At 38.0% G+C, this 119,003-nt stretch overlaps 4 protein-coding genes and 1 pseudogene across 6 annotated transcripts; 2 read left to right on the forward strand and 3 right to left on the reverse strand.

The window, feature by feature from the left end:
- Positions 1 to 10,853: 10,853 nt before the first annotated feature.
- LOC149076462 (patched domain-containing protein 3-like) lies at positions 10,854 to 21,959 on the forward strand (annotated as a pseudogene). Its single transcript, XR_016194069.1, has 3 exons — positions 10,854 to 11,920; positions 16,932 to 17,264; positions 20,229 to 21,959. The product of XR_016194069.1 is annotated as a patched domain-containing protein 3-like (transcript).
- A 15,841-nt stretch (positions 21,960 to 37,800) lies between these two features.
- Positions 37,801 to 49,033, reverse strand: LOC149076463 (fatty-acid amide hydrolase 2-A-like). Its single transcript, XM_089244032.1, has 8 exons — positions 48,927 to 49,033; positions 47,508 to 47,728; positions 45,056 to 45,275; positions 43,862 to 44,068; positions 42,907 to 43,026; positions 41,556 to 41,710; positions 39,857 to 39,958; positions 37,801 to 38,483 (listed from the first exon to the last, which is right to left on the reverse strand). Exons 2-8 carry the CDS (start codon positions 47,667 to 47,669, stop codon positions 37,899 to 37,901), a joined length of 1,551 nt encoding a protein of 516 aa, XP_089100158.1. The 5' UTR covers positions 47,670 to 47,728; positions 48,927 to 49,033; the 3' UTR covers positions 37,801 to 37,898.
- A 1,073-nt stretch (positions 49,034 to 50,106) lies between these two features.
- LOC149076464 (uncharacterized) lies at positions 50,107 to 99,726 on the reverse strand. Of its 2 annotated transcripts, none has more exons than XM_089244035.1 (6): positions 99,473 to 99,588; positions 96,441 to 96,589; positions 92,585 to 92,758; positions 87,925 to 88,113; positions 85,063 to 85,274; positions 50,107 to 50,257 (listed from the first exon to the last, which is right to left on the reverse strand). In XM_089244035.1, exons 2-6 carry the CDS (start codon positions 96,582 to 96,584, stop codon positions 50,221 to 50,223), a joined length of 756 nt encoding a protein of 251 aa, XP_089100161.1. In that variant the 5' UTR covers positions 96,585 to 96,589; positions 99,473 to 99,588; the 3' UTR covers positions 50,107 to 50,220. The 2 variants fall into 2 exon arrangements, with proteins under 2 accessions (XP_089100161.1, XP_089100160.1); XM_089244034.1 differs by lacking the exon at positions 50,107 to 50,257 and adding an exon at positions 83,633 to 83,903 and having other exon boundaries at positions 99,473 to 99,726.
- LOC149076465 (fatty-acid amide hydrolase 2-A-like) lies at positions 62,220 to 76,340 on the forward strand. Its single transcript, XM_089244033.1, has 7 exons — positions 62,220 to 62,450; positions 65,250 to 65,469; positions 66,960 to 67,169; positions 68,619 to 68,738; positions 68,822 to 68,970; positions 71,002 to 71,100; positions 75,611 to 76,340. Exons 1-7 carry the CDS (start codon positions 62,265 to 62,267, stop codon positions 76,196 to 76,198), a joined length of 1,572 nt encoding a protein of 523 aa, XP_089100159.1. The 5' UTR covers positions 62,220 to 62,264; the 3' UTR covers positions 76,199 to 76,340.
- A 5,378-nt stretch (positions 99,727 to 105,104) lies between the features above and the next one.
- Positions 105,105 to 117,355, reverse strand: LOC149076466 (sn-1-specific diacylglycerol lipase ABHD11-like). The gene is made up of 6 exons (XM_089244036.1): positions 117,062 to 117,355; positions 113,380 to 113,564; positions 111,893 to 112,069; positions 111,063 to 111,257; positions 107,942 to 108,117; positions 105,105 to 105,352 (listed from the first exon to the last, which is right to left on the reverse strand). The coding sequence occupies exons 1-6, from the start codon at positions 117,075 to 117,077 to the stop codon at positions 105,217 to 105,219; spliced, it is 885 nt and encodes a 294-aa protein (XP_089100162.1). The 5' UTR covers positions 117,078 to 117,355; the 3' UTR covers positions 105,105 to 105,216.
- Positions 117,356 to 119,003: the final 1,648 nt, after the last annotated feature.

Consider the following 119,003-nt stretch of genomic DNA (forward strand, 5'->3'; position numbering starts at 1 on the left):
GGATGGAAGAAGTGTATAGGTATACTAAATCGGACAGAGGAGAGAGCTACACTATAGTAATAACCAAAATGTCATCTGGTGGAGAGTTCATGAACTTTTTTTCCTTGTCTTGGCAAATAAACGGGCTTTAAACAAAATTCATGAAATTCTATTTAATGGATGATAATGTAATGTCCGATGATATACTCGGAATTTTCAAGATTCAATACTCTCTACCACCACCACCACCACTACTACTACTACTTTCAAACATCGCTGTCTTGAATACGTCTTTTTTACAGTGTTAGAGAATAGAGAAATAATTTAAAAAATAATAATATTAAAAAAAAAACCTAGAATGTGCGTATGCGTACGCTATCTATACGTCATTTTAAGAACTTCATGCTAAAAAAATTCTTAGAAAAAAAAAAAAATCAAGATTTCCGGATGATATTGAGCACGCTGGAATGTTGAACAAGATTTCTTTCCCACAAGCTAAATTAACACTCCAAAACAAAATTATACTGTACAAAACAATTCTCAGACCCACCTTTTTATATGCATCCCCTGCTTGGGCACATGCCTGCAAGATGAACATCAAGAATTTGCAAGTTGTGCAAAACAAGATCCTCAGAAGATTCACAAAAGCGCCTTGGTTTATTAGAGGAGCTAATATTAGAAGGGATTTGGGTGTTCCCCACACCACATATTCGATTATATTCAGAGCTTAAATAAAGATCAATTTCATAGAATGAAAGAATCCACGTACCAACATCTTGCAGATATTGTGGATTACGATATACTAAGGAAATATAGGAGGCCACAGCAAATTTTTTACTTAAATTGGAATATTCTTTAGTTGACTCCTTGCTTGTAAAAGACGAACTGTTGTTGTATATTTTTTTGCTCTCACTCTGCTGTTAGATTCATCTTGTTCTCACTTTGAATCCTTGAACTAATTATTTCTTTATGGTTAATAATATTTGCTTGAGCACTTACTGAATAGAACTCTTGTGTTGTAAATAATGTTGTTTAAGCAATTTGTGAATGAAACTCTTTTGTATTATTTTGGTCATTTTGTGTAATGACCAAAAATGACTCCTTGGAACAATTCGAACAGATTTTCCCTTATTATGTATATGCACAATGACTAGAGGGAAATGCTATTTGCACATTGGTAGCTCTATTTCCAGAGCAATTGCTAACAGAACTCTTACTTTGATAGCAGAAAATTCTGCTTAGTACATGGATAAAATTCATTTTAGTATGTGAGGTATTTGCGCTGCGACTCTCATGCAGTGTTTTTTCCCCTCTTTTTCTCCCTGAATAGAATCGAATTGTGATGCTGAATGGTGTTCTGGAAGTGTGCTATGGTGATTCCGGCTTTGGGACGGGACTGTTGTGTTGGTTGTGGTGGCAAAAAAAAAAAATCTCTGGCATAAATTTGTTTCTTCCGAATGGACCAGTTTATTTTTCTCTTTTCTCTTTCTTCTTGCACCCCTCCTTTTTTGCTTTCCATTTTTTCTTTCCTTCTTCATAGGCCTTCCTGGCCATTTCGTATGCCGACAGTCGTCCTGTTTTGGATGGGAATCGGCTTTATATTCCATTCTGGTCTGGTTGAGCACGCTGGCCATGATCACCCCTGGGAGCACGTTGAGGGTTAAAACGTGGTTTAATATTGAAGATTATATTGATCGTTTTGTGTGTGTGTGTGTGTGTGTGTAAAATTAAATACAATCTTATGTATTATTCATTTTTAAAGGATTTTATTCCCATTTTTGTCCCAAGCCTGCAGTGAAATCACGCTACTGTACATATGTATTAAGAGATTTCTGTTATCCATCTGTTCGGTTATCCGTCACAGCCCTAGTCCGGACGGTGACGGTTAATCGAAGTTTTACTGTATATAAGTTTTCAATTTCAGTATTCTCAAAAAATTCATTCAAGTTGTTCCATTTTTTGCATATATAGAAAATATAGTCGTCAGAATATGCAAGAGAAATTAAACATAATATGCAATTCAGCCAGGTTGAGCGTGAATTTTTTTTCTATCTGAACAGACGTATTGGAAATAAAATTTCAATACATAAATAATCAAATTAATTAGAATAAAAAAATCACATTTGTGAAAATTGACTTCTGGTATCTTGGAATGAAAAATTTTGTTTTGTCGCCCCCGAACATTCAACCACGAGCCGCCACTGATTCCAAGTAACGATGCAAACACTATCTATGATTTCGGCGATAATGCATAGTCATACAATGGTCTTGGTAAAGTTTATATTTGACATGAGAAATGATGTGTACGGGTGATTCTATAATTCCCTTTGCTATATTTTGCTGGTGAATCGTTGATCCTATAGAAGCATAATCCTCCAAGCAGAAAAAGTAGCCAAATGTAGAACTCAGATACGTCATTCATTTTGCTAGGGGTTGTTTAGTTATTGAAATAAAAGGGAATAACTTTCTGTACGGACATCCTGTCCTCCAAAACCCACTTAGAAAGTTGGTGCCCTGTTCCTTTTAAGGCAAAAAAAAAAAAAAAAAAAAAAAAAATTCTACGTTTCTAAGTGCTGTATTCGCTGAGAACTCGAAAATCTGAGAAAAAATGGGAAAGAACAGCATAAAAGAGGAAAAGAAGCCTTGTCCGTTAGTTTGTACTATTCTTTCCCAACACTTTTCTCCAGTTTTTTTTAAATTCAAATATCACAGTAAATATTGTACTTAGAAACGTGGGAGTTTTTTTCCCCTCAGAAGGGACAGGGCAAAAACTTTCTAATTGGGTTTTTGAGGACACACAGGGTGTCCATATAAAGTTTTTTTTTTATTTTGATCATTTTTGTTGCCCCACGGTCATTTTCGACACACGAGGGCTAATTAGACCGGGACCTACAATTTATTGGCGATTCTCTCTCTCCCCGAACGGCATCTTTTTTTTATATATACTTATCGAGAGGTTGGTGCGTGAACTCCTCGATATGGGACTCCCTGCACACAGTAGCAATACTTTTACTACTTCACCAAACACCAACTCTAGCTACATTGCAATTTACTGTCATTAATGAGATGGGTTGCAAATGAAGAAGCTATCTATAGGTGGTCGCCTCAAGCTCTCGTCAGGGAAATATCTTATTTGTATCCTATCTCGGCTTTGAACCTGGTACCGTGACAGCAATCTTCACGGTGGTAGACGAGCATCTTACCACCACGCCACTCGGGCAACATTATTTTTACTGTGGTCACGTCGCCGTTTCTGTTGTATCCCCTGTGTCAGGAAAGTTTTTTCACAAGGACGAACCGGGTATCGAACTTGCGACACCTCTATACACCCTTCGATACTTTAGACGAGTATCTTATCGACTTGGGGGCTACCGCTCACTTTTCTTATTTTAATAATTAAAAAACTCCTTGTAAAATGAATGACGTATCTGAGTTTTGTATATATGCACGTTATTTGGATAATTTTTCTAATTAGAAGTATGCTTCTGAGAATCACAACGGTTCACCAGTAAAATGCGGCAAGGGTAATTGTGGGGAATCACCCTGTATGATACCTGTAAGTACATATTATATAACAAAGATTCGTGTATCACTCTCAGAGTGAGCAATTGTTTCCTCTATAGTACGAATATATAAAAAGTTTTATATTAAAGATGAAGAATACACGCGCACGCACACACTCACACACACAATGAAACTTAAAGAAATATATTTTTCATCAAATAAGTCACGCAGAAAACGTCCAGTAAATAAAACTGAAAGCATCTGAATAGCCATCGCTGAGAATTAATCGTTTCATGATCACGCCATACCATATATTGCATGTGATATTCATCTATAATAATCAAACTCATGAATAGATCACGTTAGGATTTAAAACATCCCAAAATGCGTGTATCGTAAATGTCTTCATATCGAAATAATGGATCCAAATTTTTCCTATAAGGAAGAATTCTTGTAATATTCATGTTTTAGCTCAAATGGTTATGTTGGGTTTAAGGTTCATTCATCAAAGAAGTGAACAATCGCTAGTGATCACGCATGGATCAGATTGGTTTTGGACGCATTAAAACATGCGTACTTTTGTTCCCCCATTCAGTTCCGTAGAATGAAAATCGAAATTTCAAGTTGAAATGACTTCATACACACTGCAAATTTGTGCTTGAGAAATTCTCCATTTATTTTATATATAATTCCTTTCTCTCATCCCAATCCAATTTTCTGAATTCTTCTTCTAAAACAGTGGTAAAGAGTTTTTGGTGAGATAGTATTACCCTGTCTGACTCCTTTTCCAAGTTTAATTTTTTGCTTTTAATTTATCCAAATGAATCGTTGCAGTTGCTTTGTTAAGTATTTTCCTGATGATATTGATGAAGTCTTCTCTACCCCAATTACATCTAGAGCATTAACAACAGCAGATGCGAAGAAATACAGTCAAACGCTTTCTCATAATTACAGCCCAACGCTTTCTCATAATTACAGCCAAACGCTTTCTCATAATTACAGCCAAACGCTTTCTCATAATTACAGCCAAACGCTTTCTCATAATTACAGCCAAACGCTTTCTCATAATTACAGTCTGGAAGTTTAGGCACTAAAAACGATCGAAATAGCAGGCAAAAAGGCACTAAAAATGCCTATAATAGGCACTGTGAAAAGGCATTTATAATTTATTGAAGAAAGAAAAAAATAACCGAAACTAAGATATTAAGAGTCCAAAAACTAGCTGAAAAATTGGTTGCATTTAATTCCTGTACTGCTCTAATTATGGTTTTGTAATAACTGCATTGTTATCCAAGTTAAACTGGTTACAAGTCCAAAATAAAATGCTAGTATCTCCTCAGGATGAGATTTGTTATGGGGCCACCATTACCAGACTCGTAACTCGTAGAGAAAATTATCTGTGGGGCTCCTTCGAGTTGCGAATAGTTCTAACTTTATGTCATCTGCAAAATAATGGTGAAACTCCCTTCATTTTCAATAGCAAAAATAGGAAAAAAAAAGTTCGACAGAAAATAATACACGACCTATCAACGTGAGCGTTCATGCGTTGCTCATCGTTAGAATACGTCGGATGCGCGAAATTGGATAAACTTCAAGAAAATAACTATGGCAATTACTGACGTGGCAAACCTTTGCTATCACTTGAGGGCACATTATTAGAGTACATACATAGTTTTCATAACAATCGTTTCGCAAATGTTTCGCCAAAAAGACAAAAAGAATTATCATTTGTTAAAATTCTAATTGGAGAATAACTTTTCTCCGTGTTTCTTCTTGCTATCTCTTAAGGCAGCGGTTCTCAACCTGTGCTCCGCGGCCACTCGAGGAAAATTAAAAAAATAATTATAAATATTTTTAAATAGTAAAAATGAATCAGTAACTTTGATGAATAATTGAAAAATTGGCCTACGGGATCCGCCATAGAATTGTTTTACTTAAAAGGGCTCCGCGAGTCAAAAAACGTTGAGAACCGCTGTCTTAGGGAAATGACCGCAAGCCGAAATGGTCGTTTACGGGAATTCGAACGGAATCTTTTCTTTCGAAATACTGCTTCACTCGTTTGATTTATCCTCTCACCAGCATTGATGAGGTATCTCGCCTTCTTAAAAGAATTCGAAGTCCAAAATAAAATGCTAGAATGCCCTCAGGATGAGGTTAATTACCGGGCCACCATTACCAGACGCGTAACCCGTAGAGAAAATGATCTGTGGGGCTCCTTCGAGTTGCGAATAATTCTAACTTTATGCCATCTGCAAAATAATGGTGAAGCTCCCTTCATTGTATGTGTATAGCAAAATGTATAATAGCCATGTATAATAGCAAAAATTAATTCTACGGTGTTGTCATACTAAATATAATACACCCTTTATCTTTTGAGCCTAAGGTTATGGAAATAAATCAAATCTCGATAAGTTGAACTGCCGACAAAAAACTTCGAGTTATCGTTAGTTCAACTTATCGAAAATTCTGATTTCAATCTGCTAGAGATGAAGAAATTGCCACAGATAAACTATTCTAATGCAATCATATTTAACTGCGAATCAAATTAATAGTTTGGATGGATAATTAGTTTGAAGAGTCTTGCTCGAATAATGTTTTTTTTTTCAAATCTAAGGCTTTCACTTCGAAGTTTTTGTAAAATGTACGCACAATCAGAATATTTACTGATCCTAAATCCACTCGCAACTGGACGAACTGCGATTTCGACAAGACCAGATGTGAAACAAATGAATTACAAACAACACAGATGACCAAGTTCATTCATTGTTATAGGTGAGTGTTTATCATAAAGAAAAAACTGGAATAGTCGGAGAGAGAGAGAGTTGGGGGGGGGGGTTCCTTTATATTTATACGCCGCACCTCTAATTCATCCACACACACACACACACACTGGGAGGCTAAAAATGCTATTTTTAAATTTCTCTCATTCCCGAAAACTTCGAGTTAAATGAAGAAAACTTCGAGTAAAGGGAAATATTTAACATTTAAGATACAAAAAAAAATCTGGGGCCGAGTGAAAACTTCGACTTAAACGGATATTCGAGGTATCGGAGTTCGAGTTATCGAGAATTGACTATATACGTTTAATGAAAAAAAAATATCGTGCCAATTTCAGAGTCATTTCTTGCAATAGGGGCCGTAAAAGTACTGAGGCACGAAATTTAATTTTTCATATGGTTCTCCAACTTCCAAATAGAAAGTTGTTGCCCTGTCTCTCCTGAGTGTGACAAAAAAAATTGTAATAATCCGGTTTTCTGTGCTCTCAAGTACAATATTAGCCGATATATTTCTCGGCAAAATTTGATATAAAATTTTCGGTAAATTATCACTAAAACAGCTATAAAAAGAGAGAAAGAACTGCATATATTGAGAGACAAACTCCAAAAAAAAAAAAAAATCAAAGCATTCTTCTGTAGCCTATTAACTCTTCGGAATTGGCAAGCATAGAAATATCCAAGAGAGAAAAACTTTGGTGGGAGCGGGGCGGTTATATATATTAAGCAAATGAGGTACTTCTCTGGATGCCGTTTCATGACAAACAAAATTTACTGCTAATATTTAAAAAAAATACGGGATGTTGCACTTCAAGAAACACGCTATATATGATTCACACGGATTTGAATATTTTAAATACGTCATTTATTGTTTGCCAACCTACTTCGCTATCATTGTTGAATGGCTTCGATACATGGACACACGGGGTGTGTCCAGTCCTTCAATATATATTGCGCTCGAGTGACACCGTGGTAGGATGCTCGTTTTCTACTATGAAAGTTACCATCAAGGTCCATGGGTGTGAATCCAGGCATAGAACGTTAGAAGCAAGTTCTTTACCTACCGAAAATAGGACGACCACCGATGGATGGAGCCTTCATTTCCCACCCAACTCCTCTGGTTGGAAATTGCCGTATGGCGATATATGACCGGAGTTGGTGTGCGGTAAAGTAGTCCTTCAATATCATTGTTGAAGAATACATAGCAATATGTCTCCTCCACGCATGGTATTTCACTCCAAAATGCAAAGGTCAAAAATCGTTCTTATTTGGCTTGTTCAGAAATAGGAGACGTGCACTTTTGATCCATTCTGCTGGTAATTATAAAAACTTCATGAACAACTCACAAGTAAAAATCGAATGTTTAGAAGTTGTTTGGAAGCATCAATGTCAAAACGAGCTCAAAATACTGCCTCTATTTGAAAGATGTAAGAAACTCATTTTGCTTTTTTGAGAGCAACACGGCCAACTAAAAGGTTAAAACTTTTCTAAATTGTGAGATTTCCTCTTAACTTTCAGTCGGCAATATCTCGATGAATATTGCACTCGGAAACGCGTTTTTTTTTTTTTTTTTGCTAGTATCAGACAATCGGAACAGAGGAAAGGGAGCAGAAGAAGAAAAGAAAATGGGGCAGAATTTGTACAAGTAGCATAACACCTGTGCTGAAAGAAGTCTACAAGGCTATAAGATGTATGAAAAAAAAAAAAAAAAATTTGCCAAGGTGAAGATGGGATTTCAATAGACATTATTAAAGAAGCTGGAGAAGAATTTGCCAGTATGCTAGCTGCTTTGTTCACAAATTGTCTCGCAAAATCGGATGTGCCTGAGGTTTGGAATAACGCAATGATGGTTCTTCTTTACAAAAAGGGTGAAATCAAGAACTGTCGACCAGTCAGTCTCCTATCAGTAATTTATAAAATCTTCACCAAAGTGCTGACATATAGGCTTGAATCCAAAAAAGACGAAGCCCAATCAAAAGAGCAAGCAGGATTTCGAAGTGGATTTAGTACAATGGATCACATTCAAACAATCAGAGAACTCATAGAGAGACACAATTAATATGAATTACCATTGTGTATGGCCTTCATTGATTAAGAGAAAGCGTTTGACTGTCTTCGCATCAGCTGTTGTTGATGCTCTAGATGTAATTGGAGTAGAGGAGACTTACGTCACACACACACACACACACACAATATCATCAAGAAAATATATGACAAAGCAACTGCAACGATTCGTTTGTATAAAGGAAAAGCAAAGATTAAACTTAGTATCACCCTGTCTGACTCCTTTAATATCTCACCAAAACTCCTTACCACTGTTTTAGAAGAAGTATTCGGAAAACTAGATTGGGATGAAAAATGAATTAAAATAAATTGGGAATTTCTCCAACCATTTGCGTTTTGCCGACGACATTGTTAATCCAAACGAATTAGAAGAAATGATACAAGAACTGGCGAAAGGCAAGCATTCGGTTGGGTTTGAAAATGAATCTGCGAAAGACTAAAGTTATGTTTAACCCCTTTGCGTTGAAGAGGACAATCTTGCTCAAACAGCAACACTGGGATACAATGAGTAGAGAGCTATGTATACCTGGGACAAGAAATTACCACGAACAACGGAATCATTAATGAAATAAACAGAATTGGATCACGATTGGATGGAGCACTTTTGGCAATAACTGACGATCAGAGAACTCACATAGAGAGGCAATTTGCACTTAGAGAAACGCGTGTATATATATGTATATATATATATATGGGCAGGAGGGCAGGGAGGACCGTATAAGAAGCTAAATTTTGTATCTGTGTACATATACGGCCTTTAGTGAAATGAATGATAAATCTAAAATGGCCACATTATTTAGATACCTTTTTACATCCCGATTGAACACGTTTCTATAACTAATGGTTTAATCTCCTTTACGCTCAGGCTTCTGGCAACAAATTTGGGCAATATGCATTCGAACTAGTATTCATTGTAACATTGTGTTTCATCACATACACAGGTACGAGATATCTCGTCCTTGTACGCTAAAAGATTGAAAGATGAAATACCCTGTACGTTCCAGAATTTAGTGCAGGCACGTCGTAAACTTAATAAACTATTTTTCTATCTCTTGTTTCCTCTGATTACTCACATCAAGACGAATTTATCCTTCCAACTAAAATGTCTAGAACAGCGTTTCTCAAAATGTACGTCACGGTGAGCTGAAGATATTGATTTGTGCTTTTAAATATGCTTTTAGATGGAACCGCGGATAACGAAAGTTTGAGAACCACTGGTCTAGAACAACTGAAACACCCCTGGATACTTTACCGTACACAAACTTCGGTCATATCGTCATTTTCAACCGGCGGAGTTGAGTGGGAAATGAAAGTGCCATCTATCGGCGGTCGCCCCAGCTCAGTAGGTAAAGAACTTATTTTCGATGTTCTTCGCTTGATTCGAAACTGTGGACCTTGACGGCAATCTTCATGGTGGACGACGAGCATCTTACCACTTCACCACTCTGGCACGAAAATTTCCTTAGCAAAGCGAGGTTAATCACTCTAACCTTAATCTAGTTGAACCGGGAATTCTATCCAAATGGTTTACCGAGAAAAATTTCGAAGTCGAAATAGCACTAATGTGTACTAGTAGCATTGGAATCACACATCAGTCACTTTTTTCCTAAAAAATGTATTCAAAGAACTGTTAATGGGGTGGTAGTGAATTTCCTCGTCATGTTGTTGTAATTCAGTAGCATTGGAACACAACATTATATTGAATCTGAATATTTGTGTAAAAACAGCAAAACTATAATTATCTCACTCGAAGTAAAAATTAAAGGGGAAAGAAAATGACGAGAGTAATAATATGATCCTTTATGACACTTTTTTACATTATTGTCGATACTATCTCGCTCGTGACGCGTTCACTCGTCAGTATAGACGCGATCGAAGGAATTCCTTTCGCGTCACATTTGAAATTTAGTTTCCAGTAAATGAGCTACGAAGTCAACCAACGTTGTTACAATAAAGACGGAATACGTATATAAGCGACACCGATAATGTCGCACGCTGGAAAATTGGACATTATTTTTGGACGGAAGCGTTATTTACAAAACAAAATGAACATTTTGTGCAAATGCCTACGCACTCACAGACGAATCCATCTTCTTCACAAACTCAATTGTCCTCTTACTCGAAAAAAAATATCTTAATTATTATAATAGCCGTGTCATGTGCGTTTACAAGATGGAGGAAAGTCAAAATACAATACCCTCCATTTTCTTTTTATCGTAATATATCAGTTATATAAAAGACCGTCAAATTTCTTTTTTTTTTCTTCTTGTCCGATACATTAAACGGAAAACATTTTTTGACTATAAATGACTCCGAAAATTGGTGATATTTCTTTCCTTACAATACGGCCGTTAAGATGGACAAGATGAATCTTCCATCTTTGTCCTTGTGTGTGATCACGTCCATTTATTTATTTATTTTTCTAAGGATTTTCCTCATATTCCGACAAAATATCGGCAGATCGAGAAGAGAGAAGCCGAAAAAGACAAGAAAAGAAGAAAAAAAGCTAAATACCGCTGCAGAACAGTGCGAAACGTTTTGAGAATTAGCCCATGCTGCTTACTCTTGTGAAAGCAGTTTGTATATTGTCGATACTACCATGAGGTTTGACTACGTGGAGCGTCTGGTCTCTCGAGCCTTTCTTCATTTAGGCCACGCGGTCGGTAAAAGACCGAAAGTTTTCATAATCGTACCGTTGTTGCTGAGTGGATGTTCGTTATTAGGAGTGTTAAGGTTGAAATACATCGCCGATCCCGAGTATCTTTTCGGTCCCATCGATGGACAAGGAAAAGCCGACCGGTTAATCATCGAAACGTTATTCCCGATGAATTACTCTACCGATTTCGATTTAGGAAGGATGACAAGGGTGAGTCCTTTAGTGAGATTGTTTCTGGAAGCGAGAGGTAATAAAAGCATCTTCGATAGAGACGTGTTCGACGATATGAAGCTTATCGACCAGATGATTAGGAACGTCACCTTGGAGTGGAATGACACGGTATGGACATACGAAGATATGTGCGCGAAAAAGAACAAGGAATGCTTCGAGAACCAAATCCTGGGTTACGAAGACAGATTGGATGACATGGCTAGGGGACGGTATTCGATAAAATATCCACTGGTCCTTGACGAGAGGACGTTCGAAATTTTTTTCAGCGCTGCGTTACTAGGTGGTGTCGAAGTGAACGACCAGAACATGATTGTGTCGGCGAAAGCGGTGACCTTGTTCTTCTTTCTGGATGAAAGCAAGGTTGGACATGATTTCGCTTGGCATTGGGAACGGATGGTCATGCGAATTCTTGAAGAAAACGAGCAAAATTTACGACATATAACGGTCACTTACACCGCCTCTCAGACTCTGGAGAAAGAGCTGAACGATGTGACCATTAAGTTATTACCCCTCGGGAGCATCACGGGGATCGGAATGTTGGGCTTCTCTATCGTGGCTTGCTTCATGTTCGACTGGGTCAGGAGTAAACCGTGGCTCGGAGTTCTTGGATGTTTCTCGGCGATCCTCTCCGTTATCGCAGGATTCGGTTTTGCCATGCTATTCGGTGTAGAATTCATCAACTTGAGCATCGCGGGTCCGTTTCTGATGCTCGGTAAGTTAAATGAATCAACTGTTTTACATATTTGGTAAAGCGGAAATTTTTCACCGCTAATTTTTACCGAAAATTCGCCGATATTGTTACCCGTTCTTTTCAACAAGAACAAAAGAAAGAAGTAATGAGTTATAATGTAAATTTATATGTTACTGCCAAAGAACGAAGCCCTGTCAACTCACGAAGTGGCCGGAGATCCCTGGAAAAATAAACTTTTTTCCAGGGATCTCAGAAATGATGTAAGATGGCCTGGTAGGTGCCAAATGCATTTTTTTCATTGCCAACGTGAGATTACATGATGGCTATAGTTGTATCAGATTAGTTCCATGTGACAGTAAAAAAAAAAAGAAGAGAAATTTGAGAGGAAAACTATTTACATTCGATCCCACTTATAAGGTTCCCACTTATAAAGTGTTTGCCGCTTAGTACTACTTACTTTCATGATCTCAACTCTAAATGATTCTCATTAAGATTTCCCGTTTTAAAGCGTTTTCTCGCTTACAACGTTGTTTCATGACGTTTTCTTTTGAAATAAAAAAATCATAGGGCGGGATTTAATGCATATAATAACATGGCAATATAGTTTTTCCTGTCAAATTTTTAAAAAGAAAAAAAATGATTACCACATATGTGACTTTTTTTTTAGTTGTATGAGTTACCATAGCTATCGTGGACATACGCCAACTTGGTGATGCCCTCGAATCATATTTTTTTTTTATCGGACGTTGGCCAGGGATGTCTGGACACTTTGCGAACTGGCCGACCAAAGCCCAAAATTCGGACATTGGCTAGGTCAATTTACAATAATATCGGTCAATTCGCGAACTGATCAATTTCAGGATTTGGCAGTAGCATATAGAAGAGCAAAAACTTTGAATGCAATTTTCTCAGATTACAATTTTTGAGTTCATCCGTAAGATTAGAAAAACAAAACTAATTCATTGAAATTTCTGAAATTTTGCAGAAATGTTTATCGAACATATGTTAGTAATGAACTTCGAACGGACTTTGATATCTGACAATTCGTTAAGAATTTTATAAACTTTTAAGAGTGAAAAAACATAAATTTAAAAAATCTGAGAATTACGGATGAGTTAAAAAAGCGATCTGAGAAAATCGCGTTCAAGGTATTTTGTTTTCTTGCATACACACATTTTCACACTATATAATTCATTACTTCTTTTATTTTAAAAGAATGAACTAAGCAATCGACACGAATTTTTTTGCATTTGATTTGCAATTCAATGAAATATTTTAATGTATTTATGAAAAATCGACTTTGCGGGCATCGTGACACCCCTCAAGTGTGTGGAACAAGTGAGGTTGACAACGTGGGCCTCATTGGTAACGAAACTTTGTATTATGTGAAAACTTATTGTTAGCAGATGCCCATGGAATCGTAAACGAGCTCAGCAAATCACTCTAGCACAACACGGGAACATTTTGTGTGAACCCACGTTGAGATGACACTCCACAACTTGCTTTAGGTCATGTCCTACCCATGGTCTCCACATCCTGGAGCAGAGCCCATCTTCGGCGTGCCCCCAAGCCAGACTTTTCACGTCTATAGTGAATTTATAGGTTGAAAAACAAAAAATGATGGTAATTATCCCGGGCCCGGGCCTTGAGCCCCCTCAGTTCTACCAAAGCATTTGTAAAGTCTTAATGTCTCCCCCCCCCCCTTTCAGAAGCATGGGTGGGGTCATGCCTCCTTCTTCCTCAAGATGATCAAAAAAAGTAATTTTTCCAAAAGAAATTGAAACACGATATTAAAAAAATTCTTTTAAACGATGTTTGAATCAATTTCTGTTAATTTAAATTACTTTTCGAAGATCAGTAACTCAAAAAAATTTTCCTCGAAGATGTTCCCTATGTCCTTAAAACCTCTAATACCATCCTTTCCGCGACACGTAATTCTTATTATTCAAAAAATGAATTCTTATTCACGTGAGGAAGCCAAAAAAAAAGCCATAAATTTTGACTAATGCTTTCGTGAAAGAAGAAGAAAAACGAAAGAAGGAAAGGACAGAGTCTTTGAAGTACAGCACCGAGAAAGGAATCGCCAAGAATTCTTTGAGAAAATTGAACTGATATGATAGACCAGCAATTAAATTTTTAAAATATAGCCTGCAATAGAAAACTGGAATGCATGAATACAGAATGAGTAAGAATCAGAATAAGAAGCTCGAAAAAATTCACTTTTAAGAACTCATTTTTGAATAAAATAAAATAAAAATAAATACAAACTTCTTAAAAATGAAATCCCACCCCTTTGGGCCCCATGTTCGGAACTACTGCTCTAGCATCAACTTCAACCGCTTACTCAACTTCACATACTCTTCCTAAACTTTTCTCTGAGGAATTGGTGCATGCCGAAATGTGTCGTGGAGCTAACGGAAAGCTGATTGTTAAGGAATGCGTGTTATGTGCTCGAGAAATGATGCATTTGTCTTTCAAATTCAGAAGCAATATCTATATATGCGTGAATTTTAAATGTTGTTATCCTGATTGTATTGGTGTTCCTAAAATTTAAAATGTAAGAATTTACTATTCGATGAAATATGAGCATTTTAAGTAAATGATTTTTAATTACGCACGCGCAAAAGTCATGTCAATTTTATTTTTTCGTAATTTGGTTGCTAGACACATAGTGCAATTCTTGAAAAAAAATTCCGGTTGAATGTAGTGAAAATTTCGAAAGATATCGGTGATACGGTGAGCATCAATTTCAGTTACTTGCTGAATGTAGCTAGATGGTGAGAGATTTTTTCGACAAATCAATGTTCCGATTACATTTTTTTTCATTTGATTATTTTCTTCAGTTTTTTTTTCCATTTTAACGTCATAGACGTGAGTTAAGCTCAAGAGTTTCTCTAATATAGCACACGTGTCTTCGCTCGTTCGCATTAAACTGCGGAGTTATTCTCGAAATGATCAAATGATAGAAAATAAATGAGATATCGATTTGTGGAAAGTCCCTTATACAACAAACCATGACACTTTCAAGTGTCACAAGTGCCATGTTTATGGTATGCTAAGGGAAAATGAACTTGTAAAAATCCTTTTTTATCCTTTTTTTATCTACCCTTTGATATCGGGATCATTAATTTTGATATTGCAAGGTATTTCTGTTCATAGATCTCATACTATTCGCGATTGGCCTTTTTTTTTTGCGTGAAGAGAGCACTTGACCACGTGTTTCACATTATATTTGAAACCTTCACTACTTTCCATGAGGAAAAAAAAATGTTTGACAGAAAATAATACACGACCTATCAACGTGAGCGTCCATGCGTGCTACTCGTTAAAATACGTCGGATGCGCGAAATTGGATAAACGTCAGGAATGGCTATGGCTATTATTGACGTGGCAAACCTTTGCTATCATTAGAGGGCACGTTATTAGAGTGCATACATAGTTTTCATAACAATCGTTTCGCAAATGTTTCGCCAAAAAGACAAAAAGAATTATCATTTGTTAAAATTCTAATTGGAGAATAACTTTTATCCGTGTTTCTTCTTGCTATCTCTTAAGGAAATGGCCGCATGCTGAAATGGTTGTTTACGGGAATTCGAACGGAATCTTTTCGTTCGAAATACTGCTTCACTCGTTTGATTTATCCTCTCACCGGCATTGATGAGGTATCTCGCCTTCTTAAAACAATTCGAATTTAGCAATGCTAAGCCCAGATATTTGGTAAAGCTGATTTCTCAACGGAAAAAAAAATTTCCTATCCCTCTTACTTCGCACCTGCTGAAAATCGGAAGAAAACCTACTTTCAGTGGGGGTTAATCAGAAATAGTTGTGATTTTTTTAAATCGAATGACCCTTTTTCAAACACCCTGTATTTTCCTTCTCACCTTTTGGGGGGGGGGGGGGGGGTTAAAATTTTTAATTAATCTCAAATATCCAACATATAGAGTTTAACTTTGTTAACGCCAGAGTACCTACTCTAACGGCCGTATTCGCCGACAGAGTTTAAAGTATAATCGCAGGTTAAAGGATTAGAGATCGTCACGGATTAGTTAGAATCCTGAATTTAACTAATCCATCTCTATCTCCAATTCTTTCACCTGCGATTGTAGTTTAAACTCTGTTGGTGAATACAGCCGTAAGAGGTTCCCTAGGCAGAAACTAGGAGAGTGAGGGGAAGGGGGGGTCTGGTGCTCTGCAGGCACAGTGCCGCAACAAGATGCTTCGTTAGCCAGGGCAAGCATGTTGGCACCCCTTTGTAATGTTGAAAGAGAGGTTAGGTTAAGTGTGAAATATTCTCCCTCCCCTGGTCTGACGCCCAGATTCAGAACTCGAATTTTTTCTTTGACCGCTCCTGGGGGAACGAAAATGCACACTTGCCCCCTAATGGTGGAGTTCATTCTTGTTTCTGGTATTATGGCCACAGTCCCTGTCTGTTCCAATAAGTTTTCTTGAATGTTTAATGCCAAGGTATGGCCCAAAAAAAGATTAACAGCGATGGTGTTTTAAAAAAATTTTTAATTGTGAATTTTTATTGTTCTCAAAAGTCTAAACGAAAGCCTTGGCTGGGTGCCGCCCTGGTACACCGCCACCTCCTTCCCTCCTCCCCGTATAAACCAGATAAAAGTATTGTATAGATAAAATCTTGCTTAACAAAGTTGAATAGTTTTTATATTTAATTTTGTTTCCAGTTTCCTCAATTTGGTGCGATTCAATAAATCTTTGAACACGTGTAAAATTTCAGGAGCTCTTAAAAAATGACACCAACACGAAATCAACTCTTTCTAGATAAAAAGATGTTGTACTTATATAACAGTATTTTGTACTGAAATGACACTAAAAGATGCATGCACTTGCTAAAATACCAAAAAAAAAAAAAAAAATGGAAAAGAGGAACAGATATAAGTTTTTTAAAAATACTATGTATTTGCTATGTTTATTGACGCGGTTTATTTACACGCGGGTCCATAGATTGTTAAAAGTTCCGATATCTGATTTATAATGTTTCTAATGCCTATTCTATTGTCGTCCTTCACAGGCATCGGTATGGACAATACGTTCTTGCTGCTCGCTGCCTGGAGAAGAACTGATCGGAAACTCAGCGTCGAGGAACGTGTCGCCGGTGCATACGCTGACGCCGGTGCTTCCATCACCATCACTTCGCTTACGAATTTCGTGTCGTTTTGCATCGGGATCACGACTCCGTTCCCTTCGGTGCGCATCTTCTGCACGTACACGGCTCTTTGCGTCATTTTCATGTATGCGTTCCAGATAACCTTCTTCGGTGCCTGCATGGCCGTGACTGGATACTCCGAGCAGAATAACATTCACGGTTTTCTCTGCTTCCAGACCGTACCCAAGTCATTATCGAGTGAGTGTGGAGCTACGTCATTTATAAAAAGCTTAAATCATACCTGCAAATCGTTAATATACAGTGTATAAGTCCGTTTCAACTAAAGTTTTCATTCGCGGGAACAATTTCCGTTGTAATGGACTTCTCATTTCATATAAGCGAATTTAATTTTTTTTTTCCTCCTGCTCTGTCGAATAGAATTATTACCCTGCATTATAATTGTGATAATGATTTCTACATAGCTTCGTACTGATATTAGTGAATGAACGAAATTCTCTCTCTCCGATCGGGAAGTTGATTTTTAGTTCACACACACAGCAGTTGATTCCCTAAAATATACAAGCTCAACCCATGGCCCGAGGGTCGAATGTGGCCTTCGGAGTTATCTGATGTGGGCCGCTACCTCAACCCAATTTTGGAAAAAATGAACACACACACAAAGCAGCACGTGTAACCAGATTCCTTAAAAAATCCGCCGCACATTTAAAAATTGCTTAACTGACCCGCGGCACATTCCCAGAGCCCTAAAGTGACCCGCGTCACATTTACACATCAACTAAGTGACCTGGAGCATGGCTCTGGATAACTTAAGTGTCCTCGCGGCACACTTTCAGATCACTTCAGTGTCCTCGCGGCACACTTTCAGATCACTTCAGTGTCCTCGCGGCACACTTTCAGATCACTTCAGTGATCCGCGGCATACTTCCAGATCAGTGAAGTAACTCGCGGCACGTTCCCAGACCACTTAAGTGACCCGCGGCAGATTTACAGATCCCTTAAGTGAATTGGGGCGCTGTTTCAGATCACTCAAGTTCGCAGCGCATTCCCAGATCACGTGAGAGTCCCGCGACACGTTTTTAAAATTAATGAAGTGGCCCACGACACATTCTCAAACTAATGAAGCCCGCACTCTTTAAAAGGTTGAGCACCTTTGCTCTAAAAAAGATTTGTAACCGTATCTCTTATTATGAAAAGAATTTATTCGACAAACTTAACAATTAAAATTCCAAATTTTCATCTCCCTGATCGATTCTAATTAATGCATCGAGCTTATATTATTGGAGGGAGTATGACGTCAGCGGTCTTCAGTGCTGAGAACGCAACATCATTCCTCCGACGTGCCGATATCGGCGCAATCTCCGTTATTTTCTTATGGCATAAATGAGAGTTTAAAACAATAAATATGAAACAAATAATTTAAGCATCGATGAGATAATTCCAAAATTAATGAAAGGGATAATTCCAGCATTAACGGAAGATAATTGCAGAATTAATGAAAGAGATAATTGCAGAATTAATGAAAGATAATTCCAGAATTAATGAAAGAGATAATTCCAGAATTAATGAAAGGGATAATTCCAGCATTAACGGAAGATAATTGCAGAATTAATGAAAGAGATAATTGCAGAATTAATGAAAGAGATAATTGCAGAATTAATGAAAGTGATAATTGCTGAATTAATGAAAGATAATTCCAGAATTAATGAAAGAGATAATTCCAGAATTAATGAAAGAGATAATTCCAGAATTAATGAAAGAGATAATTTCAGCACTGATGAAAAAAAGGGATAATTCCAGAATTAATGAAAGAGATAATTTCAGCACTGATGAAAAAAAGTGATAATTCCAGAATTAATGAAAGAGATAATTCCAGAATTAATGAAAGAGATAATTCCAGAATTAATGAAAGAGATAATTTCAGCACTGATGAAAAAAAGTGATAATTCCAGAATTAATGAAAGAGATAATTCCAGAATTAATGAAAGAGATAATTCCAGAATTAATGAAAGAGATAATTTCAGCACTGATGAAAAAAAGAGATAATTCCAGAATTAATGAAAGAGATAATTCCAGAATTAATGAAAGAGATAATTCCAGAATTAATGAAAGAGATAATTTCAGCACTGATGAAAAAAAGTGATAATTCCAGAATTAATGAAAGAGATAATTTCAGCACTGATGAAAAAAAGTGATAATTCCAAAATTAATGAAAGATAATTCCAGAATCAATGAAAGAGATAATTCCTGAATTAATGAAAGAGATAATTCCTGAATTAATGAAAGATAATTCCAGAATTAATGAAAGATAATTCCAGAATCAATGAAAGAGATAATTCCATAATCAATGAAAGAGATAATTTTAGCATTAATTAAAGAAATAATAATTAATAAAGAAAAAATTCCAGAATTAATGAAGGAAAATTGAAGCATTTATGAAAGAAATTATTCCAGTATTAATGAAATGAATAATTTAATCTTTAGATGAGTTCTCTATCTCTCCTTTTTCTTTAAATCTTTAAAATCCAATATTTAGAGACCGAACTGTACATTTCAATGGGGAAATTTGCCAGGCAGGAACTATGTTATTCACCGAGTCACGTGATTTCCTTGCATTCGATGTCGCTGGAGTCGCGGCGGCGGCGATGAATTAATGTTTTTCCGCTAATCTGAAGGTTTTTCCAGCAGTTTTTGTCCAGCTGTCCGGTCCGACCTTTCCAGTCAAATAAACGGAGCCAGCGAAAGACGGACATGGTTTGTCAGTCACTGGACGTTAGCAAGAGTTGATAGTGACATATCCCATATTTATTTCAATGAAGCCTGAAGAATAGGGATTGGAGATGGAAAAATTCGACTTTTCTGTGTACATCCTTTGTTAGACGTTTCTTAGAATAATGTTTACATGGCGATGATAAGTGATAGTAATCCATTCTGTGTTGAATTTTTGAAGAGAGGGAGAGAGAGAGAGAGAGATTTAGAGCGTTTTTGTGAATTGCTTTGATGTTATATAGTGAAAGCTTCTTATTTTTATCATAAAAACAATATTATTAATATTTTTGTTATCTTTAACATTAGCTCCTTTTAAAATCACTCGAAATAGGAGATCGTATTATACGTCCTTACTCGTTTTCTATCAGATTTTTTTCGAATATCAAGCTTGATAAGCATTCTTCTCTTCTTTTCTCATAATTTTCCTTTTTCCAGCGCACAGAGGGTTATGCTACAGACTATTCTGCACAGGAGGCATAAATCCTGAAGATCCAGACAACAAGATGGACAACGAAGAACACTTTCTGATGATGGTTTTCAGAGACAAAGTAGGAGCATTCTTGACTCGAAAATCCGTCCAGATCGTGACTATCCTTGTATTCATCATGTACATCGGTTTCGGTGTTTGGGGATGCGTAGTGATCAACGAAGGCCTGGAGAGGTCCAACATTGCAAGGTACGATTCCTACTCCATAAAGTACTACCAGATGGAAGACAAGTACTTTAGGAAGTATCCTTACAGGATCCAAGTAGTCATCAACAAGACTCTGGATTATTCGGATCCGAAAGTACAACAAGAAGTGGAAAACGTGATACAGAGATTCGAGAACAGCAAATTCATGGCCGGCCCTCGATTTACCGAATCCTGGTTGCGGATATTCAATCAATTCCTTAATGACTCCAGAGCACAGTCTTTCCTTAGCGGGTATAACATGTCTAGGAAAACTGATTTCTACGAAGCTGTTCATAATGTGTTCTTCAGGTTGTCGAAAAATTACTTCAAACCAGACATCAAGTTTAACACTGACTTCACAGAGATCACGGCCTCCAGGTTCGTCCTTCAGGCTGCGAACATTTTGACGGTAAACGACGAGAAAGAGATGCTGATGGACCTGAGAGCTATTGCCGAGAGCTCACCCCTACCCTTCACGGTGTTCAGTCAGCTGTTCACGTATTTCGACCAGTTTCTTCAGGTCCGGCAAACTGCCGTGCAGGCGATAGCTGTCGCCACCCTGGTCATGATCTTCATAAGCTTCATCTTCATCCCGATCCCAGCATGCGCACTGTGGGTTGCCTTCTCTATATTCTCCATCGAAGTAGGCGTCATCGGTTACATGAGCTGGTGGAACGTAAACCTGGACGTTGTTTCGATGATTACCGTGATCCTGTGCATTGGATTTTCGGTCGATTACTCCGCACACATGTCGATTACTCCGCACACATCGCTTACACGTACGTCACAGCCGAGGAAGATGACCCGGACGACAAGTTGAAGCAAGCTTTGCACGCGGTTGGCTTACCCATAGTTCAGGGAAGTCTTTCGACGTTTATTGGTATCGTCCTGTTGGCTTTCGGAAATTCTTACCTGAGCGACGTCTTTTTCAAGACGGTTTTCTTAGTTATTTCGTTCGGTGCCCTCCACGGCTTGTTCTTACTTCCCATCGCCTTGAGGCTGACGGATATTTGTTGGAGTCACTTCAAAACGCCAAAGAGGTGTGAAGACGAAAATCCACCTCCTCCTTATTACACGAAAACGATCATTGTAGAAAAATTTAATGGCAAAGATTCGTGGGGCCAAGGTATCAAGAACGGTTTCAACAAGGAAATGGAAACGAAGAGTGAAGTCGAGAGTAGCGACGGTCGTTCGGAAACTGAGAGTGGAATCGGACACGACGTGTCGAATGAGCAAACTAGCACAGACAATGATCACAATAGTATCGATAACGATCACGATAACTGTCACGTGAATAAAGGTTTCGTTGATGATAAAGCGAATGAAGAATCCAGAAATCCTCGCACAGGAACGATTTGAAAAATTCGTTTCACAATATAAAGTGTAGAAATTTTCATCATCCTTATCTTATATGGACTAATAATGATTGCAATCATTTTTTTAATTTAATGTTGTATATGACAAACAGGGTACACTCTCAATAATTCGATGTTACTGGGATAATACAATCGTTCATTTCGCCTTTCCTTTGTTAGAAATCAAATACTTTCTCGATTGTTTTCTTTTATTTACTAGTCAAATAGTTCAGTGATCCTCTGCAGTGCTGTCTTAATGCATGGGCCCACCCGGGCACAGCCCGAGGGCCTCAAGAGAAGGGGGCCTCACAAAAATGAGATTTAGTTGAAATTTTCTAGAATTTACCAGGTAGGGCCTCGGAAAACCACTTGACCCAGGGGCTCATGACGCTCTTAAGACGGCCCTGATTCTCTGCCTTTTATGCTTCCAGTTTTTTTTTTAATAAACAAATCACAAAAACACAGACATATATATATACAAATACAAACATACACATAGGTACAAACATAAAAACACATGAATACAAACACTTGTGACCCCAAGGGACTTAAAAGTCCTTCCAGCAGGTCTAAAGAGGGTTATAATCACATATGTTTCAGACAACAGCTTTTATAAAGATTAGACATGTTATATTGTATTTTGTATTATATTGTATTCCCTGGAAATTCTTTATTTGCGTTCTCCCGTTGTTACATATTACATAATTACATACATTGTTCTCTCACCAGCGATTCTCAACCTTTCTGAATCCAAGAGCCAGTAAAATATCTGAGCTAATTCGACGGAGCTCTAGCTCACAGCATGAGTAGTGTGACCTTACGTCCCGTATTTTACTGGTCATACCGGTGCATTCTCATTCCGATTTCATACAAAATTGTCCAGCTTTTCTTTAACGAAGCTTATTCGAATTTATAATCTTTACTTAAACTGGTTAATGAAGGTAACTTTCAGAACATATAAATTACACCATGATGTAATTATGACTAAAAGTATAAATACTCATCGTAAATCTTGCATATTTTGTTCTTTTCGACGGTCTTTCCGTGAACTGTGTTTCAATTCACTGCGAATCCCAATCGTCCTTCACTTTTTCATTGATTCATAATTTTCAGCGATTTCAACAACAATTAGTGATTTTGCCGACTTGTGGCAACGTTTTTGTTGATAATTGGCACTGTCGCGTGTCTTGCTGCATTTCATATCATAGTTTCCCTTAGTGGTCCCCAGTAATGATGATTTTTTTCCCACAAATGGATGTGACAAAAAGGCTTGCAATCCGCATCTACAACTTTGTTCATAAACGATGGCAAAAATGCATAATTGTTCAGGGTACTTACTTCGGAGAAAACGCCAAATAAACAGGTTCTATTTGTTTTCATTCTACCTTAATAAAATAAGTCTTCGAACTTTTTGAACGAGTAGTAGTAGTAGTATGCACACACAACACAGCACCTGCATGCTTCAATTCATTAGAAATTTCAAGGAGGAATGTGTACGAGGTGCATGTACGGTAAAGTAGTAAGTAGCGAGGGAGTAGTAGATGAAACATTTTTTCTCGGAGAATATCAGAGGAAAAAGCAGCCACACGTGCATTGCAGGAAAACGCTTGCATGTATGTTTTGTCATTTGCCATGTGTAATGGAAACCGATTTGAATACCGCTTTAATAAATGATTTATCAATTTCATTTTATTCAATACAAGGACTAAAGCTGGACAATATTGTTTTAAATTTCGGCAATTATTGTTTTCTTGAAAGTTAAGAAAATTAGGTAGCTGTATTAATGTCGAATTGTGGTTATTGTACTAATGTCAGAAAATAAATGTTTTTCTCATATACTTATATGATCGTTTTCTCTTGTTTCGTTCATTTTAAGTCGTATTGAGTCCATCAAGTGTTGAATATTCGGGCCATGCTTTTTTTTTTGATATGAAAACATCTTTACAATCGATGCGGGGTGTAGGGGGAGGCAATCACGCCCAAATAAATAGTGATTTCTTTCAAAGTAATTTCAAACTTCAAAAACTTCAACACGGCTAAAAAAAGACATGGTGACATTTAGCGGTGATACTTACCAAAATGGTAAGTATCACCGCTAAACAGAGAGAGTATAGTAATGCTGTATACTGTTTTCTCCCTTTCATCTCCTTTTTTTTCTTACTTTTCTAGTTTTTCCCCTAACTTTTTCTAACATGCCATGAGGCTTTTTGAATAGACGTCATAATCATCATCAGCATCAGCGGATTGCCCACCATATCAATAATTTTTAAAATGGAATTGAATTCTCGATTTTCGAAATACTGAGTTCGCTTAAAGATACGAAGCCCAGAGAATTATATGTATATATAAATATAAAATAATTAACCGAACTTACTTTTGAGTTGGATATTCAGGCAATAACATTGATTTCAACTTTTTATTTATATCTTCTCAAGCACGAAAATTAAAATTAATGTCTCCGTATTGTCTTACAATACCTAACTGCATCAATCCATGTAGTTTAGGATGTTTTAAAAATAATTATGGGCCCAAAAAGTACATTGAAAAAATTCCGCAACTTTAATCAAGCATTTTTTGAAGCAAAAACACGCAGATCAATAACGAACTTCAAGAAAATTTTGGAAACCTAGCGCCCACATCAAAAAGGAAAAAAAAATTATTTCTAAGTTTCTTTAATTTAGATTTGTGTCCTTTATGAATCACGCAGCAAGTCACCATAATGGTTACCTTGTTTACGGTTTGTATGTCCCTCGAAGAAAGAGGAAATGTCACGTGATCCAAAAAGCCTCATTACGTTAGAACAAGGCTATCAAAACTCTTTTATCGTATTCATCGCCGATTCATCAAGCAGAGATCATCCGAATTTCTTCTTGTGAACGAAGTGCTTAATGACTATACAACCTCTTGCAATATTAATGACGTATCAGGAATCTACACATTAATTGGATAATTTTTCTAACTACCGCTATTATTACATCACACATGCACCTCACAAACATCCCTATGGGGAATTTCTAATGAATTGGTACGTACATGTTGGAAAGTGTTGTGCGTATGAGCGTATCTCATGTGGGGCCTGAACAAGTTCATGATGTCAGAACATATAGAATCGGTGATAATAATAATCCAGTAGCATCTAGCCTAACAATTAGATAATTCAAGATATGTAGAAGACTGGATGTTGTGAAGATATTTATTATTTGAGATGTTAATTTTTTAAGGAAGGAAAAAACTCATCCCTGCCTCTACCGGGAGTCGAACCCGGGTCCCTCGATTGCCGGACGAGTGCTCTGACCACTAAGCTACAGAGGAGATAGAGATTTTCCTTCGCTAGAGCGTATATATGCCGAACGGAACCGTGCAATGGACGGTGAAACCGATCAGCTAATAGCTCATGGACGACGAGCCACCAGAGGGCTATATATATATGACATGAATGTCGCTCTCCACTTGTTAATACAAGATATGTAGAAGACTGGATGTTGTGAAGATATTTATTATTTGAGATGTTAATTTTTTTTTAAGGAAGGAAAAAACTCATCTCTGCCTCTACCGGGAGTCGAACCCGGGTCCCTCGATTGCCGGACGAGTGCTCTGACCACTAAGCTACAGAGGAGATAGAGATTTTCCTTCGCTAGAGCGTATATATGCCGGAAAAAAAAAAAAAATATCTCCTCTGTAGCTTAGTGGTCAGAGCACTCGTCCGGCAATCGAGGGACCCGGGTTCGACTCCCGGTAGAGGCAGAGATGAGTTTTTTCCTTCCTTAAAAAATTAACATCTCAAATAATAAATATCTTCACAACATCCAGTCTTCTACATATCTTGTATTAACAAGTGGAGAGCGACATTCATGTCATAATTAGATAATTATAAATAAATAAGATAAATCAACCGGCGTTGCGCGGAACGCGTGCATGCTAAATCCAGTGTCCAACTATATGGGCATAAGTCAATTGTCCAATAGTAATCGTCAATATGGGATTGTAATCTTGAATTTGAATATGAACTGTCCTTCACTGTCAGAAAAGCAGCCATATATCTCCTCTCGATAGTTATCTAACTGTGCAGTGCAAAAAAATTCTCCACCAGTAAACATTGCTGCTTACTTCATGGATAATTTTTCTAAGGGGCCGTTCAAGTATTACGTAAGCAAATTTTTAGCCATTTTTGACCCCCCCCCTCTTCCCCCCCCCCCCTTGTCAGCAAAATTTCGTCATCAGCTCTGCCCCTCTGAATCCCAACTCATATTTTCATAAAGGGTGGTTGATGACGTAAGCATTATCTAAACCCCCCCCCTCCCCCTTTGTCATCAAAAGTCAGCAAATCGGAAACCCCCCCCCCTCTATCGATGATGACGTAATACTTGAACGGCCCCCAACTGGAATTACATGTATAGCTATAGGATCAACAGTTTGCGGCCAAGGGACTTGAGGCATTATCCTATAGCAAGTGTGCTCAAGCTTTAGGAGAGTGCGGGTCATTCTATTGGTTTAAAAATGTGTCACGGGCCGCTTGAGTGCTTTGGAACTGTGCTGTGAGGGACTTGAGCGATATGGGGAATGTACTGTGAGCCACTTATATGATCTGGGACTGGTTGCGGTTACTTGGAACTGGGTCGCTTAAGTGCTCCGAAAGCTGGGCACATGCCACTTAAGTTATCTATAAATATGCAACGAGTCACTCAAGTTATCTGTAAATGTGTCGTGGGTCCTTATATGTTCCCTTATATGTTCTTGTACAGTGCCGCAGGACACTCAAATGATCTGTATATAAACTGAAGAGCCAAAAAAACTGGTACAGGCATGCGTATGCAAATAAAGAGATATGGAACCAATCAGAGTACGGCGCTGCGGTCGGCAACGCGTATATAACACAACAAGTGTCTGGCATAGTTGTTAGATCGGTTACTGCTGCTACAATGCAGGTTATCGAGATTTAAGTGAGTTTGAACGTGGTGTTATAGTCGGCGCACGAGAGATGGGACATAGCATCTCCGAGGTAGCGATGAAATTTGGATTTTCACGTACGACCATTTCACGAGTGTACCGTGAATATCGAGAATCCGGTTAAAAATTAAATCTACGACATCGCTGCGGCCGGAAAAAGATCATGCAAGAACGGGGCCAACGACGACTGACGAGAATCATTAAACGTGACAGACGTGCAACCCTTCCGCAAATTGCTGCAGGTTTCAATGCTGGGCCATCAACAAGTGTCAGCGTGCGAACCATTCAACGAAACATCATCGATATGGGCTTTCGGAGGCGAAGGCCCACTCGTGTACCCTTGATGACTGCACGACACAAAGCTTTACGCCTCGCCTGGGCCCGACAACACCGACATTGGACTGTTGAGGACTGGAAACACGTTGCCTGGTCTGACGAGTCTCGGTTCCAATTGCTTCGAGCTGATGGACGTGTACGGGTATGGAAACAACCTCATGAATCCATGGACCCTACATGTCAACAGGGGACTGTTCAAACTGGTGGAGGCTCTGTGATGGTATGGGGCGTGTGCAGTTGGCGTGATATGGGACCCCTGATACGTCTAGATACGACTCTGACAGGTGACAGGTACGTAAGCATCCTGTCTGATCACCTGCACCCATTCATATCCATTGTGCATTCCGACGGACTTGGACAATTTCAGCAAGACAATGCGACACCCCACACTTCCAAAATTGCTACAAAGTGGCTCCAGGAACACTCTTCTGACGTTAGACACTTCCGCTGGCCACCTAAATCCCCAGACATGAACATTATTGAACATATCTGGGATGCCTTGCAACGTGCTGTTCAGAAGAGATCTCCACCCCCCTCTTACTCCTACGGATTTATGGACAGCCCTGCAGGATTCATGGTGTCAATTACCTTCAGCACTACTTCAGACATTAGTCGAGTCCATGCCACGTCGTGTTGCGGCACTTCTGCGTGCTCGCGGGGGCCCTACACGATATTAGGCAGGTGAACCAGTTTTTTTGGCTCTTCAGTGTATGTCACGATTCCATAAGGTTATCTGTAAATGTGCCGCTTAGTCCATTTGTAAAAAATTAGGTTGAGGTCGCGGGAAACTTCGGGAGACGCCAAGGGCTACATTTTCCCGCCGGTCATAATATATATATATATATATATATATATATATATATATATATATATATATATATATGGTGTATTATGCCGGTTGGGCATAATATATGCCTTATAGGCAACGTATGTGCGTTCGGGAAACTCAGGCGGCATCCGACGAGCCTGGGGCAAGTATGGGTGGGGATTACAATTTTTTTTACATTGATGACGTATCTAAACATATATATATATATATATAATCTAAGATTCCCCTCCCCCCATAACCATTTTATACAACGAAAAAAACTTAATTTAATTCAAATTTACTGCACGTTTGACGTTTTTACGAAAATAACTACGGCAGTGTCCGACACTAGCTATTCTTTTTTGTTTGTGGGAATAGATCCAGACTAAAGCGCCTATACAAAGGATTCATAGTCCTCCAACTGAAAACTGGTTTGAAGCTCCAAGTGACGTCTAATCGTTAAAATAACAGGTCGAGGAACAGCGATTGGCTGTGGTGATAATACTGGTGTCACGTACTTGCAATCAAATATGATAAATAAGTTTGCCCCATCTAATCAAAGAAGGATTAGACGTGTCTTAGAATTCGATTAGAAGGACGATTAGACGTGCCTTATGAATTCCTCTTTCAGAAACGAATGGCTCTCAGAGAATTACACACAAAGAGTGTCAAATAATTTTTAAGTCTGGCACCATATCTCAGCCTACAGTGGCATCATCTGTGTGATCGTGCATGCAGGGACGCCGGAAGTCAAAAATGTTTGGTATTGCTCGAGTATAATGAACTTGATGATAGTGATAGGGGTTTAATCATCGGCGATTCTATGGTTAGGGAACTTGGGAACCGAGTGTGTAGGGATTTTCGGGGTTTCGAGCGCTGTTGTCTTCCTGGGGGGAAGATTGGCAACGTTCGAGACGTTTTTCATCGCCGAAAGTTGCCCTTGCGGGTGATTCTGTGGGTGGGAACAAATCAGGTAGGAGCGAATATTAGTGAGTCTCTGTCAGAATACCGGGATTTACTATTATCCGCTAGGGAGGGGGGTTCAGATGTGGCAGTGATTCCAGTGCTGCCAAGGGGTAGTAGGGGATATAGGAGTAGGATCCACCAATTCAATATAGGCCTGAAGGACATTTGCTCCTCACTTGGGGTCACGTTCTTGGAGCTTCCCGCATTTACCGATAGGTGGCTTCGTTCGGATGGGATCCATCTAAATAAGAGAGGGGTCTGGGAGGTTTACGATAGTCTTAGGTCAGGTTTTTTACTCCCAGACCACGTAGTCGGGAATGCGGGTTAGTTAATGATAATCACAACAGTACTGACGGGGAATTACCCACCTCTGACTTGGATGGCTTCTCGATTGACAACAAACCACCGGGCAAATTAAAATGTGTGTTAATAAATGCCAGGAGCTTGGGTAATAAGAAAGATTTTTTAGAAACTATGATAGTTGTGGAGGACTTGGATCTTATAGCCATTACAGAATCTTGGGCAAACGATGGGGATGAATCTTTCTTACACATCTCCGGATACGATACTTTTTTGAGAAATAGATCTGATAGGAAAGGGGGTGGAGTGTTGATATACGTGAAATCATGTTTGAAGGCTAGAGAGTGTAACGTGCAGAGAAGTGATATTGAAACCATATGGGTTGAACTTGAGAACAAAAGACGTCATAAGCTTATTGTTGGGGTTTGTTACAATCCACCGAATAGGGATCAAAACTATATCGCCAAAATGCATGATGAAATTTCCTACATGTGTAAGCGAAAGAGGGTTCTCATACTAGGGGATTTCAATTACCCGGGTATTGATTGGGAGAACCTTTCATCTGGAAATCAGTATGAAAGAGACTTTCTTAAGTTGGTGCTCGAAAATTTTTTGTATCAGCATGTATCAGAAGCCACAAGGGGTACTGCTATTTTGGATTTAGTTCTTACTAGTTCTGAGGATCTAGTTGAACATGTTTCGGTGGGGGAAGAGTTTTCTTCCAGTGATCATCGTATCGTCAGATTTCACTGTAACTTTTCCTCGGGTAAGGTTGATAACAAAAGACTGGTTCCTTGTTTTCGGAGAACTAACTTTGATGTTTTGCGAAGAAGGTTAGCGGAAGTTTTCAAAGACCGGTTGGAATCAGTAGGGGTGGTAAGTCAATGGGAAGAATTTAGTACGAAGCTGTCCTCTGTTTTGCACGACGTCATACCCTTTGTTCGAAAAAAGCGTGTTTGTACATCACACCCTCTATGGTTCACGGATAGCGTGCGGAACCTTTATCTTGAAAAGAAAAGAGCATTCAGAGAGTATAAAAGTGGACGAGGTGACCTATCATTGTTTACTGATAAAAGAAGACTGTTGAAGAAAGCGATAAGGGATAGTAAAAAGCAAGTTCAATCTAGGTTGGCAGATAACATTGGCTCTGACCCAAAATCATTTTTTCGATACGTCAATAATGGATGTAAGGGGACAGTTGGCCCCCTCTCGATAGGAGGCTCTAAGGTAGAGAGCAATGTAGGCATGTGTAGTGCTTTCAATGACTTTTTCGCGTCGGTTTTTAATGGAGATAATGATATTCGATATACGGGTGTTGCATGGGGTAATAAAACGCTCAACGATATTCAAGTTGAAGACGTGGAGGTCCTAAATCTTCTAAGAAATGTATGTGCAAGCAAAGCACCAGGACCAGATGATATCTATCCCAGGGTTCTCAGGGAAGGTGCTAATGAATTGTTGGGGCCAGTCGCACAGATATACAGGAGTAGTGTTGCTGAGGGTATCGTCCCGAGAGATTGGAAACTGGCTAACGTTGTTCCGATATTTAAGAAGGGTAGTAGAGAAGTGGTGTCTAATTATCGTCCAGTGAGTTTGACGAGCTCCCTCTCGAAAATTTTGGAAATTATCATCAAAAGGCAGTTTGTGAAGTGGATAGACGAGAATAATGTATTGTCGGATAATCAGCATGGGTTCAGGAAGGGGAAGTCATGTGTAACTAACCTCCTTTGCTTCTATGATTACGTGACTAAGGCTTTGGGTAAGAGCAAAAATGTCGACGTTGTTTACCTTGATTTCCAGAAGGCATTCGATCGGGTCCAACATGGCAAACTCTTGAAGCGTTTACACGAGATTGGAATAGGGGGCAACTTGCTGAATTGGATAGAATCGTGGTTAAGAGATAGGTCGCAACGAGTTATGGTGAACGGGGAATTCTCTGGTTGGACAGACGTCACAAGTGGAGTTCCTCAGGGAAGTGTCCTTGGCCCCATACTTTTTTCACTTTTTATCGACAAACTCGATCAGGGTATCGATGGAATTACTAGCAAATTCGCAGATGATGTGAAGCTAATGGGGGTAATCGGAAATGAAAGCGATAGGGAGTTGCTCCAGACCAACTTAAACAAGATTGCAGCATGGGCAAATGAATGGAGCATGACGTTTAGCGTAGATAAGTGCATGGTCGCTCATTTTGGTTCGAACAACCCACGGTTCTCTTACGAGTTGAATGGTGTCACTATCCCGGATGCAACTAGAGTCACCGATTTGGGAATTCTCATTGACGAGCGACTTAAGTTTTCTGAACATTGTTCAGCGGTTGTCAAAAAATCGAATAGAATGCTTGGTCTCATTTTCAAAAAGGTCTCTTCGCGTTCTCCTAAAGTCATTCTTCCGCTTTTTCGAGGCTTAGTTCGTCCTGGACTGGAGTATGCTGTAAGGTTTTGGAGACCATACCTACAGAGGGACATAGACTTGGTTGAAGGGGTGCAGAGAAGAGCTACGCGTGTCCTTATTGGCACACGGGGCTTGAGGTATGAAGAGAGACTTCATTTTTTGAATATGTTTACACTGGATGAACGCAGGTGTCGAGGAGATATGATCGAAGTGTTCAAAATTTTCAATGGGATGGATAGGATGGACCATGAACTTTTAGTACACCGCCAATCGACTGCTTTTACAAGGGGACACCAGTATCGATTGGTGAGGGACAATGCAAGGTTATGGTGTCGCAGGGAATTTTTCTCCAATAGGGTTGTTAATAAATGGAATAGCTTACCCCCGGAGGTAGTAAATTGTAACACAATTGACACGTTTAAAAAGAAATACGATAAACATGTTGGGGTAAATCGAGAAGCTATCCATTCTTAGAATAAGACAACCATAAGTATTCTTTATGGGCATTGTATAATATTTTAGCATGTGTATATATTGTTTGTAATTTGTGTTAATTGCATTTTTAATTGGGTTGCTGTATTTTTGAAACATATGACAACCATATTTTTATGGGCATCTTTTTATCAGCCACCTCGTTGGGCATTTTGCCTGTTGTGGCGTTGTATTTGTATTTGTATTTGTATTTGTATATGTATAAAGACCATACGGCACACATTCAAAAAAAATGTCCCGTTTTTGTTAAATCTCCCATCGCCGGAACTGGGGGAAATGAGCTATATTTGAATGATGATTGGTGCTGCTTTAGCAACATGAACATATATATTCCGGCGTCCCTGCGTGCATGCATGATAAACCACAACCGTCTGCTGACGCACTGCCAAAAGTTCTGCGCATTTGTTAAACTAACTAAAAGGGATGCGAACGTTAATTAACCAATGAACAGGGCCAGATCTTGGATCCTGCGAACTACGCGGCCGCAGAAGGCACCAACCGAAGGGGGACAATTTTTTATCACAAAAATATTTGCTTACAATTGAAAACCATCCGGAAGTGGCCGTGCCAGTGAACAAAAATTTTGGAAAAGTGCGCTTTGCAGATGATGTCATTTCAGCGCTGAAAATGATCCAAACGTCTTGAAATCGATTGTTACTGGGAATAAAACGTGGTTTTTTTCGGTATGATCCTAAAACAAAACGACAACGTGCGACGGAAGTAAAACAACTCACCACAAAAAACCAAAACAAACAAGCTTTGATGCATGCATTGGATGCAGTTCCGCAAAGTGAACTGGAACAGGCATTCGAATCATTATTAAATCATTGTAGCAAGTATATTGAAGCTGGAGGGGGACACACACTGTGTAATTCTATCGCTCTTAATTTTCTTTATGTTGTTAGTAGAATTCTTGACAAAAAATGACCTTCGTGTGGGTTTTGTGGATTCCGTTCGGATAACAAACTATGGACGTGATCTTAGACGCATCCATTGATGCATTTAAGAACGTCTAAAGGTCATCTCGGTTTGCTGCATTGGCGGCGGTTGCTACTGTGGTTGTTTATGTACAAGGAAAAAACTTCCTTATGGCTTGAGTCTAGAAATTTCTCGTTTGAATACAAAACACGGGAAAACTTCGAAATACAATCGATATTATACGATATTGGGGAAGGTGTCTGGAAAAAAAAGCATGCGTTTATGATATCACAAGCCAATCAATCAAGAAAAAATACATTGACGTCCCAGTGATCACGACATGGTATTGATTTCTATACATATCGAAATTGATAAATAATGACAATCTCAATCAAACTTCTTAAATCATCAATTAAGCTTTATCTCTCAATCACCTTGATAATATTAAGAAATATTAGCATATTATATGATTTGATAAATAGTCAATTATTGTATGCATTGTGTGCATTGTCAACTTGTGTATATAGCCCTTTCAGACTCGAGCATTCGTTTTTCAGAATTTCCAAAATTTTTTTTGCAGTTTTGATACTCAAAAAATGCACTAAAAACATTGTCAGCAAATCTTGGTTTTTTTTAATTTTTTTTGGTGTAAAGAAATAATTTATTTCGTTTAAACATTTTCGTCCAAGATGATGCAGGGTATATTCATCTTCACACACAATTTTTTTCCAGAATTTTATTTGCTAAATTTTATGCAATTATTTGCTAATTATTATCCCTTCGGGTCGAAAAGTGTCTGTTTTGTCCATTGTGCTGTTTGTTCAGTATAAAAAATAAATAAATAAATCATACTTTTCCTGAAGGCATTTTCTCCTATAAAGCATCTTAAAAACCCTTTCTGAATGTTAAACTTCAAGTGCTGTCTTCTGATGAAAGTCTCAAAAGTTCATATTGACCATATTTCTAACTTACACAATCCTTTAAGTCAGGGCTTAACTCACTGAGGTCAAAAGAAAAAATTCTACAGTTAGAAAAAGCAACACACATATTTGTATCACCAGAGTCTGAAAGGGATAGGGTGACCAAATAACCCGTATTTTAACGGCACATGCCGTTAACTTCGTTGTCCCAACTTTTTCATATACACAGTAATATCGCGTTTATTTCTCTAACTTGCGACGAAGCTTACTTGAATTGATTGGTAAATTTACTTGTATCAGACATTTTGTTTTCGCTGTGATCAGTAAATTTACTTGCCGCAAACAATCTTCTTTGGCTGTAATTGGTAACTTTGCTTGACTCACAATCTCGATAGAGGCGATTAGTTTTTAGAGACTTCTATAGTGATGTAGTGATGATTCAACCTTGATTTATGACTTATGATTTATAATTTATACTTACTTAATTTATATAAGGACGCACTGCTGTATATGTGACCATGCGTTGTGTTCGATTATTTTATTTTATTTTTTATCATTTAATAAATTCCGGATGCACCCATCTTTCGGGAACACTTCGATATCTCTATGAGATATGAGAGTGTATCCGGTCCTTCAATGTTCAAGTGCTTTGATAATTTTTAGCCATATATTTGTCAATCTTGTTTGCCCTAGACAATTTTTCGCTGTAATTGACAACTTTACTTGCATTGCAATTGACAATTTTATTTGCGATAACTGGTGATATCCCGTATGAATCCCAATTTCCCGTATTTTTATGAAGGAAATTTGTATCATATATGTCAGTCGTTCCCGAAGTGTGAGTCACGACCTCCAGGTGGGGGGTGGGGGGTCACGTCAATGAACTATGGAGGTTCACGAGATTATTCTCCAAAATAAAAACTTCCAAATAAGAAATTGCTTTTTATTTCAAAAAATATGTCAGAACTAAAAAATGTGCCTTTACTCATCTGAGCTAATTACTATGTATCATACAATGTAATTTTATCAAATTCTACAGTATATGTAAAACTGCAACTAATCAATACATCAAGTTAATACTTATACAGGGTAACTCGGAGAAAATCACCCGGTTTCAAAAGGGTATATTTCTTAAAAATTAAAAACAAAGAATATAAGGAGAGTAGAGCCTGGAAGTTAACGCAAAATGCCTAAATGCCTTTTTTTGGCCTATTTTTAAACGCTTTTTTTGTAAAAACGTCTTTTTGAATTTTTCCTTTCGTAAATTCCTATTTCAATATAGTAATATGATCGATCGTGAATTTTGGGGGACATATTCTGTAGAACTTGCATGTTTTTAGCATTTTTTTTTTCAATTCTCAACCCTTAGTATTAAGGGGATCCTTCGATAGCTCTCCAGATGGAAGGGTTTGAATTTTAAACGTGTCCCCACAACAAGTCGATTGCCCCCAGTCTGATTTTCTTAATGTAGTTGGGAGGGGGGTGGGGCATTTCGAAAAACTTCTCAAACATGCTATTTAAGTAACCAGTAAGCACATGTAAAAATTATGTGCAATCCGGTTAAGAAATAAAGAGCTATAACAAAAAAATATTGATTCAAAACCCACAAAAAAAAAGGCATTTACTAACATTCTCTGCTGTTGACTTAAAACAATAAGTTTTGCTAATTAATTAATGAATTAATGAATATTATAAGAACATGTTTATTTCTTCTTTTAGGAAAACTTCAGGAAACTCCGAGGGCTACATTTTCCCCGCCGGTTATTGGTTGAGCTTAATATATGCCTTATATGCCTTATAAGCAAAGTGCGTTCGGGTAACTCTCTCAGGTGGCATCTGACTCCGCAAATAAAGTTTGGGTCGTGACTCGTTGCTCAAAAATCCCTGGCTATAAGTCGATTTAAATGTCATATCTTAGAAGCCCCTGTAACCAGTTTTGGGTCGTGACACGTAGGTTAAGTGTCCTGACTGTTAAGCGGCATATCTTGGAAGCTCCTGTGACCCAAGTTTGGGTCGCGACACCTAGGTTAAGAATCCCTGGCTGAAAGTGGATTGAAACAAACACATCTTGGAAGCCCGTGACCGAAGTTTTTTTCTCGACCCCATAGCTTAATAATCTTTGTCTGTAAGTGGATTTAGTGCTCGAGTCGCATGGTGGTAAGATGCTCGTCTATCATCGTGAAGGTTGTTGTCAGGGTCCCGGGTTCGAACCCAAGGGAGGATATTGATAAGATATTTTCCATAACGAACTCGAGGCGACCACCGATAGACAGCGCCTTCACTTCCAACCCATCTCACTAATGGCAGTAAATTGCACTATAGCGATATGGCCAGAGTTGGTGTTTGGTGAAGTAGCATCCCAAGTGGATTTGAACTTCATAGCTTGAAAGCCACTGTGAGTCAAATTTGCGTCACGAACACATAGGTTAAGAACCACTAGATTTAGATATATAGTAGTTATCTTATCCCGAAATACAATATACAACCGAATTCTATTTCATTTTTCTTTCTTGACATGCGTATCGTCAGCGTCATTTCGGAGTTGTTTTCAAATTGGAAACATTTGTGAAATTGTCCTTATACATGTTTATTCTCATAGAATTATCTGGTGATAAAGAAAAAAAAAAACAATTCATGTCCAAAAAAAATGCAATCTTAGTGTTACAAATGCCATTTCTGAAAAAAGAATCGTAAGTTACGTGATGACGTGTATTAAAACCCGGAAAAGAAAAAAATATAATACGAGATTAATATATATTTCTTAGCGAGAACTGGCGGAAAATTTTATAATGTGGTGACGAGGATAATTATAGATAACTATCATGATGCAAATTTCTCTGATAATAATTTGCGATGCCTCTACCGGGAAACTTGCATCATGACGAATTCTTTAAGAAGATGAAACAATTTAACCAGAATTTTTTCAAGGCAATATTATATTTCAGAGTTTCTGTTTGTTCAGACATAATTCGCTGGGAATTTTCACGGCTATTGGTCAATGTGTGCGTGGGTGGGGGGGGGGGCACTCATATCAATGAAGAGATAGCCTATATGTTTCAAAGTGAGAAAAAAATTTCCCTAGAAAAAAAAAAAAGAACAAATAATTCCGGAAACCTGAAAGTAGGACAAAAGGGCGAATTTTCCAAAACGTAGGAGGGCGCTTGAAATGGCATCGAAAAGGACGCATGGTAACCCTATCGAACAGGTTTGATTTTACTATGTGAGACGATTGCACATTGTTGAGTATGGTGATGAATTGCCTACCTGCCCCCATCACTATTTTGATTTTGTTGGTGATTCACACTTTTTTTTCGATTGTATTATACAAGTTGTACGAAATAGAACGTCAAGGGATTGAAATAATATATTAATGTATATTCTAGACAGGTTTCCATTTTGTAAAGGTGCACAGCACAAACACACACACACACACACATACACACAAAAGCATTAATCAGTGAAGGGAGTATGTTTTTGATTCCGTCGAAGACAGTTTTCCGTCTCACAAAGTGTCCGTTTTAGATAGGTTTCACTTCCCAGTTATACCTCGGTTTACGAAGTTTTCTGCTAACGAACGTGATTGCAGAACGAATTATCCTCGTTGTCCGAGGTATTACTGCATTTGAAGCGTATGGGTTTAAGTGCCATCTACCGTTCACAAAAGAAGGATTTTTTTCCACGCAGCCGTTTTGAGACCAACTTTTACCCGCTATTCCAATACCCGCAAATGCTCGAGAATTCCAACCAGATCTAATTTTTGTGAGACCCTTTCTCTTGAGGCCCCCGGGTAAGCCCATGCGTTAAGAAGGGGGGGAGGAAGTTTAATATAAAAACATTTGAACAAACAAAAGAATAAAATAAAACCCATTCGATTGCCATAAAAATGGAACCGTTATATAGTCTTGCACATAATCATTTTATTTTATTCCAAATAGATCTGGATATTTGTTCTCGAAAACTTCTAGATGTAATACAAATATGTTGCGATACTTATTATCATGTTGGCTTTTGAGTTTCATTTCCGAATCCTTTTTCGATTTCTAAAGCTACGGATAGAGTCAAGTTGTCTTGATGTTTTCCGGCAATTACTTGTAAACCCAGCGGAAGGCCCTCATCGCAGAAACCTACGGGACATTGAGTTACTGGAACTTCAAAGACACTAAAGATCCCGCTAAATGTCAGTCCGAATGCATGAAAATTATTCTCTTCTGTGTACATATATTTTTTTGGGTGGGTCGGATACAACAGGATAGATTGGCCCTGAAATAAATTTTCGAGCTTTTTTCGCAGATTTTTGGATTTGCTTCTCATTTTCGGGAAATTCCTGTAATTTGAAGATGCAGCTTGAATATACGCATAAGCTAAAAGGGTAGTAAACAACACACCCGACTTGCCAAAAATCGATTTTAAAAGTTCTATTTTAGTTGAGCTGAACTTTTCGTTCATTTGAAGGCTGCCTCCAAGTGTGTTATCAAATCCGATCTTCGATTCCATCTTCATAATGCCAGTAGCATCAGTGAGTTCATCGATATCGATGTATTCGACTTTGCTGCCAAACTTTGCTCTGAAGTAGTTTGCCACCTAAAAAATAAAACGTAAAATAGTTATTCAAAAAGCGCGTTAAAATTTTTTGAAGAATTTTAAGCTAATTTCATTGAAACCTAATTTATTCGGAAGCGTAAGAATCTAATTCGGTCTGGATGAGATTGAAATTATCTTTTATTTATTTGGGAAAATGAAATTTTTCACCTACCGTCGCGAGATAGCAATCAAAATTTACTAGAAACGCATCTGAAAGGTTGCATTAAAACTTTTCATTTAGGTAGAAAAATGAATGAAAACAATGCGTGAGAAAGATTATATTTACTATTTCTCTATCTTTAACTGACACAGAGAAACAAATTACAGATTTGAATTCAGTTTGCCGGTTTCCATAAGAATCACGGCTGTTATCCCTCTAGAACAGCGGTTCTCAACCTTTTCTGACTCGCGGAGCCCTTTTGGGCATATAATTTTTATGGCGGAGCCCTGTAGACCTATTTTATACTTATTCAGCAAAAAATTACTGATTTATTTTTATTATTTTAAAGTAATTATAATTATTTTTTTCAAATTACTGTTTATTTTATTTTCCTGGAGTGGCCGCGGAGCCCCTGGGGAGCGCACAAGGAGCCCCTGGGGAGCGCACAAGGAGCCCCAAGCGGAGCACCGGTTGAGAACCGCTGCTCTAAAAGAACTATTTTCATTTTTATTTGCAGAACAGTGTTATTAGGGACATTGAATTTTCCTCGTTTGCAACGAGATACTGAATACTGTCTTCGTGCGTGTTTTCTAGAAATTATGTAGATTTGAAATCTACTTATTTTCGTCAGAAAACTTTCAAACTGGCGTCCTAATTTATAAGACGTCAAAAGATTGCCTTGATACAAAGAAAAAGAAAGAAAAGACACTCTGTCATCGGATAATTAAATCTTATACGTATATTTTTTGAATCCGTCGACATTGAAATAACTTTCTCTTTAATATAATTTAATGATAATAATTCCAATAAATTTTCAATCACACGAATTAATAATTTCAGTTTGAATAATATTTTTTTTTCCTCAAAAGAGTGAAATTTTTCGAAGATATTGGTCCCAATGAATTAATAATTAATGTAACTGCATGTGCTAAATTGAAAATTTTTTAACCCTGACAGCGGCAATCCCAAGATATCTAGTCAAACTTGATCTGACTTATTTTGATCACCTCGAAATATCTCGGGTTCTTAACACCCATTTAGTTCCGGTGCGATAGTTATAATCCGGATGAGAGGAAAATTTTAAAAACCACTTAAAGGGTTAATTAATAAATTTGAAGATCCATTGTACCCAAGAGAGTTTTAATGGAATGGTAACGAAGCTTTTGTTTATCATAAGTATTAAAACATCGTCGTAGTATCAAAAATATTTTACCCGAAGTAACGTCCAAAGTACGTCATCGTCTACTTCTGACACCTCAGCACTTGTTTTCGGAAATGAATGAGTATAATAGATGGTGAGCTTCGAAAAATCGACCTAACCAAATTTCAAAAAGGAAATTTTAGTTCAACAATTCGATTTTTACAGCACAAGCATATTCAGCAGTTCGAAGTGAAAATGGCATTTATTGTACAGGGTAGCAAAGAAAGTACCTTGGCCCCATTTTAATGATGAACAGTTGATACTAGAGCAGGCATCTTCAACTCGTTGCTCGCGAGCACCAGGGTGCTCCTTAAAGCACCCAGAGTGCTCGATGCTCGTGTCCCATTTCGTGCTCACGAACACTTGATCAACGTTCCAACTGAACACGTGGTACAAATTGCATTCAAGAATTGAAATCTACCTGATTTTTTTCATGCAGTCCTATTCCAAACTTGCCTTAAGGTTGCTCTTCTTTCGATGATGGATACAGGCAGTGCTCGCGAATAGGAAAACGTTGAAGACCTCTGTCTTAGAGGTATACTTTCAATTCGATAAAAGTGAACAAATAACGTCTAGACCTCAGATACATCATTTATAATGCCAGGGGTTGCATAGCCATAGTTATTAAAATGAAAGAATTAGCTTTTTATACGGACATCCTGTCCTCAAAAACATAATTGCTAAGTTGTTGTCCTGTCTTTCTTGAGAGGCCAACGAAAAAATTTTACGTTTCTGAGTGCAATAGTCGCTGAGATATTTGCATTGAAAAACTGAAGAAAAATTAGGAAAGAACAGTAATTATTTTATGATGTTCTTTCCCACCTTTTCTCCAATTTTTGAATTCAAATATGACAGGGTGTCAGTATAAAAAGTTAGTTTTGTGTTTTAATAACTATACAACCCTTTGCAATATGAATGACATATCTGAGGTCCCCGCGTTATTTGGATACTTTTTCTAATTGGAAGTATGTCTCTAGGATCAATGGTTCACCAGTAAAATGAGGACAGGGTGGTACTTTCCTTACTACCCTTATGTATCATAATATTGAAATTATGTTAATTTTAATTAAATATAGGGTAATCATAAAATTACTTTGCCGATATAAGAGGCCCCAAGTGGCCGTAAAAATAAACTAATACAAATGGAATTCGACGTATACTGTAGGTGTTTCAAAGTATGCGCTCGACAAAGAAGAGAGAAAAATAAACTCTAGCTCTCGCGGTTACGGTTACCACAACAAAATGTCGAAAAATTCGAACGGCACTCACTTTTATACATTGGGTACGTGATCGTGATGTGTACATATATGATACATGTACATGTTTTTCTTTCCTCCTAAAATTTGCCGCACCCTAAAGTTCCATCTCTGGTGATACAGGAATCGTTCCAACGCCAATCATGGTTTTTTTTTAATTCGCCTATCACTTCATAATGCATAATAGCGCATGTTGCCATTTGAATTTTTCGAAATTCTGTTGCTGTAACTATAACCGCGATAGCTATGGGTTTTGTTTTCCTCTTCGTTCTCGAGTGCATATGAAACACCTACATCTCGAATTTCATTTCCATTCGTTGATTTTTGTACTACTAGGTGCTCATATATCGTCAAAGTTATTTTATGACCACCCTGTGTAGCCTATACAACGGAAAAATGTGTAAAAGGTGCCTGCAAACAAAGTTCGGAGTTTAAGTATAAAAATTGGAGCTCACCATCTCTCCTATGCCCAATTCTTTCCCTTTCTGTCCCAAAATCACTTTCATGATAGTGACGAGATCCTCCGCATGACGGCATATCGGGCCGTGAGTTAATTTACTCATTGTTCTCTCTGATCCCGACGGAAATATCATTTGCTTTGGAACCAAACCTGGAATATCAGTCATTTTTAAAACTTTAGTAATCATGTGAGTTAGATTCCATCGTAATCTTTCACAGCACGTGTACAGGTTGACTCAAAATTAATGGGCCCATTTGAAAACAGTAAGCTTTCAGTCAGACAGAATTTCAAAATTCATTACAAATTTTTTGCAAAAGATATCGTTGCAGTCTAAAACAAATTTTAAATAGTACGATATTTTCTTTCAAAATAAAAAATCCGTCAATTAGCAGCAACAACATGGTGGGCTAACGGAACAAAATTCGCAGAAACTCGTGCAAACGTCTAGGCCGGGATGGGCCGAATTGAGTTCAAACAGGGCTTCAAAATTAGTTGCAAAGCTCGTTAACAGATGGCACTATAGTTTAAATAAAATACTTATATACGGTATTTTCAAAATCTCTCGGCTGATACATTTGCACGGATTTCGCCGAATTTCTTTATGACTAGGCTGACCATATTTCCTCGAGAGAAATACGGGACATTGGGATTCCAAATACGGGAAAATACGGGACATCGCCAAAAATGACGCCAAAACCGAACAAAGTCACCAAATATTGTTGAAATAACGAGAAATCACAATGGCGGGAAATGCAGCATTACTGCAAATTGCTGTGGATTGAAAGGAATTCCACGAAAAAAAACGTTCACCAAGACAAATGTAAGAGATTCATATACTCATTTATAGTTGCAGTTATCATAATATAATTTATAAGTTGAAAATAATTTCAATCTTTGATTTCAATAAAGAATAAAAATTCAAGTAGGCTTCGTGCAAAATACGGGAAAAACCGGGACACTTTTGCTAAAAAGTCGGGACAGCCAAAAAAACAGAAAATACCGGGACTGTCCCGGGAAATATGGGACGTATGGTCACCCTATTTATGACGTAAAGCCATGTTATTGCTACCTAGAACTCCTTAATACATATGAGGCGTCTTATTGCTACCCAATGGTGGATATTTTGAAAATAGCGTATTCGGACTGCCGCGTCATCTCTTGCGAAAATTTTTATCAAATTTTGAAATTCTGACTGATAATTTGTTGGTTTGCCATCAACAATATAGCAGACGGAGCATTTCTATCGCATCCTGTTCTTTTCTTCTATTTATTCATTTTTCATTTGGGCCTGTCGAATTTCGGACACCTTGTACGGGATAAGGTTGTGAAAAAAAAAAGTTTCTCACCACAAGTCGGTCGATGGCCGAAAATTCCACAGAATGAGCACGGCATCCGAATGCTACCAAGGTAGTCATTCCCAATTCCGAATGGGATGGCCTTTGCACCATTCAGGGCTGCCTCTCCACCTACGTACAAGATTTATTTATAGTAAATATCCAGCATTATATGTTATGCATATATGTTACGTGAAAATTAGTCAAATTATATAAGAATGTCAAATGCAAATCCAACGCCGGAAACATCGGCATCGTTTTCCGCACTGCAGGAATCGGCAAACAATTGCCGGTATCCATAGATATAGGATTAAAGGATATTATAATACAATGGTGGAAGAAAAGTATAAATCCAGGCGAAAAATATCGATTGAAAAAAAGTAACCGCGCGTCTGAATTTTCCCAAATTCTTTTCAGAGATGATGACTACGAAGGGAAATAATATCTTCAAAACTTATGCAGAAAAATTCACGGTACTTTTCAGTATGTGAGATACAGATTATATCTGCCACAAGACCATGGCTTCCTTGGGCTCCAGTGGTGGTGCTTCGATGTAAGTTTTAATTTTCATTGTTTTTTACACTACAAATTTACAATAGAAAGTTGTCTGAAAAATTCTGGCTTTGGGACCCACCGAAACCCCAGCCTAGGAACTAAGACCCCCCTTCAGTCCCTGTCAAAGTTCGATTCAAACTAAAATTATTCATGGGGGGGGGGGGGGAATGGCGGAAAAACAGAATAATATAGTTGTCTTGAGAGAAGGAATTTCAGCAACTCGTATTATCTAAAACCTCAAACATTCAAGACTCGAATTATCGAAACTCTACTATACTATGTCTATGCCGGTATTGAATTTGGCATTGAAGTAGTTGACTCGATAGCACATACAGAAATACACGCACCCCTCATACAAAAACCCATACGCGCACCCGTCAAGAATTGTATAGTAAGTAACTGAAATACTCACTACTACTTATTCCAGGAAACATTCGAGAATCATGCGGATTCTTGATTTGACCATATTGACTAAAGGCGAACGAGTTTAAAGCCAGTTCTGGCATATTACTAGTTCCTAAAAGCACGGCACCACTTCGCTTTATTCGCTGAACGATATCGGAGTCACGATCGGATTTCTTACCCTCGAAAAGGGCGCATGACCCGTTGAAGCTCATCCCTATAAAAAGAGAAAACGGTTACTTAATGCAGAGGTTTCAGCACTTGAGTTCACATGGAACTCTTTTCTGAAAGCCCGTCCCCCAAAAAAACTTAAATATTCGTAAATTTAAATTAAGGTATCCGACTACGTTGCACACGTCATTTTGGAAGAAAATATCGTTTTTTATTTTTTATGAAAGCCCTATTTTTTGTGATTTCAAAACAGGTCTTTTTTATTTATATGACGCTCAGCACCGAAGTTACGTCCACTTTATTGTAAAGGTACGTCCACACTCAGCAACAAGTTGAGAAACTAACTTTGTATATGAATATGAACAGGTTCTGCAACTTTGAAAAGTTGAGCAACCAGTCGCAGAACACACTTATAGAGTTCTTGAGATCAGACTTGGAACTCAAAATGAGTTGTAGCACATACACTCTTGTCTTCGAAAGAACTCTGATTCACGTGGATCGGACAATTGGTCTTTGAAATATGATCCCGTTTATGAACTCGTGTTGAATCCGGAATGTCGAAAATCGTGAGTTCAATTTTCACGTCCGCAGTTCACGACGTCCGGTTGCCATGAATGTCGGAGCGGTACTGGCATAAACTTTTATCGAAACCAAGACGATGTTGCTCAGTCTATTTTTAGCCGAGTTATTGAAATTACTTCGACAGAAACTGTCGCTCGTTTGAGCGAGATTTCCTCCTCTCGCCCGGCATTGATTTTATGGATGCTTTCATGTCAAAAACAAAGGGAAAGAGGAAAGAATGTGTATCGAACTGTACAATGGAGCCAAAAAAACGTATTTATGGCTTCGCAACCCGTGGGCTTTTGAAGATTTGCCTCCCTTCTCACGATCTAATCTAATGTCCACCAATTACCAAAATATGCCGTCTTTCGAGCTTACCACCCTGGACTCGCTTAGTCCCCCTATAAATACGCTTCTGATAAAGCCTCTTCTTTTGAAATTGCATAAATATGGAGAAAGTCAAATACGTCACCTTCAACGGCGATGATGTTTTTCACTGTGAAAGGGACACCGAGCAGTGGTTTATCTTCTTCAATCTGTTTCATAGTCATCTTCTGGGACGCAATCAGCTCGTCGACTTGAATCGCTTCTTTCAAGGCGAGATCGAATCTATCCTCAGCCAAACCATTGATGTAAGGCTGAACTTCCTTGATCCTTTCGATGTAAGTCTCAACAACCTTCTGCGATGTAAGCTGCATGCAAAGTGAAATATTTTTCATAAACATCGAAAATACGAGTCAGAAATGTTAGTTTTTATTAAGTTAGTTATCAACGTCTGGCATCTGAGAACAATCTACCTAGACTTGATGGAAAGGAAACATCTCGGTAATATTTCAGCTAATGCACAGATTTCCAACTTGTGTATCACGGAACCCTGGGATAGTTTTTTTTTTGGGGGGATTTCGCATGATCAAACGCCACGGAACCCGGAGAGCTTTCAAAGAAGAAAACTTTCTTGTTGCTGATATACGCAAAGCTATTCTTTACTTTGAATTTTAACGGGATAGTGTTGTTTACAAAAAATCCAGACCACTTGAAGGACTAACATAGAGAATGTGAAAGCATATTTTGAGTGACCAAAACCAACACCACCTTATAGAACAAGGTCTCCGCACGAAGCTTGTGATGTCAATGAAGAAGCCCATTTCTCCTATTGCCATTGGATATACTGCAAAAAAGAGTAAAGATATCCCATGCGTCGGCCTGCTGTATCCAATGGCAATAGGTAAAATGGCCTTCTTCAGTGACGTCACGAGCTCCGTCTGAAACGAAGATTTAATACTTGGTTGAATCAAAACGACATCATTCCAGAAGTGCAGGCTGGCTTCCGTGAAAATTATGGACGTGAGGATCAAATTTTTAATTTACACTGCATGATTCAAAATAAATTATTTAAACCTAAAGGCCGTTTGTATGCACTTTTCGTGGGTTTTAAAACCGCCTTTGGCTCAATTTACCATAATATTCTTTTCGAAACTTTGGAAAATTTGGGTGTAAGCAAACATGTTATAGCTGTGATTCGCGACATATATAGAAAAGCATCATTGAAGGTCAAAATCCCGTTCGGCCTGACAGATAGTATGAAAATTACTCGTGGAGTTCTGCCGGGAGAAATTTCATCTCCTGCTCTTTTCTCTTGTTACATGATCGATCTTGTTAAACTGCTGGAGGAATTTCATATCGAACAAATTTATATAAACTCCGAAACTTTTGTGAATTGTCTATTTTACGTCTATGAGGTCATGCTTGCGGATTCTCCTTTGATCCTGCAGAGAAAAATCAAAATTTTGGAAAATTTCTGCTCTCATAAAAAATTTAAAATTAATACTGGTAAAATCAAGGTTATGGTTTTCAGGAAAGGCTCAAGAGAAATCTGAAAAAAAAAAAAAAAAATTTTTTTTGAAGGCTAAGCCTTTAGAGGTGGGTCACGAATTATACCTATTTGAAACTATAAGTAGGCCAGACTTCAAGTTTGAAGAAGGAAACTGGTTTTGTCAGTTCAAGATAAAGGACGATGAGCCAGCATCTCCTAGAGATAGAAGGCCTCCGCATGCTGCTCGTGACAATAGCAAGTAGTCCATTTTCCCCCAGAATATTCAGGGGAAAAAATCCCCTGCTCGTGCCAGTATCATCGTTGTGCGGAATAGAAATGGTCGGGCTCAGAATTGGCGATTTCTATGCCCCATATCTAATTACCATGCGGTATTTGTGAGTCAACCAGGAAGATTTTACGCCAAAATACGTAAAAAGAAACGAAACAGAATGCTGTAGTTCAAAATGTGGAAAACTTGCTAGCTAGTCTTAATGACGTTACAGATGAACTTGGTAACCCGTGCGGAGTCCTTCTGTCCATAGGAAGTGCTGGATGAGCCCGCCAGTCTCTTTGGGTGCCTCAGTTTTGACAAGATGATTAGCATAGAAGAAATACAGAAATGGTCGGGGGATGCTTGAAAATAAAAGTGAGAGATCAAGGAAACAGTTATTTTCCGGATATTTTGCTGAGGTGAACTCGGAAAGAAAAGTCACCACGTCTCCGCCTGAAGAGAGGCTACTAATGCCTCTACTTCAGCGCCTCACGCCACAGTGCTTGAAATAAGGAAGGCAGGGTCATGTCTCCAGTGGTGTAGATGATAGCATGCTTGCCCGGTATGCAAGAGAGTATGGGTTTCGAATCCCGGCGGAGACGTGGTGACTATTCTTTCCGAGTTCACCTCAGCAAAATATCCGGAAAATAACTGTTTCCTTCATATCTCGGGCTGAGAAAAAAGCCATCTATCTCACTCTAAAAACGAGAGAGTTTGTTTGTTTTTTCTTCTTGTCCCTGCTACCTATAAACAAACATTCCAGTTTTGGAGACTTTTCACTGAGACCTAAACTATGTATCATTCAAATTTGCTGCCGAAAATCTGACAATAATTTCTTACCGCCCCCGATCTAATCTTCGATGCAAGTGACGTTGCCGACAGGAGCAGAATTTCGTCTTTGACGGGTGGAACCATTCGTTTCTTGCCGTATTTAACTATGACGAGTATACACCGAATCAGTAAACGTGCCAAATCTCCCACGTAGATAAAAATGTCACCCATTTGACAAAACTGCTAGGTAACTTGAATCACAATGTCAAGTTTGACCTTGAAAAACAGCGCTGAAAAGATAAAAAAAATTTGCAACGTGGGGGGGGGGGGAAATGTTTCGCTAGTAAAAAAAAAGAATCATTTTATAAATAGCATCATTCAGTAAGTCAAGAATATCGATTTCATTTGTATTCGATTTTATCGATTCATACATAGAACAGTAGCGTATATATAATTATGAATTAGTTATTGAAATGAAATGATATTAATTTCAATGATTTCAGAAATATATATATAGCCTACTTTTCAATAATATATATCCGATTTCCTCCGATTATGAAATTATATCCATCAATATGAAATTTTATTTCCTTCATTATTTCTACATTTTCCTTCATTAGTTACGAAATTATTCCCATCATTAATTACGAAATTATTTCTTTCATTAATTACGAAATTATTTCTTTCATTAATTACGAAATTATTACCATCATTAGTTATGCATAAAAAATTGATTCTTTCATTACTTACGCAAATTTACTTACTTACTGCGTATACAATCATTACAATTTTTTTTTTCATTAATCATGGATTTCCATCAAAAAAAGTTTTGAGATTACTTCTTTCACTAAGGTTTGTTTTTGGACATTTTTGACAATAAAAAAAGGGGGAGACCGAAAGGAAGGGGGGGGGGGAAAGAAAAAAACAGCAAAAATGTGAAGAGAAAATCGCGCGAAACACGCTGCGCACGACGTATTTAATTCCTCCAGAAGATAGGAAAATAAGTACCGCTTTTCTTATTGGTGAGTGGACGGCGTGTCGCGTGGGCCGATTCACGTTACACGCGCGGCACAGAAACCCTGCTGCTGGGAAAACCCGGCTCAAGTCCAGTTTTTTGATTTTGCCAACTTTTGAATCATTGTGAAGAATATTAAAAACTATTTTAAAGGTTTCTCTAGCTCCTACAGTAGATTCAACGTTGTTTAGATAACTGGCTCGTGGTTCATAACTGTTCATATCAAGAAATAATTCTTTGGAAATTCTAATCAACTATGCATTAGTCCGGACTTGATGTTTTTGCTTGAACGCTGACGATTGAACAACATGAAGCAAAAATTATAAAAAGAACATAAGAATATAAGAAAAAAGAATAAAAATTATAGTTTGAATAGTTGAAAAAAACAATACATAATATCATCCGATTCAATAAACATCAATTGATAATTGTTTAAATTATCAGTTGCTGTCTAACACGTTTTAACTGCTTACCTTGCGGGGTTTAATTATTTTTTCTTTTCGACTGAAAACTTGAGCAAAACTTAGGGTTGAATAGGAGCAATTAAACACCGCTCGGTGCTCCATCGATTTCCTAGATTATTCAAGAAATTTCCTGATGCGATTAATTCGTCATTGAAGGAAGTGCTCTAGAAATCGTCACGAGTCAGAGTAATTGGGAATTAAAGTAGTCGTATATAGAGGAAAAGACTGATAATGGCAAAGCTTCGAATTTTTCGCCTAAAACGCCGTACCACATTTCGAGTCCACGCGGAGTTGAATAATTTAAGCAAAAAAATACCGGTAGTTTGCTCATTTAAGTGTGATTTAAGTGAGTGAATAAGTGTATGTAAGTGTTCTGTATGTTCCTCTTTTTATTAGATAGAATAATACAATATTATATATGCAATTTATGCAGGTGGTGCTATTTTTCAACCCTTTAAAGCGGCATAGCAAATATCACCTAATCCCCCTATAAAATGCCATAGGTGTGTTTTTTTTTAATAGGTAAAGGTTTCTTCTGATTTTCATCACGTGCAAAGTCGGGGGGGGGGGAGTGTTTCATTGAGAAATAAACATTACGCAATACCTGGGCTTGTCAAGGTTAAAATAAGAGGCCTGCAAGGAGACGAGATATCTAGTCAGTGCCGCTTAATAGGTTAAATGAAATGCCAGGATTGAATGAAAATTTATCGCAAATCCCTGCAGTCGAGATGATGTGAAGTTCTTCTAACATTATCATAAGCCTGACGGAATCGAGATATAATAATGTTTTTCTAACATTATCTCGATTCTGTGAAGCTGTGTGAGATCTCTATGTCACAGAGGGTTCTTGGCTTTGCGTTCCATGGACCCTTTGCGCCAATGAGACGAGGGTCAGGAACCATCTATTCCAGTAAGATGAAGCCCCGGACTCCTTCACAGAATAATATTCAGCACATAATAATGTAAAACAACAAGGTAAGTGTTATTTCATCCAAACCTCACCGACCTCCTGCAACTCCGAGGACCACCGGTCAAGAACTACTATTATATGACCATGCTATAGAACTCTCAAACTGTGGGAATACATGAGAGTGAATTTATGTGTTACAGTGTATATTCTAATTTGGTCTCATTTGGCTTCATATATGAAGACACGAATACTTAGCGTGTATATGAGATAACACAGAATAACAAATAAATTTTAATAACATTCTGCATAGACAGTACAAAGGTATATGCGAGATTTGTCGTTTCTTCGGTAGAAATCATCAAACACGCAGTAGAATTCCATAGGTGTTTCTTTTTATACAATAGGCATTCTTCCGATTTTCAGGTGCATCCTAGGGGGAAGAGGGGGAGGTATAGCAAAAATATTTGATTGTGAGAAATCAAATTTACAAATCTTTGCTTGTCAATAAGAGACTTTTAAGAAGGCGATATATCTGGTGAATGCCGCTTGGAGTAGGAGTGCACATTGCACAACCTTTTCAGTCCTTTAGCCACATATGTGGTATTTTTTGCCGCTCACGGATCAGAAACTTGTGTACATATTGGATGACCGTATGACCTTCATTTTATGGGACATTCCCGTAATCTTGACCGTCCCAACTTCTTTATAAAATGTGTACCGTTTTTTGTATTAGTTTAAACAAGGCTTACTTGAATTTTTGAAATCAAGAATTAAGATTATTTTTATGACTTATCAATTATATCATGATAATCAAGACCCTGCCCCCCGCCATATACTGTATAGGGGCTGTTCAAGTATTACGTAAGCAAATTTTTAGCCATTTTTGACCCCCCCCCCCCCTTGTCAGCAAAATTTCGTCATCAGCTCTCCCGTCTGAATCCTAACTCATATTTTCATAAAGGGTGGTTGATAACGTAAGCATTATCCAAACCCCCCCCCCGCCCCGTCCCCCTTGTCATCAAAAGTCAGCAAATCGGAACCCCCCCCCCCCCCATAGATGATGACGTAATACTTGAATGACCGCATATATAAATTCTGTATATCCATTTCACATATTTTGTCATGTACTTTTTTCATGGTGAATTACATTTATACACATTGCGACTTGCAGTAACCCTCTATTTCCAGCAATCGGTGATTTATAGCAATGTTAGCTTTTGATGATAACTTTTACATGCTTTGACAACTTTTTTTTTGGCTGCAATTGGCAACTTCGCATTTGAAATTTTTTGGCTATAATTGGCCATATCACGAATGGATCTTAATTTCCCGTATTTTATTAATGAAATATGGTCAGGTATTTATCGTGTTGTGTGTATTAATGCTTTTCTACCAGAACACCTTTTGTGGCCTGAATGTTGTTTCACTCCCCCTCCCCTTTTTCTTAGAGGGTTAAATCATGCCAACCAGAAACTATATAGTCGGCCTGAATTAAACGGATATCAACTATTTCCGCACATAATATCCGATTAAGTGGGGAATCCGATTGTGCGGAGAAAAATGATTGCAGTGATTGAACGTACGATTGTAGTTTCATACCGTAGTATAGATTTTATGTTGAAAAAATGTACTGTATATATATGCTTATATCCTATTATCAGAGCAGAATGAATTAAATATCAGATTTTAAATTTAATACCTGTATTCCTAATAACATGTCAATATCTTCATCAAAGTCATTTAGAATATTTAGTGTGATACATATAGGACGAAATGAGAGGATTCAAAAAAGCAAATTAGCCCAATGTTGAGAGAGAAGAAATCAACAGAGTCAAAAAATTTCAATTTCACACATTGAAATTAAAATTATCGTATTATATCTATCTTCTTCTATATATATATATATATATCTATATATATAAAATTGATTTTCTGTGTGTCTGTGTGTGTGTATGTTCTCTATACAAATCTACAATTTTAGATCGATCGTCGCCAAATTTTGCATATATACCAAATGCGACCCGACTTGAACGATAGGCTACTTTAAAATTTCGTCAGACCAGGGCAAATGCCCCAAATGGGCAAAAAACTGTCCGGCAACAATGGTTTTTGGGCCTTAACAATCACTTTCCGAACGTTTACTTTGGTTACCGTGGTTCCCTGGCAATGCGTTTCAGACGTGTATATGTCTTTACAACGGTTTGTCACTTCTTTAATCCTGTTAGTACATGTATAATAGTTTATGCCTTTATAATGGTTTGCCACATTTTCAATATACTCTCAGTAATGAGGCTTTTTGAATAGACGTCATAATCATCATCAGCATCGCTTTGAGAGTCAGGAAAAGGGTGATCCTCATAGAAATCAGTGGTAAAATTGTCGATTTTACTGTAGAAATGCGGAAATTAGTGGGATTTTCCGCCCCATCAATAATTTTAAAAATTGTATTGAATTCTCGATTTTTGAAATATTCAGTTCGCTTAGAGATATACGAAGCCCAGGAGATTAAATATGAAGTAATTAGCCAAACCTATACTTTTGAGTTAGATATTCGAGCAATATCATTGATTTCATTTATATCTGCTCAAGTATGAAAATTAATGTCTCCATATTGTCTCTTTTGATATTTATTTGCATAAATTCATGTGGGTTAGGATATTTTAAAATTAGTTATCAGCCCGTGAAAAGTGCATCGAAAAAATTCCACAGCTTTAATGAAGGATTTTTGGAAGCTGGAACAGACAGATGGATAACTTGAAGTTCGGGGGGGGGGGGAGGATCGAAATACCTAGCGCCCCTTAAAAAAAGAAAAATATATATTCATTTTTACGTTTCTGTGTAAATCTAGATTTGTTTATTTCATGAATCGCGCAGGAAGTCGCCATATTGGTTAACTTGGACACGGTTTGTATGTCCCTCAAGAAAAAGAGAGGGAGATATCACGTGATCCAAAAAAGCCTCATTGAAGAAAACCCGGGCAGCGCCGGGTATTATAGCTAGTATATATATATATATATAAAATTGATTTTCTGTGTGTCTGTGTGTCTGTGTGTGTGAATGTTCTCTATACAAATCTACAATTTTAGATCGATCGTCGCCAAATTTTGCATATATACCAAATGCGACCCGACTTGAACGATAGGCTACTTTAAAATTTCGTCAGACCAGGGCAAATGCCCCAAATGGGCAAAAAACTGTCCGGCAACAATGGTTTTTGGGCCTTAACAATCACTTTCCGAACGTTTACTTTGGTTACCGTGGTTCCCTAGCAATGCGTTTCAGACGTGTATATGCCTTTACAATGGTTTGTCACTTCTTTAATGGTGCAAGTACATGGAGAAAACCGTGTAGCATCAGCTATTGTTGCTAGGAGAAATGGAAATCCAAGCTGTTACAAAGGCCAAGTCAGTATCATAGAAAATATCTCTGTATTCAGAAGTGATGCAGTATATCTATCTAAACGCTTGATTTTTTGTGTTTACAATAATTCCAAATTATTTTAATTTAGTGTTGCGTAACCAAAATGCCTCCAAAAAAACGAAAAGCGATAGGATTTATCAATCCAAAAACAAAAAAAATCAGATTATCCAGGAAATCGGAGTCGCTGGAAAATCGGGAATCACGACTTTGTGAAAACCAAAGAAGAGTTGAAGTACTGAGAACCACCGAAAACATTCACCAACGCCAATGTCGACGACAAGAAAACAAAAGAAGAACTGTAGCAGCAAGAGCAGTGGAAACAACGAACAGACGCAGAATTCGACTTGAAAAAAATAAAACAAGAACCGCTGCAGCTAGACGAGAAGAAACGACGGATCAACGAGTGAGCCGACTTGAGCAGGATCGGGCAAGAACCGCAGCAGCTAGAGAAGAAGAAACGACGGATCAACGAGTGAGCCGACTTGAGCAGAATAGGACAAGAACAGCAGCAGCTAGAGTAGAAGAAACAGCTCAGCAGTGTCGAGATCGATTAGAAAGAGATCGTAATCGTCATGGCCAATCAAAAGAAACAGCATCTGACTTGAAATTGGCAGCATTCAGTTATAATCCAAACTGCAATTATCAGTACCATCCTAAAGTAGTAATTGGAAAAATAAATCAGAAATGTAATTATTGTCAAGCTAAAAAATTCAAAACTGAATCACCAGGAATGTGTTGTTCAAATGGAAAAGTGAAAATATTGCAATTAAATGAACCTCCGGAACCATTGCTTTCTTATGTGTCGGGCACAACATCAGAATCAAAGCATTTCTTGCAAAATATAAGAAAGTATAATTCATGCTTCCAAATGACATCTTTTGGCACAACAGCAACTGTAAAAGAAACAGGTTTCATGCCAACTTTCAAAATTCAAGGTCAAATTTATCATAAAGCTGGATCTCTTCTTCCCAACACCGAAGAAAGCCCAAAATTTCTACAAGTGTATTTTATGGGCAATGAAGAAATCGAAGCCAACCAACGCTGCGACAATATTTCAGGAATGAGAAAAGATGTAGTACTAAATTTGCAGAGACTTCTTCATAATAATAACAATTTAGTTATTTTGTTCAAAACGGCATTGGAAAAAATGCCTTCTGATGGATATAAAATCGTTATACGAGCGGACAAGAAACCTATGGGTGAACATGAGCGACGCTTTAATTCTCCCAACATTAATGAGGTGGCAATAATCATGGTTGGGAATGAATTCGATAGCCGGGACATAGTCATTCACAAACGAAATGATGTTCTTCAAAGAATTTCGGAAACGCATCGCTCATATGATGCCCTTCAGTATCCATTGCTGTTTTGGCAAGGGGAAGATGGATATCACTTCAATCTTAAGCAAACTGATCCCAACACAGGGTTATCAACCAATAAAAAAGTATCTGCCAATGATTTCTATGCATATAGAATAATGATGAGGGATCAGTGTTCAAACCACATTTTAAAATGTCGCCAACTTTTTCATCAATTTGTCGTTGATATGTATGCAAAAATTGAGAGCGAGCGCCTCCTTTTCATAAGGTTGAACCAAAAGAAGCTACGAGTGGATGACTACATTCACTTGAGAGATGCCGTAGCTAGCGATGGAAATGTATCAGACATCGGCCAAACGGTAATTTTACCGGCTACGTTTACCGGAAGTCCACGGCATATGCACGAGTATGCTCAAGATGCTATGTCTTACGTTCGATCATATGGCCGTCCAGATCTATTCATCACTTTCACGTGTAATCCTGCTTGGCCCGAGGTTAAAGAAGAACTTATGGTCGGTCAAGTGCCAAGTGATAGACATGATTTGACCGCGAGAGTTTTTAAACAAAAATTGACAAAGTTTATTGACGTAATAACCAAGAGTTATGTTTATGGGGAAAGTCGCTGTTGGATGTATTCAGTCGAATGGCAAAAAAGAGGGCTTCCACATGCTCATATGCTAATATGGCTCAAAGATAAGATTCGTCCAACTCAGATAGACAGTGTCATATCAGCGGAACTTCCAGATCCAAAAAAAGATCCTCTGTTGTTTGAAGTCATTACGAAGAATATGATTCATGGACCATGCGGAGCCCTTAATTCCAATTCGCCATGCATGAAGGATGGAAAGTGCTCGAAAAAATATCCCCGGCAATTGAGGCATGAAACTGAAACAGGAGATGATGGCTATCCTCTATACAGAAGGCGAAAACCTGGAGACGGTGGACACACAGCAAATATCAAATTAAAAGTGAACAACAGTTGCAATGAGATTGAAGTGGACAACAAATGGGTCGTACCATATACTCCACTGCTTTCGAAGATGTTCCAGGCTCATATAAATGTCGAATACTGCAACTCCGTGAAATCAATCAAATACATTTGTAAGTATGTCAACAAGGGCAGTGACATGGCCGTTTTCGAGTTAGCTGACGGAAGTAGGCCAAATGACGAGATCACAAAATATCAAATGGGAAGGTATATCAGCAGTAATGAAGCAATTTGGAGGATTCTAAATTTTCCAATTCATGATCGTTATCCACCAGTTGTTCATCTCAGCGTTCACCTAGAAAATGGACAACGAATCTATTTCACTGACGAAAACGCTCGAGAGAAAGCTACCCAACCCCCAAACACAACATTGACAGCCTTTTTCTTTTTGTGCCAACAAGATCTATTTGCAAAAACGTTGCTGTACTCAGAAGTTCCCAAATATTATACATGGGACACATCGAGAAAAATATTCACAAAGAGGAAAAAAGGCTATCCAGTACCAGGATACGATGTTCGAGCAACGGACACATTAGGACGAGTCTACACAGTTCACCCAAACAATGCAGAGTGCTACTATCTGAGATTATTGCTCCATACCATTCGAGGTCCGACTTCTTTCACAGATCTAAAAACTTTTGAAGGAGAAGTGTGTCAAACATTCAGGGAAGCATGCCAGAAGCACAGTTTACTAGAAGACGACCAGCATTGGGAGATGACATTATCTGAAGCGTCACTCACGTCCTTTCCTGCTCAATTACGAAGGCTTTTTGCAATCATACTGACAACTTGCAGCCCATCTAACCCCAAAGATCTGTGGGAAAAGCATAAAACCAATCTGAGCGAAGATATTCTTATGCAAGCACGAAAAGCGTGTCCAGGCTTGGACTTGAATTTCACATTAGACATTTTCGATAAAAGCTTGATATTGCTTGAAAATGTATGTTTAGCGATGAATGGAAAAACTCTCACTCAGCTAGGTCTCGATGCGCCTTCTCAAAACGTGTCTGATGTCCTTGATAGAGATTTATTGAGAGAAACGAGCTACAATAAAAGCCATTTGGAAACGTATGTTTCTTTCAACAAGCCCCTTATGAATGTAGAACAACGAGATGCATACAGTACTATTTTTCATTCTGTTACTGATGGAAATGGTGGACTTTTTTTTCTTGATGCACCAGGAGGTACAGGAAAAACATTCCTCATCAACTTGCTTTTGGCCGAGATACGTAAAGATGGTGGTATTGCTGTCGCCGTGGCTTCCTCTGGAATTGCTTCAACGTTACTGGATGGAGGACGAACTGCACACTCGGCTCTCAAATTGCCTTTGAATATGACATGGTCGGAAAATCCCGTCTGTAACATCAGCAAGCATACTGGTCAAGCCAAAGTACTTCAGGCATGCAAGATCATTTTTTGGGATGAGTGCACAATGGCCCACAAAAAGTCTCTTGAAGCACTCAACAGAACCATGCAAGATATCAGAGGAAACTCGAGTATAATGGGAGGTGCTGTAGTTGTTCTTGCAGGAGATTTTCGCCAAACTCTCCCTGTCATCCCACGTTCAACGCCAGTGGACCAACTGAATGCATGTCTCAAAGCATCTCATCTTTGGAAGTACACTAAAAAGTTATCACTAAAGATAAATATGAGAGTTTATTTACAGAGAAATCCGTCGATGCAAAAATTCTCGCATGAATTACTGCGTCTTGGCAATGGCAATTTTCCGACGGATCCAACCACCATGCTATTTTCTTTCCCCCCTGATTTTTGTCAGCTGTTACCGTCGCTCCAGGAAGTTATCAACAAAGTTTTTCCCAACATCCGTGAAAATTTTAAAAACACCGAATGGTTATGCGAGCGTGCAATTTTGTCACCAAAAAACGACAATGTTAATGCAATAAACATGATAATACAAAGCAAGCTTCCCGATCCCGAAGTTGCTTACAAATCGTTTGACACAGTCGTTGAAAATGATCAAGCCACCTACTACCCAACAGAGTTCCTCAACTCCTTAGAACCGCCAGGATTGCCACCTCATAGACTGGTTTTAAAAGTCGGATCTCCAATTATGCTTCTGAGAAATCTGGATCCTCCAAAACTGTGTAATGGAACCAGGCTAAGCATCAAGAAACTTATGGCCAACATCATAGAAGCGACAATATTGACTGGCAGTGGTAAAGGTGAAGATGTGTTCATTCCACGAATTCCTATGATAACAACTGACTTGCCTTTTGATTTCAAGAGATTGCAATTTCCCATAAAACTTGCCTTTGCCATTACCATCAATAAAGCTCAAGGACAATCTCTCAAAGTTGCAGGTATCAATTTGGAAAATCCATGCTTCTCCCACGGCCAGCTTTACGTCGCATGCTCCAGGGTGGGATCACCTGAAAACTTATATGTATTTGCTCCGGAAGGAAAGACTAAAAACATTGTTTATCATAAAGCTTTAGAATGATAGTTTGTAAATTCACAACATACTTGAATTTTTGTAATTATGCAAGTTCGCAACATGTTTTCTCCCGCATTTTTGTAATGACAGAAATTCGCATTTCTATATTATTTTGGCAATTGTGCAAGTACGCAACATGTTCCCTTATCTATTTTTGTAATTATGCAAGTTCACACCATGTTTTTTTTCTCATTTTTGTTAATATACACGTTTGCAACATGTTTTATCTCTCAATTTTGTCATTATGCAAGTTCGCAACATGTTTTCTCTTGAATTTTTGTAATTATACAAATTCACATTTCTATATCATTTTGGCAATTGTGAAAGTACGCGACATGTTCCCTTATCTATTTTTGTACTTATGCAAGTTCACAACATGTTTTTTTTTCTCATTTTTGTTAATATACACGTTTGCAACATGTTTTATCTCTCAATTTTGTCATTATGCAAGTTCGCAACATGTTTTCTCTTGCATTTTTGTAATTATACAAATTCGCATTTCTATATCATTTTGGCAATTGTGAAAGTACGCAACATGTTCCCTTATCTATTTTTGTACTTATGCAAGTTCACAACATGTTTTTTTTCTCATTTTTGTTAATATACACGTTTGCAACATGTTTTATCTCTCAATTTTGTCATTATGCAAGTTCGCAACATGTTTTCTCTTGCATTTTTGTAATTATACAAATTCGCATTTCTATATCATTTTGGCAATTGTGAAAGTACGCAACATGTTCCCTTATCTATTTTTGTACTTATGCAAGTTCACAACATGTTTTTTTTCTCATTTTTGTTAATATACACGTTTGCAACATGTTTTATCTCTCAATTTTGTCATTATGCAAGTTCGCAACATGTTTTCTCTTGCATTTTTGTAATTATACAAATTCGCATTTCTATATCATTTTGGCAATTGTGAAAGTACGCAACATGTTCCCTTATCTATTTTTGTAATTATGCAAGTGCACAACATGTTTTTTCTCTAATTTTTGTTAATATACACGTTTGCAACATGTTTTATCTCTCAATTTTGTCATTATGCAAGTTCGCAACATGTTTTCTCCCGCATTTTTGTAACTATACAAATTCGCATTTCTATATCATTTTGGCAATTGTGCAAGTACGCAACATGTTCCCTTATCTATTTTTGTAATTATGCAAATTCACAACATGTTTTTTCTCTCATTTTTGTCATTATACACGTTTGCAACATGTTTAATCTCTGAATTTTGTTATTATACAAGTTCCCAACATGTTTTCTCCCGCATTTTTGTAATTATACAAATCCGCATTCCTCTACAATTTTGGCAATTGTGCAAGTTCAAAACATGTTCCCTTATTTATTTTTTTAATTATGCAAGTTCGCAAAATGTTTTTTCATTCATTTTTGTCGTTATACAAGTTAGTAGCATGTTTTCTCTCATTTTTGTTGTTATAAAATGTTCCTCTCATTTTTATTATCCTTTACAAGTTCGCAACATGTTTTCTTTCCCATTTTTGTACCCGAGCAACGCCGGGTATTATTGCTAGTGCTTTTATATTTTAGGAGTTTCAAAAATCGACGAGGTTGATTGAGGCATTTGTGGCTTTTCTCAGCCGTAAAACCATTGCAATAGAAATTAGTCGAAAACTCCGTCGAAATTAGATTTTAACTTCCGTTTTTCTAATCAAAAAAAGAGTTCTTTCGCAAATCTTCGATTTTAACCGCATTTTTTGTAATGCTTGATACCCGAGCTTTTGAGGAATTCCATGCTCTTTGGAAATTTATTATTATTATCATTATTGTATTCAAAACTTCAAATATGTTTCACGAAAAGAATTTTTTTTCTTTTCGGAGCAATTTTTTTCTAATTTCAAGACATTTCAGAAAGCCAGATTTTTTCTTTTATTAGAAAAGTTTGCGCCCTCTATAGGCTAGGCAAAGAACAAAGACAAACAAAATACAGCGAAACCTCACTACAGCGATACTCGATATAACGATAACTACCTCTACAACTATATTTTTTTTACAGATCTTTTTTGGAATTTCGTGTAGTCTATAGTCCGTTTCAGGTTAACTTTGCAGTGGAGGGAAAGGTGTATTCCTTCGCCGCAAAATAAAGTTCCCATAAATCGTAGTTTTATGATGACCATTTATACAAAATATTTCAAGTTTTTTAATGATTTTGAAAAAATAATGAAAAAATATCGTTTTGAACCGATGTTTCTTCGTTTGAAATTTTTAAATTAGAAAAAATATTTTTTACCATTATCTAAAAATCTATAGCAACCACAACGACATTTTGGTGCGATACCCTACAAATCGTCCATACCTTACCGAGGCCGCGTATCGATACATTGGTTAAGAGGCTTTTGTTGCCATAGCAACGAGTGATGAGATTCCCTCGTAGCTTCCTCTTCACTGCAAAGTTAACTTGAAACGGACTATAGTGTTAAACTCTTCTCACTACAACGATGCACTTTACTACGATAAATACCTCTATAACGAAATTTTTTGAAGAGATTTCGGAACTACTACAACGATATTCTTTTTATATTTGGCTCAAAATCATCTTCGTATATATTTTTCCATTCCTCGCGAGTTTTTGTTCTTTCGAGGGTGATAGCGCACACACATCGCTATTTTTCCCCATCTACTCTATGTGTTGATAAAGTTGCGGTGAAACTACTTTCTGTGTTATACACAAATGTCCGCTGCGGTGTAAACAACTTTACAGGGTAAAACAATTGACTGAATTCTATTCACGAGTAATATGAATAGCAATTTTTTGCTCTGAATAAACACTAATAAACGCATTTTATCGTGGTACTAACGCCAATTCAGAAGAGATGCCAACAACTGCATAAATATGGTGGTGTATGATGATAGTGCTATGGGGCGCGGTAGCTCAGGTCGATAAGATACTCGCCTCAAGTGCCAAAGGATGTTTAGAGGTGTCGCGAGTTCGATACCCGGTTCGTCCTTGTCAGAAAACTTTCCTGACACAGGGGTACAACAGAAATGGCAACATGACGCAGAAAACATTGCTACCGTAGGGAGTCCCCCCATCGAGGGGTTAGCGTACCAACCTCTCGATGACTATAAAAAAAACCAAGCCTGCCGTTCGGAATCGGCAATAAATTGTAGGTCCCGGTCTAAAATTATCCCTCGTGTGCAGAAAATGACCGTGGTGCGACAAAAGAAAATGATGATAAAATGCTACCTCTCGGTATAACCGTAATCCCTCTACAACGATATTTTTTTTCTTGGTCTCCACGGATTATCGTTACACCGAGGTTTCATTGTAATTAAATTTACTGAAGATATACTGAGAAATTGAATTTGCTCTGGATGTTATGCCGAAACTAGTATTTGGAAAGAAAACCAATTTGTGTTCGTGTCCTCCGGGAATCGAACCCGGATTCCCTTGCATACCGGGCAAGCGCGCTAATTCATACACCAGAGAAACACTTTCCAATTCCTTATAACACGCACGCATTAGTAGAGTGAAGCGCTGAGTGGAGGCAGCAGTTCCCCTAACTACAGAAATTCTCGCCCTAGTTGGCGTTTTTGTATTAAGAGGTGGTATTTTTTCGGCCCGAAATATATTGAGAAATTGAAATTTCTCATTGATATTGAAATTTAAATTTTTCACAATTTTTCGGGGTGAAAAAATACCATCTCTGTACTAAAGTTAATTTTGACATCACACTTCAACAATTGGGGATTTTTCATAAATTCTAACTGTTCACATAATTCGTTCTATAACGGACACGTTAGCTGACGGACGTAATTTTGAATTTCATCGACATGAGACTCGATGTATTTTACTATCCGTTAATTGACACTCTTCGGTGCCGGGCAAAATTTTCTGTCCCACGGGTGTTTGTTATCACGAGAAGAAAAGGTAGATAATTAAATATAGAAGCATATGAAAAAGGTTCCCTTTTGATATAAACGACTAACTTTACATTGTAATTTCTACCAAAAATATTCCCGTTTGAATAATCTTGGTTGTATAATCTGACAGAAAGCTTATCCCAAGTATTCATAAACCGTTAAAAAGTGCATTTCGGAAAAAGAAAAGGGGAAATGTTGCCTTTTGAAAATAAGCTCCTCTCAATTATACCGTAGTGATTATCTCTGTTTTCAGTTGTTTATTTTTCTGTATCCACAAACATCATTTTCTTTTATCTGTATAATTTTTTTTCTGGTTTTTTTTTTCAGACATCTCAACGTGATTAGTCGGCAAGTACGTGTTCACATTCGGATATGACATCTGTAACCACTACAATATGCCTGAATATATTGAAATATTTAACTCTGACGTGGTACTATTTTGTACGTTTATGTTTGATGATTCGTTATGCCGGACAGAGAGAAGTCGTTCCTCCTGTGCGGAATGAACTTCTCCTGATATCCGCCACAAAAATGGCTGAACAGATAAGGGAAGGAAAGGTGTGTGAGAAAACAAATTTCTATCCGATTCGATATAACACAATGCAGCTTTTTAGAATCTTGAAGTAGTTGTTCGTCAGGTGGATATTGTCGAAGAAAGCTAACGTCTCCACAGGACAATTTGCGCCTTCTCCCGGTGACACGGTTTTTCAACCTGTGTGCCGTCAGAGGATCGTGGCCGAAAATTTCGAACAAAATTAAACAAATTTTTTTTTCTGAATTTTTTTTCCAAATGTTAATGTCCAAACAAAAATTGAAGCACTATACGAATAATATGATGCGTACAGGGTGTCCTGTATGCCCTAATTCAGACTTTATCTCATCAACTGTTCGTCATTGAGGTATGGCTTCAATTTGAAATAAATGCTCAAAATATTTTCAGAAATCACTCTGTTCCAGTTTTAAGAGTGAAAATACAGTGTGTCAGAAAATTAAAATTTTAAATTTTTTAAAGAACATCCTGTCCTAAAAAACCCAATTAGAAAGTTGTTGCTCTGTCTCTCTTGAGGCCAACAAAAAAAAAAATCTCATATTTCTAAATGAAATATTCGCTGATATATTTGAATTAAAAATCGGAGAAAAGTTTAGAAAGAGCAGCATAAACACACGGACAATGGTTCTTTCCCTTATTTATGCTGTTATTTTCCAAATATTTTTCAGATTTTCGAATTCAAACATCTCAGCGAATATTGTACTTTGAGACTTGATATTTTTTTAGTTGGACTCAAGAGAGACAACTTTCTAATTGGATTTTTAAGACGAAGTGTCCATAGAAAAATTTATTTGAATTTTTTTTATTTTGTAACAAGCTGTATTTTTACTACCCTAAACTGGTAGTGTTATTTCTCAGCACATTTTGAGCAATTTTTTTTAGTTGGAACCATACCTCTACGAGGAGCGGTTGAAAGGCTAAATTAGGACTTACTATTACACCCTGTCGATCTTAATAATGAAAATAAAAGAATTTTTTTACCCACTGTTTTCTACAAAAAGAACCTGAATCCAAACACAAATCCTAGAAGAAGGTTTAACATAAATTTGTTGGAAGGAAAGAATTAAAATAGAAAATATATATAATAGAGAGAAATGTTTTAACTACATAGGCGTAAAGTAGATGAGGTTCCCTATTCAACTAATTTTTCAAAAGTTAGATTTATTGCATAAAATTTTGGCAAAAATATATTTTTATGCGCCTACAGTTGACATATATGAGTATTTTCACTAGATAGGGTGAGATGGTTTTTATTATCCAGCAGTGGTTCAACGATGAGAGTCCGTCTATATGACCACACGACCGCATAGCGGTCATATAGACGGACTCGCATTGCGAGAACTCTTGTTCGAACCCCACCGTCGTCACAGTGGTGATCGTCTAGTTTTCTGTGGTTCCCAACTTTGAAGCGTGAATACGGGCCTATCTTCCCCGTTCAAAAATCTCACCACAGAGAGCAGCAGGTCTACAATTGCACAAATATTAAATCGTTCCACTTTACTCATAGTTTGAAATATAGATGGAATAGAATCAGCATTAACTTCACACCATATAACTTTGACAACCATATTTTTATGGGCATCTTTTTCCAGCCACCTTGTTGGGCATTTTGCCTGTATTTGCATTTGTGTATTGAATTTTTTCATTTGTGATATGAAAAAAAAGGGTGCCGTGGTATTTCGACTGTAAAGTGCGCCACGGGATGAACAAAAAAATTGAAAAATGCTGTCCCATGGTGACGTCATTTTTCTCTTTATTTGCTTCAAGCGTTCGTAATAATGCTTTCAGAAAATTTTGTCGTCAAACTGTCAGAGTTGAGCAGACAAATTTTTCTAATATCGTCACCTACGTGACTCATTACTCATTTTTAATCGCTGTTTGAAAGTGCGACATTCAATCTGGAAACCAGTCAAATTTGTCTAGATTTTCATGACGATATGCAATCGCATGTCATTTATTTATTGATTTTTTCATTTTTCGGTATGTAAATATTTGTTTTTTTATGTACAGTCAACGCTCGCTTTTACGAACTTCGATTTACGAACACGCTCTTTTTTTACGAACCGGTTCTTTGTTCCCCAGCATACTATAGAGATAATGTTAATATCTACTCTATTTTTTGCGAATTCTCATCTCTATTAACTTTCTATTTTACGAACTCGTTTTACTTTCTATATTTTTTTCCCCTTTGATCCCTCGTTATTTTATTTTTCTAGCCGCCTTCGAGTTCGTTGTAACCAAAAGTAAACTTCAATCGACGTGCGAATCTGATGTGTGCCTTCAACACTTCTGTTCGACCGAATCTCGAGCACGCATCGCCAATGTCCGGCTGCGTTCCCCCATCCCGAAAATATTTCAAAAAAAGCAACATTTCCGGAGCTCGAAAGGGCACTTTTGCTTGCCCGAGAAAAATGAGAGGTAAAAATTCCAATCGATGGAAATCTTTTGAAACAACAAGCGAAATTATTTGTTGGAGGATTTCAAAAAACCAAATGTGGCAGCAAAATATTCAAGAAAATACGTGGCCTTACTTTTCGGATACCATGTGCAGAAACCATCGCTAAATGTTACGATAAAGAACACAAAAATCAGTGATTTCTTTTTTTCCCGAAATCGCAAATAATCGTAAGTGAAAATTTTTTATTTCCCGCAGTCTCTCTCCAATTTACGAATTTTATGAACTAATTATCATGTCCGTACGGGTTCGTAAAAACGAGCGTCGACTGTATTACATAATGATTTATTATTCGTCGTTACTGTCGTTATTCCTCCACCAAAAAAAGTTATTGAACTCATTCTCTTGGCAGGTAAAATCGCTGGCCTTTGTTTCGAGCTACATCGACAGAATTGAAGAAGTGAATCCTTACATTAATGCACTGACTGAGGACAGGTTCGCACAAGCATTGGCAGAAGCCAAAAAAGTCGATTTGCTGGTCGAGTCTAAATCAAAGACGGCGGAACAGATTGCTGAAGACACTCCTCTATTCGGTGTTCCAATAACTGTCAAGTTCACTGTACAAGTCAAAGGTACTCTCTATTACGTGAATGATTTAGTACTGTATCAATTTCTAATATGTGCAGCTAGTAGTCGACTCGTGCCATATCTAGTTCCCACATAATGGCCGTAAATAAACGAATAATTTCGATCACGCTGTAATCATTAAAATCGAATTCGATGTCAGAAAGTTTTCGATTCATGTGAATGAAAAAAAAGCGCTCTTTTTGATAACCATGTGCGTGGTCCTTTTCTCTAAAAATTATATTGGAAATATTTTCATTAATCCTCGGGGTGCTCCATCATCCGGTTTTTTTTTCAAATAAATTTTTTGACACGAAGTTTTCTTGAAATGACGTACAGATGGCGTATTCTTATATATACGGTATTAGTTATTATTATTTCTTCTATTTTCTAATAGGTTTTCTTGTTCTATGCGACGCTTTTATGCGTTGTTGAGCAGTGGTAAAGTGCTGGTCTTCCCTGATCGCTATTTTGTTGATGATTGTGGGTTCGAACCCAGATTCTCCGTATATTACCTTTTCTTTCGATAGTGTTTTTAATGAAACCTGTACGAAACGGAACGTCAGTCAAGAGACTACTACTTCACCAAGCACCAACTCTAGCCATATCGCAATTTACTGCCATTAGTGAGATGGGTTGGAAGTGAAGGCACTGTCTATCGGTGGTCGCCTCGAGTTCGTTAGGGAAAATATCTTATCTATATCCTCCCTTGGGTTCGAACCCGGGACCCTGACAACAACCTTCACGATGGTAGACGAGCATCTTACCACCATGCCACTCGGGCATATTCAAGAGACTGGAATTATATTTAATTTTAGACAGGTTTCCATTTTATAGCTGTGTACCACACAAAAAACCATCAATGAAGAGATTATTTTTTTGATTCCTTCAAAGGTTTCCATCTCATAGTGTCCGTCTCAGGTAGGCTTCACTGCACCGTGATACCTCGGCTGAGGAACGCCTCAGCTTAGGGGCCGTTCAAGTATTACGTCATCATCGATGGGGGGGGGGGTTTGGATAATGCTTACGTCATCAACCACCCTTTGTGAAAATATGAGTTGGATTCAGAGGGGCAAAGCTGATGACGGAATTTTGCTGACAAGGGGGGGGGGGGGTCAAAAATGGCTAAAAATTTGCTTACGTAATACTTGAACGGCCCCTTACGAAGTTTTCGGCTACAAATTGGCGTGACAATTGGCTACAAATTTCGGCTACAAAATACGTGATTCGGCTACAAATTGTCTTCCTTAGCCGAGATATCACTGCATTTGCAACGTATGAGTTTGAGTGACATCCATCTTCCACAAAAGACAACTGGAAAATAAAGGAGCATTTTTTGTTTTTTACGCAGCCGTTATGAGAGCAGCTGTTGTTCGAGTATTCCCGCAGCCTAGGGGTTAAACAAAAGTTCTGAGAATGAGCTAATATGAAGATGAATGGCATCATGTCTAAAAAAAATTGATAATATGGGATAAGTGTATTTTTTTTTAATTTTTAGGAACGCGTTCCACGGGTGGATCCAAGTATTTCGAAAATCGCTTTGCCGAAGAAGATGCTGATGTGATCAAGATATTAAAGAAAGCTGGTGCAATCATCATCGCCACCTCAAACACACCCGAGTTTTGTTTGTGGCTCGATACATGGAATAAATTGTACGGGAGTACCAAAAATCCGTACGACACAACCAAGACCTCTGGAGGAAGTAGTGGTGAGTGTATGCGTGTTCAATATTCACTCGCTAAATATCTCAAATGAATTTTGATTATTATTATTTTTTGAAGATACAACATGTGAATCACATCACTTTTCACTCACTCTTTTTTCTGCTTCATTATTTTTATTACTTTACGATGCACATTTTTTTTTAATTGACGTATTATTTTCAATTAATCCCTTAACGATCAAGAACAAAATATCTCATCCCAATTCGAGTGGAAGAAAAAATTCATTCCAGCTCTCCCTGTTTTCTCATCATCGCGAAGCTTCATTATAACCCTGTGAACGGAAGTTGTTTCTTCCCTCTCGTTCACCTCAGCATCCCCCCACCCATTTCATCATTTTACTGTGTAAATAATTATTCTTCCCGCTTGACGGGTTTTTTTTTCTCAAAAATTACGAAAGAGAAATCTACTGCACTCATCTTTTTTATTTCTAACATGTGAACAAGGAAATCAATTTTTGAGATTTATCGTCGATACTTCAATGATACAGATGGTCCAACTTCGTTGAACAATGTGCATATAGCAAGTTTTGTGTGAATAGTGACAAACAACATGTTAAAATTTTGTTCATTTTCATTTCAATTTTTGAATACATTCATGTTATTATAGGAATTACATTTATTCGTGTCAATTACTTGAATAAATTTATATTATTTAGAACTGGTTTGCGTCAGTATGTTCCAGTCGATGTTAGATAATATAAATGGATCACATATTCAACATTTGGGAGTGATAAAACTCGTGTACATTGATGTAAATTTATTAAAGCAATAATGATATCTTAATGTAATAACCTCGGGAGCATTAAATTCCTGCTCGCGTGGTGTTAATGGTGCTGCCCAAGGTATAATGTAAGCCGTAATAGTAGTAGTAATCTTTTGTTCTGTTATTATAATTGTAATGGATTGTAAATTGTTTTGTAAGGTGAATTGTTAGCCTCGGGGGCCAATGGTGCTCTCGTGGGTAGAATGTATATATATTTATGTATGTGGTTGTTTTTTTGTTTTTTTTTAAGTTGAGAAAATAAATGCTCCCTCTGGGGAACCCCAGTATGGCGAATCACATTCGCCAGGTCGGAGTAAGTAAGGGGCCGTTCAAGTATTACGATTCAAATTTTTAGTCATTTTAGACCCCCCTCCCCCCAACCCTTGTCAGCAAAACGCTGAGCCCCTCCCCCCTCTTGTCAGCAAAATTTCTTCATCAGCTCTGCCCCTCTGAATCCTAACTGATATTTTCATAAAGGGTGGTCGATGACGTAAGCATTATCCAACCCCCCCCCCTATTGTCATCAAAAGTCAGCAAATCGGAAACTCCTCCTCCCCCCCAATCGATGATGACGTACGTATTACTTGAATGACCCCTAAGTAACTCATTTGACGAATACATATTGCAAAAAGGTCATTTGTAAAAAGTAAGGATTATTTCTTTCTTTCCAGGAGGTGAAGCTGCTTTTATAGGTTCTGCGTGTTCCGTTCTAGGCATGGGTTCTGACATGGGAGGAAGCCTTAGAGTACCAGCTGCTTTCTGTGGGGTATTCACGCACAAATCAACGAAAGGTATGAAACTTGACTTTCGCGATATTTATTCGTTAGGTAGCGTAATTGTATCAAGTGTATGAATGCAGTTACCCTACTTTCAGATATGATTTCTGACAGAGGCCACTTCCCTGAGTTGATCGAGGGGGGCTTTGCGACATTCGGGCCGATGTGTCGTTATGCCGAAGATTTGCTGACTTCGATGAAATTATTGTCTGGACATAACAGAGCAATCATGAAACTGGACGATCCAGTAAGCTTAAATTATCAGATCGAACGTGCGCTGAAACGCTTAACTAGTTGATCATGTTTTATCAGACAATATAGCGTACATAGAGTGCAAAAAAGATTTCAAATTGCGTAGTGTTTGAATTTATGTAACCAACAGAATTCTATTCCCCATGATCTTCTTTTATTTGTGAAAGAAAATCCGAGTTTAATTGTCGCTCTAAAATTTTAATATATTTACATTCCCAAGTTTCCGAGTTACGATTATTTATCGGTTGTCCTTAAACTTTTTTCCACTAACCTATGATTTCATATTCGCGTGACAAATTTATATAGTTTGTAGGCCTACATATGTAACAATATGATTTAGTGAAAAAAATTAACCTTGATCTATGCTGCTTGACAAATGCTAAGGAACAGTGTTATTTTTCGTTATACCTAATGATAGACATCCTTCAAAGAAATGAAACTTGGCCATGTTAATAGACATCCTGGAGTATCTTTATAATGCAAAATGAAGCAGATATCGCGCGTCACATGGCAAAAAAAGTTAAGCAAAAGAAGAAAAAAGTGTTCGTTCTGCTGGAAATAAGGACAGATACGAGTTCCTCAGTATGAAGTGTGAAGTGTGACCTCCGCGAACACCGATGCACATTTGGTATCTTATGCATGCTGTTCACTAGATTGTGGGGGGGGGGGGGGATAACTACACCTCAAGAGGATAGATATGTCAGTCTAGTGACGAAAAGAGAAACAGAAATTCCACTTTTAACCAGATAGCCCCAGCTAACGCTACTGGCACTAGCGTATATGCGAAAACCATTTTTCGGCAAATGAATAATGTTGGCTTAAATGCACGGAAACCTGTAAAATGCATTCTGCTACGAGCACATCATCGTCGAGAAAGATTACGTTGATGTAATGAGCATATTCGTTGGGATCAGCAACAGTAGTCCAGAGTCATGTTCTCTGACGAATCGGGCTTCTGCATCAATAGTAATTCTGGTTTTACTAGTAGGAAACTCGTTACCATCACCGGAATGTCAAGGAAATTGATCGCTATTTCCGAAGAGTAATGGTCTGGGTGGGTATCATGCACAATGACAGAACTCCGCTTCATATCTTCAGTGAAGGTATCGTAAAATCTCTGCGGTACTGAAGCGAGATTCTCCTCGGTCGCATGTCCATCTTTTCCGCAGTGCAAAACCAAACTTTCGGTTCATGGATGGCAATACCCGGCCGCATGAGATAGATGAAGTGGATGTAATAACACTAGAATGTGAAGATATGGAGCGGATGCCATGACCCGCATATTCGCCGGACCTAAATCCCATAGAGCACGCGTGGGATGCACGCGGCAGACATATTGCTCAAAGAAATAACCCTTCCCAAACCATACAGAAATACAAAATCGCCTTGGAGGACGAATCAGACAAAATCTCTCAAGCTCTCTCAACAATCTAGTAAACAGCATGCACAACAGATGCCAAATGTGCATCGATGTCAGAGGAGGGGTCACACCTCATATCTATCCTTATTTCCAGAAGAACGAACATTTGTCATAACTGAAACAAAAAAGGCTTTCGTGGCCATCGAGTAAATTAGAATTAAATTTAAGAGTTTTCGGGTTTTTTGGCCGACGTGAAATACAGTTTTTGTCTTCCGACGTTTCGTTTGCACGAGTGGCGAACATTTTCAAGAATTGCGTCAATTTTTCATAACTGTTTACAATTGCTGTAAAGATCTTTTGTTTTCTTTTGCTCATCTTTTTTTGCCCTGTGGCGATGTCTGTTCCATTTTGCATAATAAAGATGCTTCAGGATGTTTTTATTAAACATGTGCCAAGTTTCATTTCTTTAAAGGATGTCAGTCATTAGATATGACGAAAAATAACTGTTCCTGAGCAATTTTCAAGCACTGTGTAGTTTTTATTCTTTTTTACACATTCAAATAGAAATGAAATAGAAACTTCTTCCGTGAATTTTTATCTGTTGCTTCAATTTTATTTTATGGAGGTGAAAGAAATGACATATATTATTCTCCGTTCCAATAACAGGTTGACTTGTCTAACGTCAAAGTGTTTTACATGGAAGACAATTCCGATAACATGTTCTCACTACCGGTGGAATCGGATATTTTGCGAAGATTGCGAGAGGTATTTGCATTTTTGGCTACTTTTTTTTTTTCAACTTTGCCTCAATGTTCTTTGACACATAATATTTGAACCCATAGTTCTATAGTTCCGTTTTTTATCAAAACCAGTTCAGTAATCCATATTTATACGAAAAATAAGTACTAGCATTCTGAAGGATAACATCTCCCTCAACAGAGAAGTTCCTAAGCCACTTTCCCAAAAATTTCCAAATTTTCAATAAATTCCAAAAGTTACTTAGTAATTAAATATATATTTTGAGGTGTAATGAGTAAACGTATTTCTTTGTTATGATATGGTATATTACGAAACAACAAAATGTAATTGGACTATATTTTCATTATTTTAACACAATACGGCCATTTTATATGCTTAGAAATACAGATAAAAAGGCCACAACAGGCAAATTGCCCAATGGGGTGGCTGAAAAAATTATGCCCATAAAAAATATGGATGTCAAATATTACCAAAGTATCCAATATAAAAGCATACATCAACCAAAAAAATAAAATAAGTAATACACTACCCATAAAAAAAGATTACGGTTGTCTTAATTCTAAGTATGGATTTATTCCACTATGTCTATCGTACTTCTTTTTAAACGTGTCAATTGTGTTACAATATACAACCCCCGAAGGTAAGATAATCCATTTATTGACAACCCTATTAGAGAAAAAACCCCCGTGATACCACAACTTGGAATCGTCCCTTACTAAACGATACTGGTGTCCCCTTGTCGAAGCAGTTGATTGACCGTGTATTTCATGGTTCGGTGTAGTTCATGGTCCATCCTATCAATTCTGCTGAAAAAAATTTTGAACACTTCGATCATATCCCTCGACACCTGCGTTTTTCCAACGCAAATATATTCAAGAAATCAAGTCTTCCTTCATTGCTCAAGCCTTGTGTGCCAACAAGAACACGCATAGCTTTTATCTGCTCCCCATCAACTAAGTCTACGCATACCTTCCCTGTAGGTATGGTCTCCAAAATCTTACGGCACACTCCAGTGCAGGAGTCTCCGAAAAGCGGAAGAATGACTTTAGGAGAACGCGAAGAGGAGACCTTTTTAAGAACATTCCATTCTATTTTCTGACTACCGCTGAACAATGTTCAGAAAAACAAATTCCCTTAACGGATCATGCTGATTCCTTGGAAATACGTAATTATCACGTCGTCAGTGAGAATTCCCGAATCGGATCCTAGTTGCATCCGGGATAGCGATACTACTATTCAACTCGTAAGTGAAACGAGGGTTATTGGAACCAAACTGAGTGCCCACGCAGCTGTCAACGCTAAACTTTATGCTCCATTCATTTGCTTATATTCCAATTCTGTTCAAGTAGGTCTGAAGCAACTCCCTATCGCTTTGATTCCCCCATTAGCTTCACGTCATCTGCGAATTTGATAAAAATCCAATCAATACCCTGGTCGAGTTTACCGATAAAAAGTGAAAAAAATACGAGGCCAAGGGCACTTTCTTGATTGACTTCTCTTTTGACATCTGAAAATTCCCCATTCACCGTTGTGACCCATCGCTTAACCACAATTCTATCCAATTCAACAAGTTGCTCCCAATCCCAATTTCATGTAAACGCTGCAAGATACGTCTACCATGGTGAACACGATCGAATGCCCTCTGGAAATCAAGATAAACTACGACGACGTTTTTGCCATTGCCCAAAGCCTTAGTCCCGTGATCATAGAAGCAAAGGAGGTTGATTACAAATTTCTTACCTTACCTGAATCCATGGTGGTTATCCGGCAGTACATTATTCTTGTCTATCCACTTCTCCAAATGCCTTTTTTGATAATAATTTCTAAAATTTCCTGGAGCTCGTCAAACTCACTGGACGATAATTGAATGCGGTTTCTCTATTACCCTTTTTAAATATCGGAACAACATTAGCAATCTTCCAATCAAACCCCTTGGACGATAACCTCAGCAACACTACTTCTATAAATCTGTATTCTATGAATGCCCTTCTCTTTTCAATTCAATAATACGCACGTTATACGTTATCCGTGAACCAGAGAGGGTGCGATGAACAAGCCCGCTTTTTTACGACAAAGGTCATGACTTCATGCAAAACAGAAGAGAGTTTTGTTCTGAATACTTGAAGCTAACCAGGTGGAGTCTTTTACAGTTAACTACTGATTTTACACAGACATCTACTATTACATGTACTTAACCGTACCTGCAGTTCGTAAATATTCTTCTGAGGAATTTCTATGAATTGGTCAATGCGACGTGTGTGTGTGGGTGGGTGGCTCTAACGTAGTATTTCCTCACCTTTTTTTATGCCATGACCCCTTATACGGAAGGTCAAAGCTCTGCACAGCCCCCGTAGCAAATGTCAATGTCGAGCCACCCCACAAAATCCAAAATGCATTGTTTTCCATGATTTGTACATCATAAATTGAAGTGTTAAATTACAATTTCACAGCATTTATTGCTAAATGCGTCATCAATGCAATGGTAGTAAATGAAAATGATAGTGCGCGCGCGCGCGAATCCCTTACAAAGTACTCACAGACTCCCAAGGATCCGCGTGCCACAGGTTCAAAAACACTGCTCAAACGTGTCTATGTTGTCAGAATTATGATTGTTTTGCGTTGAACTGGTGTTGCGACCTGTCTTCCATATTTTGAAGCGAAAATGGCAGATCCTTGAGAATTTTCAGTTCTGTTATGTAAGTATTTTGTTGAAAGTCTGACTGTTCTCTGCTGTACCAACAAAACCACACTGCGGATATCTTAAAGCCCACAGTCTCCGTTTAAAACCTCTTCAATTCATTTACGGATCTTTAAATTTTAAAGGGAAAAAAATCTTTTCTTCATAAAAATAAAAAAATTTTTAGCGTTAATTACATAAGAATGCGAAATCAAAATCATTAAAATTTCATACCGCCTGGTAGTCTAGTGGTTAGGGAGCTAGCTTCTGACTGTGCAGGTCTGGGTTCGAGTATGGATGTCTACTAACAAATTCCCTGGACAGATCGTAAAGATCTTTTGGGAATTCGTGGTGATCACGCTATTATTATTCTCTGGACACTATTAACCGTCAAACCGAAAGATACCCAGGCCACATCGCCATATGGCAATATACTTGAATGGACCCAACCCTCTCCCCTCCCCCCAAGAACCATGGAACAGTCTGGGCCATAGTCACTAGGACAGCCTGCCTATCAATTCAAGTGCGTAATTTCGAAAATCTTAAGCATCTCTATCTCGTTATCATGAGGCCCCTTTGCACTTGAGGCACCCAGGCCGGCCCGTGCCATCACCACCTATAGAAGAAGGTCTGAAGGTCTCTGCGCGAAGCTCGTGACGTCACTGAAGGAGGTCTTCTCGCCTATAGCCACTAGGATATACTAAAAAAGAGGGTAAGCATTGCTCATGCGTCGGCCTGCGATATCCAATGGTTACACGTGAGATGGCCTTCTCCAGTGATATCACCAGCTTCATACGAAGGTTTTCTTCCATACGTGGTGTAGGCCGTGCCCGGATGGGCACCTTGCGTTAAGACAGCACTGGCAACAGTATGATCGAAAGTAGTTTAGTGACTATAACTTAAAATATAACAGATTTTTTTTTTTTAAAGCGACGAGATGCAAGTGAAGAAAAATTCCAGGTTTTGACAAAATATTTCAGCAAAATAAATTGCTTTAAGCTGACAGCATTAATTTCTTAATCTATTCCTATATTTGTTTAGATCTGGCATCATAGGTGCGTAAAATGAATGAAATATGTTTTTGTAGCATAAATCAATATTACATAAGGTGCGTAGCTAACAGCTGACGCCACATTTTACCGGCGAACCGTTGATCCTATAGGCATACTTCCAATTAGAAAATAGTATCAAAATAAATTGTAGAACTCGGATATGTCATCCATGTTGCAAGGGGTCCATAGTTATTGAAATGAAAAAATTGCATTTAGATACAGTCTCCGTATGCAGCCAAAAACCCAATTAAAAAGTTGTTTCCGTCTTTTCTAAGGCCAACAAAAAAAATTCCACGTTTCTAAGTGCAACGTAAGCTGAGATTTGTGAATTAAAAAAAATGGAGAAAACAGCAAAACTAACGGAAAACGCTTTTTTCCTCGAATTCGAATACCTCAGTGAATATTGCACTTGGAAACGTGAATTTTTTTTCCTTTTTTGGCATCAAGAGAGACGGGGAAACAACTTTCCAATTGGGTCTTGGGGCACACGGGGATGGTATAAAAAGGTTTTTTTTTTTTTTCATTTTAATAACTATATAACCTCTTACAAGATGAGTGACATATCTCAGTACCACACGTTAGTTACGTACTTTTTTGTGATTGGAATTGTCTCCAGGATCAACGGTTCGCTAGTAGAATGCCATGCGCCCTGTTACTTATGCATCCTTGTATAGTTATATGAAAATATTCGATTAATCAGTCGATTAATGTATTAAAAATTTTTGATTAACTAGTTAAAAATTTTAATCGACATCCAGCCCTGACTGTTTTACAATTCAATTTATAGGCTGCTTTTGAACTGGGACAGAGACTCAATGCCAAAACAGAAAAAGTGCAAATGAAGTCCATGAGATATGCTTTGCTCTCGTCACTATTTAAGTTTCATTCTTGCTTACGAAAGCCTATAAAAGAAATGCTTCTGGGCGAAGGAAACAACGTCAGTATTATCGGAGAAATTCTCAAGAGTCTCGTCGGGAACTCCACGTTTACCTCATATGTCTTGGTATGGTTTTGTTTAGAGTTCATTGTCAACAAGATCAACGTGGCCGATCAAGTGCAGCGAAATTTGAAGGTGATAGAAGAAGACTTGGGTTCGATATTGGACGAAAACTCTGTATTGCTGATGCCAACATATCCTTTGAAGTCCTTTTATTGCGGAGAGTCGATTGTTTTGTTCCTCTCAGGGGGTTATGCAGTGATCTTCAATATCCTCGGTCTTCCCGTTACTCAGTGCCCGCTCGGTCTTGACGAGAACGGAATAATGCCCGTGGGAGTTCAAATCGTGGCTTCTAAAGGCAACGACCGCTTAGCGATACAGTGTGCTATAGAACTGGAGAAGATCTTTGGGGGTTGGAGGCCTCCGAGTCACAAGTGACTAAAAATTCATGTCAAAATGATATTCAAAATCATGAATTACTCTAAAAGGAAAACGCTCATTGATATTCTTTATTGTTTATACATGCTGTCCCAGATTGTTTGCGCTTTAGAAACATATTTCCAATAACAAGAATATTTCCAAATGACGTGCAGTTACTTACAATATCATAAATTTCCCATGGCGTCGTATACAAAAAAAAGTTTAAAAAAATTAGTCTTTTATATATAGCCCTATGATCTAAAATTTCCAATTGGTGAAATATAGATCCTGCTTTGAGAAATCAAGTTTAGGGATCCATTACTGCACTCGCACGTTTTCATTGGCACAAAAGTTACTATTTTACCTGTACACAAATAGAATGAACTTAAAAGCATTTTATTTCATTTTTTTTTTATTCACAACAACCATCAATTACATTAATTGATTTCGACAATTACGGAATTTTTACAACTTTGAATTTAGTTTACGTTGTGCAATTTGTGGACCAGACCCTTAACCAATGGCGACAAATGCTGAAAACCTCAGTCAAAAATTAGGCGGGGAACAAAGTTCTTGCCAGAAATGATAGGTGGCGCTAGACGAGCAGCAGATAGTCGTGTTTACGGTCCAATTTGCATATTCCCGATCGTTTTGGAAACGTTGAAGTGTGTTCTAGAGTACGCAAAATTTCGTTTGTTGTTTGCAACTTTAAGGTGTAATACGGGACGTGTAAAATGTCCGTTGAATAAAACTTAAAATTCGTCACATTATGTGGTTCCACTGGATATCCAAACTTGATGCTTCCAGGACTGCAACCACGATAAATTTCATTTCAATCTGTGCTCATAAAGGAGCGAGTTCGCAGAATTGCGACTAGGAAGAAAAAAAATGCATAGGGGTGGAGGAAGAGATGTCCGCACATAGTAATAGAGGAGGAGGAGGATACAGGAAATGGCCGGAGAGGTTCTGAAATGTGGGGTGTGAGGATGACGAAAAGAAAGGGAGAAACGGGCCAATCAGCAGATGAGCAAATCGACAGATCGGGGTGAAAGCAAACAGGATTGTTCAAGTCGCGCACCTCGTTGAGTGGCCTCTTTTTTCTGTTATGCCTCGCTTCTCGAGTATGTGTGTGGTGTAGAACAAAACATTACAATGCTTTTCGTCGGTAGTCTCTGTTATGCACTCCCGTACCTCTTTGTCGCCGCACTATATGCACGGTCTTAGGAGAGTCCACCGAAAGTGCCAGAACAGTCGGACACTGGTTATGCTAGTAGCATTCTTCTCAACAATCCATCTGGAAATTGTACGGTGTGAGAATCAAAAAGGTTACCAGACGCACGCTGACACACAAGAAGATCTCACTGTATGTCTGGTGGGATCACCTACTACTTCTTAGATACTGTATCTCCAGGAGGATCACCGCGGAATAGTTTTCTATGACTTTCTTCCCAGTAGAAGAGCAATCAATACCGAAGTGCATTGTGGTTATTTGGACCATGTTCATGAAGCGGAAAAGGGCATCGCTCGTGAGCCGAAAGGACCTTCTTTACCGCCAAGTTAACGCTAAAGTCGCACACCGCGAAAGATTCAGGAATTGAGTTGGGAGCTGCTAGACCACCCTCCATATTATCTTGATCTTGCTCTTGCTCCCACTTTAACTTCCACCCATTCCTGTCTCTCTCTCTCTACAGCAGGGGGTTCCAAGGTTTTAGTTTGCGCGGAACACTCCACAGAACTCTTGCTGATACTGTTCTACGGAATCCTAGACGGTTACGGGACAGCTCTAAGGGACTCAAACAAAAACATGAACATATCTCCAACATATAAACGTCGTGAGACAGATTAGTTTTACCCTACTATTGACCAGGGTTCTCTGGATCGATACGGTGAAGTGAAGAGGGTTGGCACCTCCCCATGAAATTGGCATCCACTGGCTCTCGACTCGGAAATTATTTCCGTTTCGCCCTGTCAGATCTGTACTGAGTAGGATTGCGGCGTCCGATTTACTATGTAACCTGAACACCTTTAGGGGTGGGGCAGGGGTGTTTTCATGAGATATCTCCAATATATTTATAGTAATACTCAAGATATTTGCTGTGAAAAACATTTAAAAACCAATGGAAATAAAACTTTTACATCGTGGAACACCAGATGGAAATCTATGCTCTACAGAATCACTTGAAGAAGAGCAAATTGAACACTTCTGAAGAGGCCAAAAAAAATGAAGTCATCAGTTTTCAAAAAATTGACACATCGATGATTGGATTTCGTAGATAATGATGGGGATTATTTCTGAGAAGATATTTCTTGCTTTTTTTTCTTTTCTGTATCCTGTTTTTTTTCAAACAATAAATTTCTGAGAAGAACTTGGCTCCCCCACCTAATATACTGTTGCATTTAAAAAGATGCAAATTTTTTTTGTAAATGTCTTCTCAGAGCCGCATTTATATTTCATTAATTGGAAGTTTTAGCTCACAGGCTTTACATTAAAAGTTCATTTTTTTTTATGTCTACGATCTTTTTGGAAAATTTAAGACGTTTTGAGTAACCGCACATCATTTTAAAACCTGTAATTGAAGCATGTTGTTAAGGTCAACGGTTGCAGAGATATCCGCTGTGCAAACAATTTGGGACAGCCTGTATTTGATTTCATAAATCTCTTGCTGTTCAAACATTGAGTATATTTCAATCACGTCCCGCCCCTCCATGCTGAGACGTGGTTAACAAACACGGTGGCCCGACATTCATACTGAGACGCAACTTCAATATGTAGGATACAATAAATTTTGTTGATACCAAACTGTCTTTCGTTGTTCTTCAAAATTACAAACAACAGAACTTGTGAATTCGAAGATCAGGAGAGGAATGCAAAAAAACAAAAAGTTCGAATCACATTCAATTCAAAAACTTGTAACTTAATTACTAACATTCACATCAGATTGATCTTAGCTACGACGAGAGAAGCTAAGTGAGAGCAGACTCGTCATCCATCTTTGAAGAATAAGGTCTGCATCTCCAAGAGAAAAAGATCTCAAAATCTTTGGGGAAAAAACAGGATTGGTAACAGCGATTGACTATACAAACTGCATAGCTAACACCTGGCACCGCAAATTTCTGGTGAAACGTTGATCCTAGAGGCGTAATTTCAATTATAGAAAAGTATCCAGATAACGTGTGGATGTCAGATACGTCTTTTATGTCGCAAGAGAGGTTTTGTGTAGTTATCAAAATAGAAAAATTAACTTTTTTTATAGGGACACCCTGTGCTCCAAATATATAGAACTTTTACAATGTTTTGTCACTATACTGCATATTACAGCTATATCACAATTTACAGTTATATTTACCAATATCAGGCACTAATATTGGTAAATTTCGACAAAAAAAAAATGCATAATATACATTTATATATATATATATATTTTTTCCCCCCTACCACCTCAAAGATTTTCCCATCTCTTCTGAATCACCCTGTATATAGTGCAATTTTTTTTCTCAATCTTTCCAAAACATGAATGAATGAACGCCAGAACTTTGCCACTGGACTTATCCCGTTGCCGAGATCTCTTCCAGCCCAGTTTCGTGGCAGAGTCTGGAACATCTTTCCAAAACAGGATTTTTTTCCCGCTTTGAGCTAAAATCTTTTCATTTTATTCATAAATTGTAAGGAGTTAGTGGAACTGTCTGATGTGAATTACGAATTACGATACTTTTCAAAATGTATCATTCCATCTGTAGGGTACACAGAATATTCTTAAAATAGGGGGGGGGGGCTCACATATTCTTCTTCTTCCCAAGGAGGGATTGGGGTTTACGTTTCTTATTCTAAAAATAAATAATAATCTGGTATTTGGTTTGAAGGAGCCCCTCCTTTGTGAAAGCCTTCTCTTCGAGGAACTGTGAATGTAATGAATCGCAAAAAAACTGACTATGAAAGGGAATTTTTTCTACTTGAGTAGGTAATGAGTTCTCTCATAAAACTTTATAAATGCAGCCAGTAAGTTTATCGGTTACATTCGAGGAAATGTAACCCATAGGGCTTAATCAGTGCCGTAACTAGGCAGGTGCAACAAGTGCACCCGCACAGGGCCCACTTGGAAGGGGGGGGGGGCCCAGAATAGATCAGAATTGGCCTAAATGCAAATTCTTGCACAGGGCACAGGAATGGCTAGTTACGGCACTGCGCTTAATGGTTGCATTTTTTAATTTTCATAAAAAAACTTGTAGGAAACGTTTATGTTGTAATCCTGGCCTTATATATATACACATACCTTCACTATGGGGCCGGCATTGGGATCCGGAAATTTCTCCTCCGACATTTCTCTCAGGATGCCAAGTCCCTGACATTTCTCCCCAGTACGATTCATCAGCGATACATTTCACCCCGGACATTTCTCCCGGACCTATTTTGACTGACCGTATGAGTGACCATTTTTGTAATTACGTTAGTGACAGTATGAGTAACCATTTTGGTAATTACGTTAGTGACAGTATGAGTAACCATTTCTGTAATCAAGTTAGTAACCGTATGAGTGATCAGGTTAGTGACCGTATGAGTGATCAGGTTAGTGACCGTATGAGTGATCAGGTTAGTGACCGTATGAGTGATCAAGTTAGTGACCGTATACCACACTATTTGGTCTTTTATCTGGTCACATACTACTTCCCAAACACCAACTTTGGCCATATCGCTATATTGCAATTTACTGCTATTAATGAGAGGGGTTGGAAACGAAGGCGCTGTCTATCGGTGGTCGCCTCAAGCTCGTCAGGGAGAATATCTTATCTATATCCCCTCTCGTGTTCGAACCTGGGACCGTTACAACAACCTTCACGGTGGTAGACGAGCATCTGACCACCACGCCACCCACTCACTCGTTCACTCATATGGTCACTCACCCCTTCACTTGGTCACTCATATGGTCACTCGTCCGCTCACTTGGTCACACATACGGTCACTCATATGGTCACACACTTGGTCACTCATACGGCCACTTACTCAAACGGTCAATCACCCACCCAGTTGGTCAGTCTTACTGTCATTCATTCACTCATACAGTCGCTCGCACACTCACTTGGTGACTCACACAATCAGGGCAGGCGACATGGACAGGGCAAAATGCCCGAGGTGAAATTTCCCATAGCGAAATGTCGGAGGCGAAATTCCCGTAAACCCCAGCATTACACTCTAAAAGTTTTAGAAAACTTCCTTTATGTAAAACTTGACATATACAACCAATGAGCTTACCGATTGCATTCGGTCGAATTTAAACGATAAGCTTATTAGTTGCATTTTGCAAGTTTTATAAAAGAACTTTTGCAAAACTTTTGTAGTGTAAACCCTTCTTAAAGAAAGAAATTGTAAAAGAAGCTCTACCCATTCATAGATCATAGTGGCTATTACGGCCGATCAGGTTCTTGTAAACTGAGTACGGAAATTCGTGTCACAAAAAATAAGGGAGCCTTGTGACCTCCAACATAGTGCGGCGCAGAGTTTCTCAACTTGTGCTCCGCGGAATCTTTGGGGGGGGGGGGTCCACGAGTACTGTGTAAGGAGTCCGTGGAATCATTTTCATTTACTACCATTACATGAAGACAAATTTTCTGCTGTGAATTCGCAATTTATTCCAGTGTTTTTTTATATGAAAATTTATTTAAAAAAATACATTTTTGAAAGTTGGTTTTCTGTGGTTCCCAACTTCAAGGCGCAAATGCGAGCCGATCTCCCCGTTAAAAACTCTCGCCACAGAGAGGAACAGTCCTACAACGATAAATCATTCAATCATAACACTTCACTCATAGTTAGAAAAACTGGTGGCAGATGGCAGCACTACACATAACAAGCATTACAGAGAAACAAAAACTTCACGTCAGGTTTCACTACACGTACACGCACATTCCCGAATGTACCGATTCGTTGGGGGTTCCGCGGGGGAGGAGGGGTAGGGGGTTGCATGTGTGGTGTAGCAGTAGTAGGTAGGGCCTCCAAAAAATGGCTCGGGGATCCATGATGTTCTTAAGTCAGCCACCTCGTTGGGCAATTTGCCTGTTGTGGCGTTGTATTTGTATATTTTTTATTTTACGAAAAGATGGCGTCGAAATTGACCTTCTGCCGCTACAGGGTGTCCGCAACATCAAAAATGTTGGGACACACTGGTATAGCAAATTGATAGCAATAATGTACGGGGGGAAAATGAGACCACTTCAACCTTAGATGGAAAATATGCAAAAAGAAGAAACTTTTTACAAAAAAAATAAATAATAACGAAAACCGAAGTCCTGATAACTATAAACGATTTTTCCCCATATTGGTACGTTCCGTACTTATCGAAACTGATAACAATACCCAAATGCTAATACAAATTATCCATCATTTTAATTTGCTGCGTCTGCTTCACTTCATTGTTATAACGGCTCGTTACAATTACAGATTAAGCCCCTGCCTAGATGTTAGCTTGTGCTTTTTTTGGATAGCTTATAATACGTTATAAAACATATGCTAAAAATCCTGCAATGATGATTCCGGGGGAAGAGGGGGCGGTGGAACTAGAAAGTACGAACTATAAAGTAGCAATGAAGTGCCGAAAAAGGAATTTTGGAGCGCAAAGTGATGAATGAATAAGACAAACAATATGCATAATTTATATTCAGGGTATTAAATGAGTAACTGAGTCGAAAACAAAATTCATGAACAGATACAGTCCACACCGTTTGATCACATTGGGACTCGGAGTTTCTGATAACAATAACAGAATGGTAACTATATCTGAAAGGAGTCCCGCTTGAAAGTACGGTGACCATACATCCCGTTTACAGTGGTAAACGGATATTGAAAAACGGGATAACTGATTTTTTTTCCCGCAAAATGTTCATTCGTTTCCATTTTTATTCTATTCTAAAACGGGACCTCTTTTTTTTTTTTTTTAAATCATTTAAGACAAACTCCCGCATTCAACCATTGTGAAGCATATAATTAAGCATATCATAAATTATATGATACTTTTTTTAATGTACACAACACGTTTCATAAGATCCCCTTGAGAAAGAAAGAGATGACAGCGACCTGCAAAAGAAACTTTCACGGAAAAACTTTGATAGATCCGAAAAGTCCCGATAACTATAAACGAATCTTTTTCCCTTTTGGTCCGTTCCTTGCACAGAAGTAATAACAATACCTGAATGATAACATTGTCCGTGATTCTAATAAGCTGCGTCGACTGTATATCCAAATGCATTAAAGTCAGTTTTCATGTGTGTGTTGCTTTTTCGTAAAAAAGAAAATTCTTCATTTTGTACAAATGCAAATACAACAGGCAAAATGCGCAACGAGGTGGCTGAGAAATAGATGCCCATAAAAAATATGGATATCATATATTTCAAAAATAAAGCAACCCAATTAAAAACACAATCACAAAAATTATAAAATAAATACATATATTTCCAGATGAAAAATTCAGATCCAAAGCTTTTATTGATGTTTATAACAAAAATGTCTTTCTTCATTTTTGATCGCGGTGTCGGTAAAATTTTCATATATATCTTTTTCGTTTAGCATTTCGATCTTGGGATATGAGGGTTTCCAGTAGAATTCTCGTTTATGGATCTTGTAACGATAGCGTTGAATTCATCGACGAAAAATTGGTGAATTAAAAGCTGGTCCCTGCTAATTTTCACCACTCTTGCATTCGGAAAATGTATTTTGAATATTTCCGAAAGCTTTGCGCTGTTGAAATAAAAGAAACATATTCTCGATACGTATAAGCTAATCAATGATAAGCAATTGAATTGTGTGTAAAGCAGGTGTGGCCAACCTCTCTCCAAACCGTGCCACAATCAAGATTATTTTTGATACGGGTGCCACTACGAATGTGTTCTGCAAAATACAGGGGGCGTCCATAATTAAAAGACCCTGTTTTAAAGTAGTCTACGGGAGAAACCAGTCATCAGAAAAGTGTGAAATTTCATAAAGTGATGGCAATTTGTTTTTGTGGTGGTGGTGGGGGGGGGGGGTTAGTTGCACATGTCACCACCAGAGGGCGTTTTGTTAAGAAATGGCGCATTTAGGCAAACGTTTACAATTTTAACAACTGCTAAACACTTTTACAGTTGTTACTGCATTTCGGCCATCATTTTCAGATACCATGTGAATTCGCAAGATGGTATGTTCGACAACTGACCGAAGTGTGTGCGGGGAAATATTCAGCCGTAGCGTGAATTGCTGCCTTTAAGGCCAGGTAAAGTCTTAAAAAGTAAAGTATGAAATTTGCCATTCCATGATACAACGTTTTTCAAGTATTTTGCTTATTTGTGCTTTGCTATATCCGGTTATTACCTGCACTGTATTATGGCTCGCTCCGTCTTTGGCGAGCTTGTCAGCCATGTCATTTTTTGTATCATCTGCATGAGCTTTGAAAATCGACCGTCATTCTCGTTAATATATCGTGGGTATGAAGCACCGAGTACTGAGCTCTCGCCCTCTCCATCATGGTTTCTATAAACTCCAGAGATGTTAATCAGTAAATGGCAAAGACCGGTGTTCAAAAACCTACCGTTTGAGTAATTTGGAGTATTCCTTCCTAATTAGCTATCGATGCGATGATAAAATTATTGCGGATTTGTGGTTTTGACTAGAAAGCGCAAGGGGAACCCATACCAGCCGTAATCAAGTTTTTCAGGGGAATATTAAATACACACAAAATACAGAAAGTAAAGAGATGTCATTTAAAACAGTTAATATTTCCATAAAGGGTGGTTGGTGACGTAATCATCATTCAAACCCCCCTCCCGTCATCAAAAGTCAACAAACCCGAATCTCCCTCCCTCCCGATGCTGACGTAATACTTAAATGACCCCCCTCCCCAGACTCAAAATACAGAACATACCTCATAATTCCTTCTTTTGGGCTGACAATCGTAACTGCCGGTCCATCAAATGTACGATCCCCGTAGTCTTCCCGACAAGAGCAAGGATTTCTGATGTAGCTCTCCAAGGCATCAATATTCATCGAAGATTCCCAAACACCGTCGTCTCGTCGACGAATTGGAACGAAATCCTTGTTCACTTTCTTATTCTGTTTTTCTGAACTGGCAGTTCCCTGAAATGCAAATGACGTTGTTATCCACAAATTATGTATGACAGTCTTTTCCAACCGGTGTGCCCCGGCACACCGGTTGGGCAATCAAGGGGGCAATAGAAGCCACGGGTATAATATAGGATCCTATGGGTTCGCTTGAGTTGGGGGGCGATGAGAGAAAAATTTCTCTGAAGAAGGGGGCGATGGAACAAAAAGTTTGGGAAACTATGGTCTAGGGTGCTCATCCGGCAAGTGAGACGACCTGGGTACGATTTCCCGCAAGGCCAGTTTTCTTTCTTGTATTTGGCTTATTCCACGTTGCACGACCAACACGGATTTGTTTTCAAATTTGGCGCACGTACAGGCAGTGCCGAGGTATGAGATTACCCAAATTTTTAACTATCTGCTCCGCATATTCGTGGAGCTACATTTATATGAATTTAAATTTTGTGGAACCATTGAAAAACCGAAAGAAAAGGGTTATGCTTTTTTTAAACAAGATTTAAAAAGATACAGTTTTTTTTTAGTTTAAAAAAAAACTAGCAAATAATTTTTTTATTAAAAAGTGTTTTTTTGTGTTGTCCAAAAAAAAGCATTACAGGCTCAACATATACGAAATCGGCTACATTTGGGCGAAACAATCGAAGTTTTTCATAGGGGGGGTCCCTTGGTTCAGGAATTTTAGGGTGATAAATGCTGCTGAAAATATCGTTCTTAAATGATATTTTTGTATCGAGACATGTTGTGGGGTCGAGGAATAACAGCGAAATCTGATAATTGCGTGACCAGTTGAAAGTAGTACCCCAAGTGTACATTGTTTTTCAATAGTGCTCGACGAAAATTCGGGTGTTCATGGACGTGACGCAAATGACTGTTTCCACAGGCTAATACGGAACATAACTGAAGAATTTTTAGAAATGTTTCTTATTCACGAAATCACAACAAGAGAAGTTATTTCTGTCTTTATGGCAAACTATATGAAATTATGCGTCTAGAAAAAATACCATCTTCCTATGAACAAACTTGTAACCGTGGTGACTCGTAATACGTCAGCAATTGTTGACAAGAATGAAAATCTTGCTTCAAGGCTTTTACAGCGAAATTAAAGAAATTTCTTTTAGCATTACACAGAAACAAACTTTACGTCAGGTTCACAACAAGGACACAAACATTCCAAAATGTACAAACTCGTTAGAAGTTCAGCAGAAGAATGTGGGCGAGATGCATGTATGGTTTAGTAGCAGTAAAAACAAAAAAAAAATTACATGACAGGCAATATATGGCCAAAATCGCATCTAGAGCTCTAGAGCTGTAGTAAAAATATCTATTTAAGTATGTATTTCCCAAAAGTAAATTATTTTTTAATGAATAGCAGACATATCTGTTGTTTGTATCCAATGAAATGGAAAGCTCTATCTGCGTGCCCTTTCTGAGAAAAATGACTGCCAAAATGGCCGAAATTCGATTTTCTGCTCGAAAAAAAGTTACTTTCGAGCTAAAATATTTACCAAAAAAGTAACGCGACACAAAGAAATTGAGTTAACAGAAAGTTTCAACAATACCATTTATACACATTAAAATTTGAAAAAACCTGGTTTTTCAAGCTTTTTGTTATTGAAAGTAATGGAGGATTTTCGATAAAATTAAAAATTTCAAAAATTAGGAGCTTAAGTTCAAGGTGTGAGATGATTCTCCCACTTTCTACTCAGATGTTACAATATTTTTATTCTGAATATACAGAAAATACTGTTTTCATAGATACCTATCACTCCTATTTTGCTTCAGCACAGTTGCTGTACAAAAATAGAGCAAAACCCTTCTTTCGGTTTTTTCAATGGTTCCACAAACTTCATGTAGCTCCACAAATACGCGGAGCAGATCGTTAAAAATTTGGGTAATCTCATACCTCAGCACTACCTGTACGTGTGCCGAATTTGAAAAAAAATCCGAGTTGGGCATGCAACTTACCTTCTATTTTTTGGTTGCTTTGTTATGGAATGAGTCATTTACCTTCGCATCAGCCAGCTGTCGAAACCGCCTTTGTAATAGCGTATCGATTTGTACTCCGAAACATAATTACCGGGCAATCGGCCCAATAACAACGATTATTTTAACAATCTCGCATACAACACCCGTTGATTGCCTCTCTGCGCCGGGTGCGTCCTTGAAATTCGGTGAGCGTCTGTGTTACTTACACTAGCGCGCCGATCTCGCAACGCACGACCCGCTTCGCGCTCATGGGTATACAAACTTCCTTTGCCTTCCTTTCTTTCCTTTGTGTTCGTTGAAAAAAGCGATTCCACGTGAGTCCAGTGAAAACAGTTCAAGAATCGTTCACAACACCATACAAATTAATGGACAACCAATTGCGAATGCTTTCATTGCATGATCTACGTGCTAATGTATACGCGCCTTAATAAAATTCCTGGACACTTCCATCCTTCGGGAACACTTCGATATCTTGCTGAGAGATTTGAAGTGAGGTGTGGCCCGGTCCTTCTATGCTCAATGACTTTCTAGACCGGACACGACAACAACGTATGTATGAGACTAATTTAACCGCCGAAACGACGCGTTGTGTTCGAAAATAACTCGTTCTATCACAAACAATTCATTTGTTATATACCCCAAAGCACACGATAATTGTAAAAGTTCAATCAAACAAACTCACCGTTAGATCTTTGGCCATACCATAAAGAAGGAAAAGCATCTTAGCTTCATCTTCATCGAGTCCCTTTGGAATCATTTGAACAGCATTTCTAAACGTTTCTATTAACGTCAACCACATTTCTCTACTGTCACCGCTGTCAGGAAAATATACGTGCATCTCTTCTAACAATATCATCTCGATTCTGTCAGGCTGCAATGATACATATGTACGTATTCAAATCAAGTACGATAAACCTCTCTACAATGATGCTTCATGCAACGATAAATCCCTTTACAACGATATTTTTCAAATGGTATTTGGAATTGCCTATAATCTAAAATGTTGAACTTCCCTTACAACGATATCCTTTACCAGGATAAATCCCTCTGTTACGATATTTTTTGAGGAGATTTCGAAAGTGCTACAACGATATTCTCTATATTTCGGTAAAAATCACCTTCAATATATTTTTAAATTCCTCACCAGTTTTTATTTTTTCAAGAGCATCGTTATTTTGCATTGTCTACCCTTTGGGAAATATTAATGAAGTTGGCATGAAACTATTTTCTGTATAATACACAAAAGTAGTGTTCACAAAATTATTTACAGGGTAGAAAAACTAACACACTGAATTTTATTCCTCACCTAATCAATTACAATTTTTTTCTGTGAATAAGCACTCAAAAAATGCATTTTTATGATGGTGCTAACAATGCCGAATCGAGAGGGATGAAAACAGCAACATAAATTTGGTTGCGCCTGATGATAGTGCTACCTCTCGATATAACGATAACTTCTTTACTACGATATTTTTTCCTGCCCCCAAGGAAAAAAAATTCAAGAGTATTGTAGTATCGAAGTTTCAGCGTACTTCCTGTACAGGATGTCCCAGAACTCTACTACGTAGGAAGTTTGATATTGCACGTCAAGACAAATAATTTTAGCTAAAGAATTTAATATACCAAATAATTTTTTTTTTATTCAGCGCACAGTTAAAGTATTTAATTGGCAATAAAAGAGAGAGAACAAAAGAAAAAGAATATTTTCTACCCACACGAATATACATTAAACCGGGCTAAATTGTGGCAGTGTTTTTGTAAAGTTTCTAGAGAGAAAATGAATACTTTTTAAAAATATTATGTTAGAGGTCATATAATCATTACTCGTCTTTTGAGATGATGATTATTTTTTGGGCAGATGATATTTCACTAAATGACTGTCACCAACGTTACCCTTGCTTATATGTAGTACAACTTTGTGACGGCCAGATTTTCCCCTATTTATATCGTTTATATTTTAACATGTGTCAGAAAGTTTTACTTGCGTATTGTTACTTCGGGACTCTGAAAGACAAAAGTGAAAAAATATTGAATAATTTTGGCAGAAAATTATATAATGGATTTATTAGTTTAAACGAATATATAAACGCAATAATTGAGAATAAATGCAGGAAAATAATGTAGAAAAACAAAAAAATTTGATTATATGTAATTCGATTATATTAATAATTATACTTCTGCGGACAACTCATTTGTTCCAGAAACAAAAAATGTCTCGCTTCCCTACATTCTTAGGAGCATTTACCCTGCACGCTATTTCGTTGTCTTGGTATCAGATTTCGTCTTTCTCATTAAGTTATTTCCCCAATGTTTTCCCCCATCATATTCACTAGACTACCTCGTTTTTACTAATATCCGTAATCATTCCTGGATATAACATATATTAACCCTCAAAAACTACAACATAAACTCTTACGTTTTTATCTTCCTCCCTGATCGTAGGAATGCCATCGGCTTCTGATTCAGAGCATGAACACGAAACAAGCGCAACTTAACAACATAAATACGTTAGGGCCAAGCATACACTCAGAACACACATTCCGGCATGTGCCGATTCATTAGAAATTCCGTAGAAGAATGTGTACGAGGTGCATGTTCGGTTAAGTAGTAGTAGTCTGCTTCATACCAGCTGTCATCTGATTCTGCCCACACAACAGACTCTGCATCATTTTCACATGATGAACATATTTCTGTTCTGATTCTTTTTGACACTTATTGTGCTACATGCAGAAGGTACTTGGATATTTGCATAAATCCAGCGCAAAGATGCTCGTCCCAGGAGTCATATTGATTCTTTTATTTCTTGTCTGTCAATTCATTCTTTGCTGATTCAGGTGCTCCATAAAGGTTTCACTTACATTTTCTTTTACAGATTCATTTTCTCTCTCTCCCTCGATTTTCCTCACCTTTTTTTTTTTTGTCACAAAGTTGTACCACACTTCTGCAAGTCTCACATATTTTGTTGAAAAATTCAAGTGCAAATTAACTTGTACCAAAATACTCTTTTCACTGAATTATTATAATAAAATATGTATTCAAATGAAATCATTTTGAAATCCACACCTCGCTTTATATTTCGTACACCAGCACAAAGAGTTTCAACACCTTCCTGAAAATCACTCAATGCACATTCATTACCTAAAATAGGATAAAATAAAATTACAGGACTGCAGAGCCACAACTAGTGGGGGGGGAGGGGGAGAGCAGGCGGGTACGAGGCGCTGGACACGAGGTGGCGCAAATTTTATTCTGAAACCTCTCCTTCAACATTACAAGGGGGCGTCAAAATGCGCGCTTGTCTCGGGTGACCAAGCATCTAGTTGCGGCCTTGCAGGACTGTTCCCGTACCATGCATACACTTCCGAGAGTCACCAACAGTTGACAGCATCGTCTGGGCACACTCTCCTGAAATACTGTATTTTCTCCCTCAACCGCTTTGAAAAGTCCGGCAAATTTGAAAGTGTGTTATAAGGCATGGGTGTCACAAAGTTGCACCCGCAGTCGCAAAGTAGTTCCGGTTTACGGTTACACAGTGAGAAAGGAAAGGGGACGATATTTATTTCCTTATTACTGTAGTTTGCCTATGTCCGAAAGAAAAACATTTTCCCCTCTCACACAGTGTCTGAAATTTTTCCGTTGCTCTTCATTATGTGAGTAGGGGTGCCATATTGTTGAGTGGCGTATTGTCTCCCCCCCCCCCAATCAATTACGTTAAACATTAAAGAATGTACAACGCAGTTGTGAAAACAATAATGAGGCAAATGAGAATGACTATAGTTTATTAAATTATTGAAACTTTTTAGAAATTAAATTGGAAGCAAAATGAATTATAACATCGTGCCAAAGTTGAGACACAAATGAACATGAGTCTTCTACCTCGTCCTTATTCTTCATAACTTGTGCATCGAGACTGTTTCTATTAGAAGCACCTTTAAGTTCAAGCATCTTCACTCTACTAGCTCAGAACTCTCACTCTCCAAAACTCTCTAAAAATCTCCTTTCTGGGAAGCATGGAGCTGGGATATGGGGTGGCATGGGGGGATCCTGTAACCACTGAATGAATCGGGAAGCAGCCGACAATGATCAAGCGTTCGGCAGGAGGAAAAGTCGGGAGCCGACATCTCCGAGATACAATAGTTGTCAAAATAGAATAGAAGAGAAACGAGTTAAGAGTAATTTAGGGCATATATAAAGAATACCGCCTCAGCCGAAGATCGGAAGTACAGACAGCCATGACCCAAACATTTCGGAGCAGGGCCCTAAGATGGGATCTTTTGCGGGCCCCCCGACCGGACTTTCACGGGCCCCTTTACGATGAATTTATAACGTGAAAAAGCAAAAAAATTGTGGAAATTGTCCCGGGCCCTAGGGCTGGAGCCTTGTCAGCCCACCCCTTGTGGGGGTGGGGTATGCAGACGGCCTCTATGTTAAGTAACAAAGTAAGTCGGAAGAGAGCAAGTGGCTTTTAAGCTCACAGAGGAATGTGCCCGAAGCAGGGGCCCCTAGGCTGGGATCTTTTACGAACCCTTCGACCAGACTTTCACGGGGCCCCCTTTATGATGAATTTATAGCGAGAAAAAACAAAAAAAATGATTAAAATCCTCCCAGGCCCCAGAGCTGGAGCCTTGTCAGCCCATCCCTTGTGGGGGGGGGGGGGGCATGGCTCAAAAGTAAGTAAATGAGAAAAAGTTTACAAAGAAGGAACGTTATTTCGAAGAAGAGAAAATAGTCGGAAGGTGTCCTGGCAATAGAGCTCCAGGACACCCTGTATAAATTCCAATTCGAATACACGCATTCTCTTCATATATATACAGGGTATATATTTTCAAATTCAAATATCTCTGCGAATATTGCACTTAGAAACATGCGGATTTTTTTGTTGGCATGAAGAGAGACAGGGCAACAACTTTTTAATTGGAAGTTAGAGAACAAGGGGACTGTATAAAAATTTAGATTTTTTTTTTATTTTGTTACACACTATTTTCCACTCTCAAAAGTGCTACAGGGTAAATTTTGAACGCTGGTTGAACATTTTTTAAATTGGACTCGTACCTCTACGATGGACGGTTGATGAGATAAAAGTAGTGATAGCACTTATAGGACACCCTATATATGCATACTTCTGTACGTGTTTATGCTCACACAAGCTTTTTGATGACATCCCATATATTGAATCCCATCATTAACCACAAAATCTGTATATTACGACTAATATTCCATGTATGAAAACAATATTTTTGTACTTCGTGTTGTTTAATATGCAAAACGGTGATATTTTGAGAGAGAAAAAAAAACCATTCATTCGTGAATGTCAAGCTGTAAAAAAGTAGTTGATTACATACACGACGCATAGCGACGTGTAGAGCAATGGTTGCACCGATGCAGTGTCCAATGAGTACGGCGACCTTTATATTTTGCTCGTCCATGAATTCTTCGATATCATCGGCACACTTGACAGCGCAAAAGTGGTCGCTCCATTCGTTTTCTCCGTGATCTCTCAAGTCTACCGCGTACGCCTAATAAAAAAAAGAATAATTTTACTGAAATCCATTTAAATTACTCACGTAGAAGGAATAGTTGAAAAACCCCGAGTATCTTTTTTACTGATATGTAATGATTACTATATAGAATACGTACGAATGATTCATAAAAAAAATACAGTAGAACTTGGTTCATTCGAATTTCTGATAATTTGAATTTAGTTATCTATTAGTTAGCGAGTTATCTATTTAATTTAATGTTAACATTTTTTGTTTAATTCGAACTTTTGTTTTCAAATTTTTTGTATAATTCGAAGTTGAAGAGGGAAAAAATCATGATATTTTGTATGAGCAAGTTTAGTGTAGGAAAATTCTACAAGAAGAAAGACTTTGCTTTTCTTGATCAAGTTGTTAAATAACAAAATAATCTTGGTGGTTTGTTTAAAAAAAATTAATTTGGAGAGAGAGAGAGAGAGAGAGAGAGAGAAATCCTGTGTGTTTTTCCCTTCTGCTCTTTCGTTAATAGTTCAATGCTCATTTCAACATTGTCCAGCTGCAGTGAATTGAAGAATAGGTACCACTTGATACCGATTATGTTATTAAATCTAGAGATCAAGGAGTAACGGTTCAAAATCTGATTCTTTTCATCGCCATTAAGAGTATGGAAAGTATCGAAAAGTTCAGATTCATTAATGAACGTTTACTTTCTTGATAGCATAAGAACGATAAGCAAAAACTTGAGAAATGGTTTCAAAACAGATGATGATGAACTGTTTCCGTTGATAAGACTTTGAACATGGTGAAGAAATTCTGCAGAGTGATGCTGAGATTCCAGAACAATGGATTAATGTAGCGGCTGAGATCAAATTATTATAATTATTAATGATTAAACTTTGGGAAACAGTTCCGTAACTCGTGATAAAATTTTAATGATTGATAATTATTTTCTTATGTGAACTTTGATGATAAAGTTGAATTTGTAGTCAGTTTACAGATCCAGTATTGATTATTTGAATAATTCGACCTTTTTCCAGTGACCTTGGACTTTGAATTAACCAAGTTTGACTATATACAGCTTCCAGATGCTGTAAAACAGTCCTAGGTAGATGCATTCATAAAGTTTGTGACCAATGGGGGAATTGACGTAGGCGAAAGAGCTCGTCTGAAGATGACGTCACTCTCCGAAATTCATGCGAAGGTTTTAAGAACCGGCCGATGCAAAGATAAATTCCAGGAAAGAAAATTCAACTGTCTCTACAGGGAACCAAACCCACGTCCTCTCATCAGTGCATTTATCAGCCAGTTGTTAAAACCTTCATATGAATAGCGGAGAGTGACATAAAATCTTCAGATAAATCGCCATATGGTGGCAAATGTTCAGTGTATGTGAGCTGTTGGTTGAGTTAGGTCTGCCTATCCATGCACGGTCCCGTTCAGTGCATACAAGCTAAGTTCGTCGCTTCTATAGCGTAGTAGTCTAACGTGCTAATCCGGCATGTGAAAGGACGTTTGTTCCATTCCCCGTAGAAGCAGTTGAATTTTCTTTCCTGGATTCATCTTCGCATCAGCCAGTTGTTAAAACTTTCGAAAAAGCGCGTCTCGCGTCACTAATGTGTTCTAATGCTGTGTCCATAAAGAAAGCCTTTCTTTTTTTTATTGTCTCACGAAAGTCTTCTTTCTAGATAAGTTGAGTCTTTAGTAGATGTAACAGCGGCAAATTTATTCTCCAAATTAATTGAGAATCTTGTTGCACAACAGTTATGGAGTCGCTGAATTCGAGAACGCCAAAATGTCTTCTCCACGTGAGACGCAGCCATTTTGGCTGACGCACATCGTCTACGCCACTTTCCTCGGTAACAGAGCGGCCCTTATCATACACGGGACTCAAAACGAAAATCATTTCGGGGTTCCTTAGTGCCGATTGTTATGTATTTTGGAGAGGTTATAGGCACCCAAAGACTCATGCAGTTTCACAGAATATGCAGGAATGCTGAAAAGTGTCACAAAAACACAAAAAATATATAAACACACAATCTATGTGTATAAAATTGATTTTTTTATTGTCTTTTTCTGTGTGTGTGTGTGTGTGTGTGTGTGTGTGTGTGTGTGTGTGTGTGTGTGTGTGTGTGTGTGTGTGTGTGTGTGTGTGTGTGTGTGTGTGTGTGTGTGTGTCAGATCAGGCAAGTGCCTGGGGTGAGCAAAAAACCGTCGAGCAACGATGGCTCGTGGGCCTCAATAATGACTTTCGAAATGTTTACTATGGTTAACGTGGTTCCCAAACAATGCGTCTCAGACGTGGTTATGAATTTACAATGGTTTGTCATTTCTTCAATGCTTCCAGTATATTGAGAAAACCCGAACAGCGCCGGGTATTGTAGCTAGTTATATATACAGGTTGATTCAAAAATCAACGTACAAACGTTTAGGTCGAAAACATAAAAACACAAAACAGAATCACAAAAAAATAGTCTTTTTTTTCTTTTATTTTCTTTTTTTGTGCATAACCGTGGATGGTAATAACTTTGAGCACTTGTGAAACAACGTGTACACGAAGTATCCTCGTGTAAAGTATCGCTGAATAAAGAGTTTTTTCACCCATTATTGACATCTCTTCGTTGTCCTCCAGCTGATCAGGTTGGGGTTTCTGGTTGTACATTCCTATGTGATTCTGTTTTGTGTTTTCTACCTCCCCTAACGTACGTTTTCTACCTCCCTTGAACGTTGAGGTTTTAATCACCCTGCATATATTTTAACACAAAAAGTAATGAAAATTTTGAATCGATGAATTAAAAAAAAAGTAAGAAATTGTTGAAAGATGATCCCAGCACCAATGACAATTCAGTTTTGATGAAAGAAATCCAGAGTTGATGGAAATTCAGATTCAATGAAAGGGAAAAAAAACCCAGAATCGATGGAAATTCAGAATGAACGAGACTGAGAATTTCAGAATTGATGAAACTGCAGAATTAGTGAAAGAAAAAATCCCATTATTGATGAAAATTCAGAGCTATCATGAAAGAATTCCAGAATTGATGGAAATTGAAGCTAAATGTTAGACTAAGTGCTCCCCCCCACCCTCAAATAGCGGGGTCCGATGCGACCACACCTGTCGCATACCCCTAAGGGCGGCTTTGTTCGGTAGCAAAACGCACTTTATGAAAACATCTATCTGAGGTGCCTCAATAACCGAGTGGACTCGTTGTCCTCCAACTTGGAGCGGCAAAACCAGTTTTCTGTTAAATGTGACGTCTAATCGTTAAAAAAAATCAGGATAGGGAACAGAGAAATACTGTAGTCACATTTCCTTTAGAGATGGTGGATAAGTGAGCATGGGGTGTTTAGGAACCCTACATCTACCTAAAAGAGTCGCACTTGTGGTCCGTATCTTCGTTGTTGTTATTTTTTTACAGCATATGGAAACCGTATATTTCTTTATGTTTCACACTGTATCTCATCTCGATAACTTTAAAAGTTCCGAATGATAAACCTTACAGTTCGTAATCATCACCAATGGCGTCGGAGCCGGGGGTGCTGTGGGTGCTCGAGCACCCACGAAAATTTGTAAAACAGGTCCGAGCACCCACAGAATTGATTCAGAAATCGAAATTTCCTATATGGAACTCAAGACGAGCACCCACAGGTTCGAAACACTTCCAACGCCCCTGATCATCACGAAGTAGAGCTATAAACTACAATCAAAGAAATAGTTTAGAATTACCAATCTTCCTGTTTTCCTGGCGATGACCGGTCCAACTACTTTCCAGTGATCCTTGGAGAAGCCACCACAATGGATGAAAATTATCGGAGGTCGATAACTCTCCTCAGGTTTTCCAGACGAATACGTAATGAAAGGTAATTTCATTGTCTCTGCAAAAATTTACAACATATAGATCATTGTTTTATTCCCTAACTAAACTGTATATATGGCATGCCCTAATCCTTATAATCCAGTGTTTTCTAACCGCCGGGACGCGAGTTGATTAGCTGTTTCATTTTTTCTTCGTTCATTTTCCGTTAGTCGTTTGTTAGACCGATCCTTCGACTCACAAAAATGAATGAAACCGGGCCGCGGGCTTGAAAAGGTTCAGAACGAACCACTGTTATAAGCGATATCCCGGAGAAGCTAACAGAACTCCAGCTAGGAGATCAATTGGGGATCAATTATTCACTTTTAACGATTTTTTACTTTTTACGGAAAGGAAACAATGTAAGGCTTGTTTTTAAAACTGTGGTCCCGGAGGGTCCGTGAGTACTTTTCAGATGTGGAGGGGGATTATTTTCATTTACTTCAATCACATAACTGATTTAATAAATTTAATTATTTCTTTCTTTTCACCGAACACTGGTTCCGGTCCAGCAAGCATATGAGTGAATGAATGAGCAAATCAGTGAGCAAACGAGTGAGTGCCCTAGAGACACTAGCTCAAGTCGGTGATCAAGTGGTGCTGAAATCACCTTGTGTGATAGAGCCTGGATATCTCTCTGTTCTCGAGTTGATCATGTGAGCAATTGAGCGAATGAATGAACAAATGACCGAGTTAATGAACAAATAAGCGAGGCAAAGAGTGATCGACCCAATAAGCATATGAGTGAGTGAATGTGCAAGTCAGTGAGCAATCGAGAAAATAAGTGAGGGGTTGGGTGAGTGAGTAAAATACCTAGTGACAGAGTGAAAACCTAGTGTGAGAGAGAGAGTGAAACCTATTGAGTGACTAAATACGAGCTAACTAGTTACGAGCCGGTTTTGCAGTTCTATTTAATTTCGCAATCGGCAAGTTGGACTGAGTGAATCAATTGCTTCCAAATTTTCAGTTCCCTTGCCCTAGCAATGACCTGTTTGCGGTTCCATTTACTCATTCACTCGCACGCATTTACTTGCTCATTCACTCGCACGCATTTACTTGCTCATTCACTCACTCATATTCGATCATTTCTTCTGATTGAAATGCTCTAAGATTGAATGCTCTGATTGAAATGCTTGCCATGGGCAATTTATTACCTAGTGAGTTGTGCCAGAAGTGTAAGAACGCGTGTACCTAACAATCTAAGTGCGTATATATAAGTAGTATTGTGTCTGATTTTTCAGTGCTGCCATCTATAAAGAGAAATGATTGAATATTTGTACCATTTGTAGGCCTGTTGCTCTATGGCAAGAGGAGATCGGCTCGCATTCGCACCTTGAAGTTGGGATCATTTGCACAATGCCCTTCTCATTCACTCACTCACAAGCAGAAGCAGAACACACCTAAGCGTGGAGACTGATACTAATTATGATAAAGATATAAAAATATCTCCCATGAAAAAATTATGGTTGTCTCATCTAAGCATGGATTAGCTTCTTGATTTATATCCCCCACCCAAAAAAAAAACTTCAACCAACTAGATTCGAATTTTGGTCTTCAAGTTCACAGCCTGATACATCACCGCCTACACTAACTCAGCTGTTAGATGTCTCGCTCCTGTAAAAGTGTTTCAACAAAATAGAAACATATTATAGCTTTCCTTGTTTTCTTTGTGATAAAATAAAAAAGATATTCATTAAGGTATCCGACTACCTTTCTTGTCACTATTCTTTAAAATGGTTCTGGAGTGAACTTTAAAAACATTTTTTGATAGGAAAGTGTCTCGAAATGGTGAAAACAGTGACAAATTTTTTTGTCTATCTATTATATTTTCTATGAAAAAGTCATTTTTATGTCAAATTTTAGGCAAAATCCATGTGATATTCGAAACACGATTGCAAAAACTTTTATTAATGAAATGCTTTGTGATTTTCACAGTGCATTTAGCTAGTAATGTTGCAGGTTATGAACCAAAATTTAAAGGATTGCATGATATGTTCATAAGTTACACCAAAATATGTTTAAGTACGTGTGAATTCTTTGAAATTTCATCCTACATTTTGTCTATAAAACACTGTAATTCAAAAAATATATGTGATAGACCTTAGATTTTGGTTCATAACCTCAACAATATATAGCAAAATATCACATTAAAATTTCGTAAGGATGCACAGCACCAATTTTTACAAATCAAATAAAATGTCAAAAATAGCATTCTTCGTAAAACACGCTCAAAGTCTTTGTTCGCGCATTACCTGTATGTAAAAACGCAACACTAAAGTGAACGTAACTTTGATTCTAAGCATCATATAAACAAAACAAGGCCCGTTTTGGAATCAAAACAAATAGGGCTTTTATAAAAAATAAAAAAATGGAAGTCCATATTTTCTTCCAAAATGACGTTTTCAACGTAGTCCGATACCTTAAGTTTTTTGTTTTTAATTTTTTAAGTATCGGTATTTTTTATCTTTATTGTAAGCAAATAGTGCTCACGAACGTTTCAATTACCAGGTTAATTAAATCATTGTGCAGTAAAAATGACCTACCCAAAATTTTTCATGATAATTATTTCATTTTTTCACAATGTGGTACCGAAAGAAAGAGCAACCCTTTCCACAGCATAGTAGAAGTCACGTAACCCCGGTGAAATGCCATATTTTATTCAATGAGGTAGACATTCTTTGGATTTTCAGCAGGTGAAAAGGAGGTAGAAAAAAACGAGATATCAACTATACATAATATCCGGGCTTGTCAATGCTAAAATAAGAGGCTCTTAAAGCGACGAGATATCTCGTCAATGCCGCTTAGAGCATTTCAGTTCAATGTCTCACTGAGATCATTATCTTATTTTTCTCGTAAATGATTGATAATGTCATTTGGTTTAACTTCGAAAATATTTCTAACCTACCTGTTTGAGTTTTCTCAGTCTTTTATTTCTCTCCGTCACGGTCAGATGTGCAATGGTGGAAATAATTATGGAAAAACATACCCGCATTTACATGGGGAAATTCCATATTTTTTTCATATATTACGATACACATGCGCAATTATACTGTTAAGGAAGTTTTTCATTTCACGGGAGTGGTAAACCACCAATCTACTTAAGTGGAGCAATACCTCTACCTCCCTCTACAAAAATAATGGTGAAAGAGTATTACCGTCATTTTAATTGGATTTTTATTTCGTCTTATACCTGCTTCGAACTCTACGTTTCGGTCTCATCAGCTCTTGCTAATGCACCATCATCAAATTATCGTGATCGGATGAAATAATATGATGTCAAAAGGAAAATGTGCAATTTTAGGTTAATTTCATATGTATAACGATTTTAGATGGCGTTATTGATGAGTTTATTTATTTTTTTACGTCAGTTTGATGTCATTTACGTCAAGAAGTCATTCAAGTATTATGTCAGCATTGACGAGGGGGGGGGGGGGATTGGTTTTCCAGAAATTCTGTATAATTTTTCAATCCAAGAAATTCTCCCCAATTTTCAATCTTTTTCTCATGAGTGAAAAAAGTCTGGACGGCCACCACCAAACCCATACAGTAGAACTTCGGTTAACGAGCGGTTCGGTTTACGAAAAATTCGCATAACGAGCAAACATTTTGAACGTTTTTTTTTATCAAATTCTGCTTGGAGGAAACTGTGGGCTGATTTGCATTATTGAATGTGACTTTGAGGGGCTAGATCATGAACAGGATCCACTACTTGTCGAAGAGATTTTGTGCTTGGGGAAGACCATGGACTGGAGGTGCATGAGGATGACATTCAAGAACTAGTGGTGAAAAATGTCTAGGAGCGTTGACGGTAGATGAAGGGATAGATCTCTTTTGTACGCACCAGCAATAGTTTATGGACGGTATCTCATCAGGGAAGAGAGAAGTCCCTCACATAAAATGAGATTAGAGAGATGTGTAGAAGGGGGGGGGGGGGAATTTGTGCAAAACTCTGTAGAAAAGAGCCACCCAAATAAAGCTGTAGCAGTGTGCGAGCAATCAATCTGTCCATCAAACACACACACAGCGATTTCCCACTTCCTAGAAACCCTAAAAAAGAGGCAAAAGCAAGTGTCATTGGATAAGGCTCTTATTGAAAGTCATACAGAAAGAATAAAATCCGCAAACAATAGTGAATCTGTAAATCATCCTAAACGATAGTCCTCCTCTCTCTCTCGTTGTGTAAACATTATCTTATTTAATGTCGTTTTTATTGGTCATTTTTGTATGAATGAATAATTGTGGAACGAATTATTCGAGTTTCCATCATTTCCTATGGGGAAGTTTAATTTTAATAACGAGCTATTCGGATAACGAGCAACGAATTAAGCTCGTTAACCGAAATTCCGCTGTATTTCGTTCGGTATGGCAGGCCTTTTTAACAGTAAATGATTTATTTCTTATTCTATGTATTTTGTTTCGCTTTTCACCTTGAAAACACTAACAGCAGAGGTGGCAAAGCGAAGGAAACATTTCAGGGTGAGGACTAGGGTTTTCTGGACGACCAACTGGAATACCAAATTCCAGGGAAATCCGCATGAGGGAGACATGCATTGTAGATCCATGAATTTGATGAATTTCCAAGGTAACTCAGCCCATCACAAAGTTTATTGGGAGGGTGGCCAGCACTCTAACCTTCTAGGTTTTGGTACAAAATTTGTCCCACGTGCTATACGTAAAATCAACGTTTATCGATACACATACACGATTTGTATTGCGATAATCGAATTTACGATTTAAAAAAATTTCTCAGTCAAAAAGTTACTAAAAAAAAACATTTTCACGGAAACCAGAGAGTATGGTTTAATTAAACTGAAAGGTAAGTAAATATATGTTCTGTTAAAACACGGGTCACATGGCGTAGGTGTTACAATTTTTTGAGTGGCACGTGCATTGAAAATGGCCTTAATTGGGACGCGGCTGGAAAAAAAATTGGCCATCCTTGGAATAAAGCAGGGGTTCTTAAACTGTGACCAAACTTTGTCGGGGGGGTGCCGCAGAGTGGTGGCTCTGACAGATGTTTTTCAAAGAGATCCTTTGTTACGCTGCTCTGGGGAGCCGCGGATGTGGAAAAGAGGTATACATAAAGCTTTAACCGCCCATCCGAAATCTATGAAACTCTTTCGGAACGTTTCAATCCTCTATGGTTCAGCTCCATAAAAAGTATTGAATTTAAAAAAAAAACTGACATTGGTTTGCTCTCTTGGAATATTTTTAATTGAAACAATATGGAAACACAGAAATTTAATTAAACAGGTGTATGAGTGGATTTTTTAATTAGTTAAAATGGTTAATTTGGGCAAAATACACAGCTTGCCTTGATTTTAATGTCTCCTATAAGGGGCCATTCAAGTTTTACGTCAGCATCGATGGGGGAGGGGCGGTTTCCGATTTGCTGACTTTTGATGACAAGGGGGGAGGGAGAGTTTGGATGATGCTTACGTCATCAACCACCCTTTATGAAAATATGAAATATTTTTAATGGCATCTTACTGTGCGCGCCAGAAACGAGAAAAACCTTTCGATAGTTTGTGGGCACTTGAAGTAACATCCCCCATTGATAAGTGCCCTACAGAGCCACTTTAGTGATCTCTAAATGTTTCACGGATCCAAGTGCTCTGGAACTGTGCCACGCATCACTCAAGTGATCCGTAATTATATGCTGCGGATCACTTAAATAATCTGAGAATGTGCCACGGATAACTTGAGTGATGTAGAACCGCAATGAACGCCAGAACTTTGCCACTAGACTTATCCCGTTGCCGAGATCTCTTCCAGCCCAGCTTCGTGGCAGAGTCTGGATTGGAACGCTTTATTTTGTGTCAAAATGAAGCCAAAAAAAAAAATGCACTGGGTGCCACTTAAGTGCTCTAAAACTACGTCACATGTCACTCAAGGGACCTCTAAATGTTACACGGATCGCTTAAGCATTCTGGAATTGTACCACGGGACACTTGAGCGATCTGTAAATGTGTGAATAGTTCATTTTTACAAAATTAGGTTTGAAGAGGGCCGGCCGCATCAGATAACCCCCCAGGGCCATATTTGATCCGAAAGGCCAAGGGTCTTTTTGCGATTCATCATTATATAGCTTAGAGGGTGGTCACTGTATTTATTAACGATAAATTTTGAGTTTATAGCCTACAAATAACATTGAAATTAACAGAAATTGATTTTAATAACAATAAAGATATTTTCTTCCGAATTTTCATCTTAAAAAAATATTTTTTTTGCATTAAAAAATAAATTTTTGATCGTGGGGAGGGGGGGGGGGGTCAAAAATGGCTAAAAATCTGCTTACGTAATACTTGAACGGCTCCTAAACAGATGAAATCATGCTTAGTAAAGTTGAATAGTTTTTACCTTGCATTTCCTTTCCAATTCCTTTAATTTGGTGCTATTTTATAAATCATTGAACATGTAAAATTTCAGTAGCCCTCAAAAGGACACAAGAAAGCAATCAATTGTTTTTAGATAAAAAAAATATTGTACTTATATATTGCTTTATTTTGAACTGAAATGGCACAAGCGAAGTTGTATTTTGGTACTAAAAACCAGACATACACCTATAGTGAACCTTGTTCCTGGGTAATGCTTGTTGTGTGTAGTGCTGCCATCTGCAATCAATTTTTTAAACTATGAGTTTTTCTTAACTCACAGTGAGAGAAGTGTAATGAATGAATAATTATATCGTTGTAGAGAGGCCTGTTGCTCTCTGCGGCAAGACTTTTTGACGGGAAGATCGGCTCGCATTCGCGCCTCGAAATTGGGAACCGCAGGAAACCAACTTCAGCCGATCACCCCTGCGGCGAGACGGTGGGGTTTGAAACCGGATCCCCGCGATGCGAGTCCGTCACTGTGACCACTCGACCACGACAGCGAGTTGTGGTATGTTATATGCTACTAAATGTATTTAGTAGCATATAAATTTTTCCATTTATAATATGCATTTCAAATTACAAAAAACAGATCGGTTAAGCATTTTGCTCCGGCAATTAAGAGTACAGTTATCGCGTTCATCAGGTATTTGGTGCAGTCTTCGTGTTTAGCGACTATTGACCACAGTCTGTGGTGAGCCGTCGCAGTACTAAGAAAAATTGGGGGGAATAAATTGGTTGAAATAGGTGGGAAAGAATAGCATAATTTAACGTTTTATGTGGTTCCCAACTTCGAGGCGTGAATGCGAGCCAATCTCCCCGTCTCGTCACAGACAGCAACAGGACTACAAACAGTACAAATAAGCAATCATTACATTTCAATAACTTCACTTCTGAAATATAGATGGCAGCACTGAAAAATCAGACGCACTACTAGATGCGCACCAAGACCGTTAGGGGTACACCCACTCGCACTTCAACAATCGAGCACAACTCCTTAGGTAATAAATTGACCATAGATGGCGATAGACCTGAGTTGTGATCACTTTGAAAGAAAAAAAGAAAAGGAAAGCATGAACCAACGGACAACAGGCTTTTATCTCATTTTTTTTAAGCTGCTCTTTCCCAACTTTTCACCGGTTTTTTAATTCCAATACCTCAGCAAATATTGCACTTAGAAATACGGAATTTCTTTTGTTGCCCTCAGAAGAGACAGGGCAACAACTTTATAATTGTGAGTTTTAATGTACAGGGTATCCATATAACAAGGTATTTTCATACTTTAATAACTATACAACCCCTTACAATATGAATGACGTATCTGAGGTCAACACATTATTTGGATACTTTTCTAATTGGAAATATGCCTCTAGGATCAACGGTTCACCAGTAATTTGCGGTGCGAGTAGTACCCTGTATAATAATAATGTAAAATATAGATAAAAAGATTATAAGTCGACGTTCTTTGTAACGACCACACGTCATAACAACCATTCCATTACAACGACAGGTAGGGTAAGTATGAAATGTTTCCATATGAAGAATATCTTATATGTAGATATAACGGACTCGCTTATAGTGACGGACTCGCGATGCGAGGATCCGGGTTCGAACCCCACAGTGGTGGTCGGCTGAAGTTGGTTTTCTGTGGTTCCCAACTTCAAGGCGCAAATGCGAGCCGATCTCCCCGTTAAAAGTCTCGCCACAGAGAGCAACAGTCCTACAACGAAAAATCATTCAATCATAACACTTCACTCATAGTTTGAAAAACTGGTGGCAGATGGCAGCACTACACATAACAAGCATTACAGAGAAACAGAAAAACTTCGTCAGGTTTCACTACACGTACACGCACATTCCCGCATGAGGGTTCCGCGGGGGGTTGTGGGCGGGGTGCATGTGTGGTGTAGCAGTAGTGGGTAGAGCTCGTAGGTAGGGTAAAAAAGGGCTCGGGGATCCATGATGTTCTTATGACAGCCACCTCGTTGGGCAATTTGCCTGTTGTGGTGTTGTATTTGTATTTGCTTTTCCTTTCGATATAACGACCTTCCAATATAAAGTCCAGTTTCGACAGGAAGAGGGGGGGGGTCGTTATAACGAGCGTCGACTCTATGTATATAGACATTTTTTGAGAAAGATAAATTTTACCCATGTGCTTGAAAATGATAACGATCGAATTGTTCTTTATTTATATATTACTTTCTCCCATGTTTATTTTCAGATTATGCATCATCTTTGGAAATAATAATAATTCTGTAGAATAAAAGGCATATAACTATTCTTTCAAATAATTCGCGACATCTTGTACGAATCTATGTGGATGTTCCAGGAATAGCATGTGACCTCCATTTTCGTAGGTTATCACTTTCATATTTGGATTCAAATTCTGAGCGTCAGCAATTGCTTCATCTCTATATAAAAAAAACAAACACAAATTTTAAAGTGTGTAAGAGGCGATCATAAAAACCAAAGATACTTTTATATTTATACTGAGTCTATGGCAGAGGCATATTTATGTTGGGGTGGGAGGAGTTGCTAATCGGGCAAAGTATTCATCGTAGTCCATTGAGGCAATTTCAGAGTTGGCAAATTTTAGGAATTTTCTAATTGGCCAAGAAAATTCGAGTAGAATGCGAGAAGGGTGGCAAACCCATAAATACGCCACTGACTTAAGAGCAAAGGATCGAGGCAGTGAGTCAACAAAAGCGTGTGAAAGCACACGAGTGACCAAAACAGTGCGCAAGCTTGCGAGCGATCAAAACAATGTGCAAGCATGTGCGTGACCACAACCGTGCGCAAGATTTTGAGTAGCCAAAACAGTGTGTAAGCATGCGACAGCAGGTCAGTGAGTGACCAAAAGAGTTACCTAGGGAGCCGCTTTGAGTACGACAGAAAGAGGATAAGAGAGAGAGAGAGAGACTGAAAAGTCAGTTGTGATTGAACTTGGCGAGAAAGTTGTTCGTTCTCTGATTAGCTTATAGATACGTGTAAATTGCTGTTTGCAAATAAATCTGCATTTGCCCGTCGAACCGCTTCTTGTTTCGCAATCTCGAAGTCTTGTGGAATTTGTCCGGAACAGTATTTCTATTTGTTAAAAATTTGGTTTTTTTTCCCATGACTAATTACATCAAATGTTCACTAAGTTTTAAAGAATTCTAAATTTGAAATATAATCGTATAAACCTAATTTATTGAAGAAAAAATTCCCCCCCCGAGACAGGCTGAATTTAATTTTTCTCGTCACTGCCTAGCCGGAAGGGACTGCCTAAGTATGTGAGTGCCCTTGATGGCTATGGCTATTATATCCGAGGATGATGTCACTCTCTGCTATCCATACGAAAGTTTTTAACAGCTGGCTGATGCGAAGATAGAAGATGCACTAGAATACAGAGGCAACGAGAGGAAAGATCGAGATATTCGTTGCCTCTGTAATCTAATGCGTTCACCCGGAAAGTGAAAGGACGTGGGTTCGATTTCCCCGCAAGGGCAGTTGAAATTTCTTTTCCAAAAATTTATGTTCGCATCAGCCAGTTGTTAATAACCTTCGTAAGGGGGTTATAGACAAGGTTGTGCATGTTTGTGTAAATGTGAAGTTCTTTTAAGTTAAAAAAACAAAGTAAAAAATACGGTGCGGGTATATATATATATATATATATAAATGCCACCGTAATTAGTCGATTAAGTCATGCAACTGCTCTCCAGGAGAAGTGGGGAACACCACGTAAGCTAAACTTACAAATCGAGACGCAAAAACATTAATAAATGTAGTCACATGTATTAAACATGACAAAGAATGAATAACTCAGTGTACTTTCATAGGGACTGAGCCATCGACATCGGTTACAAACTTACACGCCTCAATACTTTATGGCATGGACAATAATTTTTGACAATATGAGAGATTACACAAATGACATGTATTATACTTGACATGAAACAATAGAGAGATGCTATTGCAGTTGAAGAAAGAAATATTATGCGATAAATGCATGTATTGAAATTGATGCATTAATGAAATGACTAATGTGCAATTTGCCAAAATGTTACGGAATGGAAAAGATGTCCACAGGTATCAACAAAATTAAAATTACTCTAAATATCGATTTTTAATGAGTATCTTTTATTATTTTTTCATAATAATATTGAAATTTAGGTTCTTCCTTAGAAAGAGAGCTACCCGCATATTATCACTTACATTTAAGCGATTCATGGTTTTTTTTTCATCAGCAAAAGTGATGCAATCCAATTCTGCAAAGATATGGTAGACGTGTTTGCGAAGCCGTCATCCGTAGTTTTGGCAATAGTTCCAATTGAGCTCACAAATATTGGCCGATTGTAGCTAAAAGGGTGTTTGCGGAATACGCAATTAAAAATCTCGGTGGCAATTCGATTTTGAACTTGGTCAACCTTTCAGACGCTTGTAGCTTGCCAATAAATACAGATATTCTGAAAATGGTTTCGCCTTATAGGATTTTTTCTGCTCTTTCTTTTATGCGTTATTTTGTTTCTTGCAAAAAAACTTCGGACTTGACATATTTTTCTTCCAATCGAATATTCCCCATAACTCGAAAATGATTCGAGACAGGACAGGGTTCGTAGGGTGCTTCATATTCCACTTGGGCTTGTCTATATCCCCTTCCCCCTTCGTTTCGCAAAACAGGTCACGTTCACCCTGTATAAATGTACCCTTTAAATCACCTCAAACTGGGAACATTCAAACTTCGCGGAACACATTTCCGCGAGTGAAAGCTAAAAAAATGAGTTGTAAAAATTTAGGTATGATTCGTATTTTTGAATTGAAAAATTGCGTTTTTCTCATCATTTCGGTTTCCCTGAATAATCAATCAGCGTGTTAAAACTTTTTTTTTTTTCCTCCATCTCGCACCCCAAAAATGCTTTTTTGCTCCCCGGTTAAGAACCACTGATTTTTTACCACATTCAACAGGAAAAAAAGAAATTAAAAAACAATAAAGAATTTTGGATACCATTAAATGCACTTACGATGTTAGTGCACTATCGAGTGCTCTGATAAGAAGAATTTCTCCATAGTACGGCTTCGTTTGACGAAACATATCTTCTACTGCAGATTTGAGGATGAAGGGCAAATCTACTTTCCACTGGAATCGTCCAGACTTCTTTGTTAGTAAGTGAGCGGAGTTCTTGAAAAAGGCTTTTTCCTTTAAATTGAAATAATAATTTTCTTGTAAGATGGCAAAGTAAAATATACTATATTCTAACATCAGATTATATACGTAATTAATACCAGGGCTGCCAAATTAATTGGCAAATTACAGCGATTAATTGATCAAACATTAATCGCTATTAAAAATTTTGGTTGAGTTATGGTTTTCAAGCTTTTTAAAGCCCACGACTCACATTGCATCGCGAGACACAAATGCGAGCAGATCCCAACTCCCCATCCGTTAAAAAGTCTCGTCACAGAGAGCAACAGGCCTACAAATAGTACAAATACGCAATCGTTACACTTCACTTCTGAAATATAGATGACAGCACTAAAAAACCAGACACAACACTAGATACGCACTCAGACTGTTAGGTATACACACACTTACATTTCCGGCACAACTCACTAGGTAGTAAAGTAAATTGGCGATAGTGATCTGAATCAAAATCTGAGTCGGTTTGAAAGAAAGAAAGATGTCTTACCCAACTGCCTGGTGCGGGGGGGGAAGGACGTAAAAGGCATTAAATCGCCAAGCGATAGGCCTGGCCGTTGGCCGTTTAATGTCTTACCCCATCTCCCTTCCCCCTCCAGTCTCCTCCAGGAGCGAAACTCTTTCTACTTATTAAAAATTGAATTTAGTCTAAACTAATTTTTTTTTTTATAATGAAACAAATTTTATAAATAAGATCAATCTCTGGAACTGTACCACGCACGAATCCAAAAAAGGTAGGTTACCATCCCTCCCAAGAGCCAAATTATATGGAGAAAAATATGTTTAACATACGGGACGATTCAATGAACCTAAACAATAAATTACTCTTCCTGATACATCACCCATGAGTCCACGGCTACTCCTAGAGTTCAGGCAGCTTCCTTCTTGTAGGGGTTTTATGCATGACCGTCCCAGCATTGTGGGTCCTCGGAGAAAGTTTTGATCTAGGGCTCCAAACTTAGCTGGAAGTACGTATAGGCAAATCTAGTTTCAGAGTGCATACGCCAAGCAGATCAAGAGTAAAAACTAAACAAGGTACTGAGCCAAACAAGCAGAGTCCACAGAGGGGACACACCTAGGAGTCCCTCGTGGATGGAACCAAAGTCCCTTTAGTCGAGTCGGATCCAGTGCCGGTTGCAAGTGCTGAATTGATAAGAACAGAGTACGAGCCAAGCAGAGCCACCTGAGGGGTCCCACCGTGGATCGGCCGGCAATTAAAAGCACGATGTAATGCGCCTTTGCCGCTGTGGTGGTCGAGTGGTTATAGTGACGGACTCGCTATGCGAGGATCCGGGTTCGAACCCCACAGTGGTGGTCGGCTGAAGTTGGTTTTCTGTGGTTCCCAACTTCAAGGCGCAAATGCGAGCCGATCTCCCCGTTAAAAAGTCTCGCCACAGAGAGCAACAGTCCTACAACGATAAATCATTCAATCATAACACTTCACTCATAGTTAGAAAAACTGGTGGCAGATGGCAGCACTACACATAACAAGCATTAGTAACAAGCATTACAGAGAAACAAAAAACTTCACGTCAGGTTTCACTACACGTACACGCACATTCCCGCATGTACCGATTCTTCAAATAGTCCCAATTCAAAACGGCAGGCATAACCGCCAATGAAACTAAATTTAATTCCGGTGTAGGAAGGAGCTCTTGATTGTGAATTGTTCAATTGTATGCTTCTAATATTGTTCGCAATCCTCCTCAGCAGCACGTGTACGAGACTCTCAAAACTCGCATGCTCGAGCAGTTTGAACAATCAGAATCTACCAAATTGCGAATGTTGCTCCAGGAATTTCAACTGTAATAACTTGAACTAGAAATAATATTAAAAATATTATTTATCCATTGATTTATTTCAAATTTTAATCGCATATAATATTGGATTATGTTATCCTATGCTAGTACAAAATTTTTTACATATCTCTAATACTTAATGTTTTACAAATTTTCAAAAACGCATTAAAAAACGGCTTGCGCACATGATAAAATTGCATGAAATCAATATAATTGAATAAAAAAATTCATTCAAAATAAAGAAAACTGTTCAGTTCATAAAATGATGAAAAAGATCGATATTTTTGTTATCGACTCAATCTTATTCAAAATTAAATTTTTAATTTAAAAAAATTAAAAATTTTTATAACCCAAGTATTTCACAAATCTCTTTCCTTATTTTATAAACTGAAAAGTTTCCTTTATTTTGAATGAATTTTTATTCAGTTTTATTGATGTCATGTTACTTTATCACGCGCGCAAGCGTTTTTTGATGCGGTTTTTATTTTTTAATTTGTAAAAAATTAAGTATTAGAGATACGTAAAATTTTGTACTGGCATAGCATATAGCATACACAATATATATATATATATGTGTGTGTGTGTGTGTGTGTGTGTGGTAAATAGTTGAAATCAATTAATGGATAAATAATATTTTTATTAATATATTTCTACATAAGAAAGTTTTCTACCATGTTAAAAGGTAGGAGACTCCTTAAAGTTGTTTCCGAATGACTGGAAAAATAATGCTAAAAAAAAAAATTCTGATTGACTGTAAATCGTTGACGAGTCCATACAGTCACTGAAGTGGTGTAATACAGTAAATGAGAAATTTAATTGTTCATTCAGCCGATTAGATCACTTTGATAATAAGAAATTCTGCACAAAAAGTTTTTTAGAGAATTAACTACTGTGAGACCAAAAACCCCCCAATATCATGACCAGAGTTCGGTTCATTCCTTAATAGCTATTAGAACGAAAGAGTATAAAAGACGTTTTAAAAGCAGCAATTTTTTAAATTTTTTAACCTGATAGAGCAAAAAAAGGCTAATGAGAGGTCCGTTATAACGACAATTTTCTCCGTGATAGTGAACTGTCGTTATAGTGGACTTAAACTGGTATTACGTAGTTAGACAGTTCGAACGTCCTGAAACTTAAATTACTCACGGTTTCTGATTTTGATCTTTCGGCGAGACGGAGGAAATTCTTTCTCGCTTCAAACAGAGTATGTTTTGGGTTCAGAAGAAGCAAAAGTTTGTTGTGATTTGAAAGTTGTTCTCGTCCGAATGTGAAGCCAACCTTTTCCTCCATCACACTATCAGGAAGATGATCGATCATCACGATTTTTTCTACAGAATTCGGCTGCAAAGAAAATAGGGAACAATTAATTACCACATGAAATTGAATTTTGAAGGCTTTTGCGATTTCATCATTAGCTCTTTCTTCATTTTCAACACTTAGCCTACTATATAGCTCTGCAAATAGCCGCCATATCACGAGCTTGGAATGATGTCTCTTGTAACACTCTGATTGATTTGGTTGAACCCATACCAAATCGTAATTTTGCTTCGATTTGCGACAGAGGTTGTTGCACAAAATATTGATTTGATTTCGGTAAATTTATGTGTGATTTGTTTGAATTTTATTTTACTTTTCCTCAAAAAATTAGTAAGTGTCTCATGGTTTTGTGTGTGTCCACACTATATTTTTTTTGCTTTTCCGTAAAATAATGTGTGAAAATATTTTTTTAAACTCCCAATATTTTGGTATAAAGTTATTTCGCACTGTTATAAAACAGCTTGTGAATTTTTGATATTTTTTACTTCGTTCCATCTTATGCTCTCACTAAAATATAAGAGTGTCATAGTTATGTCTCACAATGTATGCCTATGTAATCTTATAAGCCGGCAAACGCAGTATGCAGTAATTGAATATTGTAATGATCAATTCCAAAAATTCAGAAAAAAATAAAAAGTCCGAAAATATTTCACACGTACGTGATCCAAAGCGAAACAATGTGCTAATGCGGCTCCTGCACTATGAGCAACGAAGGTGAGCTTCGTTTTGATGTCTCGGTCTTCTACGAATAGTTCCAGATCCTTTTTGAGAGATGAAATAGAAAGTTCAGGTCTGAAAGGGCTGGTACCATGACATGCCATATCAATTGAATATACCTAGAGCAGCAATGGAAGGTATAGGGGAAAAAAAGTTTATACACACATGTAAATAACGTATGTATAGCCAATTTTGAAACTCTAGTAAAATTAAATCGTAAATATTTCAGAAGGGGGTGGGGGAGAAAGGGTTTTCTTTATTGAAATCCATGCGATGAAATACCATAACGTAATTATAAAAGTTTAATGAACCACACGAGTTTCCCTGATACAATGTACTTTCATTACCTAATTTGACAGAGAACCTTGGTGTCCCGCTCGGTTCCTATCACTATCCTACTTAACAAATTCCTCTATTTAAGGATTTTTTCAGTAGGTTTTTTCATTTATCAACCCCGATATAATGATTTCCTCCATTTAACGAATAAAAATATCGGTTTTATCCGATTGCCGCTGTGGTGGTTGAGTGGCCACTGTCGCCGCAGTGGTCCTGGCTGAAGTTGGTTTTCTGCGGTTCTCAACTTCGATTCACGAATGCGAGCCGATCTCCCCGTTAAAAAGTCTCGCCACAGAAAACAACACGCCTACAACGATACAATTATTCAATCATTACACTTCACTCATAGTTTGAAATTTTGATCGCAGATGGCAGCACTGCCGCTGTGGTGGACGAGTGGTCATAGTGACGGACTCGCATCGCGAGGATCCGGGTTCGAACCCCATCATCATCACAGTGGTGGTCTGCTGAAGTTGGTTTCCTGTGGTTCCCAACTTCAAGGCGCAAACGCGAGGCGATCTCCCCATTAAAAAATCTCGCCACAGAGAGCAACAGGCCTACAATGATAAATCATTCAACCTTTACATTTCACTCATAGTTAGAAAAACTGGTGGCAGATGGCAGTACTACACATAACAAGCATTACACAGAAACAAACTTCACGCCAGGTTTCACAACACGTACACGAACATTCCAACATATACCAATTCGTTAGAGGTTCTGCAGAGGAATATGGACGAGGTGCATGTCTGGTTCAATAGTAGTAGCACTATAACAAGCATTACACAGAAACAAGCTTCACGATACGTTCACAACACATACACACACATTTCCCAGCATGGCCCAGTTCTCCGACCACCTACTAAAATCTCTTCATTGAGACATTTCTTCGGGATCCAGTTAGGAGGAGGATGAAGTTTTATCCGATTCGTTAAATCTGGGTTCGACGGTGCACACATAAAAACATTTTCCGGCAAGCACCAATTTGATAGAAGTTCCTCGGGAATATCTGCACGAGGTACATGTAGTAGTAGTAGTATGTAAAAGCAGAAAATATTACTTAAATTCAATACAATTTAATTGGATTGCTCACCTTTCTTCCCGTCGCCTCGCTCAGTTCTTTCACGACATGCTCATGCATAACCCTGCTACAAAACACACCGTGAATGAATATGATTGGAGGCAAATCAGATTTTCCAGTTTTCCTTGAAGGATCGTACACACTATAATCCATTTTCACTGGTGTGCAGACGTTATTTGAGGCTGATGCTGCAGCAGCTATTGGCGTAAAAACAAACTTATGTCAATAAGGTTTCGCGGATGTACATATACAAGGTAGTAAGATAGGAGAGCTGTTGATCCTAGAGGCATAATTCTAATTACAGAAAGAATGCAAATAACGTGTAGACCTCATATACATCATACATATTGCCAGGACTTGTATAGTTATTGAAATACATAAACTAACTTTTGTACGAACACCCTATACTTGAAAATCCAATTGTAAAGTTGCTGCCCTGTGTTTTCTGAGGCCAACAGAAAGTTCCATGTTTGTGAGTGGAATACTCACCGAGTTATTATTTTTTTTTCAAGTATATAGAATGCCGGTAACATATATATGACTCAGAAGAGACAGGGTAACATGTTTCTAATTAGGTTTTTGATACAAAATCGTACGAAATAAAATCAGAATAAGTACTAGATTTTATAATATTAGAGCTCGGAAGTTCGGGGAAAATGCCATACATGCTTTTCTTTGCCTATTTTGAAAATTTCTTGTGGAAATATCTTTTTTGAATTTTGTCTGCCGTGTAAACGCTACTTTCGATATTGTTTTATGTTTTTTCATGAACTTCAGAAGCCCTACTCTGTAGAACTTTGCGTGTTGTAGTGCATTGCGTATTGTAGTTCATCGCGTGCTGTATTGCTTATTGCAATGCAATTGTCATTGCGTATTATAGTGAGTGCTGCTTTGCTAATTGCGATGCATCCCGTATTGTGCTGTATTGCGTATTGTGGTGCATTGCTGATTGCAATGCTCGCGATGCAATTGTGCATTGCTAATTGTAATGATGCAATTGTGCATTGCTAATTGTAATGATGCAATTGTGCATTGCTAATTGTAATGATGCAATTGTGCATTGCTAATTGTAATGATGCAATTGTGCATTGCTAATTGTAATGATGCAATTGTGCATTGCTAATTGTAATGATGCAATTGTGCATTGCTAATTGTAATGATGCAATTGTGCATTGCTAATTGTAATGATGCAATTGGTGCTTTGCATATTGCGATCGTGGTGCACTGCATATTAAGGTGCATTGTTTATTGTGTGGTATTGCATATGGTGGTTATTGAGCCTACATTGCTTATTGTATCTTATTGTTTATTGTGGTGCACTAAATATAGTGGCCCATTGATGATTATGGCGCATTGCGTATTATAGTGCATGGCGTATTATAGTGCATCGCGTGATGTATTGCTTATTGTAATGCACTGCTAAACCCAACATGGCATACTATTGGCAATATCTAATTTAAATATGTTTTTCCCCCATTGCAAATTGGCAACTTCATCTTTGAGACATCCATTATTCCCATTTTCATTTTCATTCGAAAGCCATTGATAGATGTCAGTAAAACTTCTCGATTTAAAAAAAAGAAATTTAAATCTTCAGTATTCTGTCAAAAAAGGAAATAATGCACTGTAGGGTCGAAATGATTTATTTGCATTTCTTTTTTTTTTACGTTGAAGTTTCCCAATTTTTTTCTTTTTCTATAGTTTGAATCGCAAATAAGGTATGTGTATATATATATATATATTTGGAAGGTAATAATACTTCAATACATTTATTTTATATGCGATTTTACGTCCTCTTTAAGACCCTGTATAAGGAGTATAATTCGAAATAGAATTTTTTTTATTTTTCCCGGCTTTATAGGCTTAATTAATTATGGAAAAAATTATCGGTTCGAAATAAAAAATCATGCATTGCAGCGTTAATGTGTATAACGGTGATTCGCTTATTGCCATACATCGCGTAATTGCTTATTACGCGATGCTTATTGTGGTGCACTGCATATAGTGTACATTGCTTATTGTAGAAATGAATTACTTTTTGGGTGAGATAATACTAGGGAAAGACCAACATATGTAGACCCGAAATTGCAAATAGGAACCACGCCTAAACGCGTTTCGGAACTATATGAAGTTCCTTCATCAGTAACAAAGAAGGAATAGCGAAAATACTCCTTATAGCGGGAGTTACGCTCTGTTGTAGACCAAGAGTCGAATTCAAAGTGAACCGGCAACAAGAGAAAAGGAGAAGAAAAGGAAAGAAAAGAAAAATGGCTATTTGCAATTTTGGATCTACTAACACACACACACACACACACACACACACGTTGGTCTTTCCCTAATATTATTTCTAATTGTGCTGTATTGCTTATTGTAATGCAGCGGTTATTTTGTGTATTATCATTAGGGATACGTAAATTTCATATTTACGAAATAACCGCAATAAATGTGAAATTCCCGAAATAAATGCGATAAATGCAAAATTTGCGAATTTTGATGAATAGATGCAAACATTTGAATTTTTACTACTTTTTTGCGAAATCGCGATAATTTAAATTTTATCGTTAATTCTTTCGTGTGTTTCAAAGCTATAACTGACACCTTAAAAGAATACGAAACTAAATACGAAAATAAAGGGTTTAGTATCAGACTTCGCGTGTTATATGACTGCGTGCTTCGAATTATTAAAAACACTTCTTGGTGACGACATTTTGCTCTACCAATGCTAGGCACATAAAGTGAATCTTGTGGGTGACGCATTTATTAAAGAATTCAAAGGATTTAATTCTGTTGTGGCCAAGACGAAGATAACTTATTTTGCACTCAAGAAAAATGAGCAGTGCGTATTTAAGCTACCAAAAAGAAAAAAAAGTATCACTGTATAAGTAGGCTATTACTGGCAGCAAAATTCTTCCCGACCCCTGTTGTAACCAGGCAGAATTCGTGGTTCAAAAATGCCCTTGAAATTTGAGCCCAAAAGATTTCAAATCTATTAACTTTAACTCCACAAAACATGTGCGAATGTAAAGTTTCATCCTTTCAAATTGTTGATTAGCATAATTTTCCTACAGAACTTGGAAACGAAAGTCAACTGAACCCGTATTTTAGGAGGTGAATTTCATTTTCAAAACTTATTTTTAACAAACTTATGCTGGAGTAATCGTCTTTATATTCATTGAGAAAAGCAGCAATGTATGATATTCGCTCAGATGAATGACACCTTTGAACCACGAATTCTGCCTAGTTACTACAGGGGTCGGGAAGAATTTTGCTGCCAGTAATAGCCTACTTATACAGTGATACTTTTTTTTCTTTTTGGTAGCTTAAATACGCACTGTTCATTTTTCTTGAGAGCAAAATAAGTTATCTTCGTCTTGGCCACAACAGAATTAAATCCTTTGAATTCTTTAATAAATGCGTCACCCACAAGATTCACTTTATGTGCCTAGCATTGGTAGTGCAAAATGTCGTCACCAAGAAGTGTTTTTAATAATTCGAAGCACGCAGTCATATAACGCGCGAAGTCTGATACTAAACCCTTTATTTTCGTATTTAGTTTCGTATTCTTTTAAGGTGTCAGTTATAGCTTGGAAATACACGAAAGAATTAACGATAAAATTTAAATTATCGCGATTTCGCAAAAAAGTAGTAAAAATTGAAAAATTTTTTTTCTTCTTATAATTATAAAAAAACATACCTTGCACTTCTTCCATGATGATAAATGTTGTATGTCACTTGGATTTTCACATAAATAAAGATTCGGTTACACAAGGAAAAATTTCTTGTTGAGAGGAAATGTAAAATGGGTTGTGATTAAGGAGAATTTACACGTCGGTAATGACTAATATTAGTATTTCATCTAATTGACTTTCCTCATCAATTTTCTAATGAAGTAGTGGAAATTTCAAAGCAGAAAAAGGGTAAGTTGTTAAAATAAAATTATCAGAAATCGATAGTGTAAATAGGTTACAACCCGTAGATGACAGGAAATACTAGACAGATTTTCAAGCGAGAACTTGCGTGACATCTCGGAATCCGCCAAATTTCTGGCCACAGCGCCAGATTTCCTTATAGGATAGACAGGCAGCAGCCTAGGACCCCAAGGTCTGCAGAGTGCCTCAAAAATCTCGAACTATTATTTTTTTGGAGAAACTGCTCAAAGATCCTTCTGAGTAGGCTGACCATATTTCTTCAAGAGAAATACGGGACATTAGGATTCCAAATACGGGAAAATACGGGACATTACCAATTATCGCCAAAACCAAACAAAGTTGCCAAATATTGTTGCAAAAACGGAAAAATCACAATGGTGGGAAATGATGCATTACTGTAAATTGCAGTGGATTAAAATGTATTCCATAAAAAAAAACGTTCACCAAAGCGATTGTGGGAGATTAATATTCTCATATATAGTTGTAATTATCATAAAATAATTTACGAGTTGAAGAATAATGTCGATCTTTGACTTCAATAAAGAATAAACATTCAAGTAGGCTTCGTGTAAAATACGGGAAAACCGGGACACGTTTTCCGAAAAGTCGCGATTGACCAAAAAACAGAAAATACCGGGACAGTCCCGGGAAACACGGGACGTATGGTCACTTTACTTCTGAGAGGGGCCCCCGTGAGTAAATGTCAACATCGGGAGATGTCCCGTATTTCTTCCGAGAAAGCTCCACGAAAAACATGGTCACACACGGAAAGCTCGAAAATGCATGGTCAAGGCAGCATTTGCCATGGATAAGAATTTTAACGCATTGAAATTGGCAACAGCTGTTCATACATGCCTTCTGCTATAGTGATGGGCAAAACGGTTCTTTTCCGTGAGCGGCTCTGAACCGCTCACTCACCAAAATGAACCGCAGCTCTTACACGGCTCTTTTGAAGAGTTGATCAAGAGCGCCATCTAGCGAAGGGTTTTATAAACTCTTGTGATTTAACCTCCTCCTTTCCACCCCCCCCCCCCGCAAACAATATCTAGATATTTTTTTTTCAATTACAGCACACTGCGTTTACGCTGCAGTTGATGGACACGCGTTGTGTTTCAATTAAAAAATCAACCAGAGAAATATGCAAAAAATCAAGCTTTTCTCTCTCTCTCTCATTCCAAAAATAATAATAATAAACTTTTTCCCTTAGGGGTCATTCAAGTATTACGTCAGCATCGAGAGGGGGGGTCAGTGTTTTGCGACTTTTGCTGACAAATGGGGGGGGGGGGGGAGTCAAAAATGGCTAAAAATCTGCTTACGTAATACTTGAATGGCCCCTTATAGAAGATGGTTTCGTGCACTAAACCAGACACGTAAGATGGTCAGTGCCGTCTCAAGGCATGGGCCCACCCGGGGGTCTCAGGAGAGAAAAAGCCTCAGAAAAGTCATTTGGCCCGGGGGCCCATGTTGCTCTTAAGACGGCCCTGAAGATGGTGAGAAAAAAATCTCCATATTACTGTATTTGCATGAACATCCATGTTCTCATTTACGTAACAATCGATAAACGATTTGTATTCATCTCCTGTGTCGTCTTCATGGGCGGAGATACGGGAGGCGTGGGGGGGGGGGGGCATTGCTCTTCCCCCAGCGTCAAAGATAGAGTCGACTGATCTAATGTATAAATGTATATGTGAATTGACATCATCATCA

Source organism: Pholcus phalangioides, unplaced genomic scaffold (genome assembly GCF_987345545.1).
Source record: "Pholcus phalangioides strain wild (caught in Gottingen) unplaced genomic scaffold, Ppha-v1.0 ptg000015l_1, whole genome shotgun sequence".
Classification (NCBI taxonomy): domain Eukaryota; kingdom Metazoa; phylum Arthropoda; class Arachnida; order Araneae; family Pholcidae; genus Pholcus; species Pholcus phalangioides.

Excerpts from the sequence above, each read along its gene's own strand:
- LOC149076463 (XM_089244032.1), bottom strand. The coding sequence starts at position 47,669 with ATGGGTGACATTTTTATCTACGTGGGAGATTTGGCACGTTTACTGATT. Across the intron at positions 44,069-45,055 it reads AAACATCATCGCCGTTGAAG|GGATGAGCTTCAACGGGTCA; the intron begins GTGACGTATTTG and ends CTCTTTTTATAG. Across the intron at positions 43,027-43,861 it reads GTTTCCTGGAATAAGTAGTA|GTGGAGAGGCAGCCCTGAAT; the intron begins GTGAGTATTTCA and ends TCTTGTACGTAG.
- LOC149076465 (XM_089244033.1), top strand. The coding sequence starts at position 62,265 with ATGACATCTGTAACCACTACAATATGCCTGAATATATTGAAATATTTA. Across the intron at positions 62,451-65,249 it reads AACAGATAAGGGAAGGAAAG|GTAAAATCGCTGGCCTTTGT; the intron begins GTGTGTGAGAAA and ends TTCTCTTGGCAG. Across the intron at positions 67,170-68,618 it reads GACCTCTGGAGGAAGTAGTG|GAGGTGAAGCTGCTTTTATA; the intron begins GTGAGTGTATGC and ends CTTTCTTTCCAG.
- LOC149076464 (XM_089244034.1), bottom strand. The coding sequence starts at position 96,584 with ATGAAATTACCTTTCATTACGTATTCGTCTGGAAAACCTGAGGAGAGT. Across the intron at positions 92,759-96,440 it reads CCAGGAAAACAGGAAGATTG|GCGTACGCGGTAGACTTGAG; the intron begins GTAATTCTAAAC and ends TTTTTTTATTAG. Across the intron at positions 85,275-87,924 it reads GTATGGCCAAAGATCTAACG|GGAACTGCCAGTTCAGAAAA; the intron begins GTGAGTTTGTTT and ends TTTGCATTTCAG.
- LOC149076466 (XM_089244036.1), bottom strand. Across the intron at positions 111,258-111,892 it reads ATTGTTTCGCTTTGGATCAC|CCGAATTCTGTAGAAAAAAT; the intron begins GTACGTGTGAAA and ends TTTTCTTTGCAG. Across the intron at positions 108,118-111,062 it reads AAAGATCAAAATCAGAAACC|GAAAAAGCCTTTTTCAAGAA; the intron begins GTGAGTAATTTA and ends TTCAATTTAAAG.